Raw genomic sequence first — 144,179 nt, forward strand, 5'->3', positions numbered from 1 at the left:
AGTAGCATGCTGTAGCCTATCGTGTAATTACAAATGCAACACTACAAACTATTGGAACCAGCTAAAATCCTCACAGTCATTGAGGCTTCCAATTCAGAATGCTTTGATTATGACCACCCGAGATATGACTATACTTTGTTAATGTGTTTTATCAAAGATTTAGTTTAGTTAGAGTTAGACTATGTAACAAAGTATCACGATTTATGACGAATACTCGTTCAGAGAAGCACAAGTTTAGCGTAGCTGCTGTTGGTCGCATTGCAGATTTTCTTTTAATCACCGCCACCAGTAAGTGCAAGCCGCATTTTATGAAATTGGCCAAAACATTATACAATTATTAGATTTATATAATAACATCCCTCATTTCGTGTTGGAAAAGGAAATTAAAATAATTTGCAAAAAAGTTGCAAAACATCACATTGATGACTGGTGATTCCGTTAGGCTTGCGTCCTTTGACGTAGCTAGAAACAAAATATTAGGGGGGCAAAAGCGACTATTGGAGAAACAAACGTTTTAATATGTAAAACAATGATTTGTTCAAAAATATAACTACGAATGCAGGTAAATATTTATAAAACGTCATTCAATATGTCATGTCAACAATGCCAGCAACAATGTCACTAAAACTAAAATAGTAACTTATTAAAAACCCATTTCTCTATCATTTTTTTAGGCAGGGTGGTAATATAAAAATTTGGAAGGAGATTGCTTCCTTTAGCCCAAGGTTACGACGTCCTTGCTTGTATGCTATTAGTTGCTGCATGTGGCCTACTAACTTATGATTGACAACATGGTTAAGATAGTGTTTTTCAATGCTTTATGGATGCATATTTTCAACCTTTTGGTTTGGTCATCTTCTCTTTTTGTTGTGCCAAATTCGTGTATTTACTTATCGTTCTCTATTTATTATGTCCGCGTCAGCAATGAAAAACGAAATTGAATTGAATTGTGTCAGTAATCATTGCTTTTATTGCTTGGAAAGCCCCAACTAGCTTGTTATAAATAATTTTTAAACATCTTAACCGTTCAACTCCCGCAGTGTTGACAACATGAAAATTAACAAAAATAGTTTTACTCCACTGATTTGCTGTAAAACTGCACATGATAATGATGTTCGCTATTCGTTTCCAAAAATGGCCAACGAGTCTGAAACAAGCTTTTGTATTTATTTGGCGTGCATGGGTGCGAAGATGACTGATGAATATGCAATGACATAATGCATGTAGCCTATTCTCCTCTTTCTTAGTTTCTTAATCGATTGATGTGCGGACTTGAAAAAGGAAATCAATGTTACCGAGAGGTTAAGTTTTAATGATTCTTGTTTCTGTATTCTAAATATCGATTTCATATAATTAATCGATATCTTCATCTATTAGCCGAGGCTTTTTTCAATTTATTCATCAAAGAAATTCGCTAAAAAAGAGCATGTTTCAGTGACATATCTGATCCATTGCAGTAAAAAATTTAATTTTTCTTTAAAAATTGGTTGCATTTGCCCAAAAAACTTCGATTTTATCTGAAGCATTTCTTTTGACGTAATGTTCGGCAAAGATAATCTCACGTGTGGTCTAATGTTTAAATCGACTTAAATTCCGCCTAAAGCTCGTTCTCTTGTGATATTTTCCTTAAAATTCAAAGTTTGTTGCATAAAATTGTATGAAACAAATTGTTACTATTTGGAATTAAATAAAGTTCTTAAAAATAATCGAAACAAAACGAAATCAAAGCAACAAAATGAAATTCCTTTAAATCATAGGCTTTCCAATTGGGTAGCCTAGATGTAGCCTATTCCTAGTGGTTTGAGAAATAATTGTGAAAGAACTGGAACATGTAGGCGACCTGTATTAGCATTTTAGCAATTTTTGTTCCAGACTTTCAGTTTTTAATCTCATGAGCTGCGTTCCGTGTATGCCTTTCAGAAATGCTTTTACGATGTAGTTTAATTATGAAGCAACGTCAGTTTCATGCACCACGTCATCAAATGTGTAAAGAGATGATTAAAGTTGTTGAAATATACTTCTTCTGCTTTTAGTATTCAGTCGTTTAAACATTGTTCTAATTATTTTTATTAGGTTAGACTACGCCGCACATAAATAATCGAAAAGCTATGTAGGTAAAAAAGTGTGGCAACCCTTGCCTTATATGGCAAAGCTAAGTGGTGTATCGTATTTAAAAGCAAGGTGAGCTATAGCAGAAAAGAGTGACTAAAGAAATACATCATTACAAATTTGTTTTTGATTTTGTCTTTCTAGAACAATTTTTTGAATTGTTTTAAATGGTTTTCAAAGGTCATAATTTTGGGATATAGGCCTACGCCAACATAATCATTATTTTTGATGTGTTTATTTATAACAACATACAGCAAGCAAAAATATAACTACAGACGCAATACAACAGACAGCTTGAAAAAAGAAAAACAATGCAGTCTTGGAGTCCGCTACTCCAAAATTCGACCTGCTATGAAGCGTCTTGCCGAAAGTGAGCGCTTGTCTTTCCAGCGATGTCGATCTGAAGTTTTAATAATTAGTTCAAAAAATTATCCTACAAAAAATAGAAAATTTGATACACAACAGATAGAACAATAACAGTGATAACAGACGCTTGCCCTGTATAACAAACAACAGAAATTTTATTTTTTACTTTAAAACAACTTTTAACGATTTTAAATTGTCTTGAAAGCTGCACCTAGACTTTTATCATTTTCAATGCCATGCTTGCTTAGGAAGTTTTATTAATTGATTGTCACTTATTCATATTAGTTGATGAACCCTTCAATTTTTTAGCTTACATTTTGTTGTAGGCTGCTACGATACGTAAAAAGTGATGTTTTTAATGGCGGTTTATGAATAAATCATTAGGAAACCCTAATTGCTTTTGAACCTTTTCACCAGCAATATAAATGGAATACCAGCTAATTGATTTCCGATGTGGATATCAACTACTTTAAAGTTGATTACTTTTTGGATACGAAAGGATAGGAGTCACGTTATTCCATTCAACCGTAGTAAGATCAGCATTTTCAACTTGAGGTTCACAGATAGGAAAGTGACGTGTTGTGCGGTCTAGGAAGCTGGACCACATACCACAAAGACAAAGACGCTCTTTAAAGATACTGCTGTTGAAACGTCTCACTCTAGTGCGAAGACATTTGAGCTTACCCAATTTTTGCATCCCGGTGGAACTGAGGTGTTTAGTGGTATGCTCTCAAACTAATTAAGGAGACTGGAATGTATAGCCTATTGAAATCAAATTGGACTAAATCTTTGAAAGGAAGTGTCAGTTACTGTTTTCAAATTATAGGATCATATCTTAACTGCTATTCTTAAGTTTACGAAGTTACTTTATTTTAAGCCTACTTCTTCTTGCGTTTGAGGCCGCCACAGATCACGCTGTTACATCCAGGCGCAGCAGCCAATGGATTGTGTATTAATCGAGCGTTGTTAGGTCCACATGTCTATCTTGTGGTCGGTACACTGGACATTTATAGATAATGTGGTGTGCAGTTTGAAAATCTGAGCCACACGCACAAGATGGTGAATCGGCGAGGCCCCACTGGAACATGTTGCTGCTGAAACGGCCCACTCCAGTCCGCAGGCGATTGAGCTTCACCCATTCCTTCCAGGGTAGTTCTGCTCCAGGTGGGGTGTTGGTATTGGGAAGGACTGTGAATTGGGTTGGTCTTGCAACTTCTCTCCATTCACGGTTCAAAACTTCGGAAATGTGGAAGTTCGATTTGCAGATAGCTGCAGCATGTCGGGAAAACGGGCGTCGAGATTTCAAGCGCAGGGGCTTTTGGGAGTGTGAGTTTAGAACAATCTGTTTGAGGAGGTGGTCATCCCTTGACATAGCTTGTAGGACCAGACTACGTACGTGGTTTTCCCTACGAAGTCTACCTGGGGCGATGCCTGATAGTACCGGCAGAAAGTCAGTGGGAGTTGGAAGCAGGCAACCGGTGATTATTCTCGTGGTGGTGTTGAGGGCAGTGCCAATTTTAGAAGTGTGTACGCTGCGGCACCAAGTGGGGTAAGCATACTCGGAGGTGCTGTAAACAAGTGCAAGAGCACTTGTACGGAGTGTGGGTGTACTAGCATCCCAGGATGTTCCAGCTAGGCATCTCAGCAAGTTGTTGCGTGCTGATTGCTTAGCATGGAGGGCTTCAGCATGATGTTTGTAGATTAATTGTCGGTCGAGCTTCACTCCTAAGTAGGTGGGACACGGGTTGTCTGGGAGTGGGTTTCCGTTGAGAGAGACTGACAATTGGCGCGTAGATTCCATGTTGCAAAGATGAAAAGGTGTGACGGTGGTCTTTGCCAGGCTCAGTTTCAGCATCCACAGCTTCAGAAAGTTTGCGATTTGGGCCATGTCATCTGTCAGTGCTTCCTCTAACACATGCCAGGACTTGTCAGAGTGTTTAAGCCTACTGTCTTATCACGACAAAGACCTTTTAATTCTCTTTTCGCTAGCTATGCAACAGAAAATTTTTGTGAGCGATAATCACGTTTATTTTTGACCTTTTGTCAATTATTGCAATTGCAGTCTTTCCAAAGCTAAAAAGGATAATGAATATTAATAAACCCATTTAGATGTCATAACATTTATCTATATTTACATGGAATTGAACAAAATTTATCTTAATTCTGAGTTCTTTTTTGAAATCATGCAGAACCCAAATAAATCTCATTCAATATTTAGACATGCAATCCAGGCCCGCAACCAGCAAGTATTTTCGGGGGGGGCATTTAATTTTTATCAAAGAACAAACATTAAAATGATGCATTGTGACATTTAAGATGATGCATTGATGCATTAAAATGATGCATTGTGACATTTAAGATGATGCATTGATGCATTAAAATGATGCATTGTGACATTTTTATAAGTTATGTCCACGACCATTGATAAGGGACAAGAGTGCGTGGCACTACCATGTTACGGTTCAGTGGTCATAACTTATGTCAATCACGTTTTTGTTTAGTACAGCATTAAAGGAAACTAGCTTTTGTAACCTTTTCTCATTTAGCTATGACTACACAAGGAAGAAAATTACGATAATACAGTAGGCTAATGTGTTCAGTCGATTACAAATAAAATACAATATCTGTAGGCTACGAACTGCATTGGCACGACTGGAGTCATAAATTAATCAATAACATATATTTACATCAACATAAACAAACAGATACATATGACTAAACTCAACACGGTAATTACAAATTACAATCCTGAAACATTTTGTTGGCTCAACAAGTTTTTATATTTGTAGGCCCAAAGAAGTTGACTTTGCAAATGCAAAATGACATTTTAATTTAGAGCATAATGTCTAACTTTCTATTTGATTTGGCAAGTTCGTTTAACACCAATTTCGCGCTTGGAATTTGAGTACGATGGATTTGCATGAGAGCTAGTCCAGAAAGCCTGTCGTGCCCCATAGTGCTTCTAAGGTAACTTTTCAAGCGTCGTAGACAGCTAAATGTTCTTTCTGCAGAAGCAGTTGTGACTGGAAGTGTAGCTAAAATCATCAAGAGTTTGTAAATGTTTGGATAAAACTCTTTTTGGGATTCTATTGCTAAGACCGCATCAATCGCTCTTGCTGGCCTTTCACTTTCAAGAATTCGTTCCCACTTAATTTTTCACCTGGCAAGTTTATCTATCATGGCTTTGCAGTCAATGTCTCCTTTGTAAAATTGTACTGTATTGTCAATGTCACTATACCTCGTTGAAGCGACATTTCTAGGCACAATGAGTTGAATTTGGGCAGCTGTTTTAAAATGCTCATGAAATCTTCCAATGAAATCTTCGTATGGCTGTACGTGTACGACGTACATATTCATAGTACATTTCATACTGCATAGACATAGGCGTAGCCAGGGGGGCGAAAGGGGCCATGGCCCCCCAAATTTTCAAAGTTTGGATTCCGAAGTTGAGCCCTTTGTTGAAAATATAATAAAATTTGTAGAAACTTATAACGTTTTCCAGGTCATCTGGCTATTAACACCACCAAGGACTTGTTTTAGACACACAGAAAGACACCAATAAATTTTGCCAATCGTAAATCGGGCAAAATTTACGCGATTTACGTTTCTTTTAACTAATTTGTGGAAGCAATTTCAGAATCGCTTACTCTGTTATGTTTTTGTAAAGTTTTTGTGTAGCTGAGTTCTTGGTGTTCTCTAATTTTAGCCGCAGGTTTAGCCCGTTCGTGTGTAACAGCTACCTTTAATAAGTTAATAGCTGTTTATCTGCTAACTTAATAAATTTCATACAAATTACCCTAAAAGTGATTCCAGAAAACGATATAATCCATTATTTGAGTGTAATTTTGCAAAAATTTTCCGGGGGAGCATGCCCCCGGACCCCCCTAGAATACGCCTGCCTTCGGCACGCTCTTACACCCCACCAGTTTTATTGCTTCTCTTGCTCAACCCACCAGGATACGCCACTGCACATCAGATGGCGATGGCTTAAATCAAACACTTTGTCGTTCTCTTCAATTCATCAAATGTTTGGCCCACCCCAAAAAATTTTTTCTGGCTACGCCTATGTGCATAGAACGCTTAAAAATTTTTTAAAAATTTCGGGGGGGGCAAATGCCCTCAATGCCCCCCCCTGGTTGCGGGCTTGTGCAATACTGTATCCTTATAAGAAATAAAAAAATTTTAAATCTGTTTTGTGTTATAGAACGCATGGTGAAAAATCTTAAGTTTACTTTCTTCTTTCCTTCTTTTAAAAATAAGAGGGAAATGTTGTGTAGAGGTTAAAGCTGTGAACGAACAACGCTGAAACATCGAAGTGTTCATATTTCTGAGAATGCAAAATATAGTGACTGTAAAATTTTGTAATCTATGGTAGTGTAATCAATATTTAAAAAAGTAGACAGGCAAAGCAAAGTAATTTTAGAGGGTTTAACATGTTTTATTACAAAGAGATATAACTAGGGCCATTTTATTTTAACCTAAAAAAATTTTTAACTTTATTTTTATCAAATTTTGACTTTTTTTTGACTTAACAAAATTCCTTATTTGTTGAGGGCACAGTTCTTCCTTGAATTGATATTAGTTACCCAAACATAATATTTTGTCGATTTCAAACCCAAACGTAATATTTTGTCGAAAATTCAAGGTGTTTTATGGATTATAAAAAGTGCATCTTTTTTTTGGCGATAGGAAAATCTCGACAAATCTGTCTAACCTTTGCTGAAGACGATTTAGCTTGATTGATTAGGCATTTTTGTTTTACAGAGTGTCAGTAGGCTATTCCTAAAATCCAAACTGTTGATCTTCGAAAATACCACGTTTGTGAAGAGGGAGTGTTTATAAAAATTATTTAAATACAAAACAATGAATAAACATTACAATGGACAATTTGCGATAAAAGTCACTGCTGATCCAAGTGGGCATTGTGACATATTTCCTGCTTTTATGGGTAAATATGGTTTTATTGTGTCGAAGTTCCTGATTTACAATGCTTTCACGAGGATTTTGACAAAAATTACTCTCAAGAAACACAAAAAGTTTATCAAAAGCCATAGTTTGACAAATTTTGACTTTATTAAAAATTTTAACTTTATTGTCAATTTTGACTTTAGTTTGACCTATAAACTTCTTAGAAACAGTCCCCTAGGTGCTGAAAACAACTTCATTCTTTGATTCGTGGATAGACAAGGTTTTTATGTTATATCTCTTTGTAATAAAATATGTTAAACCCGCTAAAGCTTCTTTGTTTTGTCTGTCTATGGTTCAACAGAGCAAACTCTCTACCAAAGATTTTAGAAAGTTTGTACAACTTAGATTTAAAGTGTGTATAAATAGCAATTTGAGAAAAGAAGTACGTTTTTCGAACTGTATCTTTGCCTAATCTTAAACCCGATTGTCTGCAATAATTGATTATTTGTGAATGGTATCTATCTTGCCTGTAAGTCTATGCCTTATCCAGGTCATCAGAAGATTCCAGTTTATACCATTTCAATGCCATTAAACCCAAATGTGAAAAAGTATTAGGCCTACGTAAAAATTAACAGCTTAAGGTTAAGCTGGTTCCCAGACCGCAAAATCCGTCCTTTTAAATTGATTCAACGTTCGTAGACATTGAATCAATGTAAAAATGATGGATTTACTGTCTGGTTGGAATAGCAAAAAATCCATTATTCAACACATGACAACAAACCGACGATCATTGGTGCTTGGCATTGATAACTTCGACATATATGTTGGACTGAATTGTCCGAAAATCGGAAAATTATTAATTCAAACACAAAACAAAAGCGCAAACCTCCTCTACAAAATGAACAACCACGAATTTGAGTGGTACGAGATTAGTAGATTAATTTTTGAAGTTTGTAACGCCTCAAATAATAAAAGGCCATGTTTCTTGCCTTCTGTTGAAAGTTACATTAATTTTCTTTGTGGTATTCCCACAGTGACTTCAATGTTACAAAACTACAGAAAGTTTAAGGAGAAAATTTCTTATTGCATCAACGCTAAAAAATTTCGTTTACGACATCTTCTTAAAAGAAATTATCATCTAATAATAATCTTCCACTGTCAATTTTTTATGATATGAATAACGATTGGTGCATTGATGGCTTGTGTGAATAATTCATATTATTTTTTTTCAAAATATCCATCCAAACATGGTTCGCTTGAAATTCTAGCTTTTCAAATTTGTTTTGTTTGAGGCAACATCCGTTTCATATTCAATTCTCACCAGTGGCTTTTCTATAAACATTTACATTGCAGTCTGCTGAGAGAGATGAAAAAAAGTATGGCAACTTTATCATAAGTGTGGTGAGATAGGTAACTTTGAAGCCAGTTTGACACTAACCATGGCCATCTATGTCGAAACATTTTATAAATTTTATGAGGTTGTTTTTTGCATCATGATAAGATTTGCCATTTTACTGTAACCATATGCCATGCTCAGTGAGAATAGGGAACGCTATTTTAACATCAACTTTTCATAAATTAAAAAAAAAATGAGAAAAGACTGCTATGGCATATTTCTTAGCTACTTGGGCGCTAAAGTGAGGTTTTACAGAATATAGCTACAATAGAAATTCCTTTATTTCTGTCGCTATTGCCATAATATACTCTGCAGTTGCATGCTGTAGTGTGTGTAGCCCAGTGCTCTTCAACCTTTTTTGTGACGATGCACCCTTAAAAATGTTGTGACAAACTCATGCACCCTTTTTACATAAAAGGAAAATCGAGGTGAAAAACGATACGAACAGCATCTTGCAAAGAGGGGATTACGCTATGATATTTCACCATGATAAATTACGCTATGATAAAAAATGCTTTCGATTGGAGATCAATTAAATCTTTGAGTTTTGTAAAAAGTCTGTCATACATGTGGCGTTCTGTTCAGCGTTGAAATATTCTTCAAAACTGCTTTGCAATAATCTGACATGGGCATCAATAAGCAGAAGCAATATGATATAGTCGAAGCAAGATAGTCTACCGTAGCCTATCGTGTACTTACAGATGCAACACTACAAACTATTGGAATCAGCTAAAATTCACGCAGTCATTGAGGCTTACAATTCAAAATGCCTTGATTATGACCCTCCTGAAATATGAATATCTATGCTTTGTTGATGTGTTTTAACAAAAAATAGCCACGTGCTGTCGGCAAGTAGTTTTTTAATGAAGAAAAAAAGAGAGGTGGCATTCTACAAAGGTTTTGCTGTCTGAAAGTTTAGTTTTAAATTCACTGCAAAGTTTGCCAATCTTAAGTCCGTAAATTTTGAAGCCTTTTAGCTTATTTAATGTTTTTGTTTAAACTTTGCAATTTGCAAAACTTTAGATGCAAAAAGAAATAGTTTTACATTTTTAAGTCTTGTTCATAGGTCGAAGTATAAAAAAGTTGTTCATATCACTGCAAATAAAAAGCAGCTTGTTCCTTTTTTTTGCAGTGCGCAGACAAGAACATTTAGCGCTTTAAGTGATTGATTGATTGAATCTTTATCCTCGGACTGGGAAAGCTTCCTGCAGAGCTTAATCCTGGCAGTTTCGCATACTTGCAGAGTCTTTAAATCACTGACGCAGGCCGATCACCAAGATTGACAAAGTTTCCGATTGTTGAAGTTTTGTTGCCGGGGAATTATTCCAACTATTAGATTCCGCTGAATGGAGAGCAGTCCTTAACATGCGTTGCTCAAGCGCACACCCCGAGAGTTGAACCAGCGCCTCTTGATCTTGAAGCTTTTTCGTTCACAAAGTCACGCGCTAACCAACTGAGCTATCGGGGCGGATCAATCGGGGCGGATCAAAATAAAATCAATTGAAAATAATCCGTGTCTATCGCTGTCAATTCTTGCTACACTCGACTGCCGAGGCACACAATAATCCTCTTGTTGCATTTTTTAAGGTTTCTAAACTAAGTGAATACTTTGTGTTCCATTTGATGAGCATCGCTGCTGAGTCTGCAATGGCAACAGATTTGGTTCACATAAACTCAACCACAGAGTCCGTCTGGCTAAGAGATGCAATCAATACTATGTAAGTTTCTTTCGCATAAAGTTTTTAAAAATTCTGTGTTATGTAATAAATGCGGTCTCTGGCATATCACAAAAGAGTAATCTGATGTCTATGGCCAACCTTGATCTATAACTTCTTAATTCTAATTACTAATTAATGCAAGCATCTTTAATCAATATTATTCTAATACTTATTAGACATGTTAATATAGATGACTGGATAAAAGATGATTAGATGATGATAAGATTAAAAAGAAAATTCGATTAAATGATATTAATATTGATTATTATTGATTAATATTAATTTAATATTGATTATATAAACTAATCGATCAATCTCTAATCATTCCCTATAATTTAATTGCCATTTATTTTCTATTCATCACGTTAACTCAACTTTCCACCTTATCCGATTCGCTAACCTGGAACCTTTACCGTCTTCTTGTCACATTGGTTGAACGTCTGTTGATTTTGAGCCATTGGTGAAATGGACCAATTACCTGTCTGCTGGATAGCACTGTTTTTTACGCATCATTATACGTTGTCATTCTGATTTGATGGCAATTAGTCTTAGCTCTAGGATTTCACAGAATTTATTAAACTGCCCCGATGATCATTTGACTCAAGCAAGTTGAAAAAACTTCCACTAACATGGAGAATTCGTGTAGGCTATTGCTATGCTTTACTTAGGCACTAAATACCATATTATGTACCGTACAAGTTTTATTTCAAAATCAGGACTTTTGACCAGTTTCAAACACTGATTTCCGCAAAAAATGATACGTTATGTATTTGTATTATAATTTTACAGGACTTATGATGTGCCTTTTGACAATATCGGAGTCGGCATATCAGCCTTTATTATTTTCGTCTTACTTGTGTGTGGAGTATTGGGAAATTTCCTTACTATAGTTGTCATCATAAGTAATAAACCACTGAGGTAAGACGCTTACATGGATAAAGATGATTTCATCAGGAAAAAAATAGTTCACTTCAGGAGTGTGTGTTTGAATGGGGGCTGAAACTAAGAAAAGTTTTACACTTTTTAACGACTAGTGTAGGAGTAAAGTATTTTTGTGAGTGTCCTTTCAAAGCTTGCGAAAAATTTATCTTTTATTCCTCGATTCGTACTTTGTATCTAATCATTGACTGTTTTGAAGGTAAGCCAAAATATTTATTTTAATTTTCGTCTGATGTTTTACTGGAGTGGTTTGTAGGCTGTCAGTTTGTATAAGGAATATATATAATCTCAGGAGTAGCAACTCTTTGTATTTTAGCTCACACCACACATCAGTAAAAAAAAAAGAAGAATCAGTGACTGATTTTTGTGCATCGTCATGCCCTTGTCGTTTTTTGCTCTAAAAATGAGATAAAACGATTAAACAGCATACCACTTGTTAAAACAGATGGAAATCGCGCATCAAAAACACCAAGTTGTCTAATTAGCGGATGTAATGTAAGCCTAAGTGGTTTGCAATATTTGAGCATTCTTTACCAGAGCATCTCGTTTGGTTGTATACTTTTGTGAAAATATTTAGTGAGAGAGAAAACAGGTTATTACAATCGCATAGAGTTTCCAATCCTTGAATTATGGTCATCCCTACTTTGCAAAGCCTTCAGTGCAGCAGCGGATTCGAAAGGAACACTTGATCATGTACCCCTGAACACCAAGGCAAAAGCAGACAAATTATTAGAGGACTTGGGGTGGAAACTTGGTCACATGTGGCTAAAAGACAAAAAGCACTTATAACAAATTATAAATCTCTTCACTCAATCGTATAAAGCTCAAGTTAACAATTAAATTAACCTTTTTTAGTATTAATAAGAATGAAAGCTGTAATGGATTTTGAATTAGGAGAATACTAGTGGCACCTCGGACGGATTTCTAAATGACAGCAATTTATAAAACTCACAAAAATAACTCCTCGCTGTGTTGTAGAGTAAGGAAAATTAGCAAGCAGAATTAAGAAATAATTGAAGTTATCTTAACCTGTATTGCAATATTTTTTTTATCACTAACAATGTTTTAAACTTACATTTTTAATTATAACTATTTAATATCAACCGCTGAAGAAATCGAGCTTTAATTATATAAATCAAATACAAAAGTGCGTCATAATCAAAATGCATTATTATACTCGTTGTAGCGGACAATTGTTCAACACACACAAAGGGCGACCAAAAACAAAAATTGTCCACATTTTCTGGGGTCGCCTCCTTAAACCTCAAATATTTATGTTTCATTGGATCTCAACTTTATAACATTTTTTTTACAACTTTTCTTTATTGGAACTTTGGCAATCCCGTTATTTAGATACTTTACTGCATAACTATAATTGCGAATGCAAACTGCTCACTATAAGTTTTACATAACCTTGCGGTATTGTTACTTATTACAGAGACAGCGTTTTCATGCAATTTATTCTGTCACTTTGTGTGTCCGATCTGATCTCAGCACTAGTTAGCTGGCTTTTTTTGTACCGAAGAACTTGGGGATTCTACAGTTGGGAACCGCTGCCATATTGGCTTTGCCAGGTGCTAGTATAAACGTATTTAAGACGTATTTAATTTTAGGTATTTTGCATCGAGTTCAGTCTATTTGTCGTATGTTTGAATGGTATAAACCAGGGTTTCCCAAACTTTTTTGAGCTATGGACCACTATTTGTGAATTTTTTTGGGCTACGGACCACTAATTTTTCGTAAACAACTTTTTAACTGCAACGAAGGTGCAACAAGTAAGATTTACGATACTGGATAGCAAAAGCTTTCGAAGTCATTTAAGTTGTAAAGAACTGCGGCAATTATCTTTGACAGGGTACATACTGTACAACGTAACTTATATGTGTGTCTTTTTAATTTCTTGTCATATCGCCACGGACTATACCTGTGCAGTCGTCGCGGACCACCAATGGTCCGCGGATCACAGTTTGGGAAACCCTGGTATAAACTACGGTAGGCTATTTACTTTTCTTATACTAAACATCATTGTTTCGTCTTGTATGTGGGAATCTAATGTGCCTTTTTATGTCTGTGTCTTCTTTTTGTCATCATGCTTATATTGTGGTTGAAATTAACAACCTTCAAGCAGCGGGCACAAGTTTAAATAAAAGCATTTTTTGCAGTTTTATTGGAGTATCGATTTTATGACATCATACACCACAGCTTTACACGTTTTTTCTTTTGCTTTGTTGCGGTTCGGTTCTTTAAAATTTCCTTTCATCTATAACAGGATCAAACTTATTCAAGCTCATGTAAGTGAACTTTTGTTAATTAATTCAATAAGTTAAATATTTAACATACCGTGTGGGATTTTTCCTTTAATTTGTGCAAGAAAAAATAGTAGCTCAATTTTGTGAAAAAATATCAGAAGTTAACATTAGAACTATCGAGATTTTTCACAACACAAAACAACCAAGCACTCCCATGTGATCGCTGTTTCAAAATACAGATATCATTTATCGTTTACCATATTTTACAGTGTTTCGCATTCGTAAAATTATCAACGTAAACTTCCATAACAATAATTAAAATGCGTGGATGATATGAGCCAAGTTTTGAAACGGACGAAACATCATTAACTTAACAATAAAAGTCAGTCAAAAATGAGGTCAAAATCCAGATTTGAAAACAGTCGAAATACCATGCAATGATAAACAGTCAAAAATTATCGTCTGGTAAGCTACTTCTAGCGTACAATTTTGGTAAAGAGGTGATTTTCTTGAACCATATACTAATAAAACCTACCAACCACACGGCATTTAACATTAATATAATAACATAAAAATAAACTAAAAATTACAAACGTTTTCGGCCATACTCATGTTAGCGATTACGATTACTTTCTTATTTTAATGCTAATGACTATCCTTAGTGGTTTTTTAATAAAATGCTGAGAAAGTTTTTGGATTAAATTTCTACTGACTCTCAGACGGAGGAGCGTGAACGTGAATTAAAAAACATTCTCACTGTCCCTTTTATTGGTAAAGAATCCAAATGTTTTGTGAATAATATGTCTAGTTTTATTAAATGGAAGTTCAACAGTGATATTATTCTCGTGTATAAAACATTTAAAGTTGGTTATTATTTTCAGCTTAAATCTAGGACTCCCTCATTTTTGTGTTCAAATGTCGTGTACATGTTAACTTGTTCATGCGACACGAACTGTACATACATTGGTATGTCCACGCGATATTTGGCTACAAGAGTGAGGGTGCATTTGGATTTAACCGCTCTCAACAGAAAAAGTGCCATTAAAGGTCATATACTCGATTGCCAAACTTGTTCAAACAATAAACCATCCCTGGAGTCTTATAGAATTGTGCGTGAATGCTTCACCGAATCTGACATCAAAATCCACGATACTTTGCTAATAAAATCGTGCAATCCACGCCTCAATAGGCAGTTGTTCGCCGCAGGAACCTGCTATCTGCTAAATGTCTTCACGTCATTTTGCGCCATTGATGTGTGTTTTGCCTTGCGCAATTAAGCGTCATGTGATTTTGCCTCTCCTCTGCTTTGCCGTTTCATTCTTATGCGCTTCTTTTTTCGATTTTGTGTATGTATTTCAGTTTTGTAGTTTCAATTTACATAGAAAATCACTCAGTTGGTTACTTGACAAGGGCTAACATGAGTATGACCGAAAAAGTTTGTTATTTTTAGTTTATTTTCATGTTACTATATTATGTTAAATGCCGTGTGGTTGTTAGGTTTTATTTGTCTACTTCTAATGTTAAAAGCTTTTTTTTTTAAAGAATATGAAAATGATTTTTAAAATGATATTTTTTCCGTTTGCAGCTGTGTTTGCTTTTGGTGTCAATAATTTATTGCGCATTTGTCAACGTTATATATAATTTTTGTAAACTTAGCAAAGCAAACTGCAGCACATTTTACCAGTTATAAATATTTTATTAATTTGCTTCATTTTTTGGGCCGGTTTAGACAAGTAAACAATGGACTAAGGTTCAAATCAAAGTAAGTAATTTTAGTCACTGTTTGAATGGAAGCTAATTATACCAGAAATTAATTTTTGCTTACATTCTTTCTATTTATATTAAAGATTAATACGTTTGATCAGGAATGTTGTAATTTGAAATACAATATTTCTTTTGCGCCGGTATCATCATCATCATTATGTTCCTTCCTCGTATTGAAGGTTGGATACAATGCGCCATTGTTTTGGTTATAGGTGAATTGTTCGTAAACAGTTTTTCGTAAAACAATTGTTCGTAAAAGCAATTCTTCGTAAAGCAATTTTTCGTAAAGCAATTCTTCGTATACATCAATTCTTCGTATAGGTGAATTGTTCGTAAACAGGTGATAGGTCAATTGTTCGTGAACAATTTTTCGCAACAGCAAGGTTTGTCTTGCAATTTCCGATGAAGGTGCATAATGCAAATTTTCCTGAATAACCAAGTTACGAGACATAAACAAATAAGCACAATGAAAAAGCGCATTTTTTGTTATTTATTGGAATACAACAATTGTCTGTGTTTAGCAATTCTTTGCTTACACTACCAATACTACTTTAAGTAACTTCGTACAAATTGTCCACAAGCCAAGTTTAGTATGAAGTATTGTGTGCAATTCCACGCAAGTAAGCTAATCACAAATTTCATCATCTTGAAAGTCTTGACGCCAGGTTCGGACGACTCTAGTTAGTCTTTCTGCACTGTCCTTGTACTTCTTCTTTGGAGGGGGTCCTGCCTGGCCACTGACATACTGTTCAATGCGAACCTCATTTAGGTTTTGCTCTCGCTTGATTGCAGATATGAACTTCCAAATATCTGGATGATTTGCAGATACCTGGAACATGAACCCTCTGTGCCATCCTTCAATGCTATTATTAGTTTTGGGAAGGCCACTGAGGACGCCATCATAGCAGTTCCACATTTGAATAGCAAACATTGGAGGACGGCGCCCTTGACGACGATCTGGGCGCCCAACCCAAGTGTCTTCAAAGTAGTCAATTACTGGCTGAGCAACATCTGGTAATACATTCCCATCGTTTTTCTCCAAATGCACTGGCACAAATGGAAGAACCAGCCACGGTGAGTTGAAAGTGGGTACTCTCTGCTTACTGCATTGACCATGGCCATCTCAAAGTCAGTCATGATTGTCTCTGGAACAGCAACAGCAGGTAACAACTCCATGAATGTATGTCCCTCTCCTTTTGTCCCCCAGCAGGGCATACACCAGAGGCACTGAAGTGTTTTCCTTCAGTCCGTGTATTGTGTAAAGCTGTTCAAACAGTGAAGGCACTGTCTTGAAGGTGCCGTCAGCATACCAGTGCTTTGAACGGGCAAGGAGCTGCAGATTTCTTTCAGTGGCACAATTATGTGTTTAAGCACAATTAGCACATCTCTAGCATATAGGCTACCCTAATTGATTGTTCGTAAACAATTGTAACTGTTTTTTAAAAAAAAAGCTGTAGCCTAACTTTTATGAACATTTGTTTACGAACAATTAGTATTACGGTCAATTGCATGCCCGAAGAATTGCTTTACGAAGAATTGCTTTTACGAAGAATTGCTTACGAACAATTGTTTTACGAAAAACTGTTTACGAAGAAAACGTCGGACACCATTGTTTTCGACCATGAGCTGTTCGTATTGCTTTTTCATAACTTAATTTTGTCCATTTAGTGATGTTTGATGTCCAAATCATTGTTGGTCTGCCTTTGTTTCTTTTACCATTTATCTTTCCTTCTATTAATGATCTTTGTAACGAGTTTTGCCTTATTGTGTGTCCGAAATACCTCAATTTTCTTCTTTTGACTATTTGTAAGAGAACTTTACTTGAATTGAATTTGGATAATACTGTACTTCATCGTTAGTGATTTTTTGTTTCCATGAAATTTTTAACATTTGCCTGTAAGTCCAGAGCTCGAAGGCATCGATCCGTTGTTCCATTTTTTGTGATACTGTCCAAGTTTCAGAGTTGTATAAAAGGGTTGACCAGATATAGCATTTTAGTATTCTTTCACGAATTGATAAATTTAAACTTTGATTGATTAAAACATTTTTATTTTTCCAAATATAGTTCTTGCAATTTCTATCCGTCTTAGAATTTCATGTTCACACCTCCCATCCTCAGTAATTAAATGTTCAAGATAAGAAGAAGATTTTACTTTTTGTATATTTTCATTGTCAATTATAATTTGGAGTACTGGAGTGTCTGGTGATTTTGAGATTATCACTGATTTAGTCTTTTTAGCTTCATTGAACAGATAACACTTAAAATACTGAAATTCGTTTTGACAATGCGCGGAGATAAACTTGGTTCAATGCTTTCTACAAGGCAAACTTATTACCGTGCATGCTTGAAAAAAGCGTCTAAATTCTATTTTTCTAACTGCTATAAGCTATTGTTTTTTTGTAAATAAGGCAAGGCCTTCAGAGAGAGTGTTGTGAAGCTTTGTTACGTCAATAAGCTTTACTTTGATTGTAGTGACGTCACTTTCTTGCAAGGTTGCACCTGATGAACATACTAAATTTTTCTGTATTTCTTGTGTTAATTTTTTTGCGTGATATTGGACGTGTCAATATAAAAATATCAACACTCTAGATTTACTTGGCCACATTGTGGATCATCTGCTTTGGAGTTGGATATCTTCCTTTTTGGTTCCTCCATGGCGTTGGTCAGCGTACAACAATTGTTAAGAAAATGGGTGTCCCTATTGACTCTGGGTGGCCTATTTGCACTGTACTTAAAGCCAAGTAAGTTATTTCAGTAAATGATACTGCATTTAACCTCTCTGCTTTTTTCTTTGACATTATTTCTTTGAACATAGATTAACTGGTTAGAGTGCGTAATTATTATTTTGCAACTCGCGTTAGCGTACGTATTTAGCCTATTTAGGTGACCCCCGGTCCTTTTCGTCGCATTGTTATTTCATAGAGTGTTGGGGAGTACCCAGCTCTCATCAGGACAATAAGCTTTTCTTTTGCAATTTTTGCGTCATTTTGTTTCTTTGACTATTCCGGAAAAGTCAATGATGAAGTTTATTGTTTTCTAATGTAATCGCATCATTACTACAACCTATCAGTCACGCCGCAATTGCCATTGGAAACAACGTTTGTCTGTTACTTCACATGCTGCAATAGCGCTTCCAGACAAAGGAGAAAAGCTCGAAGCGAAGTTAAGTTAAATGGCCTTCGTACCTTGATGGGTGCTGCTCAGTATAGTAGGCCTACCATAATAAAGAATTGCGTTTGTTCATCGATGGCTTTGTTTTGGTGATTAGTCTAGTTTGTTAAGCAAAACAATGTATGTATAATTGTATATTGTATATTTTGTTGTTTGTACTTAGTAGCTTAGTTAGTAAGTCTGATACTGTTCAAGTCAACTAATATATTAACGCAAAGCACAAGTTATATATTCTACATCTTAATTGTATCCTAAGGCTTGCTTCACGTCGTATTTTGATTGTTGCTAGGCCAGTAAACGTTAAATACGGTAGCCGTTTGTTTGGGTTGTAATCAACGTGATTGGTTCCAAATAGCGTTTATACAACTCAGAAATGTGCCTGGCATTACTTTCAGTTTTGTCTATGTAATAAACGACACGACGTAAAAAAAAAGCTTTTGCTGTAGGCTATCTCAAAAACGAGAGATAATTCGAAAAAAACAAGTGCATTTTCGGAATCAGGAGCCTCGAAATACCCTAAAATGACTCTCACATGCCGTGCCTTTTAAAAAAAAATTGTTTGTTGGCCTGTGTTATCTTTGATAGCTCAATGATGAAATCTAATCTTCCAACTTTTTCTGTTGAGCCCACTGTTGATGGGCAGCACATGTGGGTGTGGTTGCGTGAGATTGGTTACTTGTTAATTCAACTACCCGTATAGCCTACTTGCTTTACATCTAGCCTACTGCAAAGGCTTTGTTAAGAAAAACAGCTTTCTGGTGACTTTTCAACTGTCTTTTTAAAGAAGTATTCTTTGAATATGCTCTATGTAACATTTACTACCGGTATATGTCTTTGGTAGCTGACTGTACCAGCTAGACTATAAAACTTTCTGCAATTTAGAGAAGAACTGCTTGTTTAACGCGCTACAAAATACCGCCCTGGTAGTGTTATAAGAATAAGGCAATCGCTGTGAGCCTTCACATCCTGGGTTGGTATTATAACTGTGTGTGTTTTGCCTTTTTATTTGTAGGCTATGTGCATCGCCATATTTTGTAGGCCTACAGTGCTATAGAGAAATTTAACAATTTTGTAATTTGTTTGGCCAAATCGGGCCTAAAAACGGAAATTTTTCGCTGGTTGGCACAAAAGGCAAGCATGAAAACACAATGTATAAACGATTTGAAGTACAGTATTGGAAATACAGCAATGTTATGGGGGGTCTGGGGGGCTTCGCCCCCCAGAAGTTTGATTAACTTTAACTGCTACACTTTTGGGCCCACCTACTTTTAAAATGGTTCCTCCATCCCTGACCCCCAGGGTTTTACAAGGAAATTTTTAGGGGTACTTGGATGGCAGTTAAGTTTCATGTGTTGCTATTGTTTAACATCCTATATTAGAGAAAAATGTGTGTTGATTGATAATAGTGCGTACATTTTGCTTGAATTTGCGTTATTGTGATGCAATAATGCGAAATTCACAACTTTGCCAGCAAGCTGCATGTGAGTGTGCGACGATACGTGTGTAAAGATTTGCCCAATGATTTCTCTTCGTGGTGCAATCCTTGTGGTTTTGTCATGTTACAGACACCTGACAATAAGGCTCTAGGATTGCTCACGAGATGCGAGCAGTTGGACAAAGATGAGTGCGACCTACCCTGTTGTATCTGATGTTGTTTTGAACTCTTTGCTGATAATCCGCACTACTTACTTGTGTGAGCAAGAATTTTAACGCTGTCAAACATAAAATGCAAATTTCGATCACGGCTTGATGTGGAGCATTACTTACGCTGATGCCTCTCTAATACCATTCCTCGAAACTTATTTGCAAGAAACAGGCACAGTCTTTGCACCAAAGTTCAGGATAACGTGCTTGAAGTAGTTATTTTTATTAGTATCCTTTGCAATACCATTAAAATTTGTTATTACTAACTGTTAGTCAATATTCTTACCACTTAATAATGAAGTCTTAATTCATACAGACCATTAATTCAGTGTCAGCTTATTGGGAGTTCGGGTTGATTGTTGTACGACTCAGGGGGTACAACGCAACAAAGGTTAAGAACTTCTGGGCTAGAACAACTGTAGCGATGCGCATTTAACAGGATGACACTTTATAAATCATTTCGTAACGGATTATTTTCAGTTTAAAACTGCAATAAAACTTTTAGGCTACTTAGTTTCAAGGGAGTGGTGGCCGGGCTAGCTACAAGCATGTGTCAGTACTACCTGAACTACTATTCAGAGAGAGTGCAGACTCGACGACCTCCTACGCCTTCAGGGCTACAGTCTTTCGCACTCTCTCATTGGATGCACACTGTAGTGTACGTCTTTGATTTATGTACGTTTCGCATCCAAACAAAAATAAATGACCATCCATCCAGGCACGTCTTAAACCTTTCCACCTTTTCCGTTCATTGAATTGTTGGTAGTGTTGGTATATCAATTATAGATAGTAGGCTACTATCGGTTACAAGTTAATGACAAAAAATAAAATGATATAATATAACACTTTCAGTTACAAGAAGTATCAACTCTATCAGAAGATCGTATATCCTTTGTTTTTGGTCACACCGACTGTTGGGGTTATTATTCTGTGCGTTGCTATAATAGTGAGGATTGTGATGCGGAAAAACGTAGTCGCTTCGTCAATGGATGAGGTGAAGCAAAAACGCAAAGAAAAAAAAGCAGTGGTGCAGCTTCTTTTCATTATTTCCTCATTTCTGATGGGTTATGTTCCGTTAGTTGGTAAGTACTGAAACTACATAACAATGAAAAGATTTAGTCAATTCGGCTTGCAGTGTAGTAGCCTACATAGGGGCGAGGTCATTGAGACTTGGATTTAGTATTTGCTTCACCAGTGCTATCCAAAACATATCACATGCCGTACTCTACATTAAATTACTAAAACTTTTTTAAAACGGAAGGCAAAGCCCAATACCTCTCCTCCTTCCTGCGTACGCCATTTGTTGATTGACGTTTCCATATTTTTCGAATTTTATTATATTTACGATATAAGCACAATAAGAATTTGAATTCTTTGCGAGAAGGAAGATAATCAGTTGCACTTTAAATCTCTTTAATATATTATGACACCATGATGTTACCTACTCATATCTAAGGTTATTTTTTCAGCAAGAGGGTATGATCATGTATTTGGTAATATGATTATGATTCCATTCGAGTTGTGATACTAAAATAAATAACTTCTCTAGAAATCTGACTCAACACACAACAGAAATAATAGTTTACTGAAAACTAATTTTGTCTAATAGTTTTAAAATTTTGAAGAACATATTTCACAAAAACTTGCACATTTTAACATTATAATGTTATAAACGTCGTTATATCAAAATAAATGAGTTCCAAAAATATGGTTCGGCAAATCTTTATTTTGGTATGCACTGCACAGTGATCTAACCTATATAAACCAACAAAACTTACAACATTGTATTAATATCTTAAACTTGTAATTTGTGGAAATAACCCGCAAAACGCATTTTGGACAAATTTTATTTCCAACTGCAATAGGATAATTTTGATTCATATTCAATATAGTCTATTTCACTTTAGCCTGAGTTTCTTCCTTAAACGTCCACAAAATTTCTAGGTCGTGTAACCTATAGAACGCTATCAGGTTCACAAAAAGATCGATCTTGAACTAATGTTGTCTTGGTACAGACTTTGCAATCAAAGCATTTTTGTTTTATGTTCAGTGTACGAATATTGGTCTGTCGCATACGAACCATCAAGGGAGACGGTCACACTCGCTTACTGGTTCAATATGGTGCAGTATTTCTGTCTGCGGTTTTCGGAATGCTTAAATCCTGTATTTTATAATCTGGGATCTTCAAAAATGAAAAAATACACCAAAGAAACGCTTTCAATTTTGTCCTGCAAGAAAAGATGTCGGAGAAGAAATAACAACGGATTAACAATCGATGATGATGATGATCATTCTGGAAAAAAACGACGAAAAACCTCCTCAAGCTTATAATAGGAGATTTATTTGGCAAAATTTTCAAATTCATTTTCATTCCCGATTTTCGGATATAACGGGAGTATTATAAGATCTCTTGCGTATTTGTTTTTTACTTCCATTGAAAAAACTTAAAACGTAAAAATCGCCTCATATGATGTTTATGTTATTTCTGTTGTTGATATTCTAAGGTCGAATGTTGTTTGTTACTTTAACAAAACTCGCAAACAAGCTGCAAGATCACTATTTTTCTTGTAAATATTTGCAGTAAAACACGAAGAAGTTGTTCTGATTTGTACGTGTGACCATGCGCAAGCTTAAAAGCGTAACCATGGCCACCTGGAGATGTATTCAGATGCAGGCCCGCAACCAGCAAGTATTTTCGGGGGGGGGCATTTAATTTTTATCAAAGAACAAACATTAAAATGATGCATTGTGACATTTAAGATGATGCATTGATGCATTAAAATGATGCATTGTGACATTTAAGATGATGCATTGATGCATTAAAATGATGCATTGTGACATTTTTATAAGTTATGTCCACGACCATTGATAAGGGACAAGAGTGCGTGGCACTACCATGTTACGGTTCAGTGGTCATAACTTATGTCAATCACGTTTTTGTTTAGTACAGCATTAAAGGAAACTAGCTTTTGTAACCTTTTCTCATTTAGCTATGACTACACAAGGAAGAAAATTACGATAATACAGTAGGCTAATGTGTTCAGTCGATTACAAATAAAATACAATATCTGTAGGCTACGAACTGCATTGGCACGACTGGAGTCATAAATTAATCAATAACATATATTTACATCAACATAAACAAACAGATACATATGACTAAACTCAACACGGTAATTACAAATTACAATCCTGAAACATTTTGTTGGCTCAACAAGTTTTTATGTTTGTAGGCCCAAAGAAGTTGACTTTGCAAATGCAAAATGACATTTTAATTTAGAGCATAATGTCTAACTTTCTATTTGATTTGGCAAGTTCGTTTAACACCAATTTCGCGCTTGGAATTTGAGTACGATGGATTTGCATGAGAGCTAGTCCAGAAAGCCTGTCGTGCCCCATAGTGCTTCTAAGGTAACTTTTCTAAATGTTCTTTCTGCAGAAGCAGTTGTGACTGGAAGTGTAGCTAAAATCATCAAGAGTTTGTAAATGTTTGGATAAAACTCTTTTTGGGATTCTATTGCTAAGACCGCATCAATCGCTCTTGCTGGCCTTTCACTTTCAAGAATTCGTTCTCACTTAATTTTTCACCTGGCAAGTTTATCTATCATGGCTTTGCAGTCAATGTCTCCTTTGTAAAATTGTACTGTATTGTCAATGTCACTATACCTCGTTGAAGCGACATTTCTAGGCACAATGAGTTGAATTTGGGCAGCTGTTTTAAAATGCTCATGAAATCTTCCAATGAAATCTTCGTATGGCTGTACGTGTACGACGTACATATTCATAGTACATTTCATACTGCATAGACATAGGCGTAGCCAGGGGGGCGAAAGGGGCCATGGCCCCCCAAATTTTCAAAGTTTGGATTCCGAAGTTGAGCCCTTTGTTGAAAATATAATAAAATTTGTAGAAACTTATAACGTTTTCCAGGTCATCTGGCTATTAACACCACCAAGGACTTGTTTTAGACACACAGAAAGACACCAATAAATTTTGCCAATCGTAAATCGGGCAAAATTTACGCGATTTACGTTTCTTTTAACTAATTTGTGGAAGCAATTTCAGAATCGCTTACTCTGTTATGTTTTTGTAAAGTTTTTGTGTAGCTGAGTTCTTGGTGTTCTCTAATTTTAGCCGCAGGTTTAGCCCGTTCGTGTGTAACAGCTACCTTTAATAAGTTAATAGCTGTTTATCTGCTAACTTAATAAATTTCATACAAATTACCCTAAAAGTGATTCCAGAAAACGATATAATCCATTATTTGAGTGTAATTTTGCAAAAATTTTCCGGGGGAGCATGCCCCCGGACCCCCCTAGAATACGCCTGCCTTCGGCACGCTCTTACACCCCACCAGTTTTATTGCTTCTCTTGCTCAACCCACCAGGATACGCCACTGCACATCAGATGGCGATGGCTTAAATCAAACACTTTGTCGTTCTCTTCAATTCATCAAATGTTTGGCCCACCCCAAAAAATTTTTTCTGGCTACGCCTATGTGCATAGAACGCTTAAAAATTTTTTAAAAATTTCGGGGGGGGCAAATGCCCTCAATGCCCCCCCCTGGTTGCGGGCTTGTTCAGATGTATATCTTTAAGTGGCCATGGCGTAACGTAAATACCACCCAGACAGCCACTTTATCTGGTTCAGATCTTTACCAAATCGGGTATGGATCTGACTAGATCTTTATCAAATCTTGACCAGATAAAGTGGCTGTCTGGGAAACGTTTTATATGAAGCTGACCAATCGACCGATCGTTGACCAATCTACAGTATGTTTTTTTCGTTTTTTGTTGTGTTTTTTTTCAGCACCATGTTTGAAACCCGCACATAAAAATACAAGCTTGGGAATGGCAAAGTTTGGCTCTCCCAAGCTTAAAATATTCTTCAAACCTCTATTTCATTATCAAATACATTCTTCGGCATACTTCTTTGTTCCACGCAAGGTCAAACCCATTTCATTGTGCATTCTGCATGCACAAAAAAATGAAGCTTAGTTAACATTTTTAATACATTTTTTTTCAATTTTGTGTCTTTTCAGTGATGCTGCAGATTACTTTGTGAAGGTGAGCCAAAATGCCATCAATCCAGTTCTGGACCCTCAATCTCAGCTCGATTGCTTTGGGATATGTAAGAATACATACGTTGTAGTTATATTTTAAATGCAAAAAGGCATTGGCATTGTTCCCAGTTTAAAGGTTACATACGTTTGCTCTTGCAAACAGTCCAGGCTACTACTGTCGAAACAATTGCATTTATTCGAACACAATATCATACTCCAGATGAGACCTGATTTGTGTCATTTTGCAGATTTTTGCGATTGTTAGTGTCCAATAGATATTTTCTAAATATCAGGTTTCTTCACTTTTTGCTGACTCGTATTATTAGGTCTATAAAAGCTTTTTGTTGCTTTGGGAAAGAAGTAAAACCGGGAAAAGTAAGTTAAAAAACTCTAAGACTGTTAGCAAGAGCCTAACTAAAAAGTTTCTTCGCTTTTCCAATCCTTGTAAGCTAAAGTTGAAATTCATTGTGCCACCTTCGAAAGGGTGTAAAAAAGATGTTAAAACAAGATTTTTAAACAGTTGCTATATGTTGGCAAAATCTGGAAACGTCTTGCAGAAACAAATCAAGCATTTGCTCTAGGTAGCTATAGGCTACGTGTAGCAATCCTAAAACCATTTCATTCAACCTGTGTCGTTTAGCACACGCATTAAATGCAGCCTTTTAGTACAAAGTTTTAGTTGATCTTGTATCTCTTTGCCTGTATGCTTTATTGATGCTCTTGATGGCTAACAGAAGTTTGCACTTTCAGTATCATTTGTTCTTGTGAGACTTCCCATACAGTGCACAATATGGCACTCTGCAGGTTGAACTAGGGTCATAATTTTCACTATGGATAAAATCTATATTATTGCAATGCAAACACAAAGCAAAAGATAACCAAACATATTACTAATTTGGTTTGTTTTAGCAAGGCATTATTTTGTGAACATTTTCTGTTGATATAAACTTTCGTAATGGTGAATTGTTACGTGTTTTGAAGAAATTTTTTGCTTGGATGTCTATCATTTGGATGGTAATATTAGCTCGAAAGTAGCTCAAAATATACAAAAAGACTACTACTATTCAAACTATCAATTTATACTGGCGATTTTGACTGCAATCAAGCGTAGCAGATCGGCCTCTAGTCAATTTTGAAGCTTGCACGTTGGCATGGCCTGTGTATACAGGTCGCCATGGCATAAAATATTGTAATTGATGAATTGTTGTCTTTTGAAGCGTTTTTGCTTGGATGCACAAGCTACCACGGCCCCCATAGTCAGAGATGCATGGCCAATGTATGGGAAAGCGTTGGTTGCGTGTCGCAAGGGTATGATGCTCCATCGAATGTGACCGGGTCAAGGCATACCGTTCGATCGTTGACCAATCTACAGTATGTTTTTTTCGTTTTTTGTTGTGTTTTTTTTCAGTAAAGTAACAGTAGAAAGTACCATTCACAAACAGCGAAACTCGATCTATTACACTGTGTTACTTGAATTTTTGCAATTTGCAGTGCCACGTTTTGTAAATCAATACAATGTAAGGAGAATTGAAAATGACTTATAAAATGCGATTTTGTTTCTTCAGTATAAATTTCGTAACCTTGTTACGAGCGATATGATTTTATGTTGTTACTGAAGTTATTGAAATCTTTTTATTATCTACTTGGTTGGTTGATGGAATGTTTAACATCGGACTGAAAAGTCTCTTAGAAAGCTTAATTGTGATAGAGAAAGACAAGTTTAAACCAAGGGAACCAAGACAACGGAACAAATTCTAACCTTTTCAACGTTGCATGTCCTCTCTAAAAAAAGCACTTCATTGGAAAAGGAATTGATTACTTTTTCTGACAAAAAGTTTTATTAGTGTATAATTTAATAGGTAGACATAATAGACTTAGTTGCTGAAACAAAGGCGGCCAAATGAAAGGAGATGATCACTTTCATTATCGCCAGGAAGCGCTTAGTAAACAATAAGAAACTCATTTTTTCACCCCCGATACTCAGGGACCATATGAAACTACCCTTATCTGCGTAGGCCTACCTTAAATCATAATATTTTTTTAACATCACAGTGAACTTCAAGACAAGTTTTTCAAGGTATTTCAAAGAGCCTCCAAGCATCCTTATAGACAAGATCAACTAAACTGCTTCGGAATGCGTGAGGGCCAATTTGTTGATTGCTTGTTATTATAGCCTACTCATTGACGATATTTCTCAATAGTGATGGACCAACGCTTCCGAGTCAGTGGGGTACAGTTCACTGCTACGCCGCTAAGCTCACTTTAGGAAAACGCCAAAGTTTTTTTAATTTAAACCATCCCGTATCCAACTATGCTTTCTCCTGGCAATCCAGCTCATAATTTTCGTTTGCGGAGCCAACTTTTTTTTAGCCATTCAACACCAGTCCGAATATCAACTGCATTGAAATCAAAGGCCAACAATAGTCTTAAAATGAGTTGCATTACTTGTTGGCTTGTTTCTTATTAAAATTCTACTACCTACTTGGCCTTCTAACGTCGAATTGGTAGCTATTGGGTCATAGAGCTATTTGAAAATATTGTCCAATTTCATATTATGAATCGTTGGTTTGTTGCAAAGAAGCATAGTTAGCGTTTCTCAAGTTTCTTGAGACCAGAACAAAAAAGTTTAAGAATCATTGGTATGGAGATCGTGACGTCAGTATTCGATAGTTTTGCAAGTTTTAAAAATTTTGAACTTTCACCATTATAGTGATTTCTTAGGCTAAAAAACAAATTGACATATTGCTAAAATTGTACCTTAGTGAATTTAGCCACAGGATTCATTGGTGTTCATGATATGCTGTGTTGAATGTTGATGCAATGCTAATTGCCAATTCATTTTCATTTTATTGTGCTTTTCAGATATTCCAAAGCCTTGTGTTGGTTATAAGGGGCCGCATTCCACAGAATGCTACTTCGCCATGTGGATAAAGGTCGGCTGCAAAGAAACAGGTTGGGGTGCGCCGTGCAACTTGACCACGTCACAGAACGCTTCATTGAATAGAATGAATATAGCGTATGTCCGATTGTTTGTTGAATTACCTATTTGGCCCTCCGACTATTCAATCTACCTTATCTTACATGTAAATTTGTGTCAAATATGTTACATATTATTATTTAACTTTTGAAAGCAAACTTACCATTTTTAGGCTAATATCTGTTTCTTAATTTTTTAAATTTTTAATCACTTAAGTTTTGTCCGTTTTAATGAAATATATTACTTTCTTTATTGGTTCGCTTAAGTTCAAACTCAAAACAAAACTCCATTACAAGTTTATTCAAGCACCGGTCATGGAAATAATCTTCACATTCCAGTGTGTCTTGATTCAACATTGATCAGATGGTACATTGGTCAACTTTCCATTAACTGCGTTTCAATTGGAACTTCGAAATTAAAAATACTGTCCGACAAATCGCATATTTAACTTGGAAAAAAACATCTCCTTCAATTGGTCTCATGTAGCTCTATTCCCAGACAGCAAATCAGCCATTTTTACATTGATTCAACGTCTGCAGACATTACATCAATGTAAAAAATGACTTATTTGTTGTCTGGAATTGTCTAATTATGCCAATGATTTACAATTTTTGAACTTCATGTGATAGAACAGATGATATAATTTATCCATTGTGCAAATAGACCTGTCTCTACACTCAATTTATAAACCATCTATTTTGCTGTCATAATTATGATTATGATTATTAATCAAGGTCATAATCCATTTGTTGCAGAGACGTGAAGAGACATATGGAAAGTATTATCGCATCCGCCGTGGAGCCAACTTTAGATGGGCTATCACAACTCAGATGCTTTGGTCTTAGTAAGAAAATAAGTTTTCGTGTGTCGTGACTAAAATGCAGGGCTGTGGCGTTGGGTGAAAAATATACGACTCCGACTTGTCGGTTTATAACTGGACGACTCCGGACATTTCAAAATCCCCCCGAATCCACAACCCTGCAAATATCCCGATCTCACAAGATATCTAGGAGTGTTCCAAATGATAGATTTTGGGTTGATGGTTGGAAATCTTTATCCTCGGACTGAGAAAGTTTCTTTAAGAGCTTGATCCTGGCAGTTTCGCATAGGCTACTTGTACTTCTTTTTTTCTTTTGCAGAATTTCCATCTAACTGCCACAGCTATAGGGGTCCACACAAGAGAAATTGCTTGAAGCACTTTTGGACAGACTCTGGATGCATTAACGCCGGTTGGTCACATCCCGACAACGCATCACAAGCAACGTATTATGCTTGGAGTAAAATGAACATAGTGTAAGTGTGTGAAAAAATACCTAAGTTGTATCATGCTTTGTACTCTGTGTGGAAGTGGGAAAGTTTCCGAATTTTCTCTCATGTTTGAATGAATTGATGTTAACGATTTCTCACAATGAAAATTAAACCTCTTTGGTTTGTCATTGCAGTGTGAATGTACACAACAGGTCCCGAACAATTTGTTTTAGTATTGCAGCAAACAATGAACAAATATTGTCAACCATATGAAAAGAACAGATTTCACTAGTCTACCTGAGATGTAGTGAAACCTCGTTAGAAATTTTATAACATTCTGGTGTTCGTGCTACTCCAAAGTAATCTATTCAAGTTGGTTTTGTTCAATGCATTTCACTCACTTTGTTTTTGATAATGGGACAACCCACTAAACCAGTGGCAAATCCAAGGTAGGGGGGCGATTGGAGCGATTCCCCTTAAAACACAGAAAATTAAATTTGTTCACGGTGTATTTGCAAAGTTGGATTAATGTAGGCCAACACAGCATAGTGTTTTGTTGGAATCAACCCTTCCGGTCCCATCTAAAGCTACTTGCTCTACCTATATCTACACTGAACAAGTATTATTTACGATTCAACAAACAAAGCCGGGTGAACGAAACCAGACGGCTTTGTTTTAAATGTTTGGAAAACTATTGTAGGCTACTAACGAGTCGTGGCGGTAGTAATAGCTAACAGAACTTTTCTGGAGTGATTGGAGCAGGTTGGTTTTGAATCTTTATCCTTGGACTGACAAAGCCTTGATTGATTATTCCTGGTAGTTTCGCATACTTGTAGAGACTTTTGATGCAAGGTTGGTTACCGAGATTGACAGAGTGAAGTTTCCGATTGTTGAAGTATTGTTGCCGGGGAATTATTCCATTCATTCAGGCCTGAAATGCGTTGCTCAAGCGCACACCCCGAGAGTCAAACTTGCGCCGCGTGGTCTTGAGCTGGGCGCGTAACCACTGAGCTAACAGGTTTCGTTGAAAGTTTGATTCAGCCCATTGGTTCGTATACTCCGCTAATATGTCGGTTTAATGTGCAGTAAAGTTGAAAAGAAAATTTATAGTATTACAAAATATAACGTGTCCTACTAGTTCATTCACGCCGCGCTGATAGGTGAGTTTCATTTTGCAGTGAGATGAAGAATGATATGCGTAAAATAAACTTGGATACTCAACCACCCATTCTCAGTCGCAAAGCTCAACTACACTGCTTTGGAATAGGTAAAACTTTATTAATACTTGTCTTGGAGTTACTCAATGTTCCAATTATGCTTTTTGTATAAATAGATCGTGTTTATTGAATCACATAAAAGACTATAAAATGGTAGTAAATTGCTTTAGTACTCGTCACTATCCACTAAGATTTCAATTTATTTAGGTTCAATTTTTAGCAATGTTGGTCTTCAAACTAGCTAAACTTCACCGAGAGGAGGCCATCATACACTTCTCTTGCCGGAAAAAAATACTCTAACGACCTGTTTTACCTAAAAGTCCACATACCACCTCAAGAATCTCCCTTGGGTCTAAAATCAAAGCATTAGTGTAGCACATTGGACGAAAGATACTTGGAATGCAGCTCCTTGTGCCACTGACACCAGGCTCCATGATTTTATATCTCATCCAGTGGAGCGGTCCTAGGGGCTGGACCTGTCCCGGCCGACTTTCTTTGGTCAAGCTAAATCGATTTCAACAAAATTTGACCGCTTCCATTTCACTGTGTATATGCGAGATTTGAGCCCAGCAACGACCTAGAAAGCCGGCATGAGACAACAAAGTACTGACCATGTCGCACTTGACGAAGTTATACACTGACCTGGTTTTCCACCGCCTGCCCTCAAAATAGCTGAACAATCTGTCAGATTCAATAAAATATACAAAAGATAGAAGACGCAGTAGCATGCAGTTCTTTCTTGGATTTTTAAATGTTTATAACCCTGCCATTATATCATCAAACAATATTACGCATCATAAAGAAAATTATCAGAAAAGCATCATTTTTTTTGCTTCCATAGCGCTATTTGTCTTTTTTACATAATATGACCGCTTTCTACTGTGTGTTATTTTGCATTCCAGTATTCCCAAGGGGATGCTTCTACTATAGAGGGCCCCATTCTATCCAGTGCTTGATTGCATTATGGAAAAGAGCGGGTTGCGTCGAGAAAGGCTGGGAATACCCTGGCAACCTTTCGTATACTCCTAATCCTATCTTCAATGGTTTGGCTATACCGTAAGTGTATTACTATATTTTCATTTGTGGTAGAAGTAGGGGGGGGGGAGGTAATTTCAATTTTAGCCCTGATTTTAGGATACAACAGTACATTCTAAGACCTATAGAATGTACCGGAAACTTCAGTCTGACCACCGAGATTGGCAGAGTGAAGTTTCCTGTTGTTGAAGTGTTGTTGCCGGGGAATTACTCCATTCATTAGGTGCCGCTGGATGGAGAGCAACCCTTAAAGTGGGTTGCTCAAGCTCACACCCAGAGAGTCGAACCAGCGCCGCTTGATTTTAAGCTTCTTCGTTCACGAAGTTACACGCTAACCAACTGAGCTATCGAAGTTAAATCAGTGACTATACAACAAAACAAGCTGAAAGCGACTTTATTTTTTGAAAAGTAGTTTTTAAAGATAGGTTTGGTCAATTTACCGCGGCTCAACTACAACCACTTCATACCAGCAGCTTGCATTTATGTCATGCGCACAAATCGAAATGACCACTTTCCAGTGTTGTACAATGCAGCCAAGACTAGAAAAGTGTTTACGGCAGTCTTGCAACATATTTAGTGTGTTATAGTACAGTAGAAAATAATATTTCAACTTTAAATGTCATGAACAAAAAGTGACGTACATACAATATCAGCAAACTAAACGCGAAAAGTAATTTTCAGGGTATTGGAAGATTTTTGGATGAAAATTTACAAAAAAATTTCAGAGATCTTAGAATGTCTTGATGTATTCTAAAACCAAGGCTAAAGTTGAATTTGAAAAAAAAGCCGATTAACACCCCTCCCCTAGTATAAAGTGCTATGTTTACACCAGTTTAAACGTAAATTCAGGTGTTTTTTGTTCAGAGTTGTCAGTAGTCGATATGTGTATTATTTGAATTCATGTAATGTTGAGGGAAAGCATAGGGTTGGCTTCAGATTCTTGCAAATAATTTATATCGTTTCTACGTCATTAATTGCTGCTTCACATTAGATCTACAAGAAAACAGGTTAATAGCGCTTATGCGATGTTAATGTGCTAAAAATATTTATCAAATAGCCTACTCTGTAGCATGTTTTGTTTATTCATTATTTCTTAACATAATTGCTATTTCTACAGCGATGTGGAAATCTACATGAAAAATGTACTCAAGGACGCGACACATCCTTCGCTAGACAAAAACTCACAGAATAACTGCTTCGGATTAGGTAAGCTTTTGCAATTACCATTATGCTTTAATCCAATTTGTGGTCATGACAATACGTATGTATCGACTAAGAAAGATTTTTCTAATTTTAATATATTTTACTCAGATCAAAATCTTTTCTTGTTACCTTTAATCAACATCCTCAGACGTCGGATCAATGTTAAAATGAAACTCTTTTCTCTCTGGTATTTCTTTACTAGAGGATACCTTATGTGATTGAGTTACCACAAAAAAATAGTTGTTTCATGTTATAAAAAGTTAGAATTTTCAGTATCAAACATAAATTTGTGTCTTTATTTGCTATTTAGGTATTATAAGTTTTAACTACCCCAGTATGGCTAAACGACTTAAGCAGTATAGTATACTGTGCATTGCAAGTATAGTTAGTACACTGTACAATTTTACAAATGCTTTTTAGTAGTAATTGGATTATTATAAGGTTTTTTCAATCTATTGTTTTTTTGTTTTTTTATAGAATTTCGTGGTGGATGTCGTTTCTTTAGAGGACCTCATCAAGTGAGCTGTTACAAATCGTTCTGGTTTGAAGCTTCGTGCGTTTTTCAAGGCTGGGATAACCCTGACAATTGGACGTCGCATCGACAATGGGTTATGAGCTCTCTCGACCTGTGGTAAATATTTTACAAACACTCAAGTTTTATGCGAGTTTAATGAATAATAGCTTTTTTGAGAATAATAAATAAAAACAAAAACAAAGATGATAGAAAACATGGGAAGACACCGCAAGGAAGATCAGACAAAAAGAAACGTGAAAATTGAAGATACCAATAGTAACGAGAAGTGAAGGTATTGCTGCAGACAACTGGTCGATCCTGATGTCTCGAGATGAAGATTTGGTTTCTTTGAGGCAAAATGGAGAGAGAGATGGCTTTGAGTATAATTGACTTACGGTCAACCCGAGATTAATATACTACAGCAAGAAGCATAAAGTAATGACAAAAATGTAAATTCTGACCCAAACTTGCGGTTGAGGGTAAAGTTATCACTAACCTTCAGAAGAGTTAAACTAAACAAAAATGAAAAAATTGAGAACCTATGGTAGCCTATTCAGTATCTAAAGTTCAAACTGAATGTGGTTGTTCACAAGACAGACAACTAGGGAACGTTCAAATATTACGTAACGCCTTTTTTCCGAATTTTTGACCCCCCCTCCCCCATGTAACGCCAACGTAACGCTTTTTTCAATCCCCCCTCCCCCATGTAACGCTTTTTCACTACGAATTCAGCACAAAAAACTACCATTCCGTACTGTACAGCGTTACGTAACGTTTTGCTTGAACCCCCTCCCCCCCGATGTGACGCTAACGTAACGCTTTGCATAACCCCCCCCCCTCCCCCTCGAAGGCGTTACGTAATATTTGAACGTTCCCCTAGAAGTATGGTACGTTCTTCCAGTCTAGATCGAGTATGTTGTCATATGACGTGCTGTTGTTTATGACGTTGCACTTGTTTTGAGGTTTTATTTACTCCTTGTCTTATGATTGTTTACACACAATAGAAAAGGGCAAAGTTTCTGTTCTATTTTGATTTTTAACCGTTACTTTTTCCTGTTTGTGAGATGGGAGTTGCTTGACAAAAAAATGGAATTGCTTTTATTGATTTTTCATAAGGGCTAATTTTTCTTTACCGATTTGGTTCATTCAAACAATTTAACTTTTGTAACTGAAATATAGGGAGACTTTAAATACCCTATTTAGGTAACAGTCAGTCAGTGTATCTAATATCTTTGTCTCACCCAGGGAAATATATGACTGGGCTTATGAAAGCCGCGACAGAGCAATCTGGCCAATGCAACAATCACGTGCACAGCTTGCTTGCTATGGAATGAGTAAGTCCAACTGTATTCTGTTAGCTCATAGGTTTTTTCGCATAGACCATTTTAAACAGTAGTATAATTTCATAGATCATAAAGGGAGGTAAGCTGATATACATGAACGATATTACATCTTTCCAATGTTCCGGCTAGTTGTTTTCAATGTTACTTTAATTATTCCAAAAACATCTATAAATTTAAAGTAGCCTATGTTTTACTGCAAACTCACTTTGTTGTGTCACAAATCAATTGACAGCTAAAAGCTGCATACTTACAACATGGATTTTCCTTATTTTGCGAAATGTGTTATGTAAGATTTAGCATTGATGAATTAATTATTTTAAGGTCAAATTTTTATGGGTTTTTCTGCAGATTTGAAGTCTACATTTGATAAATTTCATTTTTGTGTTAGCCATATTTACATAACTTGATATATCAGCGCTGTGGAGTCGGACCCGTTAAAACAAAGGCCGACTGCGGCTTGATACAAAACGATAATTCATAAAAATAAAAAAAAATAGAAGTGTTTGTTGTTGCCAGTGTTTGGAAACGTCGCCGGTTCAATTTCGATTGCAACTTAAGTTGTTGGGCTCGCAGTCGAGAGCCTGCATGGTTTACTCCAGCCACCCGCACTTGCTGTTGTTTCTCTGGGCAAGAAATTTTACGATAATTGCCTCTACCCAGTGATCGATTTCCAGTAAGGGGTAGTACCAAATTTAAGTCATGAGTAGAGTAGATAACCGGAAACAGACGTTGCCGTCGGCTGCAGCGTGGGTCATGTGTACGTCGGAAGGCGTACACCAATGCATAGCGCTCAAGTCCGCTTTCCCGCAATGCAGGATAAACATAATAAAACAATAAAACAAACAAATAAGTGAAATTGAATTTTTAAAAAATGAAAAAGAACAGAAACTTTAAAATATCTGGCAACCCTCAGAAATCTGGCAACAATGGAACCGGAGTCGGCCAGTTATAAATCGAGGAGTCGTATAATTTTCGCACGACTCCACATCCCTGATATGTATTTTAAAACAAGCAGTGGACAGATGTAAAAGAAATGTGTATGTATATGTGCAGAAGAAAACCTGATACAGATCTGTTAACCATTTTCGTGCACGAAACGCATACAACTCTGCTTATTTTATTTCTTTATACTTTCTTAGAATTTCCCCTGGATTGTAAATTCTATAGTGGTGTTAATCCAACGGAATGTTATGCACACTTTTGGAATAAAGCTGGATGCCTGAGGGAAGGATGGAGATGGCCACATAATTTAACGAGAACAGAAGTGACAAAACTACATGCCTTCAATTTAAGGTTTATATTTTCCTTGTAGCCTACTTTAGTCACAGTTTTAATATACAATGAAAGCTACTTTGAGACATTTGTTTTAGAATATTTTAACACCGCTATAGAGTTATGTACATAACAGTAAGCCTAATCAGTAATCATGGTACATAAAGTGCAATCAAACAGCATTCTTTTTAAATAATTGAATGTTTACAATCAGTAGGAGCTAAAGGATAGAATAATCTATACTTTAGATTACAATAGAAACTTGAAATTGCCCAACTCGGTTTGTTTGTTTGTATCAAATGCTTCAAAGCCTCTTAAAGTGAAACTTATCTAGTACTTATTTCAACTGAATTCCCAAGTAATGCTGATTCAGCATCGCATCATTGTCATCTTTCGACAAAAGGTAGAAAATTTATCTGAGATGATGAAAATTGTCCTTCAATTGCTTAAAAAAACTTTTGCTTTAGCTGTTGAAGTTTATCTGTGCTTCGTGGTAATAAAGCTGATTGAATTTTCACAGGGAAACTTTGCAGAACATGAAGGATATTTTGGCGGAAGCAGTTCATCCGCAACTCATAAAACAATTCCAGTTGGATTGCTTTGGAATGGGTATGCAAGTGACCGAAATAGGTCGTTTGCCAAGACTATTAAAAATTTGAAAATATAATTGGTATCTTGTTCATAACAAATCGAATGAGTTCTGATGTATGTTAGTCGAATTGCGAGATCAGGAAGTGGAATTTACAACGCATTGCAATCTACTGTAATAGCCTCTTTCTACACTATTACACAGTGTACACAGGCCTTGTCAACGTGAAAACCTATAATGACTGGAGGCCGATGTAATTTTGATTTCACTCGAGGCTAAACGTACTTTTGAGATTTTGTGTGATGAGTTTCCAAAAAGCTTGTTGACCTGTTTTAAAAATTGAATGGGAAGGGAATTGCTTAGTCACAAATAGTTGTCCAAAATGCCAATTTATATATTTTTGAATTCTGCCAGCAGTAATGCGTTTGAAATTCAGTAATTCTTTACACATTAAAAAGTCTCAAAAAATTTCCTATATTTTAGAATAAAAAAAAAAACATTGAAAAAAACTTTTTTTTTCATTGGTGTTGTCTCCTTAATTTTTTACTTTTTAGCTTTTCCGAAGAAATGCAACAATTGAAGCTGGAAGCTGGTACACTGATGCTGGTTGATAGCAATGTAGCGACGTATTGATCAATCTATTAGTTATTTATCTTTCATTTTTTAGTTTTTCCGAAAGATTGCAAAACATATCGAGGACCTCATAGCAAAGATTGCTACAAAAGCATATGGGAGGATAATCGCTGTGTTCCAGCCGGTTATGCTCATCCCTCTAATATCTCTGGCTACAGCAAAGTGATGAGGACATATAATTTACGGTAACACCATTTTAAATAACCTTAATTTAGTGTGGTTGAGTGCACCAACAGAGGATCATTTACGGATACAGAAAATCGTACGATTAAAATAGATTATGTTGGAGACTTTATATTCTTTATGGATCAACTGTAATGCAGATTACTAATCCACCGATGAATTTTGCACAAATTGAATCTACCGATTAGCTAATCAGGTGATTTGATTAATCGGCCGCTTAAACATGCCGCTGGTGGTCCTCCAACCCTTATCATTGCATTATGATTTAAACTCATTTAAAAGTGTGAAAATTACAATGTATACAGCTACTAAAGCCACCAAGTCAAAAGCAGTTGATACTTTTTTAGTTTTAAAGTAGCCAAACTTTGAAACGCGCCGCTGTGTCTGACAGGGCACTCAATGGCATGCTTAAAGGTGGTCACAGCTTGGTTGCTTTACCTTTTCCACCATTTAATCTAAATCTTGAACCACTGGCTGTATGCCTTGATACTCCACACTTCAGCAAAAATAAACCACCACATTGAATACAATTTTGACACAAATGTCAGTTTTTATGGAAATGGTGATTGCAAAAAGATTTTTCCAGAGGATGGAAACTGTTTTCTGTTCTTGTTTTTCAATATTTAATTAAACCATAAACAGACATAACTCAGCAACAACACTACATTTAACATTATAAAAACAAAAAGCGAACGTTTTCGGCTAGTCATATAGCCTTTTTCAAGCCTATAAGAAAAATACATTTTTAAAAGAAATGCTGAAGAATCATCTTTTTTTTTTTTTTAATGTATTTTTCTTATAGGCTTGAAAAGGGCTATATGACTAGCCGAAAACGTTCGCTTTTTCTTTTTATAATGTTAAATGTAGTGTTGTTGCCGAGTTATGTCTGTTTATGGTTTAAAAGAGTTACCTCTCTACCCAAACAATATTTAATTATCCAAAGGTTTGGTAGATAGTTTGCTTTGTTGAACCCTGGCTAACCAAGTTTTGTATGTCTGTTGCGTGAAGGTAAATGTGTTTTTTTTTTCTTTTTGTTCACAGTGAAATGATAGCCCACGTCAACCAGTTAGTCAACCAAGCACTTTACCCAGTCTTGAATGTGAAAGCACAACTAAGTTGCTTCGGAATAAGTAAGGAAGCATTTAATTTATTTTTATGTTTTATGTAAACATGAGACAACACAGACTTTCCAAAAATTTTCTTGTATTAGCCTATACATGACAAAGAATACTTGTCATCGTTCTTACTAACTTTTATCGTACGGAACTAGACTTTTCTACTTGTGCTCATAAAATTTTACATTATGATTCCTGAACTGGAATTTGTAAGCATAACACACTATTCTTACTGTACCATTTACGTTGTATAAAGCATGAGTTTTCACTGCCCGTGAAAATCTTGAATAATAATTGTAAGTAAACAAAAAATGAAACTGCGAGTATTTCAACTGCTTGTCGCTAGAGCTATTACATAGAAATATGACTTTGACACTGACATTTTTATCGTAGGATTTCCCAAACATTGTCACTTCTTCAGAGGACCACAACCGGTTGATTGTTACCAAACAATATGGGAGAAAGCTGGTTGTGTAGAAGAAGGATATGAAAACCCTTACAACTTCTCCTTGGGTTTTTTCACCTACATAAAAACGATAAATCTTCTGTAATTACTGTAGTTTCTTAATTCCGTAAGATCTTATTGTTGTTGAAATGTCGCAAAGGGAGGTATTACACTTTTTTCTTGCTCAAAATATTATTTGTGTAAATTTTCTTGTCGGCTCAGTTGTTCTTTAGAAGGAACATCTTGCTGACTGAGGCTTGAAGGATGTTAGACTCATGTCCATATAGAGCAAGCTGCTCTGTCTCAACAAGATTGTTTAGTGTTTTTTGTTTTTTTTTGGATCTTTGTCTTTGGACTCACAAAGCCTTGATAGGTTATTCCTGGTAGTTTCACATACTTCTAATAGTATTTGCCGCAGGGCTGGTTACCGAGATTAACAGAGTGAAGTTTTCGATTGTTGAAATGTTGTTGCCGGGGAATTATTCCATTCACTAGGTGTCGCTGAATGGAGAACAGTCCTGAAATGCGTTGCTCAATCGCACACCCCGGGAGCCGAACCAGCGCCGAGTGATCTTTAGTCAAACCTCTGAGCTAACAAGGCGGAGATGGTGAAATGAGGATAACCTCACTTCCTGCCGTGCAAACACCACCCAGACAACCACTTAGTTTCTGTACAGATCTTCACGATACGTCGATAAAACTCACTCTCATGAAGACATACGTCAGATTATGTGGCTGTTTGATTTGATCTCGTTTTTGAAAAATGCGTACATTTTTACCGTTGCTACTGTATATTCATTAATGTCATAATTCTGTCCAGGCAAATCAAAACACTATTCCAGAACATCAACGAAGATGCTATTACACCGAAATTGAACCAAACCGCACAACTTCAATGCTTCGGCCTAAGTGATTTCAATTATATGAAATTGATTATACTGCATTTTATTATGTTAAAAGCATTTTGCACAACGACTAATTTGAAATAATTAACAAATCTGTTATTACCTTAACAACAAATTGTTTTTTTAATTAAAAAGTTAGTTTGTGACAGCGTTTATTACCCTATTGTATCGTTGAAGCAGATATATATTTTTACTTGGGTTTCCAAACTACTGCTGCATTTACCATGAAAACAGCAGTTTGACATTGTTCTGTGACCTATCATATGCCCAAAGAGCCAGTGGTTCCAAACGTTTTCTCATAACCAACTTTTTAAAAGCAACATTGAGTGAAGTTTTTGCAGAATATTATTCTACTTTAAAGTGGGCTACATGTGAATTTTGTTGCTTAAACCACAGGACTTTTTCCTAAAGTCGATGCCTCTAGGTATCCCAAAATGTTGGGAACCACTGTTCTCGACAGTTATTTCCGGATTTTCTTTTAGTCAACCTTGTTAGATTGACGAAACATTGTAATAAGCACCCCTCGTCATGCAACGCTTTGCGATAGTTTAACTAATATAGGACACCAGAAAAATGTAAGATAGCCTAAAATTTGTTGTCAAAGGAGTAATTCTCAAATGGAAACACTTTAGAAGGTGCATTTTGAGAACTTGCGTTTTGATTTTAGAATTTCCTCCCGGATGCGCTTTCTATAGAGGTCCTCATACTATCGGATGTCAAAGAGAACTTTGGAAGATGGGAGGTTGCCATGAAAAGGGTTTTGAGCATCCTGATAACAGAACAAACTTGGAAAAGTCTACCTATGGAGCGATGAATATTCGGTGTGTTTTTACTTTTTCTTTCGTTACGGAGTTTTACATCATTGCTGTACAAAATTAATTTCGCTTACAAAATCGCTTTTTACTGGTGTGACGTTTATTGGTTTCTTTGTAGGCCACTCTATAGTGGGTTTGTGAAGTTAATAACAAGTGAAAGTTTCAAATGCTGACTGTGATATTGTTTTGTGGAAATGTATTCGCTCACTTGAAACCCTTGCTGGTTGTCGCATGCCTTCCCACAAGTTACCCCTATGAACACTAACACAAATTGTTTTTTTGCGCGCGATACATTAAGTTCCCTTGTTGCGTAACAATACACCTGAATGACTGGCTGAAGACAGAACAATGTGACAAACTAAACACACCGATTGTACAACAGTAGCCTTATATAATAGAGCTTAATTGTCTCATGTGTTATTTTCACGCAGAGAATTGCATTGCTTTGTCGACAACCTTCTTGCCAAAGCAATTCCACCTTCATCGAATGTGCAAGCACAGCTAGACTGCTTTGGATTGAGTATGAACAACTCATTAAATTTTAGGATAGTTTTTTCGTCAAAACTATTTGGTTTTGAGCAACGACTTAGGAAAATGAAGTAGACCGAAAATCCCTAAACTTTATGCTTTCGGGTGATCTTTTCGCTACTGATAACTTTTAGTAGAAGAATTGTAAAGATTTCAAAACTTAAAACGTATCAGTTTTGCCACTAAGCCTATAAGCTAAATTTAATTAGCCTACGCAACTCTGCATTTTTAAATAGTTGAAAAAGCGAAACTTAAAGAAATAAAATATCCAAAAACATAAAAAAGCATAGACTACTGGTAGATCAACATCGCCATAAAAAACAATGGAAAAAACGTCACTTTTTTGCTTGTTAACTTTCTTGCAAAATACTTGGAAAATTTGCAGAATGTTTTGTTTTTGTTCACTTTGAAAAAAGGTTCAAACTGCATCGGTTGTCTTTCTGCACACATCGCCAATACTTTATTGCAAAAATGTAACTCTACAAACAATTAAGCTTTGTAATTGTGTTTTGAAGATTCGTATCCCTTTACGATATTTTGTGTTTGCTCTTTTTTTGGACATACCACAGACAGGTTTACTTGTTTCTTTTCGCAGAATTCCCCCCGGGTTGCTTGTACTTTAGAGGGGGCCTTCATTCATTGGAGTGTTATAGTAGTATATGGCAAAACGTCGGATGCCTTCGCAACGGATACGGTCACCCTATCAACATGTCCAACCTGGTGGCAGCTGACTTAGCTGGACTGGACTTACAGTACACATTTTGTTAAATATTGTTGTGTAAATCACTTTCTTTGCAAAATATATAGTTGGTTGATTTTGAATCTTCATCCTCGGTTTGGGAAAGCTTTTTTGAGGGCTTAATCCTGGCAGTTTCGCATACTTGTTGAGGCTTTTCAACCACTGACGCAGGCCCGGTTATCGAGATTGGCAGAGTAAAATTTCCGATAGTGATTCAATTTGCCTAGGAATTATTCCACCCACTGGGTACCTCTAAATCAGTGGTTTTCAACCTTTTTGTTGCCACGGACCCCTTTAGACAATTTATTAATTTTGCAGACCCCTATCTAAATTTTGCCTGAAACTCAATTAACATACTATTGACTCTTGTAGTAATAATAAATTATGCTATTCAACTACTGTACTGTGTCATATTGCATTGCCGCTATGACTCCTGCGGCAAATATCAGGTTAAACAGTTGCTCAAATAAGAAAACGAATGAATTGTTCAAGAAATGTCAGCAGTATTTGAATACTAAGGTGACCCAAAGTGCCATGCCGAAACTTTTTCAACGTAAACACATTTAATGAGAGGGCTGTTGTTGCCTTTCCTGAACTAAACGACTGAACTTTAGTTGCACCGCATGCTTTCTATTACGTAATAGACGAGCCAATCCTGATTTGACTGTAACCGACATGCGTTGTTGTAGATGTAGTTTAAGGTCAATGTAGGCCTACACCAGCGTTTCTCAAAGTGGGCGAAATCGCCCCCCTGGGGGCGATTTCAAGCGCCAGAGGGCAAAAAAATCAAAGGGGGGCGATTGGGGAGCGAAAACACTCGAAGGGGGCGAATTTATCAAACCACCAATAACAGTCCAACGCGCTAATAACAGTCCAACGCGCAAACCATTTACTGCAAATAGATGAATCCAACTTGACCGACAGTGTATCGCTGCTGATGCTTGGTTATGTGCGTTTTGTTCATAATATGAGAACAAGAAGAAATGATTTTTGCGCTCAGTCTTCATATAGATATTCGGGCATCAAGTATCTTTAATGCAGTGAAAAACTTCTACAAAGAGAAGGGGATTCCACTGAAGAATATTCTACAATGCGCAACTGATGGTGCTCCGGCAATGGTTGGAAAGCATCGAGGGTTCATTGCACTGATGAAAAGTGCAATTTCTGGACTTATTTGCAATACATCGTGTAATTCACCATCAGCATTTGGTTGCCCATAATCTCAGTCCTGAACTGCATGAATCACTGAATATTGTGATAAAATGCGTCAACAAGATAAAAGCGCATGCTCTCAACGACAGATTATTTCGTTCACTTTGTTGCCAAAATGATGAACAATTTAAACGTCTTTTATTGCATGCCGCGGTAAGATGGCTTTCAAAAGGTGCTTGTTCGAGCCGCTTTTATGCCCTTTTTGTTTTAGTTATCGAATTCCTATCAAGCACTGATGCGACATTAGCTGAAGACGTGATGCCGTACCCTTATCGCATTATCTGACGGACATTTTCAGTGCGATAAATGAAGTAAACAAAAAGCTTCAGGCAGAAATGATAACTCTCATCAAGTGCAAAAGCGTGATTACCTCATTTATTTCAAAGCTATCTTTATTCAAACAAAATTTGGGTCAAAATGTCTTAACTCAGTTTCCCAATTTGAGCGAGAATGTTATTACAGAAGAACAACGGGAAAAATACTGCTCACATTTAGACATGCTTCATAAAGACATGAAACTTCGCTTTGCAGATCTCGTAGACCTCCACGTTCCAAACTGGGTGGTACAACCATTTTCTACCGAACTCACAAACATACTATAGAAGTGGAACTTCAAGAGCAGTTCATTGATGTGCAAACAGATGATGAGTCAAGAGTGAAATTGAGAAATGATCGATACGATTTGTTTTGGTGTCAGGTTGCTGGCAAATATGAGCTTCTCTGGAAAGAAGCTAGAATGTGGATTTTGTCGTTTCCTAATTCATATGTGGTTGAAAAGGGCTTTTCGGCTGTGACATCGATGCTTTCAAAGCAAAGAAATCTCTTGCTAGTTCATAAACGGGATGATCTTCGATTCTATCTTACGAAGATGTCGCCAAACATTTCAAAATTTATTAAAAGTCCCGAAGCTCATCCATCCCATTGAACATTATCATGTTACTGTCAATTTCGTTGATTAAATTCCCAAAGCTAAATTTATCTATCACTCTATTTTCAATGTTTATTTTACTTGGCAGAATTAGGGGGGCGAAAATTTATTTCAATGACGAAAAGGGGGCGATGGACCAAAAAAGTTTGAGAAACACTGTCCTACACACAGGCAGCAGCATAGATTTATTTTAATGCATACCGGTACAGTTTATTTTCGCGGGCTTGAGCTTGACACATTTGCATTTAAAGAGAGAAATGAAAGTAAAAAGATCGCTTTTCGTTTTTTTTCCAAAATTCATCAAGGTAATCACGGACCCCCAAATGCTTTCTCACGGACCCCAGGTTGGGAACCACTGCTCTAAATGAAGAGCAGTCCTGAAATGCATTGTTCAAGCGCACACCACGAGAACTGAACCAGCGACGCTTGATCTTGAGTCTGGCGTTTAACCACTGAGCTAATAGAGTTATATTAAACGTATGTTTTGTATTTAAAAATGTTGCTTTTATCTATTGAATGTTGAATCTATTTACGCAGTTTCCCATACAAATAGTTACGGTGATGTATGTATTGCAGTGGTATTGAGGAATATATGCGAAACAACTTCACATTAAAAGCTATCCACCCCATACTGAATGATGATGCACAACTCAACTGCTTCGGAATGAGTGAGTTTTTGGTTAAATCTAACTTTAAAAAGTGTATGAAACTAAGCAAGGCCACCGCATTTAACTTAATATACAAAATTTAACTAAAAATTTCAAATGTTTTCTACTATACCGTGTCTCCCTTATCATCATAAATCAATTCTTAAAATCATTGTGTGATATTTGTTTTTATTACACTTGCACTTCAAACGTCATAATGTTTATTGTTGTTCATGTGTTTATTGTATTTCCAATGTTTATGATGCATTTTAAAAGTTATAAATTTCCACTGCAATAGCCTACTGTAAGGGTCATTTTATGTTTGATGTGTGCACATTAATATATTTTATTTTCTCAATTGATAAAAGGTTTATTGTAGTTATGGTATTAATTTCGCTTGTTTTGTGCATGAGATTGTTTTCTTCTTTAAAGTTTGTGGATATTACAAAGCCCGTTTGATTTTCTTTCTGCTGTATTTCCAGGATTTCCGTCCGGTTGTGTGTATTATAGAGGTCCTCATACAGAACAGTGTCTCATTACAATCTGGAAAAGCGTAGGCTGTGTCAAGAAAGGATGGGGATACCCTCCAAATGCCACAATTACGTTGAACGCGACTTGGGCCTCATTGAACCTTGTGTATGAAACATCGTGCACAGTATTTTCTTTGTCAATGTTTTCATATTGCATGTTTTAGTATTTGAATAGCTTTTTAGGTTAACGTACAAGTTGGACCTTATTTAACTTACAAGTTGGGCCATATTCTTTACAAAACACCATTCACCACCCATTATATGGGCACAATTTGAGTGTCTTGAACGATGAGACCAAAGTTCGAGTTTTTCTGGCCGGTTTTTGGTAATGTCAGGGCAAAATCCGACACCCAATCCAAATCTTCGTGTCCACCTGCAAGCATGTCTTTGAATGTCCTGCCAAACATACAGCCACATGTTCTTGAGCGGTATCGAACCGGTACACTTTCGAGTGCCATACCTGGGCTCTTACCACTCTGCTATGCAGCCAGCGAGCTTCTGTTGACTCTTTGAATATATTTCTCTCATTGATGTATCTTTGACTTGCAGTGAATTGAAAATACACATGCAAGGAATAGTGAAACAAGCGATTCGACAACTCAATCCAAGTGTGAGAGCTCAGCAGATATGCTTTGGCTTAAGTAAGACTTCTTTACTTCATTTCACAAGACGTGTAGTTTAAACTTTCTTTTTCGGCTTGATGCTGTGGTAGCGTAATAGCGGTTTTTCACAAGCTTTCGAAACACAGCTTCCTACTCATGTGCAAGTGAATCTTATTCCACTAAAGCAGAGAATGACTGTAAACTTATAGTCACTTGCAATTCAGAAAGTGGGTTGCAAACCAATTCTAACAAGGCACAGCTTAATTATTACATCACCTTATAAGTAAGCCTAATAATTCATCATTAAAAGCTAGTCTAAGACTACTCTTAAAAGGATAAGTTTGGTTTAGACTTACTTTTGAAGAAAAGCTATCTTTGAAAGCAATCAGATTATACCCAGTATAAAAATCTAATTCCAATTTGTTGTCCATCTTTGAACTAAAACAGACAATATCTTTTGTTGGACAATGAATAGTTACATTTTTGGGAAATTTTTCTTTTTGAATATTTTTGACGATTACTTTGCAAAATATCAAACGCTATTATTATGCTAGCGTTAGAGCTGGGCAGGCAATCGGCATTGTGATGTAATTATTGTAAGTCATTGAGGTTGATGAAACTTTTCAAATATTATTCCGCAAAATAATTAATGACCTTGTTGACAACCATGCTTGGCTTCCCATTGTGCTGAGTTTGTGTGAAAAAGTTTGAACTTTTCCTGATAACGAATCGCATTCGTTTTTATATCACTTTTTTTTCAGAATTTCCACTTGGGTGTAGATTTTACAGGGGACCGAACCCTATTCCTTGCTATTCCCATTACTGGAAAAAAGTCGGATGCCTGGAAAAGGGATGGCAGAACCCGACAAATCAAACCAATCCCTCCCCTCCTGCAAGCATATCAACGTTAAATCTGCAGTAAGTAATTCATTGTAGCAATACAGGAAAAATAAATTGTGGTACAGTGTAAGGGTAGCTTATACCTTCATTGAAGTACGGCAATTCTTTTAAGGATTTATTTTAATATAAATCAGTATGGGTGATTTTTGTTTGTGCTGATACATTGAGAGTACCAGAATTCTGTGAAATAAAACTCTGCTAAACTTTCAGGATGAGATCTTATTCGTGCTTACGTTGTTAGGTTGAAGCCTACTGCTCTAATTTACATAGTACGTCAGAAATATCACATAAAGTTTCTTCTGCAACAATTTTCTTAGCTTTGACGAGATGCTTATATGGATTGTTGCTGCCTACCTCGAACCTTTGAGTTACTTTTGTGATATCTGTTTCAGCGAAATAGAAGAATACTTCGTCAACCTAACGCATAAAGCCTTTCATCCGACTTTCAACAAGGATGCTCAATTGGGATGCTTTGGAATAAGTAAGAACACTTTCTTTAATAGCATTGCAATATTAGTTGGTAACATTAGCCGACGTTGCAATATTAGTTGGTAACATTAGCCGACGTTGCGGTTTCGGAACTAGCGTTTGTTACAAATAGGTTTATATCCAATTGCGTTTGAATCTACCGCGTCTGAGCGTCAAACTGCTTTTATATTTCAAAGTTTTTCCCCAAAAACGGCATACTCGTATGATATAAGCAATAAAAAAGAAGATAGCCCTGCACTTGGCTCCATGACACTTTCGAAGTGGAAATTAACAGTTTTGGTCTAATCTTTGTTCTAAAAATACTTTCTTATTTGGTATTGGAAGTCATAAAATTGCTTGGCACAAAGTTATTTTATTACAGGTATGGTATACTCATTATTATATAAACTTTTTTGTTTAGAATTCCCAGCGGGTTGTCATTATTACCGAGGTGCCAATCCTGTGAGGTGTTACGAAACCATATGGCGAAGAGCAGGGTGCTTAACAGAAGGTTACGATGATCCTTCCAATTTGACTTACTCAAAAAATCTCACTCTCATTACTTCAAACCTTGAGTAAGTGAGCTTACTGCTATTTTCAATTGTTTTCTAAGCTGACATAAGCTTAAGCGTATGAAATGTATGGTGTAATTCATCATATACGTCACATATGATGTGAAAAGGCAGACAGTGTCGATGCAGCCGCGTGTAAAATACATAGCCTAATTTTTGATGTCGCTATGTTTCCCACACGAACTCTAGAAAAACTTCCCTGACAACAAATCCGTCATTTTTAGATTGATTCAACAACTGCAGACGTTGAATTAATGTAAAAATGACGGACTTTGCTGTCTGGGTTTATGCTGCAGAGTAATAAGTTATTTGTTATTGTCGAGTAAAAAATGTAAAGTAAACGTTCAAACGTTTACTTTCTATGTTTTCTTTTCAGTCAAGTAGAGGAGATAATGAGAAATTACACTCTTCGTGCACCAACTGTTGCTTCTGCCCAGTTGGGTTGCTTTGGAATAAGTAAGCTCGATTGAAACTTCGTAGCACCCTTTGTTGCATGTATGCAACGAAGATTTTTGGGAAGTACTTGATATTTGGAGAGTAGAATGAATGTTTGTGAAGAAAATGAAACAAAAAAGTTGTTTCAATCGACCTTTGTAGCCCAATGTCACAAATTTGAAATACGTTTTACTGCTAAATATTGTGTGTTGGTTATGCTACACTTTTTGAAAACAAAAGTCTGAAAATTCGATTTGTATTCTTGCGCGCTACTGAGTTGTTGAATTTCTTTCTCTTTGGTGAAGAATGCAATTGGCTACTGTAGTCGTCGATGCTATACTAGTCAAAATATTTTTTGAATCAAACTACTTTTATTTTTTCAAACAGTTTACTTCTTGCAAATAAATGTTTGAAAAAGGTTTGTTTGGAAATAGCACAACTAAAAAGGTGCAACACATCCAATGAACCTTTGGCTGTAACAACTTATTTTTCTACAGCTTCTAAGTATGGTCAATCATAGCAAATTATTGTTTTGCATTTCTTTTGGTTATATATTTTTGGCACGCAACTTTTTGTTTTTAAGATTTTGTTAATTTCAGAATATCAAACCGGGTGTAAATACTATAGAGGACCTAATTCTGTTGACTGCTATTGGAGCATGTTCAGAAAAGCGGGCTGCCTAGAAAATGGTACAGGAAATCCCAAAACTGTGCCCAGCCGTATTGTGCAAAATTGGAATAACATGAATTTACGGTACGGTAACAGTTTAAGATTTCTTTCAGTGGAAGAAAAATATCGAAACACTATCGGGTGGAAGATATGTACAAAAACACTATAGGCTACTGGAAGTTCTATTTCCTCTCTATTGATCCATTAGTATTAATTTTTTAATAGTAACAATTGGGGATATGAAAAAAATTATGAAAAGATTCTTTTTGACAACCCAACATTTCCCCCTTATTTTGTCGATTAAGTTTGGTAAGAGAAGATAATAAGGCATAATTATGCAAGTCGTATTTTTACTTTATTTTATCCGCAGTTGTTGTTGAACAACCAATGCTTATAGAATTATAGATACATCGTAAAACCGAACGTATGCGTTTTACAGCGGAATTGAGAAAGAGTTTTCTGGGCTTATAAAGAGGGCTAATGCACCCACTCTTGAAGCGCGCGCGCAAAGGGCCTGCTTTGGAGCTGGTATGAAAAAAAAAAGAATAAGCTACAATATCTCAATTACCTTTTTAAATAAACAAGTTCATATAACTCTTCTTTCTTGTAGTATAACAGTTGATTGGATAAGAACTCGTTTTTGCAAATGTCCAATCTAAAGTGATTTTTGTATTACTGTTTCGTTTACCCAAGTCCACTTACTGCTCAAATTATTTTGCACTGTTTTGGTGTAGTGTGAAAGGTTGTTGAAATTCTATAACGGACTAGGACTACTTTAAAACTTTGGCACAGATTTTGCTTTGTGGAAACATCAATCAATTGTGCTCTTTCAACCAAAGCTTACAGAAGCAAACGCTGCATTACACTGGTGTCCTGCTCTGTTCATGTGAGAAACTATATCATGCACGTTTGTTTGTCCACTTGTTTAGAATATCCGAAAGGCTGCAAGTACTTCCGTGGGCCGCATCCACTTCAGTGCTACAAAACAATTTGGACAAAAGTGAAATGCGTACCTGAAGGCTATCATCATCCTGATAATATAAGCAGAAGACAGAATGAGACCATCAGGTCTCTTAACTTGAAGTAAGTTTTCAAATCGTCACAGCACATGACTCGGGAACTGTGTTCCTAAAGCTAGTGCAATTCGCTATTACCACAGCGAACTCGCAGCATTAGGCTAAAACATGTTAAAATCTACATTGTGAAGTAAGTTTTCAAAGCTTCAACTCCCATTCTATTTTCATGCATGTTTCTTGTACATGCAAAATCCGTTTTGACTTACGTTGTCCAACGTTTGACTTTTTGCTTGAAAGAAACACAGAAATAGTAGGCTACAAATTGGTTTCATTGCAAAAATACTGCATAATAAAATGATTGCACTACATCTGCTTTACCAATAGCATCAGGAGAATAACGATTTTACTGCTAATTTCCAGTGAACTTGAAGCGTACATGACTGACATCTACACAAGTGCTGTACACCCTAAACTATTTAGACAAGCGCAATTGGACTGCTATGGAATGGGTAAATATTTTCATATTATATGTAGATTTGACAGTTTTTTTAGTTTTAATTTTGTTTAATTTTTTTGGTTTTTGGTTAAAGTTTTAATTTTGCAATTAGGGTTAAAACCTTGCAACAACGTAACAATAGAAAGTGAATGATTGTATAAGCACCACTTCATATATCAATCCCGTTCCAAATATTGGCTTACAAAACAGTAGATTGGCTTTATCTGAGAAATATACCTACTGGTATAATAGGCACCTCATCTTCGTATAACTGGTTAAGGTTGTCCCATACTCATTACTCATGTAGAGCTTTGGGGAATGAGAAGATTCGGTTCTCATCACTCTAGGCCTTTGACAGTATAGCAAGAGTAGGGTGGCAAGTCTTTTTCTCGCGACCGCCTTTCCTTTAGCAACTACGCGCTACGCCCACACACAGTTTATTACACCCTTGGCAGAGGTGAGCGGTGTTTATCAACAGCCAACTTAAGCCGGATGTCCAATCAGGTTTGCATTAATGGAAAGCCAACGTCCTTTTCGCTGTGCCATCTCACCGCCCCGAAAACATAAAAACAACAGGTTTTTTTTAGCGCGGATGCATAATCTTGATTGATGTTTTAACTGTTTTTGTTGTAGTTTTTCCTAAAGGATGCGAAGGCTACTTTTCCCCTCATGATGTAGAATGTTTGAAGTCGATTTGGAAAGAAGTCGGTTGTATGGAAAAAGGCTATGATAATCCCATGAACGGCAGTGGTCGTAACAGGCTGGTGATTAACACAATTGACTTGAGGTAATCAGTTAAAAAAAGGCTATATCGTTTGCATTGTTGACAAATAAAATCACGTTTGTTACGTGGTTAATTTTTGAAATCATGTGATTGATGAACGAGGGTAATCAACTCGACACCCATCCTGAGCACACGGTTGTCTCTACGCTAAATACTTAAATGACATATTTCAAGGAGCGAACGAAGACTGGTACTGTTGCCTGTACTTTCATTTTATTTGAAACCTCCAATATTAGGCACAAGGTATCAACTAGATAAAAAAAATGTATACCATCACTGATATACAATATACAACAAATATAATAGGTTAATTTTAGACAATGAACAACACTTTAATACTAAATGGTTCCTGCTGTGATCAGTGAATTGGATTATGACTTAGCATTGTACGACAATTTAATGTTTCTTGCATCACTTCTTGAAATGGTCAAGACATAACCTCCACACGTTGGGTCGCACACAGATCTTTATGGAACAGTTTTGATAACTTCAAGAAATTCGGTGATAGAACAAAGTTTTTTAAACTACAGTATTTACAATGCTAAAAAAAATAAAAAAAATAAATAAAAAACTTCAAAAATATCAAAATGCCAACGTCAAAATTGCCTGCCATACGCATTAAAAAAACGCCAAATTTCTCAATTTTGACTTTAAAACCGCCAACATGGTAACTCTGATTGCTGCCAAGATGAGGCCTAGTGTTAGGCTTCCAGTCCCGATGCTATTATAGCGACTTCTACGTCTAGCCCTAGTGGATTGCTTTGTTTTATGCGAAATAACCAGAGACTTAACCTTCGGGAAGAGGGGATATGCAACGCTTTCATGACATTATATCACATGTTGTTATCTTTTTTTTTGATTTCTTTTATTTAAATAAGTTTGCGCTTGGCAATTGCTTTACATGAAACCTTCGGTTGTGGAAAACTTTTCCTTTTCAGTATCTATTATGTATATTCCATAGAGTTGCCGAACCATTCGGCATGCGACAACTCAGCAAGTGCTTCAAAGCAAGTTCATTTTAGCTACTGCCAAGTCAGCAAATCAGATTTTTAGCTAGCATCAAACTTGCTTGGTCACCGCTTGCTAAACTGAACTTGCTGACTTGTGACATCCCAGGCTTCGGCTTGCTCAGTTCCACCATTTGCCAAGTTCAGCCACTTTGCTTAAATGTTGCTAGCTCAATATTGTTACTTGCAAATGCTGACTTGTCGGAGACTCATTCCATATACTTTACGGTGTAACTGCAAACAGTGGCACACCGCTTCGGCCTTCAGGCTTCTTCAGTGCAGTAGGTACATAGGGTAATGGATATGGCCATTGCCCACGAATTGAGTTAGGTTAGTTGAGTTATAATTAGTTGTAATTATTGATAATTAATTAAGTTAGTTGAAGGATGATGGAGTTAGTTAGTTGAAGAATAATATTAATCATATTCTTCAGACGCGTACGAGTACTGATGGAGAACACACAGCAGTTGGCAATTTCTGCATCGTCTGGGAGTAAAGTTGCTTCTGAGAATCAACTTCGATGCTTTGGAATACGTGAATACTGTTTTTCTTTTTAGTTGAATTCATAGTATTTTTTGTGTATGTGCGCTGCTCTAATTACAGTCAGAGCAACGTTGAATCCTGTCTGGTAATACACGTGATATGTTTTACAGAGTTTTGATTCCAGACTATTTCTTGTCTTAATATAATGATTAATGTAACATACAATTAAATTATTATTAATATTGTAATATATTATATAATTATCGAGCATGGCGTCTTTCATTTTTGTTTGATCGGGGCCTTTATGTCCTCCCCGATAGCTCAGTTGGTTAGCGCGAGGCTTTGTGAACGAAGAAGCTTCAAGATCACGCGGCGTTGGTTCGACTCTCGGGGTGTGCGCTTGAGCAACGCATTTCAGGACTGCTCTCCATTTAGCGGCAACTTATGGATGGAATGATTCCCCGGCAACAAGACTTTAACAAACGGAAATTTCACTCTGTCAATCTCGGTAACCGGCCCTGCGTCAAAGCCTCTACGAGTATACGAAACTACCAGGAATAACTTATCAAGTCTTTGTCAGTCCGAGGATAAAGATTCAAAAACCAAACAACCATCCAATAACTTTTAAAAAGCCACACATCTCCATAAATTATTATTAATATTCCAAGTTCGGTTTATCACTTCAAACAATTTCGCTGTGCTTCAGTGAAGTTGTCGGCTGCATATCCGAGTGGTGAGAGCCATGGTTCGACGTTCGAAAGGGTGTCGGTTCGACACCGCTCAAGAGCATGTGTCTGTGTCTTTGGCAAGACACTTAATGGCATCGTTGAAAGTGGACGCGAAAATTGGCTTTTTTCCAGGGGGGATAAATGAAGCGATCGTCTCCCGCCCCTAAAATGTAGAAAAATTAATTTTATTGACAAACTATTTTCATTTTGCAAGATCTGATTAATGTATCTACACTTCATTATGTTTTGTTAAAACCGCCACCCCCCAGGCTCCTTGTTAAATCCACCCCTGCTTCCTTCCGTCCATGTAATCTATACTCAACCACCTGGTGTAATCCTGGACAGGGCATTGAAATGTAGAGTAAAAGTTATTTGATAACATTTGTAACCCAATGTAATAATAACGAATTCCTTTTCATCATCAAAACTTTTGTTTGGCAGAATTTCCAACAAACTGTAGATACTTCAGAGGCGCACAGAGTCTCTTATGCTACAAGGAAATATGGAAGGATGTTGGCTGCTTGACGTCAGGACGGCACGACCCAGATAACTATACGGGAATACAAAGAGCATTCATTGATAAGCTAAATTTATTGTAAATATGCATTTACGTTTATGGACATTTCACTTTGCTTAATATATTTTCATTCTTCCACAATTTAAACTGCTTAGTGTTTAATTTACTTATATATTCTATGCTGTGTGAGTGTATAATAAGTGTCCTATCTCTGCTAGCAAACCAATTGTTTAGTTTTAGAAGTTATTTTTCTCAAATAGGAACTATATGGCAAACTTACTGCACCATTGCAAAAGAGGATACTTAATATATTATTGTTAACCTGAAAGTTTTATGTCTTTTTAAAGGCAAATCCAAACGTACATGAAAAAATTCACAACTGATTCCAAATCTGGTGACGCGAACGCGCAGTTAGATTGCTATGGAATGAGTGAGTATTTTTCCAATTGTCACTTCAGTTTTTTCCATCTTTCGGATTATCATGCAGACAATACATACCCAGACAACAAATCAATCACTTTTTGCATTGATTCAACGTCTAAAACACTATCGTTAAAAAATGTCTTTGTTGCTTTGCTGTTGGGTTGTTTTATATACTGTTGTGTTTACTTTAAAGTTGCTTTTCTGTCCGGGTAGTAGAGATATAGCAAACTAAGAAACGCTGCTAAGGAATACAAGCAGCTGCAATTTTTAGAAAGGCCGTGATGATATTTCAAGTTTTGTACAGATTCTATAGGTGATACTTTTACTTTGTTTAATTCTTGTGATCATGCTCCAATGTAAAGTAAAAACGTTTTTAAAAATGAAGTGGGTTTGAGCTATGCTTGCTGAGTATAAATTTATTCTAGTTCAACCTTTCCACTATTTTTTACGTTTAATGATTTGCCATTCGTATCAACTTCCGTTCTGCAAAGTACTGTGTGTATAGTTTCTCAAAGCGAAAATGATTTTACATGAAACTTCTGTCTCACTTCTTACTCTCACCATTTCTAATTGATGTTTTCTTTTTAAGTCACTGGAATGGTGAACTCAAATTCTACCAATTTTTATAGGATTTGAGTTAACTGGATTTTGCTTCATACTAATACATGGCAAAAGTGTAATTTAGTTCAATGTTGAGCTTGCAAATGTGGTTTCAAAATATTATGGTTCATGCCATTTTCTAGCCTTTTCTTTCCAGTCTTTCCGCGTGATTGCAAATCCTTTCTGCCACGTCATGATTCAAAGTGTCTGATTAGCGCGTGGGAAAGTATTGGTTGCCTGAAGGAGGGTTGGGGTTATCCTGGCAACTTATCAACACCAGCGATCAACAATTTAGCCAACATGAAACTAGAGTAAGCTTGTTTTATTTCATTTCATCACGTACTTAAAGGACATGAAATCGGAAAGAAATTGCATTGACACTATTGTGACATCATCCACATCATTATGCAGTCACACCCTGTTAAACCAACCGACTTGTTTCATCACAATTGTCGGTTGGCTGGTTTGTTGTGTGAGCACTGAGCATATTTGTGTCTGATACACACTGATAATGTCAAATGAAACCTTGTCTCTGAAACAATGCATTTGCGAGTAATTTGTACAGTATGCGGAGTTGACAAAGTGTAAGATTCTTCAAATAAAGTGTGAAATTGCACTAATAGCGAATTACTTCTTTAGCTTCCTGCAACATATTTTGTCACCTTTAGTAATTTTTTGTATGTATTGTATTATCTCGGATCTAACTTGTAAATTAGTTGACTGATAGCTTCAATCAATAAGAATATTCAAACATTGAGGTTAGTGGCTTTTATAGCAGACATGAAACTTCTCTATAATTTTATTTATTTTGTCACTGTGCAGTGCCTTGGTAGCCACATTGCGTCAGAAACTCGTCGCAACAACCAAGCCTTTCGCCTTCGCAGACCAGCAAGAGTGCTTTGGAAGGAGTAAGTAGGCTACACGTAATTCTACACCAAGATTACTCTAAACGAGTTTTATTTTGACCAATTCTTCAAAAGAAACTTAACTCTGAATGAAACCACAAAAATTTAGCACTGAAACTTAATTTAATTTGTAGTAATTTTGCATCGAACCCTCCTATCCGCTGGAATGACAATAATTTGAATAAGGGCCTTATGATGATCCCCCTTTTAAGGTGAAACAGGCTGTAAAGGTTTTAGAAAGTAATAACTACATTTGATGCACTGTCTAAGATTTACATTTGATGCAATGTATATTAATTTGAAATACGCGATATGTCATCTATATTTCAACTGTACTGCACAATAGAACTGGTAACAGACCTTTGGTCGAGTTTTCGTTAATACATAGTTTTGACACCCGCAGTGACAACACAGTGTATTTAATCACATATCGGAAAGTGACATGAACGCTGCAATTCTTGATTGCTGTATCAGATTATCATAATATTTTCTTTTTGGTTAAAGCCTGTGCACGGTTTTGCGTTTGTGATCAGCTGGTAACATGCAGCAAGAAACAAAAAACAAAGCGTATTTAATAAGCATAGCTGCTATCGTAACTATGCAGTGCTGATTTGAAAAATTTGTTGATGGTAGCCAACTTTTTGGAGTTACGGATGAAAAGCATGCATCTGCCTGATAACCGCAAATTTGAACTCGCAAATGCGACTAAAAGTGTTTTGATGCATAGGATTCCCGATTGGCTGTGTTTATTACCGTGGTCCCAACCCTTTGATGTGCTACAAGACGATATGGAAAATGGTTGGTTGCGTGGACAGTGGTTGGGAAAACCCCGGCAACTTATCTCTGCGTAAAATGGCAAATTTAAACCGATGGAACATACGGTCAGTATATTCATAAATTAACATGACTTATGAAGAATAACTTTAACTTTGCTTTGCCTCGCGCGCTCCTATCAAGAAATTACGAAGTGCGAAAATTTTGCAAAATTATTTTCGTACCTATGAATTTTTTTTTTTTGTAAAATTAATGCATCCGCGAATTTTCTATAAATTTTTACCTGATGTACCTCAGGCTATAGGGACCATTACGTTATATGCCAAAGGCCATTCGCTTCGAAAATCACTTCAAGGTAGAGGAAATTAAGTGAGTAAAAGAAACATCCTCAGTCCACAAAGTGTTCTTATCAATAACTCTGTGTGGTATGCTTATCATATGTTCAAATATGCTAGCACTTTTGTTTAGAAAACCGCAAGGTTGATTGGTGCTTCTTGCCTATACGTTTTGTTATTATGTATTTGACTTGTAATACTGAACAATAAACAATTTCCCTCTTCTTATTTGAAGCTCTACATTGTAAGTCATACGTATCCCTTAATTTTCTCCAGTATTCAATCAAGTAGCGATATCACAAATGAACAATCTTATTGCTTTTTAGGCAAGTCATAAGCCACATGAACAATATACATCGTGAAGCGCTAAACAGGGACGCTCAAGCCCAAAGAGAATGTTTTGGAATAAGTACAATTTTATTGTTTGTTACAATCAGTCTATCAAATTATACTCTTGTACTGTTTGAAAATATTTTTATCAACTTGTAAGTAGAACTAGACATAAGCATAATGTCTAAGCATACTTATTTAAGCAGTTTACCCTTTATTTTGATTCAATCACGTTATATAAGTCAATCATGCCATAGTGTCGTGATGACAAACCAAGTCATTCTTTCAATGCAGTTTCTGTCATTTTAAGCTGACAAGTGGAGTATGCTATTTATAAAGTTGTACTGAAGGGGGTTCAATACCCGAAATAGCGATCAGCAGCACAATAATTTCAAATTGGACTTTGTCATGCATTTATTTTGAACATTGTAATTTTCGTTTAACCTACATCTTGTGTATAACATACAAAAAACGATGAAAGATATAAATGCTGCAAATTTTGTCATCTACCTAAAAGTGCAGTAGAAACAATTTGTAAATATCAGCAGCATACAAAAAGCTTCTGACATATGAACAAGTCTGTTCACCACTTATAGTTTGAATAAAAAGCTTTTACGAGTAAACAATGTAATGATACTGTATGGTAAATGTGTGATGTGTATAGGCGTATGCTAAGTAGCTGACGTAACTGTACGTTAAATACGTGTAACTGTAAGATCACCTCTTGGTGTTTTGTTGTCAGTTCAGTCTAACTTTCTAAACGCTCTAGAAACTGGGGTAGATATCTAAAACAACAGTTATTTTGTATTTGCTTCTTTTACAAATCAAGATAATAACTTCCTACCACAGTTTAATTACTTTTTACGCAACTTTGCGACTTATCACTGCAATGAATTTTGTATTTAGAATTTCCAAGAGGTTGCAACTACTACAGAGGGCCACACTCTGGCAAGTGTTACAAGGTGTTTTGGAAACGAGAGGGATGCGTAGAGCAAGGCTGGAAACATCCCCACAACTTAAGGGGGGCAACCAAAGCAGCTTGGGATTCTTGGACTTTACAGTGAATTAGCAAATATTTTAACATTTTTTTTAATAACAAGTTGTTCGGAATCGAATGGAGTTGTTTTTATTCCATGCAGGAATTATCTTTATCCCCTTTTTCTCTATCTCATTCTGTTCAGTTCATCACATCCCCTTCAGTCCGGCCTTGCCTACCTTATCTTTCATATATTCTTTTTGGACTTTTACCTTTGTAAACTGGTTTATGATATATTTTTGTTGTAAAATTTTGTTTTAGTTTGTATCCTACTACGCCATTGGTTAATCAGTTTTTACAGTTGTAAGACAATATCACCGGCAATTTGATTGTTTAACAAAAGCATTTCAAGTTTCATTTGGTTGCCGGTTGAACAAGTTACGTGGCACAAGTTTAATCGTGGCTTACTTTTATTCTCAGTCAAATCGAAGATTACGTCCGACATCTAAACCTTAAAACTCACCTTCCCGACAAACAAGCCCAGTTGGATTGCTTTGGATTAGGTATGGAAAGTTGCTATGATAGCCATCATAGCTGACATCATAGCCGATATGGCATCATGTGGTGGTAGTTGGCATATATTGGTTAACACTTAAAATCTTTTCCTAAGCTTGGTCCAACTCAAAACTGTTGTAATCCTTCAATAATACTTAGATCAGTCTAGATTTAGTCTTAATTTTAGACGATAAGATCGGTGAAATCACGAGAAAGCCTTTTTAAAACACTTAAATATCACCAATGTTCAACCAAGCAAAAAAGTCGAGAAATACTGAAACATGCGATTTAAATTGCAGCTCATCAAATATAAATTTACTTCACAGTGTAGATTCAAAACGATCTGTTATAGCCTGATGCTGCGGGTTCTTTTTGGCAATATCAAATTGCACTAGCTTTCGGAACACAGTTCCCTAGTCATGTGCTATGACGAATGGTGTTGAAGTCAGTGAGTGGTTTTTTCAGGCTATAACAGATCGTTTGAATCTACACTGTGAAGTAAGCAACGATCATGCTGCTAAAAGCGAAACTCATTCAACTAAATATAAATTTTAATACAGTGAAGTTTCGTCTCTGCCTTTTTTTAAGTTACGTCACAATAACACAAATATCGTTCACAAACACTGAGCTTCAATGAAGCTTATGACTTTGCAAAAACAATACTTTTTTGCATAGCGGAAGACCTGAAATTTTGTTAAAGTAAGTCGATTAACTAATTCAAATGGAGTATTTCACCGCTTTCTTCTACTAAAACGCTGTTGCGTGACTGCAGTCCTTATAGACGAGTTCAGATGTTATCAGCAGAATCTCTTTTTAACCTTATTTCACCTAACTTTGTAGAGTTTCCTGATGGCTGTATCAACTACAGAGGTCCCCATTCACTCGAATGTTTGAGGACGATGTGGAAAGATGTGGGTTGCCTAGAAGATGGTTATGACGACCCGGGGAATCTTACCACTCTTGAATATGATGTTTTAAACCTGGGAACACTCGTGTGCGTATTTCATTGCTTCGAAGATAAGGTCTAAGTATAATAATGTAGTGCCAGCATCGCTTTTTATCTCGTGTTTTATTCATTTTCAACCATTTACTAACATTACGAAACTCTTGTTCTATTTAAAGTATATGATAATTTTGAAGTGCTATTATGTTATGCATCAGATTTTCTTGCAACGGACGATTATTTATTGTTGGCTTTGTTTTCAGTTACATTCGTCGGCATATGGATGTGATCAGCAGACGAGCATCTGCAAGAGGTGGTGATGCACAACTACAATGCTATGGAGTTGGTAAGGTCATTTACAGTACCACTTAGAAATAGTTTCATATGTAGCCGGCAACACAAGATAAAGAATGAAATTCTCCATCACATTATGTTCATTGCATCTTCTTCCTTCAGTCCGATCTTGTCTGCCTCATTCTTTACCTGTATTGTTTTTTTGGTGTCCCCGTTTTCTCTTCCCATCTTAATCCAACTCAATGCCTTTCAAAGAAAAAGTTTTGTTTAAGTAGTTTCCAAACTGTTTTGTTTTTCCTGTATATTCTATAAAATGTACGAAGCAAACAAAAAATAACATTTTACTATTAGGCCTACATAGTTTCTGTAGTTTACAAATATGCTGACACGATACCATACATGCATTAAAAGTATGCGGTTTTTCAAGTCAAGGTTTATGTTCCTTCTGACTACTTTCCTATCATATATCTTCCACTTATACTGCTGTGTTTTATAAATTCTTTACATTGCTTGTTTAGTGTTCCCGCCACAGTGCACTCATTATAAAGGCGCTTTACCACTAAGATGCCTCACAGCAATTTGGCAAGCTGCTGGCTGTAAAACTGTAGGACTTGGTTACCCGAAAAAATTGTCTCCGGCACAAAGACTTGCACAGTGGAGGAACTATAACATCAGGTCAATTCTGTGGTGATGGTACACCTATGTACTTTATATATGTACTTATAATAGGTACACCAGATTTTATTATTGTAGTTTGTAAAAAGTAATACTTTAGTGTCCCACAGTTTAATTTTGTGCGGGTCATGATCCTTTAAAGTTTAAACATATTCCTTTCAGAACTTTAATTGTTTTTGCTGTGACTTTTTACATGCATAAGTTGCCTTGTCTGTATTGTTCCGGCAACAGTTTGTTCATAGGTTGCTAGAACGTCACGATTTTTATTGCAGAAAAGGAAACGAATAAGCGGGTCAGTACACTGGTTTATCAAAGCGGTTACACCAAAAATTGATTAAATTTTTGTTGTTGTGCAGACTTACTATTCTTTTAATAAGAAAATCGCCTCTTCTAACAGCTTTGGCTGGAAATGCTACAGACCAAATGACATGCTTCGGTTTAGGTAAGAACTTACTCTAAGATATCCATCTGCTTTCTTATTGAAATATTAACGAATCCGACGACCGGTTTAACAAGCTATCACACTAACATCATAGTTCACAGCTTTTCTTTATAACGTATTAGTGGTGGTTTTTGGAAAAAAAATTGTCATCCATTGTTTGGTTTTAGTATTTTAATTGGAAGCTTTGCGATGTTTTTGTGGCTGCAGAAAATTTTATACTTAAACAACTCTACTTAACGTAGATGCGACGTTAAAACGACAAAGACACGTTCAAAACCTTATTGTTGTTTCTCAACTTGGCAATATTTTGTGCAGTCTTTCCGAAAGGATGTTTTGTGTACGACCCTCCGCACTCCCCTGAATGCCTGAGGAACATGTGGAATGCGAGTGGTTGCATCGAAGGCGGCTACGAGCATCCGGATAACCTCACAAAAAGGAAGAGCGATACTCTGTTAAAGTTTAATCTCATGTAAGAGGATTGGTGTCACTCGATTTTTTTAAACTTAGCTTGGCTGCATGCTTGGCTTTTTAACTTGGCTGCATAGCCGAGTGATGAGAGCCCTGGAACGGCAATCGAAAGGGCGCCGGTTCGACCGCTCAAGAGCATGCGGCTGTGTTTTTGGCACTTAAAGGCATGCTTGCAAGTGGACGCGAAGATTGGCTTCCTTGCCTTCCCGTCCACTTAATTTAAATCTTTAACCACCGGGTGTAAGCCTGGATACAACAAACTCGAATTAAAGGTGTGGAAATAACGTTCTTGCCAAGTCACTTCAACAATGATAACGCAGAACAACAAAACATGTATTTGGTGACTTTTATTGCTAATTTCTGTCTAAAAATAACTTTAACCCAACAAGCTATCTGATTGAAATCTAAGCAATTGTTGTAAAGCTTATCTTTTTTGTTTCACTGTTTAACTTTTGTGTAAGTGTCTCTAGTTTAAGGAGAGTGACACAATGTAATCCTTTCACTCCTTGCTCAAAAGCTATTGTCTGGCAGTAACAACTGTCGAAAAATATCGATAAAAAGCTATTCTCTGGAAGTGACTGATGTGGGGAAAGTAGCGGCATTTTTGTTACTATCAAAGGACTAATAAAAGAATTTTACTGTTTTTCACAGACAATTGTCTTGGTATATGGGAAATATCAGCGAAAAAGCTTTGAAATTAGGACAGCCCTTGTTTCAACTAGCTTGTTTTGGATTTAGTAAGTACAAACAATGAACGATCAACATTTTAAAAGATACCAAATTTGGTGTCGTATAGCAGAAAGTATTTTAAAGTTTGATATAAAAGGACTAAAATCAATCTGCAGCACAAGTATTAGATGGAAATTTTATGTTGTACTGATCTACTTTACTTGCTTCAAGGACGCGTAACCTTACAGTGCGCAAAACGTCAGTAAAGTAATATTACAACTCAGGTGTTTGTGTATTTATTTTACAATTCACCGGATGAACACAACAATGCATCTACTGCTTGGATGGTAAACAACCATATTGTGCATCCAAAATCTTCAGTGGTTAGTCTTGATTGATGCATTTTAAATCGTTTTGAATCTTGCTAGAATTTCCAAAGGATTGCAAGAATTACGTCGGGCCACTCTCACTCGCATGTTTGAACGAAATTTGGACCGATCATGGTTGTGTGAAAGAAGGGTGGGACTACCCAGCAAATTTATCTGGAACGAAGAAACAGTTTGTTAATTCCAGAAATTTAGGGTAATTTCATGCACAAACTGCGCCCTTTTATGTTAGTAGTTTGATTTTATGATTGGCAAAGTAGAAGCTGTTGAGAAGGAGCGATCTTCCTGGCGTCAGCACTACCTGACTACTCACTATAGAACAGCGAGCATTGTGTTTTGCTAAACATACCGGTGTAGCCTTCACACTAGCCACTACTGATGAGCCCAGCCTCATGGGCGAAACACGTGTCTATCGCTGTCTATTCTTGCTACACTCGACTGCCGAGAAACACGAAGTAAAAGCTGATACTTCCTAATTTCTGTCGTAGTTTTATTGATAACAATATCAACCATATGTTATTGTTATCAATAGAACTATGGTGCAAGAGTATAGCATTCAAAAGAGCAATCGTCTTACTGTATATTGTATAATTATCTACTTTTTAAAACTGAATAGACGTGTTCTAGAACCAGATAGACGCGACACGAGTGATTGTGCACGTTTGGACTTTTTAAATTTACGCTAACTTATATGTTTTACTGTATTATCGCAGCCAGTTCAAATCTCATGTACAGGACCTTGCTCTCATGTCGCTTGCACCTGACACAACTGCTCAGTGGGAATGCTTTGGTCTCGGTGTGTACTTTTCCTCATTTTAAAATGTTATTTTTCCTCCAAGTCTTTGTTCTATTACGAAGTCATAATGCTAAGCATTCGAATGCAGAGTTTTGTTGATAACAACAATTGAATACATCGTTAGCACAAAGCATAAGAAAACCAATTTATTTTACTTGCACATTAACATTCTCATTTCCCATCTACATTTATTAAAGTAAGCATACATGCGTACAGTTGTTTTCTTTTTTTTTGAGTCTAGGTTTCAAGTCCTTTTTGTGCGAATTATTTCCCATCTTTGTTATGTTTATACAATTTTTTTCTTTCTTTTTTCTTTCTAAAAACAAAAAAGCTGAACTCGGCCGGTGTTAAGTGATTATAAATACTGTTCGTTACAGAATTCCCCGAAACGTGTTACAGCTATAGAGGACCCCATTCCATTGATTGCATTCACACAATGCGAAGGCAAGCTGGGTTAGCAAGAGAGGGTTGGAACAATCCTGAGAACGTATCCAGAGGACAATTAAATTTTTTCCGTACGATGAATCTCAGGTATAAATACAATTCTCACCCAGATAGAAAACTCCGTCATTTTTACATTGCTTCAACGTCTGCAGACGGTTTAATTACGGTTTTTCGGCTTAACACAAGCCTACTCGTGCGTCCGTATATTTGTCAAAATTATGTGCGTTTCGTTTCGGTTTGACAAATTTAAGCCTTTCGATAAACCGATAAACGATTTGATATGGCGATATTTGTTAAAATTGTGCTGTAATATTAGGCTACTTGCATTCGTGTTTTGAACAAACCATAGGCCAAAGCTTTACCAAAAACACGAAAGCGGAAGCAAGAATCAAAAGCATCACGTGACCTATTCTGAGCAAACACATTTTTAAAGCTTTTCGGGCAAATAAACTTTGTCGGTTAATTCACTTGCGACTGAAAATAATACATTAAACTTAATTTTCCAAAATAGAGCACTTGATCGCAAAGAGCCATTTTGCAATTATTTACAGGGAGTTGCTTGACTACATGACCAAAATCAAAGATAAGGCTCTCGGTGGGCATGTACCCTCGCAATTTATAGGATTTGGAATGGGTGAGATTAATTTTATGATGCGTTTATAGTATGTTTGCACATTTTGGTTTGGTACTTTCATCTCAGTTTCTATACTAATCTGGTTTCATTTCCACTAGTACAATAGTTCGAACCCCCAAGGAATCGGTAAAAACCTTTAGCAGGTCAATGGCTTCTAAATTAGTGTTTCAATTAAAAAGTTAGATATGCTATTCTATTGCAATTTTTTTTTCATCTTGGTCTGTTGGTCTACTTTCAAAAGAATTATACCACGACCTACGATGTATATTAATGTTCATACTTGAATAGGTTAAAGGTTGTTAGAATTTGACGAGATGAAGCGTCAAGGTTAAATTTTTATACGTTTCAATACCCCCGAAACTTGTTACCGTGGATAACCTTAAAGCTCATGACTTACGCGTTAACAACCACTATTTTAGAAAACGTTTACCAAAAATTTGGCTAATTTATTTTAAACTTTTAATAATAATAGTTAATCATGTTACTACCAAGTACTTATTAATATAATAATATTGTATGTTATTTACACCGTTTTATGAAGAGACGTTTTCAGCGTAGTTGCTTGCTTGTTTGTTTGGTAATTTAGGTTCTTTTCCAAGAGTAGCTTTGAGGGCGTGTTAAATCGCAATCAGCTGCCTAGTTTTTGAAGTTCTCTTTGTTGTCCAAACCCAAATCGGTCAGCCGGCAGGTATAGAGGCGCAGCTGAGTAGATACGCCGCATCTTGTTTGGTCATTGGAGCTGCACTCATTCCTTTTTTGCTTTTGGCGTGCAAACTACTGCTTGACCTTAACTTATTCTTCTTCTTTTTTTATGTACACGCAATGTAGAGTTCTTTAAGAATTGCAAGCTATATTGGCCAGCGCTTAGCCGCAGCTGTATTGATAACATTTGGTTGAATGAAGTTGGTTGCGTCAGAGACGGGACACGATATCCCCAGAAACTTGGTTATGCTGATTTTATGAACGCATGGAGTGTCTACAATCAAAGGTACGAGGTCTAAAGATGTTTTATTGAACATTGAAATAGGTGTAATATATGTACATAATCCAGTTGCGTGTACTGTAGTGTATATCTAATGTCATCAGTGTACTGTACAAGCATACTAGCCTCAAAAAAGATGCTTTTGCTCTCAATTGGAGCATTTTCAGTTTCGGGCAGTCTACTTATTGATATGAATCAGTTCATCGCTCCATGTGTACAGTTTGCCTGGGTTAGGTTTTCAGTACCTTACGGCTAGCGTTTAGTTTGATCAGAAACAAGTTGAAAATAGCATTTTTGCCGTAAGTTTCAGTTTTGTAAAAACTTTTTTTCCTTCTTGTTTGACAAACAGTATACAGAAGACTTCGTTCAATATGGCTACTTCGGACTAAAAGATTTAGTAGAGACAAGTTTGTATGCAAGGGGGAGCCACACTAAACCATACCGAAAATTAAACATTTAAATTTCTTTGCAAAAATAGTCGTTAATATATAATTTGAAAGACTACAGTAATTGGAATGTGGAAAACAAAAACATGTATCTACTTTTTTATATTTACAGACAAGTAAAAGCTGTGATACAAACATTGAAAGATCATGCCCTAAATCTTAACCAATCAAGAGTGGTTCTTAACGGGAAAGTGAATTTTAACGGTTCAATTACCCTTGCCGGGTCAGTTGAACCAGATGGGTCCATCGTGCCAAAGGGAAAAATATTCCCACAAGGAGTTGTAGTGCCAGAAGGAACAATCGTGCCAAAAGACGGAGTCCATACAAACGCGCTGAACATGGAAGGGGCCTACTTGTTCTCCGATGCAATTTTACTAAATGGGACAATTATACCGAAAAAGAAAACTATTCTTCGTGCCAGGATGGATGACGACCACCCCATCACCTTAAACGGAGCTTTTACATTAGAAGGCGCTCTAGTTCTAAACGGAACGTTTACCCCTGCTGGGGTATTGAACCCCATTCGCAGCACCATTACACCTGCGGGCATCCGTTATACAGGGATTCCTGTTGCTCCTAATGACACGGCGCAACTGGAATGCTACGGTTTGAGTAAGTTTGTTAAAGCTTTTGCATTAATGCAACTTTGTATGAACTTCTTTTGAGCATTTTATATCATGGTTGTCATACCAAGTAGCTGAAAACTCATGTTTTTTAATAACCGTGTTTGAGTAAACTTTGAACATAGCCTATGCTATTTGGAAAGTCTTATAGTTGCATTTACTTTCTCAATACCGTTTTTAAGCAGATTTTCAAAGTCATATTAAAATAACATTTACCCTGTAAAATACTTAAGAAGAAGGTTTTTGGAAATAATGTGTTTTTGTTTAGAGTTTCCTTTAGGCTGCCAAACGTATTCAGGCCCACACGAAGACCATTGCATAAGCAGCGTTCGTAAAGAAGCTGGTTTAGTGCCTGAAGGCTGGAACAATCCCTCGAACCTTACAACACAACGAAGGCAATTTTTTGATGCGATGAATTTGAAGTGAGTGTATTGTGTTTCGAACCATTTCTTATCTCAAGGTAGGTTGTTTGTGATCACATAAAACTTAAATGTGCATTTTTCTCTGGTATGGTGTATACTGTACAGTGTGTACAGTATACACCATATACAGTGTGTACACCATGTACAGTGTGTACAGTATACAGTATACACAAACAATATTATATACTGTACAGTGTGTACACTGTACAGTATATAATATTGTTTGTTTTTGCTAAGCAATAAGTATGTTATCTTTGTGGTTTAAAATAAGATGTCAGCGTTTGTGACTAAAGTTAACAAAGTCCATCTTTTCATGCAGACAACTAATAGACCATATGAAAGATGTCAATAGACGAGCATTAGCATGGGATAGGAATGCGCAAAAGCAAGGGTTTGGCATGGGTAAGTAATCATAGAAGAACTTTTCAATAAAGCTTGTTCACATGATGTTCATTGGAATAGAACATATACGCAGGGTGAGTACGTATAGTATCGTACAAAATGTTGTCTGAATGTGAAAATAGTCTGCAAAGAGAAGTAACAAACAAAAATTCACCTAATCTATAGATACCGTAACCGTATGGAAGAATATTATTTTTGCTGTATAGCAATACAACTAAGCTGTACTTCGCTACACCGCAGTCAAGAGCTGCATCAAACTTGAATGGAGAAAAAAAATCTCATCAATATAGTTATAATATTTTATCATTAAAGTTGTGTGAAAATGCATTTTTATTCTGGTGATATTAACGCAAGGTCACCAATTTTTTTATGCGTCACACAGGGAAAGGTCTGTAAATTACCAGTGTATATAAGCATTCTATGAAAACAACGGAAACAACAGCAAGTAACCTATTTTTGTAATTCCTCAGAATTTTTCAAAGATTGCACGACTTACCATCCTGTGCTCACTCTTGTATGTCTCAATAACATTTGGAGGGAGGTGGTCGGTTGTGTGGACGAAGGGCAACACTTTCCTGGTAAAATAAATAATGTCAGGCTCAATCGACTTTATGGAAGTAAAAATCAAAGGTTAGTGAAGATTATGTTTACTTAGTTTTAGTTTTACCATCAGTGACGTAGCGTAATCATTTTTTGGGTATTCATTTTTCAGTAAACTTTAAGCATATTACATATATTGTATGTAAAAACAAAAACAGTGGGGCTTAACGTTCTCGGTTAAATCAAACCCAGGTATTTTTTTATAATATACAAGTAGGCTAGACTAAGTTTGCTGAAAAAGTGAACCCCGAAAAAATTATCACGCTGCACCACTGGTTGCCATCATCACCACAGGTATGAAGATTAAGTGGATAGGAAGGCAAGGAAGCCAATCTTCGTGACTTCCCAGGCATGCCTTTAAGTGTTCTGCCAAAGACATAACTGCATACTCTTGAGCGGTGTCGAACCGGCGCCCTTTACGAGTGTTGTTCCAGGGCTCTCACCAATCGGAAATGTAGCCGACTACAACCAACCTTACAAAAGGATAGCGTAGGACCGGCACGTTAATTACAATTGTCGAGTGTAAACACTTCCACACTGTGTACTCTTAACCACATTTAGATATAAATGCAGTAACAAAAAAACATACACGCAAAAGAAAGTGGTAATTAAAAAAATATAAATTCAACAACAGATTCTTGTTAGTTCCAAGTATTCTGTTTCTTTTGCATTGTTGTTGATTCGTCGCAGGCAAGTGAAGAAGTCTATGGACGTTGTGAAATTTGATGCGTTTGAACTACAAGGACCTACTAGGCCTGGTGAGGTACCCATAGCTGCCAATAAGACCGCGCAGCTCGAGTGCTTTGGAATCCGTAAGTGCTTGTTATCATATGTAATTCCATTTAAATAAAATTGCTTATGAAGCCACGGTTGTCGTACCGAAAGCTTTTGGGATTTTTTGTTCTCGGACCAAGAAACTTTCTCATTCCAAGAATAAAGATTCCCAAAAACAATCAATCAAAGTGCTAGGTAACGACGCCTTTATGACGATTTAATTTTCTGTCCAGCTTTTCCAATCGGCTGTCTGACGTACAAAGGCCCTCACACTGACTTGTGTTATAACACGATTCGTAAAGAGGCTGGATTGGCTCCAGAAGGCTGGAACAACGCGAAAAATATGACTAAGAGTGAAAGGGACGCCTTGGACTTGCTAAACATACGGTAACCTTGAGTAAAGTGTGTAAAGCTGTGCTGTTGCAACTGCTCGTGAAAGTTAAATTTGAGAGGATGCTTTCAAAAGAAGAGAAACATGCATAAATGTATCAAATCAACCATCTTCTTCGTATGAAACTTCTTCGCCACTCCAACGGTCGGGAAGCTCTGCCTTTTGCCATCCTTGAGCAGTGGCGGCGACTCGGGGTAGAAATGGGTAAGTGTCAAGCAGCCACTGAATTGTTTCGTCATCCAATTCACGCAGACCACTCACACCATTTGGCGCATGGTAGATGCCGCAGTTGCAGAGGGTGAGGTCTGCGGCTTATTCTTCATCACCACACTCACAGATCGCGGATGTAGCGATTCCTCATTTGTGCATGCAAATGTGCAAGTGCATGCAACCATCCATCAATGGGGAATGGCATCTTTCACTTCTGAACTTGGTGCTAACTGCTGAGGAACAGACCGCAGACCTTATTATCAACGACTGTGCCACTTTCAGCCGAAGGAAGTTTTGTATGTCAGATGAAATCAAAGAGTGGCTGCTTTTTAGTAGCCTTACAGTGTATATTCCTGGAACATTGTGAGCCAGGGATGGAAAAAGCATAGAACCTCGGTCCCAGCAGCTTAAACCAAGAAAATGAGTAGAAACATATGGCTACGCGACATATTGTAGCTTCTAAAATGTTTTGTGTTTTATTGGTTTTTACCTAGAATACAGTCAACGACATACAAGCAACGTTATTGTCGTTCTAATTGTGGAAGTTTTATATTTTTTAATATCTCAATCACGCGTTTCAGAGACATAATAGATTACATGAAAAACATCGAAGACAAGGCTTTGAAAGGAGATAAAGATTCGCAGAGGATTGGCTTCGGGATGGGTATGCATATTGTTATGTAAAAATTAATGATTTGTCGTTGGATTGTGAATCATACTGGCCAGTAATGTGGTTTCATTGTGACCCAAGGATTGCATTTAATGGTATATGAACTGCAGACAATTCAAATAAAAAATGATGGTAAAAATTGCGTAATTATCATTTTAGTATAATCGAAATGCATTTAAAACAACCCCTGTAGTTGTATTGAGCAATTTTTGAACTAGAATATCATAAATTTATCTTGTTTTAAAGATTTTTTTGAAAACTGCACAAGATACTACCCAGTCCTGAGTTTGAATTGTCTCAACTCGATATGGAAAGGGGTTGTCGGGTGTGAGGAAAGCGGGGAAGGTTATCCCGGCAGGTTAACTTTTGATCAACTCAATGAAGAATACGGAGATAAGAATCAAAGGTGAGAAGTGAAATTGTCTTCGCTGTTCGATATTAGTTAAGCTTGTCTACCAGAGACTTCAGCGGCCTGAAATATCAGAATAGGCTAAGTCTTGTTAAACGTGGTGGTACTCCATCATTTATATACATCTTTCACAGGTAAGAAGGAAAAGCTTTCCAATATTAGCTTTTTGTTAACTAAGAAAATTTATACAATATATATACGTATATAGTAATGGATGATGATAATGAATGTTGATGATGATGATGATATAGCGTCTTCTGTCAACGATTTTGTTCTCGCTTTGTTCATCAGAAATCGAAATATACATTAGTTTGCTTTTGAAAAATAATGTCTGCGAACCTGGTAGGCGGAAAACATTTACTTATTCAATTGAAAGCAATAAAAGTGAAGCAAAAACATCACTGCTCTACGGATCTTATACACTATCCAAGAGCCGAAAAACTGGGAAACTTTTTACATCAGAGGCAGTTGATGCTTAGCTCGAGTATGGCAGAAAACGAAGAAGATGGATAATAAATTTGTTAAACTTTAAGTTACACAATTGTTAAACTTCAAAAAGGAACGTTATGTTACAATTTGTAAAAATGATATATCGGTCTCATTTTAATAAAATTTCTTCATTATTTTGTATTCAGGCAAGTGAAAGCCGTTATCTCATCCATCTTAATTGGGGCATTTGTCCAATCGATCTCCAACCCATCGGGCGGTACCATTGTTGCCGCGAATACATCCGCCCAGAAGGAATGCTTTGGAATTGGTGAGGACCTCTATTGATTTGTTTCGTATCCAAGCGTACACCCGGTAGTTGAGGATTTAGATTGAGAGGACGGGAAGTCTAGAAAGCCAATCGTCGTGTCCACCTTCAGGGATGCCTTTAAATTTCTTGCCAAAAACACAGCCACATGCTCATGAGCGGTGTCGAACCCGCGTCTTTTCGAACGTCGTACCAAGGCTGTCGCCGCTATGCAGCCGACTGTGTCTGATTGTATTGATGTTATTCATCATCATCATAATCCATCGTCGGTTTGTTCCCCACTAGTGGGGGTGGCCGATTGTTTCCGCGCAGCAATTGTTTTAATCCCTTTTCTCCATTTCACCCTGTCCCTTGCATCTTCCTCCTTCAGTCCGACTTTTTTAAATTCATCCTTCACTTGTTGTTTCCACGTTCTTCTTGGACGACCACGTTTCCTCTTCCCATCCACCTTTAGATCTAGTGCCTTTCTAAGAAAACTTCCTTTCTCCCTCCTTATCACATGTCCATACCATCTTACTCCATTTGCCCTTGCCAGTTGGTCTATGGTCTCTCTCATCTCTAGCATATCCAACAATTCTTCAGTCCTTTTTTCCCTTCTCGTTTTCACCCCACACATTGCTCTCACCATTGACTTTTCCGTTCTTCTCAGGATTTCCAGTTCATTCTCTCTCATGTTATTAATATTTAAATTCTGCTGGTTTAAGTCAATAAGCCGGCAAGGTGATGGTAATTATTACATAATATATAGAGTTCGCGACTGGATGCACAACCTTTCGAGGTCCGTTTAGTGTTGAATGCATCCATTCGATCAGAGAGGCTGCTGGATTGGTGAGGGAAGGATGGAACAATCCAGAAAACTGGACGATTCCACTAAAGAGATACTTTGATGCTATGAATATGAGGTATTACTTAGCATTTAGTTATGCGCGCATGTTTATCTTGTCCTTTATTTTAATCTAAATCGGTAGGCTTGGGTTGGATGCCCTGTCGGGTCGTACCAAAGACTTTTTAAAAGTTGTACTGAATCTAATTCCTGCTTGCCACTCAGCAAAAGGGGTAGATTCAACATATTGTACTAGGCTGCGCGTCTATACAACTGCACTGACACTGTCTGCTTTTTAAAGCGCTGAGCAACGTATGCATCTGCGATGAATACAGCGTTGTTTAAAAACACACATTTTATTATTACTTACTTTGTCCTTTTTATCGTTACTTAGGCTAATACTCATAAAAAGAGCGCTTGCAGAGTCGTCAAAACTAATCTCTACATTTCCTAAAGTGCAATATCTGAAAGTCACCCCTGGCTTGTTTACTCGTTATCCATTGAAATTTAGCTTTATTGAAGTTGCAAGGAAAATAACAAACACTTCAACTTTCAGAAACAGATTACAAAGAAAATTTGCTGTTTTACTTTATCATCCAACAATATTATATATCCACGATAATAGAAATGAAAAATGCTGATTACTATTGTTGATTTTGTACCATTTCTTGTTTTAAAATTAACTTTTAAGCTTAAGCTACATTACCCATTGTCCAACGTATCCTCACTCATTAGTCGGGTTTGACAAATCTCATCAATGACTACTTTTAAGCAAATAGATTGAGTTTCGCTTTTAGCAGCGTGATCGTTGTTTACTTCACAAATGACAAACGTCTTGTTTTAACTTGATGCTGCGGGTTCAGGCTAAAACAGAACAACCCGCAACATCAGATTAACACAGATGGTTTGTATCTACATTAATTTGTGAAGTACACTACTTTTAAGTTCGTGAGTTTGCTTTGTATTTCAGACAGCTTCTCGGTCACATGAGAGAAGTAAATCGTCAAGCGTTGGGTGGCAATTTCTTCAATCAAAATCAAGGCTTTGGCATGAGTAAGAACTTCTTTGAAACTGAGATTAGTAAATGTTTTGTTGCCGCTTGAATAACCGCTTTTAAGTTTATTCGACGCTTCGAGGTGGTTTGTTCGAACCTAAGTTAGATCTAAGCGATCTATAACTCACCATCCGGTTTGTCGTATATTGTGATTGGTAGTGTCTTCTTTGAATTACACGGTTATTGCTTAGGTACAGGAAAAAATAAACTAAGTGAACTTCAGATTACGTCGTTAAGCAAAAAATACCCCTTGCAGGGTTTTTGCCGAATTGTACATTCTACCATCCTACTCTCACTCTGAACTGTCTCAACTCGATATGGAAGGGTGTTACTTGCGTTGAAGAAGGCCTCGGTTATCCTGAAAGTCTCAACGACTCAACTTTCGATTCAAGATGGTCAGACAAGAATCAAAGGTTTGTTACTCATTGAAAGAACATATTTGGTTGATAATAATAATAATTGAAACGTTTGCCGTAAAAGGGCATTGGTTTAGCACCGTTTGTTTCTCAGTGGAAAAGAAATGCTTGACAATGGAACAATTGATTGATAGTTGAAATGCTTTTTCCATGAATAGGCAATAGCCTATCACAAATAGCCTATACCAATAACCTATGGTTTGCAAACAAATTTAAAGATTCTTATTGGTCATTGATTTGCCCTTTATAACCAATCAATCATCAGCTAATTTCTTTAGATGTATTTTGGCAGTGCATTGGAAGCAGAATAAAAAAAAACTACGGTTGTGCACTGACTCCATATAGACTCATTAACTATCGTTCTAGTTTGGTTTTACTGATAGCATATTGCAAACCAGATTGTCGTTAACATACAATGCATGTAGGTGATAATTAATTTAAGCGGTGTTTTCGCTGGACTTATGTTATGCTTGCTGTGTTATAAACCGAAACAAAAATATGGTGGAATCCGATTTCGTTAACTGCAAAGTAGCTTGTTTTTTTTTTTGTTTTTTTTGCATTTCCTAAAAGTAACTTCGCTTATAACCCTTGTTTTTAGACAAGTAAGAACGCAAATGCTATCTATATACCGCAATGCATTGATCCCAAGTGACGTTAATGGGACCTATCAAGAAGAGTGTTACGGCTTAGGTACGTATAGGCCTACTGCATTCTGGAATGTGAATCGAGTGATTAATGGCTTTTGTAAGCTTTATTAATCTTCAAAATTACATTAATCAAAGGAAACCTTGAAAACCATTAACTGATTTTCGTGCCATAATCTTGGAACATAATTATGTACTTGTGTAGTTATCGTAATTTTAAGAGAACACATAACAGAAAATCCATATTTATTGAGTTTGGAAAAGCAAAATACTACATGTATAATCTTGGAACATATGTAATTACTGAAGTAGAAAAGTATTACACATCAAACAGAAGTTCAAAAACCCATTTTCGAAACTGTGAGATGAACTGCTTGACTCTAACTGAAAGAATGGCGATCTAAACTTCTTAGTCACGTAATTTTGCGACTTTGGCAGCAAGGAACTGCAAAAAATGCACAAAGTTGTTGCCACTTTGTATCAAGGACGTCGCATATCTTTTTATGACTTTGCACTCGAGAAAGACTAACTTTTATTTTGACACGTGTGTCAACTTTTATTAGTATTTCCTGATGGATGCTACACATATCGCGGTCCGCACTCGAACAGATGCATCCAGTCTTGTCGACGAAGAGCTGGTTTAGCAGATGAGGGGTGGAATAATCCTTTGAATATCTCCAAGGCACTCAACGCTACTTTCCAGGCCATGAACCTGAAGTAATTTTTTTTTTGTAGGATAATTTTGGGGCAGCAGTAACTTGCTTATATTACTGTCTGCTTTGTAAAGCTCTGAGGACCAACGCATTCTGCGATGGATACAGCTCTATATAAAAGCACACATTTCTGTCGTACATTATACAGATTATTATCGACAAAATTTCTTTCAAAATGCGAAGAAACCAAAGCATGCAATATACTATCTTCATGTGTTTCCGACATTTAGGCTAGTCATTCGTTTTTCTTGGTGAAGGCCCCATTTTTATGGAATGAATGTCCTAGATTTTGTGACACGATAAGTTACTGCGTAGTAGCCCAAGTTAATCTTTTTATGCACTTCAGTATAGTAAACGGATTATTATTTGAGCAGATAAATGTTAATTTTTACACCTGCTATTCTGTTCCACTAATTGAATCGGAATTATGTTTTAGTCAGCTGATAAAGTACTTCCAGGACATCGCGGATGCTGCTTTTGATGATGACGTTGATTCGCAATACGATGGATTTGGAATGGGTAGGTGCTGAAAGGGCGCCGTCTGTCTTATTTTTTCTACGCGTCATATATGATTTTGTCTGCAAATATGTACGGTAGCCTATAACTTTACAAATTTGACAGCATCATTTTTAAGTAATTTGTTTTCATAGCGTCACAACTGTGCGGCTGATTGCACATGATCGCATAAACGTGTATGTGAAGCTTGAATGAGAGTTTATCATAAATAGGTGAAAAGGGTATTGTGAAGAGAATTTGGGTTATAGTCTTATATCAGTTAAAAATTGGAGTTGTCATTTAGGTCATCGGACCACTCGGCATGCGACAACTCAGCAAGTATATTTCAGCTACTGCCAAGTCAGCAAATGAGATTTACGTGCTCACGTCGGACTTGTTTGACCATCGCTTGCTAAACTGAATTTACTGACTTGTGACATGCCAAGTTTCGGCTTGCTCAGTTTTATCATTTGCCAGATTCAGCCACTTGCTCAGTTCACAACTGTTGAGTTGCAGGAGACACGTCATTTATGGTACTCGGTCATTTGGTCGACAGGACGTTTGGTCGACAGACATTTGGTCGACAGGACGTTTGGTCGACAGGACGTTAGGTCGACAGAACGATTTATTTTAGGGTTAGGGTTAGTTAACTAACCATAACCCTAATCTAACCCTGACTCTAACCCTAACCCAAAAATGAATCGTTCTGTCGACCTAACGTCCTGTCGACCAAACGTCCTGTCGACCAAACGTCCTGTCGACCAAACGTCCTGTCGACCAAACGACCGTGCACCGTCATTTATAACTACCGTAGGAGACTCGCCATGTTAAAGAATAGCATTGTAGTAATACAACGAGTACTTACCAGTAGTCTACATTATAAGCAAAAAAGAACTACCGTACCTTACTTGCTTTTGTAAATTTGAAATACTTCATGAATAATGTTCTTCAGAGCTTTATCCAAATTGTCCGTCGTATCACGCCCCCCTCACCATGGAATGCTTAGTTACGATATGGATCGTAATCGTCGGTTGTGAGGATGGTGGTTATGGTTACCCTGAAGACACCAGTCGCTCGTTGCTGGGTGTGGTGTGGAACAATAAAAACCAAAGGTGGGACATGACTCTTATTTTATCACTCTGGTCAACTAAACTCCTCTCCAAACTGCTCAGTGCTCACAATGCTTTAATGTGGTTTGCAATGCTGCACTGATGATGTACCCAGGCACAAAATCAGTCTTTTTACATTCTATCTACATTCCTCTCGTTTTTTACGTTTACCGACGTTGAATCCATGTAAAAAACGACTGATTTGCTGTCTGGGTACCAATGCTGCACGGATAAGGTGTCAAGGCTGTACTGATGATGCACCAATTCTGCACTGATGAGATTCGAAAAGTTAAACAACTCTGCGCAGCTGCCGTTCTTTAACATCTTGTTTACTTTTTTACAGCAACTATGATGGAAAAATATCTATCTATCTTTGATATTTACTGCATGAGTGATATCGGAATTCGTTTACCCCATACCCATTACCAGGGATTCATAGTATAGGGATCGCTAACTCGGCTGGATATCTGACAAGCGGAGTGTAAAAGTGTTACCAATTTTTTTATTTTGGAAAAACTAATTTTTTGGCATTTTTAAAAAGTACAGTAGTGATAGCCCAAAGCTTGTACGTTTATTTACGGGCAAGGTTTGGGCAACTACTACTTTAAAAATGCCAAAATGATATTTTTACTAAAAATTTTTAAAAAAATATCTGGCAACACTTTTGCACTCCGCTTGTCAGATATCCAGCCGAGTTGGCGATCCCTATACTATGAATCCCTGCCCATTACCCACAGCTACATTAAATTTAGATTTTCTTCATTGCTATCTGTTCACAAAAAATATTACACAAAAGTCTTACGTGTTTATTGTTTCTACAGGGAGATAAAAGATGCTATGCAACTTATAAAGGACATTGCTGACACTCCGAATGAGGTTTACAAAAAAGAATGCTTTGGAAGAGGTTAAATCTTCTACATGTAGACTTAGTTATATTTTGCAGAACAAGTATACTATCCCAGCCAGCAAGCCTATATGGGCCCCACATGGGGACCCATATGGGCTGATGTACGGGCCCCATGTGAGATGCCCATATGGGGCCCATACACATTGTGTCCGCGGGCATCACATTGCCCCCATATAGGCTGCCCATATTCATTTATGGGTTGCTCACACTCAACCCACAAATCTAATATGGGCTGCCCATATGTAACCTATAAATCTAATACAGGCTGCCCATATGTATATCAGGTATATAACTGCAGACAGATGCCAAAGTGCCAAACTGCAAGCACTGAACTTTGCGCAATGCATAGCAAGGTGCCCCCAGTAAAGCGCTCAATCGGCGTAAGCCAAGAGCGTCAACTGCAGACAGTGCACACGATGATGAACTGTTTTATTTTGATCAACAACGCACGAGTAGGTATATAGCTCCATGTGACATTTTCCTATTTGTGGTACGTAAGCACAAAAAGTAGTACTACTGCTAACCTTGCCAAAGTGCTCCAACTGCAAGCAGTGAGCTTTGCGCAATGCATAGCAAGGTGCCTCCAGTAATTTTGCTTGTTCAATTTCATTTTGTGTTTGTTTAAAAGATCAACAAAAGTCGTTTGAGACAACTAAAAAATCTCAAAGTCTAGAACTCTAGACAAATGCTGATCGAGGTGTATATCATATTAGTATGGGTTGCCCACAAACTTTTGAATCACTTTGTGGGTAGCCCATGGTCTGCCCATAAAAAATGTGGGCAGTCCATGGTCTGCGCATAAAAAATGTGGGCAGCCCATGGCCTGCCCATGAAAAATGTGGGTAGCCCATGGTCTGCCCATAAAAAATGTGGGCAGCCCATGGCCTGCCCATGAAAAATGTGGGTAGCCCATGATCTGCCCATAAAAAATGTGGGCTGCCCATGTTCTGCCCATAAAAAATGTGGGCAGCCCATGGTCTGCCCATAAACAAAGTGGGCAGCCCATGGTCTGCCCATAAACAAAGTGGGAAGCCGATCAATATTTCATGCTTAGCCCATGATCAATAATTTTATGTGGCTAAATTTATTAAAATGCATTTATATGATCACGCATTTGAAGATTGGAAGTTTTATATTCCACCTTGTTATTTAGCAACACATTCTGCAAGAAAGCCCATATTGGGCGCATATGGCAAAAACAAAAAAACCCACATAAAACCCACATGCCCACAAGCCCATTAAAATAGTATATGGGGCCCATATGGGCTTGCTGGCTGGGATATAGCCTACTCAGCGAGCAAAATCCATTTCTTTGAATTGAATCATTGTAACGAGTTAATTGAATCAAGCGGCCTAAATTCAGATAACAAAAGGGTTGAATTTGAGCTGCTGAAATCCCAGGAATCTATGAGTAAGGCAAAATTATAATTGCCCGCGAAAGTGATTTGATCAAAAAATAAGTGAACTTTAGGCCGCGGCAAAAAGAGTTTGATAAACATGATATAACAGCTCATATGATGATGATACCTATCCCTCGCCTTCGAGGATGATGGCCTTCGCAATAAAAATAAAAAGCTAACAGTGAGTTCTTAAATGGCTAATGAGTCCAATCTTGGCTTTAAAAGTTCGGTTAAATTTGGTACATTTAAGATCCTTTGGGAGAGTTGGTTGTGGGTGTGATTGTCGTTCTTTTCTTAGCATTTTTTTTTTTCATTCATATGACTAAGATAAACCATACAACTGTATTATTGATATGCATTATGCTACTTTCCATATGCTTCCAGGTGTTCCTATCTGGATGTTTGTTGCCACTGCGCTTGGGATTAAGCTTGTGCTCATTGCTCTCGCCTTCATCATTCTAAACAGGTTTATTTACTCTTACCATAAGAAATATTGTTTTATCTATCTAGTCTATAAGCTACAGTTTAGAATATAAGTTAACTATCTTGTAAGGTCTCTGCAGCTAATAAGGCCCACCCCCGGGATCTTTGTTGTTACAACTCTTTTAAACAAAAGTGGAAGCTCTGATTGCTGCCATGGTGAATTGAGACTGACTGGTGAAGTTGCAAAGCCTAAGGTTCAGAACTTTTTGAGTTACGGAAAGTTGAAGTTTGAGGGAATGAAATTGAGTGGTTTTCTTAATTTTCACATATTTTAGACTGCTCTGCAGTTAACAAACTGCTTTGACTTCCTTTTTTTTTGCACTTTATGTGAAAGATATGTGCAAATTGTGCATGCTGATGAAGTAAAACCAAAAAATTTGAACTTTTTTCTAGTTAATACAAGACTGATAATGATCATCAGTTTAGGCTAATATTAGTAATAAGGCTGATGGAGTAGGAAAATTGTACCGTTGTGCACCCCTGGTTAAGAAAGTGAGGGTTAAAGACTTGAGTGACCCAAACAATTGTTGTTACACCATTAATCCAATTTTTTTATTCCAATGGAAAAAGCATAATGTCAGTATAAAAATACTTTGGCTTCCCTATTCCCTACCTTATCTAAAACACAATGTCGTTTAAAAAAAAAATGGAGCGTGGAGGGAGGGAATAGCTGTCTCTGTATATATTAATTTGTAGTTCTGTGCCTGTGTTGTCGATTAAAAGTTGTTTTGTGGTGTTGTTATTGTGAAAATACACCTTTTTTATCACTTTTGGTGCGAATTCAAAGCGGGCCTTATTCACAACCCATGCATCTAATAAGGCCCGCTTGAGATTTTTGTTATTTTTTCAACATTTCACAACTCCTTTTACTTAGAAACTTGTTTCACAGATATGTTGTTTAGATAGACTCAAAGTATACTCTTTCCAAGTTTCGTTCAAAATTATGAAGTATTTAGGTTTGAAAATTACCGGGCCTTATTAGCTGCAGCATGGCCACCTGGAGATGCGGCCTGATTTGTCACATTTTGCAGATTTTGATTACAGCTACTGCTAGTGTTTCACTGACATTTTCTGAGATGCTTTTACTTTTTGCGGTTTCCTAATGACATAAAACTTTTTTGTTGCCTTGGGGAAGCAGTAGCAAATGAGAAAAAGTAAGTTGAAAAACGCAAAATCAGACTGTTATTGAAAATTAACAGTCTGACTAAAATCTTCGAAATCAAATTTTCTTTTGTTTTTCAACATGTGAGGATGTTAAGATTTATTGTGTCATCTGGGGAAAAGAATAAAATAAGCGTAAAAATCTAATTTTTTGAAAAATTTATTTAAACGTTCGCCCAAAGTTAGAAAAACCTGAAAATTTCTGCAAAATGTGACAAATCAGGCCATATCTTTAGGTGGCCATGGCTGCAGGTACCTTATTTTGCAAATGTTATCATTGTCTTACAGGAGAACCGAAGTCTTACAGCTTAAGAAATGAGTCTGCAAGAAAAGTAGCTTTAAGACTTATCAGTTCCAGCATCTTTCAGCACTTCGAAAAGCTTCATCAATATTTTCAATTGTTTAGCAACTTACTGTTTGTACAAAGATTTTGTTTTATTTTAATAGTTGCAATTATGAATCAGATTATATACTTCCATTGTTTCGTTATTTTAAAGTTTATTGAATTCATCAAATAATATAACAAATAAATTATAGTTTAGAGATACAATTGCCTGGCTGTGTGAACTGAAAAATCCTTTCCTAATCGAAATGGCTACATGACTAGCCGAAAACGTTTGCTTTTTGTTTTTTTTGTTTTTATAATGTTAAATGTAGTGTTGTTGCTGAGTTATTCTACGCCATCGAACCGCTTGGGCAAAACTTGTGTGTACTATACTCAGAGATGGGCGTGATCTTGATCTTCAAGATCACTTTTTTTTTGGTGATCTTGATCTAAGATCACTTTTTTTTGTGTGATCTTGATCTTGAAGAACAATAAGATCAAGATCACTTTAAAATTGAAGTTTACTTACTAAACAGAGAAATTTTTTTAGAACTCGTACTGTACAAAGTAGTTAGTGGCAACTACTAACATTAAGCCACTGTTAATATGATATGTATCCAACAAAAGACAATTTAAAGTCTCCATCTAATCTGGTCAGTGCTGCCGTTTCAAAATTGAAAAAGTTTTCTGTGTTGGTCATAATAAAGAAGTCAACTTCCGTGTACTTTATGTTGACGTATAGTAAAAAATGATTTAACTTTGTTCACAATTTCTATGTGTGAATTTTAAAGAAATGCTTGCTTTCTTTGACTCAATTTTAGACTAGCCGACTTTGGTCATGTAAATTGGTTTATTGCAGCAAATCAACGAGACCAAGACTTGTTTAAGGTCTGAGTATGGAGCGGTTTGTCTGACCGCAAACCTCTGAACTTTTTTGATAGCAGACAACAGTATCAAGGTTGCCAGATGGGTAAATGGTGCAATAAACATTGACATAACACTGTGAAAGTTAAAACTACTTAGTAACACGAATAAAAACTTCCACATAAACCAGACAAAAATTTGGTAAAAAATGATGCAGTTCAAAGTTTATTTTCATTTATTTATTATAAATAAAAAGTATAAAACTAATTGCAAATTTTGCGACTTTTTCAGTACTATTGTAATTAACTTTGGCCTTGGGTGTGACGTTACGATTCTACGCAAACTACGTCAGCAATTGATAGACCTAATAGCAACAGTCACTAACTTATTACAATTCTTAGGCCAGTGATCGAGTAGTTAAAAGTAAAAGTTAGCAATACCAACTATATACCTTTACCCAGGTTGCTTATAGTACGGTAATTATTTTTTGCAACATCATTGATCAAAAACTTTATTTTTTTTTCAAGTAACTTACACAAAAAGTGATCTTGATCTTCAAGATCACCTATTCTTGGTGATCTTGATCTTCAAGATCACCAATACTGGTGATCTTGCCCATCTCTGACTATACTGTCGAAGATCCAAAACCGCTTGGGTAAAGGAGATCCAAAATATGGGCATAAAATATCCAAAACTATTTTTATTATTCTAAGTCATTAGCACCAAGGGTGTAAGTGAGCACTGAGCAGTGTCATTCAACAATCAGGTTACATTGGGAGTCGAACTAGCATTGCATGATTTGAAAGCGAACGCTATCTTCTACGCCATCCAACCGCTTGTGCAATGTGCACAGAAGCGCCCAAACAAGTTCATAGGTGATCCAAAACATGGGAATGTGAGATCCAACACATGGGCATAAGAGATTCAAAATTTGGACATAGGAGATGTGTTATATAGTGATTTGTAATAATATGCTGCAAGCACTGCTTGTTGCAATCAGCGTGAGGAATGTCTGGTTCTCCCGAAGATACATTCTTGCACTGACTTCAACGCGTTAATTGTTCAGTGTAATCAGTTCGACTTGTGCACTGGTGGAGAGTAGGCTACACGCATAGTTCTTTTTCCTCAGTTTTCACAAATAAAAGTATTAAACATAGCTCTGCGAATAGGATAGGCTATAGCGACCCTTTTAGAAAATAAAGTATCGTAACATGGCTTAGCACTAAAAGCCTATGTAGCCTAAATGGGTCTATAAACGAAACCATGGAGCGCAGAAATTTGAAAAAAATGTGAGAATAAATTCCTTTGCATTACAAGACATGTAACCGAGTCGTTCATATCAAGCATTGTTGTTGGTTTGACACCTGTCAGAAGATATTTCATTATCTTAATTTAAAAAAATTACAAGTTTTCCGAATTTTTATTTGGAGAGTCTTACACACATGTACAATTAATTATACACAATACGAATAAAATAGCAATCTAGATACCACAACAAACAGGAAGCAGCAAAAGACTATCAATCATCGAGTAATTTGTCCAGTTTCGCAAATCTGCCCGTCGGCAAAGAGCAGACCTTGCAGGAGATCGAGTGAACCACGCTTAGGCCTACAAAAGGAATTTGACGGCTGAAAGGCTGAAATCATGAAAATCAATGGACACCATGACAATAGACATTGTTGAATATAAGAGCTTAGGCCAAATGAAAACCCACTTATGAAGTATCATAACTTTGCAAAGCTGATGCTTTGCTATGTTTTTTGAAACCATAAAAAGATAACTTTTTGAGATTGCTTGGAACCTCTGACCACACCACTGGTCCAGATACTTGTATGGATTTTTTGCCAAATTCTGTATTAGTGCGATTACCAAAAATATTTATTGTTTGATTGATAGGCTATCTAGTGTTATGGTTGTGGATGAGTGAAGAATCAATCAATCAATCATTTTATTTTTTGTCATTAACGCGTCCGGGACGAAAAAGATACTAACTACAAAAATCGATATAAACCTACCAGCACGTTAATGAACAGGAAAAGGTGGCAAAATCTTGAAAGATTGAAAACGTGCCTGAATGAAAAATTATGTAGTAGTAGGCTATATATCAGTAGTTAGCACGGCCACAAAACCCAAAAAACAAACCATAAACAGACATAACTAAGCAACAACACTACATTTAACATTATAAAAACAAAAAACAACAAGCGAACGTTTTCGGCTAGTCATATAGCCCTTTTCAAGCCTATAAGAAAAAATACATTATTAAAAGAAATGCTAAAGAATCATATAGTATCACAGCAAAAATATGGTCAAATCTAAACATTTGAGAAACTGCCTCGCTCAAACAAAATGATAACTGAAACCAGTTATGTCTGTTTATGGTTTAAAAGAGTTACCTCTCTACCCAAATTGTATTACAAAAAACAAACAGCAAAAAATAAAACAAAAACAGAGAGAAGCACACATGTAGTAATGAATGACAGCCTAATGAAAAGTGTTGTGGATTGAATTTGCCAGTTCCAATATTGATGTGGATGAGCAGTCATAATAATAATAATAGGATAGAGAAAGAAAACCGGACATAAAAGAAACCCATCCTCAGGCAAAAGCCCGTTTCGATGTGGCCCAGGAGAGCAGGTGTTGAGCTCTTTCTATAATCAGACTGCACATCGCACAGTAGCCTAAGACGATTGAGGTTTGATATCCAATTTAAGTTATTGTTTCTTAAATTGTGAACAATGTACAGTAGGCAGAAGGGTACTGGTTCATGCAGACTCTGAACAATGAACATGTGTTTTTTTATTTCCAGTGTACATATGTCTTTAAGATATTCATTTTAAAAAATAATGAACTGGTATGGGCTCTATAATCGCTTTTTGTGATTATTCTTATTATTCTTTTTTGCATTTTTCTGAGAGGGTCTAGAACTTTATTGCAAGCTTTACCCCAGCTAGTAACGCAATATTGAAGGTGGGAGAAAATTAAAGTATAAAAAGCGGTTGTCAATGTATCTGAATTCACATAAGCTCTCAGTTTTAATAGTGCCCAAGAACCCTAGATGAGGTAGAGAGGTAACTTTTTTAAACCATAAACAGACATAATCCAGCAACAACTCTACAATTAACATTATAAAAACAATAAGCAAACGTTTTCGGCTGTGATAATAATACATTATCACAGCAAAATATGGACGAATCTAAACATTTTAGAGACTGCTTAACTAGCTCACACAAAATGATAACTGAAAAAATACTCAGTACAACGGATCAAGTATTTGAGAGGTAAAATTAATTAATAGTTCAGAAAAAGACTCGAGCAGATTACGCAAGATAGAAGCACAACACGAGATAGTGGCATAAACAAAGTAAAAATACGAGCAGCACAACAAATGACAATTGTCACGTGTTTTCTAGAACGGTGTTGAAATGGCAGCGTAAAAAAGTGATATCATTCTTTTTTAAGGTAATTTTAACGTCACAGTAAAGTGCTTTCTGTGTCGTTTTAAGACAGAAGTAGCAATAGCGCGGGCTACTTTTAATGTAGCCTGTGCCCGCCTCTGTTTATAGCATTCAAGAAAAAAAATGGAAAGTTCGAAAAACGAAAAAATCAAGCAGGCTGCATATAAATACGCATAAAATATTTCAGTATTAGAAATATAGTAAGATACTCGTTTTAATGATCACTATTTCTCTTATTATCTATTCTATATTTTTGAGAGAGGTTTGAATGTTTTTGTGTGCAAATAGTCACAGTCACATCATGGTGGCAAGGAAAGTAACACAATAGGAAGAAAAGAGCAATATTCTACCACAGTCCATTTTAATCTTTCAGTTTTAAGGTTTACGCGATTCACGGCAAGATATTAAACACCGTGCGCTACATTCGCCACTTAACTTAGAGGATACGCCATATGTGTATGAGTCACGGATGCTCTGATGCTGTTCGTTCACTATCTTCCGCTTCTTTGCGCATTGAATGAGCGTCATAAAACGACAGGTCGAAAGCGCCCGTTAGATGGTTATTAGCAGGTTAGTTTATTAATGGCCTTTAATGGGTTGACCTTTAAAGCTTGATCTAGATTTTGTGAGAAATTGTGTACACAATTATCAGTGTTTTGTAACTCTTTGTTTGGCAAGAGATACAGGACTAAGAAGCTAGATTTATGCTTGTAAGAAATGCAGTTTTAAGATATCAATTTTTTGAATAGCTGAAAAGTTTTTATGATGGTAAAAATATTTTTTAAATATGAACTTTAAAACGCGAAACTTCCGCTTTATTAGCTCTTGGGCTTAGCACAGTCTCTTCTTCAGTCATTTTCCTTCTAGCACTGGTTTCTCCAGGGTGCTGAGCAGAACCATCTTCAGAAGATAATCTGAGCCTGGTACCAATGAAAAGAAACGGTCACAAAAGTTGCAATTGCAACACTTTTGAATTACAAAATCTAAACGCAAAGAAACAGGAATCGAGCGGAAAGTTAGGCTAATTGTTTTTTTAAGAAATAAGAACGCTGAGATGTACGTAAACCAGTTACTTTAAAATACTAAGTTTGCTTTGAAAAAGTAGCTTCTTTTCGGTTACGTTTCCATTGAAAAAACTTGGGCTCATCAAGCAACGGTCGATAGCTCTGTGGAATCAATTAGTGATGCGATGACCTCACCCGTACGGAGTACGTATTGCTGCCACTTCTTGCTGCGCTTGGCTGCAGAGAAACAACTCTGTCATCAAAGAAGGTTTCTGCTGGTATAAACTATTCAAAACTAGTTGACTCTTTATTAATTTTGGTTTATTATTTCTAGCCTATTTTTACTTTTCCTGAGTTTGGATTCAAGCAGAAAACATATTTAACAAATCAATCTTTTTTATAAAACATTCAGCTAGTTAGATTTTCATGTATCGTAGCGAAGCCGAAGCAATGGGACAAATATGAGCGCAGCCACAAGTATGCACGAAAACATTCATTTATTTGAGTTTTAGGTAAAAGTTTCTCGTTTAAACTAGCCTACAATAGTAGCAGCAGCACCACATTTCAAAAAGACGTTTGCAGCATGGAATGTATTAATCTGGCTAACATGGATGTTGTTTTGTGTCTTTGGCTCTCTTCTGGATTTGTTCTTGCTTTGTTGGTCGGCTTCTATTATAAGCTAAGTCAAGAAGGAAGTTTAGCGAAGCTTCTCGACCGTTATTTCTTTATATTGATTATTTTTGTGTTTCAATCAAAAAAATAGGAAATCCCTTGGTAGTGCTTAGTTTTATAGGCTACGTATATCAATATTGATAAGAACTTTACAAAATAATTTTTTGGTTATTGCGCGCTAAAATAACTCAGTGAAATTGAGGTTTAGCCTACTGCTTTTGAATACAGTTTACCAAGCGAAATGTATCGATAGCGGATCCAATAATTGGGCGTGGTCAATACCAATTTTGTGAGATTCCTGGCATTAAATTTTAATAGACCTAGTGAAGATTACATGCATTAAATTTCAATTTGTTCACCATCAAGGTCCACGCGATTCATACTGAGCTATTGAACATTGTATCCTACATTTGCCACTAAACCTTTTTAGGAACGCCATATGCGTATGAGTCACGAATACTGTTCGTGTACCTTTTTCCGCTTCTTCGTGCATTGAATGATCAACATAAAACAACAGGTCTAAACGGAGATTAGTTTTGGGCTTATATAATAGATGAACTTTGGATCTTAATTGGGATTTTTTTTTAAATGTGTCTGCAATTACCAGCGTTATGTAGCCTAACTGTTTCTTTGGTAAACAATACATTACCGAGAAACTAGATTTATGCTTGTAGGAAATGCAGTATTATACTATGCAGGTTTTTAAATTGCAGACATTTTTTATTGTGGTAGAAAGAACTTTTCAATGTGAACCTTAAAACGCAAACACTTTTGAAAGTTCTGCTTTATAAGAATGTTGAGAGTAGCACTATTTCTTTTAATAAGATGAGAAGAAAAACCCAAATGCAATTTTTTTTTATAAACTTTCTTGTAGAGCACATCGATTAGTTTAGTTGGGCGCTAAAGTGAGGTTTTTCAGAATGTAGCTACAATGGAAATTTTTTTTATTTCTGTCCGTTATTGCAATATACTCTGCAGTAGCATGCTGTAGCCTATCGTGTAATTACAAATGCAACACTACAAACTATTGGAACCAGCTAAAATCCTCACAGTCATTGAGGCTTCCAATTCAGAATGCTTTGATTATGACCACCCGAGATATGACTATACTTTGTTAATGTGTTTTATCAAAGATTTAGTTTAGTTAGAGTTAGACTATGTAACAAAGTATCACGATTTATGACGAATACTCGTTCAGAGAAGCACAAGTTTAGCGTAGCTGCTGTTGGTCGCATTGCAGATTTTCTTTTAATCACCGCCACCAGTAAGTGCAAGCCGCATTTTATGAAATTGGCCAAAACATTATACAATTATTAGATTTATATAATAACATCCCTCATTTCGTGTTGGAAAAGGAAATTAAAATAATTTGCAAAAAAGTTGCAAAACATCACATTGATGACTGGTGATTCCGTTAGGCTTGCGTCCTTTGACGTAGCTAGAAACAAAATATTAGGGGGGCAAAAGCGACTATTGGAGAAACAAACGTTTTAATATGTAAAACAATGATTTGTTCAAAAATATAACTACGAATGCAGGTAAATATTTATAAAACGTCATTCAATATGTCATGTCAACAATGCCAGCAACAATGTCACTAAAACTAAAATAGTAACTTATTAAAAACCCATTTCTCTATCATTTTTTTAGGCAGGGTGGTAATATAAAAATTTGGAAGGAGATTGCTTCCTTTAGCCCAAGGTTACGACGTCCTTGCTTGTATGCTATTAGTTGCTGCATGTGGCCTACTAACTTATGATTGACAACATGGTTAAGATAGTGTTTTTCAATGCTTTATGGATGCATATTTTCAACCTTTTGGTTTGGTCATCTTCTCTTTTTGTTGTGCCAAATTCGTGTATTTACTTATCGTTCTCTATTTATTATGTCCGCGTCAGCAATGAAAAACGAAATTGAATTGAATTGTGTCAGTAATCATTGCTTTTATTGCTTGGAAAGCCCCAACTAGCTTGTTATAAATAATTTTTAAACATCTTAACCGTTCAACTCCCGCAGTGTTGACAACATGAAAATTAACAAAAATAGTTTTACTCCACTGATTTGCTGTAAAACTGCACATGATAATGATGTTCGCTATTCGTTTCCAAAAATGGCCAACGAGTCTGAAACAAGCTTTTGTATTTATTTGGCGTGCATGGGTGCGAAGATGACTGATGAATATGCAATGACATAATGCATGTAGCCTATTCTCCTCTTTCTTAGTTTCTTAATCGATTGATGTGCGGACTTGAAAAAGGAAATCAATGTTACCGAGAGGTTAAGTTTTAATGATTCTTGTTTCTGTATTCTAAATATCGATTTCATATAATTAATCGATATCTTCATCTATTAGCCGAGGCTTTTTTCAATTTATTCATCAAAGAAATTCGCTAAAAAAGAGCATGTTTCAGTGACATATCTGATCCATTGCAGTAAAAAATTTAATTTTTCTTTAAAAATTGGTTGCATTTGCCCAAAAAACTTCGATTTTATCTGAAGCATTTCTTTTGACGTAATGTTCGGCAAAGATAATCTCACGTGTGGTCTAATGTTTAAATCGACTTAAATTCCGCCTAAAGCTCGTTCTCTTGTGATATTTTCCTTAAAATTCAAAGTTTGTTGCATAAAATTGTATGAAACAAATTGTTACTATTTGGAATTAAATAAAGTTCTTAAAAATAATCGAAACAAAACGAAATCAAAGCAACAAAATGAAATTCCTTTAAATCATAGGCTTTCCAATTGGGTAGCCTAGATGTAGCCTATTCCTAGTGGTTTGAGAAATAATTGTGAAAGAACTGGAACATGTAGGCGACCTGTATTAGCATTTTAGCAATTTTTGTTCCAGACTTTCAGTTTTTAATCTCATGAGCTGCGTTCCGTGTATGCCTTTCAGAAATGCTTTTACGATGTAGTTTAATTATGAAGCAACGTCAGTTTCATGCACCACGTCATCAAATGTGTAAAGAGATGATTAAAGTTGTTGAAATATACTTCTTCTGCTTTTAGTATTCAGTCGTTTAAACATTGTTCTAATTATTTTTATTAGGTTAGACTACGCCGCACATAAATAATCGAAAAGCTATGTAGGTAAAAAAGTGTGGCAACCCTTGCCTTATATGGCAAAGCTAAGTGGTGTATCGTATTTAAAAGCAAGGTGAGCTATAGCAGAAAAGAGTGACTAAAGAAATACATCATTACAAATTTGTTTTTGATTTTGTCTTTCTAGAACAATTTTTTGAATTGTTTTAAATGGTTTTCAAAGGTCATAATTTTGGGATATAGGCCTACGCCAACATAATCATTATTTTTGATGTGTTTATTTATAACAACATACAGCAAGCAAAAATATAACTACAGACGCAATACAACAGACAGCTTGAAAAAAGAAAAACAATGCAGTCTTGGAGTCCGCTACTCCAAAATTCGACCTGCTATGAAGCGTCTTGCCGAAAGTGAGCGCTTGTCTTTCCAGCGATGTCGATCTGAAGTTTTAATAATTAGTTCAAAAAATTATCCTACAAAAAATAGAAAATTTGATACACAACAGATAGAACAATAACAGTGATAACAGACGCTTGCCCTGTATAACAAACAACAGAAATTTTATTTTTTACTTTAAAACAACTTTTAACGATTTTAAATTGTCTTGAAAGCTGCACCTAGACTTTTATCATTTTCAATGCCATGCTTGCTTAGGAAGTTTTATTAATTGATTGTCACTTATTCATATTAGTTGATGAACCCTTCAATTTTTTAGCTTACATTTTGTTGTAGGCTGCTACGATACGTAAAAAGTGATGTTTTTAATGGCGGTTTATGAATAAATCATTAGGAAACCCTAATTGCTTTTGAACCTTTTCACCAGCAATATAAATGGAATACCAGCTAATTGATTTCCGATGTGGATATCAACTACTTTAAAGTTGATTACTTTTTGGATACGAAAGGATAGGAGTCACGTTATTCCATTCAACCGTAGTAAGATCAGCATTTTCAACTTGAGGTTCACAGATAGGAAAGTGACGTGTTGTGCGGTCTAGGAAGCTGGACCACATACCACAAAGACAAAGACGCTCTTTAAAGATACTGCTGTTGAAACGTCTCACTCTAGTGCGAAGACATTTGAGCTTACCCAATTTTTGCATCCCGGTGGAACTGAGGTGTTTAGTGGTATGCTCTCAAACTAATTAAGGAGACTGGAATGTATAGCCTATTGAAATCAAATTGGACTAAATCTTTGAAAGGAAGTGTCAGTTACTGTTTTCAAATTATAGGATCATATCTTAACTGCTATTCTTAAGTTTACGAAGTTACTTTATTTTAAGCCTACTTCTTCTTGCGTTTGAGGCCGCCACAGATCACGCTGTTACATCCAGGCGCAGCAGCCAATGGATTGTGTATTAATCGAGCGTTGTTAGGTCCACATGTCTATCTTGTGGTCGGTACACTGGACATTTATAGATAATGTGGTGTGCAGTTTGAAAATCTGAGCCACACGCACAAGATGGTGAATCGGCGAGGCCCCACTGGAACATGTTGCTGCTGAAACGGCCCACTCCAGTCCGCAGGCGATTGAGCTTCACCCATTCCTTCCAGGGTAGTTCTGCTCCAGGTGGGGTGTTGGTATTGGGAAGGACTGTGAATTGGGTTGGTCTTGCAACTTCTCTCCATTCACGGTTCAAAACTTCGGAAATGTGGAAGTTCGATTTGCAGATAGCTGCAGCATGTCGGGAAAACGGGCGTCGAGATTTCAAGCGCAGGGGCTTTTGGGAGTGTGAGTTTAGAACAATCTGTTTGAGGAGGTGGTCATCCCTTGACATAGCTTGTAGGACCAGACTACGTACGTGGTTTTCCCTACGAAGTCTACCTGGGGCGATGCCTGATAGTACCGGCAGAAAGTCAGTGGGAGTTGGAAGCAGGCAACCGGTGATTATTCTCGTGGTGGTGTTGAGGGCAGTGCCAATTTTAGAAGTGTGTACGCTGCGGCACCAAGTGGGGTAAGCATACTCGGAGGTGCTGTAAACAAGTGCAAGAGCACTTGTACGGAGTGTGGGTGTACTAGCATCCCAGGATGTTCCAGCTAGGCATCTCAGCAAGTTGTTGCGTGCTGATTGCTTAGCATGGAGGGCTTCAGCATGATGTTTGTAGATTAATTGTCGGTCGAGCTTCACTCCTAAGTAGGTGGGACACGGGTTGTCTGGGAGTGGGTTTCCGTTGAGAGAGACTGACAATTGGCGCGTAGATTCCATGTTGCAAAGATGAAAAGGTGTGACGGTGGTCTTTGCCAGGCTCAGTTTCAGCATCCACAGCTTCAGAAAGTTTGCGATTTGGGCCATGTCATCTGTCAGTGCTTCCTCTAACACATGCCAGGACTTGTCAGAGTGTTTAAGCCTACTGTCTTATCACGACAAAGACCTTTTAATTCTCTTTTCGCTAGCTATGCAACAGAAAATTTTTGTGAGCGATAATCACGTTTATTTTTGACCTTTTGTCAATTATTGCAATTGCAGTCTTTCCAAAGCTAAAAAGGATAATGAATATTAATAAACCCATTTAGATGTCATAACATTTATCTATATTTACATGGAATTGAACAAAATTTATCTTAATTCTGAGTTCTTTTTTGAAATCATGCAGAACCCAAATAAATCTCATTCAATATTTAGACATGCAATCCAGGCCCGCAACCAGCAAGTATTTTCGGGGGGGGCATTTAATTTTTATCAAAGAACAAACATTAAAATGATGCATTGTGACATTTAAGATGATGCATTGATGCATTAAAATGATGCATTGTGACATTTAAGATGATGCATTGATGCATTAAAATGATGCATTGTGACATTTTTATAAGTTATGTCCACGACCATTGATAAGGGACAAGAGTGCGTGGCACTACCATGTTACGGTTCAGTGGGCATAACTTATGTCAATCACGTTTTTGTTTAGTACAGCATTAAAGGAAACTAGCTTTTGTAACCTTTTCTCATTTAGCTATGACTACACAAGGAAGAAAATTACGATAATACAGTAGGCTAATGTGTTCAGTCGATTACAAATAAAATACAATATCTGTAGGCTACGAACTGCATTGGCACGACTGGAGTCATAAATTAATCAATAACATATATTTACATCAACATAAACAAACAGATACATATGACTAAACTCAACACGGTAATTACAAATTACAATCCTGAAACATTTTGTTGGCTCAACAAGTTTTTATATTTGTAGGCCCAAAGAAGTTGACTTTGCAAATGCAAAATGACATTTTAATTTAGAGCATAATGTCTAACTTTCTATTTGATTTGGCAAGTTCGTTTAACACCAATTTCGCGCTTGGAATTTGAGTACGATGGATTTGCATGAGAGCTAGTCCAGAAAGCCTGTCGTGCCCCATAGTGCTTCTAAGGTAACTTTTCAAGCGTCGTAGACAGCTAAATGTTCTTTCTGCAGAAGCAGTTGTGACTGGAAGTGTAGCTAAAATCATCAAGAGTTTGTAAATGTTTGGATAAAACTCTTTTTGGGATTCTATTGCTAAGACCGCATCAATCGCTCTTGCTGGCCTTTCACTTTCAAGAATTCGTTCCCACTTAATTTTTCACCTGGCAAGTTTATCTATCATGGCTTTGCAGTCAATGTCTCCTTTGTAAAATTGTACTGTATTGTCAATGTCACTATACCTCGTTGAAGCGACATTTCTAGGCACAATGAGTTGAATTTGGGCAGCTGTTTTAAAATGCTCATGAAATCTTCCAATGAAATCTTCGTATGGCTGTACGTGTACGACGTACATATTCATAGTACATTTCATACTGCATAGACATAGGCGTAGCCAGGGGGGCGAAAGGGGCCATGGCCCCCCAAATTTTCAAAGTTTGGATTCCGAAGTTGAGCCCTTTGTTGAAAATATAATAAAATTTGTAGAAACTTATAACGTTTTCCAGGTCATCTGGCTATTAACACCACCAAGGACTTGTTTTAGACACACAGAAAGACACCAATAAATTTTGCCAATCGTAAATCGGGCAAAATTTACGCGATTTACGTTTCTTTTAACTAATTTGTGGAAGCAATTTCAGAATCGCTTACTCTGTTATGTTTTTGTAAAGTTTTTGTGTAGCTGAGTTCTTGGTGTTCTCTAATTTTAGCCGCAGGTTTAGCCCGTTCGTGTGTAACAGCTACCTTTAATAAGTTAATAGCTGTTTATCTGCTAACTTAATAAATTTCATACAAATTACCCTAAAAGTGATTCCAGAAAACGATATAATCCATTATTTGAGTGTAATTTTGCAAAAATTTTCCGGGGGAGCATGCCCCCGGACCCCCCTAGAATACGCCTGCCTTCGGCACGCTCTTACACCCCACCAGTTTTATTGCTTCTCTTGCTCAACCCACCAGGATACGCCACTGCACATCAGATGGCGATGGCTTAAATCAAACACTTTGTCGTTCTCTTCAATTCATCAAATGTTTGGCCCACCCCAAAAAATTTTTTCTGGCTACGCCTATGTGCATAGAACGCTTAAAAATTTTTTAAAAATTTCGGGGGGGGCAAATGCCCTCAATGCCCCCCCCTGGTTGCGGGCTTGTGCAATACTGTATCCTTATAAGAAATAAAAAAAATTTAAATCTGTTTTGTGTTATAGAACGCATGGTGAAAAATCTTAAGTTTACTTTCTTCTTTCCTTCTTTTAAAAATAAGAGGGAAATGTTGTGTAGAGGTTAAAGCTGTGAACGAACAACGCTGAAACATCGAAGTGTTCATATTTCTGAGAATGCAAAATATAGTGACTGTAAAATTTTGTAATCTATGGTAGTGTAATCAATATTTAAAAAAGTAGACAGGCAAAGCAAAGTAATTTTAGAGGGTTTAACATGTTTTATTACAAAGAGATATAACTAGGGCCATTTTATTTTAACCTAAAAAAATTTTTAACTTTATTTTTATCAAATTTTGACTTTTTTTTGACTTAACAAAATTCCTTATTTGTTGAGGGCACAGTTCTTCCTTGAATTGATATTAGTTACCCAAACATAATATTTTGTCGATTTCAGACCCAAACGTAATATTTTGTCGAAAATTCAAGGTGTTTTATGGATTATAAAAAGTGCATCTTTTTTTTGGCGATAGGAAAATCTCGACAAATCTGTCTAACCTTTGCTGAAGACGATTTAGCTTGATTGATTAGGCATTTTTGTTTTACAGAGTGTCAGTAGGCTATTCCTAAAATCCAAACTGTTGATCTTCGAAAATACCACGTTTGTGAAGAGGGAGTGTTTATAAAAATTATTTAAATACAAAACAATGAATAAACATTACAATGGACAATTTGCGATAAAAGTCACTGCTGATCCAAGTGGGCATTGTGACATATTTCCTGCTTTTATGGGTAAATATGGTTTTATTGTGTCGAAGTTCCTGATTTACAATGCTTTCACGAGGATTTTGACAAAAATTACTCTCAAGAAACACAAAAAGTTTATCAAAAGCCATAGTTTGACAAATTTTGACTTTATTAAAAATTTTAACTTTATTGTCAATTTTGACTTTAGTTTGACCTATAAACTTCTTAGAAACAGTCCCCTAGGTGCTGAAAACAACTTCATTCTTTGATTCGTGGATAGACAAGGTTTTTATGTTATATCTCTTTGTAATAAAATATGTTAAACCCGCTAAAGCTTCTTTGTTTTGTCTGTCTATGGTTCAACAGAGCAAACTCTCTACCAAAGATTTTAGAAAGTTTGTACAACTTAGATTTAAAGTGTGTATAAATAGCAATTTGAGAAAAGAAGTACGTTTTTCGAACTGTATCTTTGCCTAATCTTAAACCCGATTGTCTGCAATAATTGATTATTTGTGAATGGTATCTATCTTGCCTGTAAGTCTATGCCTTATCCAGGTCATCAGAAGATTCCAGTTTATACCATTTCAATGCCATTAAACCCAAATGTGAAAAAGTATTAGGCCTACGTAAAAATTAACAGCTTAAGGTTAAGCTGGTTCCCAGACCGCAAAATCCGTCCTTTTAAATTGATTCAACGTTCGTAGACATTGAATCAATGTAAAAATGATGGATTTACTGTCTGGTTGGAATAGCAAAAAATCCATTATTCAACACATGACAACAAACCGACGATCATTGGTGCTTGGCATTGATAACTTCGACATATATGTTGGACTGAATTGTCCGAAAATCGGAAAATTATTAATTCAAACACAAAACAAAAGCGCAAACCTCCTCTACAAAATGAACAACCACGAATTTGAGTGGTACGAGATTAGTAGATTAATTTTTGAAGTTTGTAACGCCTCAAATAATAAAAGGCCATGTTTCTTGCCTTCTGTTGAAAGTTACATTAATTTTCTTTGTGGTATTCCCACAGTGACTTCAATGTTACAAAACTACAGAAAGTTTAAGGAGAAAATTTCTTATTGCATCAACGCTAAAAAATTTCGTTTACGACATCTTCTTAAAAGAAATTATCATCTAATAATAATCTTCCACTGTCAATTTTTTATGATATGAATAACGATTGGTGCATTGATGGCTTGTGTGAATAATTCATATTATTTTTTTTCAAAATATCCATCCAAACATGGTTCGCTTGAAATTCTAGCTTTTCAAATTTGTTTTGTTTGAGGCAACATCCGTTTCATATTCAATTCTCACCAGTGGCTTTTCTATAAACATTTACATTGCAGTCTGCTGAGAGAGATGAAAAAAAGTATGGCAACTTTATCATAAGTGTGGTGAGATAGGTAACTTTGAAGCCAGTTTGACACTAACCATGGCCATCTATGTCGAAACATTTTATAAATTTTATGAGGTTGTTTTTTGCATCATGATAAGATTTGCCATTTTACTGTAACCATATGCCATGCTCAGTGAGAATAGGGAACGCTATTTTAACATCAACTTTTCATAAATTAAAAAAAAAATGAGAAAAGACTGCTATGGCATATTTCTTAGCTACTTGGGCGCTAAAGTGAGGTTTTACAGAATATAGCTACAATAGAAATTCCTTTATTTCTGTCGCTATTGCCATAATATACTCTGCAGTTGCATGCTGTAGTGTGTGTAGCCCAGTGCTCTTCAACCTTTTTTGTGACGATGCACCCTTAAAAATGTTGTGACAAACTCATGCACCCTTTTTACATAAAAGGAAAATCGAGGTGAAAAACGATACGAACAGCATCTTGCAAAGAGGGGATTACGCTATGATATTTCACCATGATAAATTACGCTATGATAAAAAATGCTTTCGATTGGAGATCAATTAAATCTTTGAGTTTTGTAAAAAGTCTGTCATACATGTGGCGTTCTGTTCAGCGTTGAAATATTCTTCAAAACTGCTTTGCAATAATCTGACATGGGCATCAATAAGCAGAAGCAATATGATATAGTCGAAGCAAGATAGTCTACCGTAGCCTATCGTGTACTTACAGATGCAACACTACAAACTATTGGAATCAGCTAAAATTCACGCAGTCATTGAGGCTTACAATTCAAAATGCCTTGATTATGACCCTCCTGAAATATGAATATCTATGCTTTGTTGATGTGTTTTAACAAAAAATAGCCACGTGCTGTCGGCAAGTAGTTTTTTAATGAAGAAAAAAAGAGAGGTGGCATTCTACAAAGGTTTTGCTGTCTGAAAGTTTAGTTTTAAATTCACTGCAAAGTTTGCCAATCTTAAGTCCGTAAATTTTGAAGCCTTTTAGCTTATTTAGTGTTTTTGTTTAAACTTTGCAATTTGCAAAACTTTAGATGCAAAAAGAAATAGTTTTACATTTTTAAGTCTTGTTCATAGGTCGAAGTATAAAAAAGTTGTTGATATCACTGCAAATAAAAAGCAGCTTGTTCCTTTTTTTTGCAGTGCGCAGACAAGAACATTTAGCGCTTTAAGTGATTGATTGATTGAATCTTTATCCTCGGACTGGGAAAGCTTCCTGCAGAGCTTAATCCTGGCAGTTTCGCATACTTGCAGAGTCTTTAAATCACTGACGCAGGCCGATCACCAAGATTGACAAAGTTTCCGATTGTTGAAGTTTTGTTGCCGGGGAATTATTCCAACTATTAGATTCCGCTGAATGGAGAGCAGTCCTTAACGTGCGTTGCTCAAGCGCACACCCCGAGAGTTGAACCAGCGCCTCTTGATCTTGAAGCTTTTTCGTTCACAAAGTCACGCGCTAACCAACTGAGCTATCGGGGCGGATCAACCGGGGCGGATCAAAATAAAATCAATTGAAAATAATCCGTGTCTATCGCTGTCAATTCTTGCTACACTCGACTGCCGAGGCACACAATAATCCTCTTGTTGCATTTTTTAAGGTTTTTAAACTAAGTGAATACTTTGTGTTCCATTTGATGAGCATCGCTGCTGAGTCTGCAATGGCAACAGATTTGGTACACATAAACTCAACCACAGAGTCCGTCTGGCTAAGAGATGCAATCAATAATATGTAAGTTTCTTTCGAATAAAGTTTTTAAAAATTCTGTGTTATGTAATAAATGCGGTCTCTGGCATATCACAAAAGAGTAATCTGATGTCTATGGCCAACCTTGATCTATAACTTCTTCTAATTACTAATTAATGCAAGCATCTTTAATCAATATTATTCTAATACTTATTAGACATGTTAATATAGATGACTGGATAAAAGATGATTAGATGATGATAAGATTAAAAAGAATATATGATTAAATGATATTAATATTGATTATATAAACTAATCGATCAATCTCTAATCATTCCCTATAATTTAATTGCCATTTATTTTCTATTCATCACGTTAACTCAACTTTCCACCTTATCCGATTCGCTAACCTGGAACCTTTACCGTCTTCTTGTCACATTGGTTGAACGTTTGTTGATTTTGGGCCATTGGTGAGATGGACCAACTAACTGGCTGCTGGATAGCACTGCTTTTTACGCATCATTATACGTTGTCATTCTGAGTTGATGGCAATTAGTCTTGGCTCCAGGATTTCACAGAATTTATTAAACTGCCCCGATGATCATTTGACTCAAGCAAGTTGAAAAAACTTCCACTAACATGGAGAATTCGTGTAGGCTATTGCTATGCTTTACTTAGGCACTAAATACCATATTATGTACCGTACAAGTTTTATTTCAAAATCAGGACTTTTGACCAGTTTCAAACACTGATTTCCGCAAAAAATGATACGTTATGTATTTGTATTATAATTTTACAGGACTTATGATGTGCATTTTGACAATGTCGGAGTCGGTATATCAGCCTTTATTATTTTCGTCTTACTTGTGTGTGGAGTATTGGGAAATTTCCTTACTATAGTTGTCATCATAAGTAATAAACCACTGAGGTAAGACGCTTACATGGATAAAGATGATTTCATCAGGAAAAAAATAGTTCACTTCAGGAGTGTGTGTTTGAATGGGGACTGAAACTAAGAAAAGTTTTACACTTTTTAACGACTAGTGTAGGAGTAAAGTATTTTTGTGAGTGTCCTTTCAAAGCTTGCGAAAAATTTATCTTTTATTCCTCGATTCGTACTTTGTATCTAATCATTGACTGTTTTGAAGGTAAGCCAAAATATTTATTTTAATTTTCGTCTGATGTTTTACTGGAGTGGTTTGTAGGCTGTCAGTTTGTATAAGGAATATATATAATCTCAGGAGTAGCAACTCTTTGTATTTTAGCTCACACCACACATCAGTAAAAAAAAAAGAAGAATCAGTGACTGATTTTTGTGCATCGTCATGCCCTTGTCGTTTTTTGCTCTAAAAATGAGATAAAACGATTAAACAGCATACCACTTGTTAAAACAGATGGAAATCGCGCATCAAAAACACCAAGTTGTCTAATTAGCGGATGTAATGTAAGCCTAAGTGGTTTGCAATATTTGAGCATTCTTTACCAGAGCATCTCGTTTGGTTGTATACTTTTGTGAAAATATTTAGTGAGAGAGAAAACAGGTTATTACAATCGCATAGAGTTTCCAATCCTTGAATTATGGTCATCCCTGCTTTGCAAAGCCTTCAGTGCAGCAGCGGATTCGAAAGGAACACTTGATCATGTACCCCTGAACACCAAGGCAAAAGCAGACAAATTATTAGAGGACTTGGGGTGGAAACTTGGTCACATGTGGCTAAAAGACAAAAAGCACTTATAACAAATTATAAATCTCTTCACTCAATCGTATAAAGCTCAAGTTAACAATTAAATTAACCTTTTCTAGTATTAATAAGAATGAAAGCTGTAATGGATTTTGAATTAGGAGAATACTAGTGGCACCTCGGACGGATTTCTAAATGACAGCAATTTATAAAACTCACAAAAATAACTCCTCGCTGTGTTGTAGAGTAAGGAAAATTAGCAAGCAGAATTAAGAAATAATTGAAGTTATCTTAACCTGTATTGCAATATTTTTTTTATCACTAACAATGTTTTAAACTTACATTTTTAATTATAACTATTTAATATCAACCGCTGAAGAAATCGAGCTTTAATTATATAAATCAAATACAAAAGTGCGTCATAATCAAAATGCATTATTATACTCGTTGTAGCGGACAATTGTTCAACACACACAAAGGGCGACCAAAAACAAAAATTGTCCACATTTTCTGGGGTCGCCTCCTTAAACCTCAAATATTTATGTTTCATCGGATCTCAACTTTATAACATTTTTTTTACAACTTTTCTTTATTGGAACTTTGGCAATCCCGTTATTTAGATACTTTACTGCATAACTATAATTGCGAATGCAAACTGCTCACTATAAGTTTTACATAACCTTGCGGTATTGTTACTTATTACAGAGACAGCGTTTTCATGCAATTTATTCTGTCACTTTGTGTGTCCGATCTGATCTCAGCACTAGTTAGCTGGCTTTTTTTGTACCGAAGAACTTGGGGATTCTACAGTTGGGAACCGCTGCCATATTGGCTTTGCCAGGTGCTAGTATAAACGTATTTAAGACGTATTTAATTTTAGGTATTTTGCATCGAGTTCAGTCTATTTGTCGTATGTTTGAATGGTATAAACCAGGGTTTCCCAAACTTTTTTGAGCTATGGACCACTATTTGTGAATTTTTTTGGGCTACGGACCACTAATTTTTCGTAAACAACTTTTTAACTGCAACGAAGGTGCAACAAGTAAGATTTACGATACTGGATAGCAAAAGCTTTCGAAGTCATTTAAGTTGTAAAGAACTGCGGCAATTATCTTTGACAGGGTACATGCTGTACAACGTAACTTATATGTGTGTCTTTTTAATTTCTTGTCATATCGCCACGGACTATACCTGTGCAGTCGTCGCGGACCACCAATGGTCCGCGGATCACAGTTTGGGAAACCCTGGTATAAACTACGGTAGGCTATTTACTTTTCTTATACTAAACATCATTGTTTCGTCTTGTATGTGGGAATCTAATGTGCCTTTTTATGTCTGTGTCTTCTTTTTGTCATCATGCTTACTTTGTGGTTGAAACTAACAACCTTCAAGCAGCGGGCACAAGTTTAAATAAAAGCATTTTTTGCAGTTTTATTGGAGTATCGATTTTATGACATCATACACCACAGCTTTACACGTTTTTTCTTTTGCTTTGTTGCGGTTCGGTTCTTTAAAATTTCCTTTCATCTATAACAGGATCAAACTTATTCAAGCTCATGTAAGTGAACTTTTGTTAATTAATTCAATAAGTTAAATATTTAACATACCGTGTGGGATTTTTCCTTTAATTTGTGCAAGAAAAAATAGTAGCTCAATTTTGTGAAAAAATATCAAAAGTTAACATTAGAACTATCGAGATTTTTCACAACTCAAAACAACCAAGCACTCCCATGTGATCGCTGTTTCAAAATACAGATATCATTTATCGTTTACCATATTTTACAGTGTTTCGCATTCGTAAAATTATCAACGTAAACTTCCATAACAATAATAAAAATGCGTGGATGATATGAGCCAAGTTTTGAAACGGACGAAACATCATTAACTTAACAATAAAAGTCAGTCAAAAATGAGGTCAAAATCCAGATTTGAAAACAGTCGAAATACCATGCAATGATAAACAGTCAAAAATTGTCGTCTGGTAAGCTACTTCTAGCGTACAATTTTGGTAAAGAGGTGATTTTCTTGAACCATATACTAATAAAACCTACCAACCACACGGCATTTAACATTAATATAATAACATAAAAATAAACTAAAAATTACAAACGTTTTCGGCCATACTCATGTTAGCGATTACGATTACTTTCTTATTTTAATGCTAATGACTATCCTTAGTGGTTTTTTAATAAAATGCTGAGAAAGTTTTTGGATTAAATTTCTACTGACTCTCAGACGGAGGAGCGTGAACGTGAATTAAAAAACATTCTCACTGTCCCTTTTATTGGTAAAGAATCCAAATGTTTTGTGAATAATATGTCTAGTTTTATTAAATGGAAGTTCAACAGTGATATTATTCTCGTGTATAAAACATTTAAAGTTGGTTATTATTTTCAGCTTAAATCTAGGACTCCCTCATTTTTGTGTTCAAATGTCGTGTACATGTTAACTTGTTCATGCGACACGAACTGTACATACATTGGTATGTCCACGCGATATTTGGCTACAAGAGTGAGGGTGCATTTGGATTTAACCGCTCTCAACAGAAAAAGTGCCATTAAAGGTCATATACTCGATTGCCAAACTTGTTCAAACAATAAACCATCCCTGGAGTCTTATAGAATTGTGCGTGAATGCTTCACCGAATCTGACATCAAAATCCACGATACTTTGCTAATAAAATCGTGCAATCCACGCCTCAATAGGCAGTTGTTCGCCGCAGGAACCTGCTATCTGCTAAATGTCTTCACGTCATTTTGCGCCATTGATGTGTGTTTTGCCTTGCGCAATTAAGCGTCATGTGATTTTGCCTCTCCTCTGCTTTGCCGTTTCATTCTTATGCGCTTCTTTTTTCGATTTTGTGTATGTATTTCAGTTTTGTAGTTTCAATTTACATAGAAAATCACTCAGTTGGTTACTTGACAAGGGCTAACATGAGTATGACCGAAAAAGTTTGTTATTTTTAGTTTATTTTCATGTTACTATATTATGTTAAATGCCGTGTGGTTGTTAGGTTTTATTTGTCTACTTCTAATGTTAAAAGCTTTTTTTTTTAAAGAATATGAAAATGATTTTTAAAATGATATTTTTTCCGTTTGCAGCTGTGTTTGCTTTTGGTGTCAATAATTTATTGCGCATTTGTCAACGTTATATATAATTTTTGTAAACTTAGCAAAGCAAACTGCAGCACATTTTACCAGTTATAAATATTTTATTAATTTGCTTCATTTTTTGGGCCGGTTTAGACAAGTAAACAATGGACTAAGGTTCAAATCAAAGTAAGTAATTTTAGTCACTGTTTGAATGGAAGCTAATTATACCAGAAATTAATTTTTGCTTACATTCTTTCTATTTATATTAAAGATTAATACGTTTGATCAGGAATGTTGTAATTTGAAATACAATATTTCTTTTGCGCCGGTATCATCATCATCATTATGTTCCTTCCTCGTATTGAAGGTTGGATACAATGCGCCATTGTTTTGGTTATAGGTGAATTGTTCGTAAACAGTTTTTCGTAAAACAATTGTTCGTAAAAGCAATTCTTCGTAAAGCAATTTTTCGTAAAGCAATTCTTCGTATACATCAATTCTTCGTATAGGTGAATTGTTCGTAAACAGGTGATAGGTCAATTGTTCGTGAACAATTTTTCGCAACAGCAAGGTTTGTCTTGCAATTTCCGATGAAGGTGCATAATGCAAATTTTCCTGAATAACCAAGTTACGAGACATAAACAAATAAGCACAATGAAAAAGCGCATTTTTTGTTATTTATTGGAATACAACAATTGTCTGTGTTTAGCAATTCTTTGCTTACACTACCAATACTACTTTAAGTAACTTCGTACAAATTGTCCACAAGCCAAGTTTAGTATGAAGTATTGTGTGCAATTCCACGCAAGTAAGCTAATCACAAATTTCATCATCTTGAAAGTCTTGACGCCAGGTTCGGACGACTCTAGTTAGTCTTTCTGCACTGTCCTTGTACTTCTTCTTTGGAGGGGGTCCTGCCTGGCCACTGACATACTGTTCAATGCGAACCTCATTTAGGTTTTGCTCTCGCTTGATTGCAGATATGAACTTCCAAATATCTGGATGATTTGCAGATACCTGGAACATGAACCCTCTGTGCCATCCTTCAATGCTATTATTAGTTTTGGGAAGGCCACTGAGGACGCCATCATAGCAGTTCCACATTTGAATAGCAAACATTGGAGGACGGCGCCCTTGACGACGATCTGGGCGCCCAACCCAAGTGTCTTCAAAGTAGTCAATTACTGGCTGAGCAACATCTGGTAATACATTCCCATCGTTTTTCTCCAAATGCACTGGCACAAATGGAAGAACCAGCCACGGTGAGTTGAAAGTGGGTACTCTCTGCTTACTGCATTGACCATGGCCATCTCAAAGTCAGTCATGATTGTCTCTGGAACAGCAACAGCAGGTAACAACTCCATGAATGTATGTCCCTCTCCTTTTGTCCCCCAGCAGGGCATACACCAGAGGCACTGAAGTGTTTTCCTTCAGTCCGTGTATTGTGTAAAGCTGTTCAAACAGTGAAGGCACTGTCTTGAAGGTGCCGTCAGCATACCAGTGCTTTGAACGGGCAAGGAGCTGCAGATTTCTTTCAGTGGCACAATTATGTGTTTAAGCACAATTAGCACATCTCTAGCATATAGGCTACCCTAATTGATTGTTCGTAAACAATTGTAACTGTTTTTTAAAAAAAAAGCTGTAGCCTAACTTTTATGAACATTTGTTTACGAACAATTAGTATTACGGTCAATTGCATGCCCGAAGAATTGCTTTACGAAGAATTGCTTTTACGAAGAATTGCTTACGAACAATTGTTTTACGAAAAACTGTTTACGAAGAAAACGTCGGACACCATTGTTTTCGACCATGAGCTGTTCGTATTGCTTTTTCATAACTTAATTTTGTCCATTTAGTGATGTTTGATGTCCAAATCATTGTTGGTCTGCCTTTGTTTCTTTTACCATTTATCTTTCCTTCTATTAATGATCTTTGTAACGAGTTTTGCCTTATTGTGTGTCCGAAATACCTCAATTTTCTTCTTTTGACTATTTGTAAGAGAACTTTACTTGAATTGAATTTGGATAATACTGTACTTCATCGTTAGTGATTTTTTGTTTCCATGAAATTTTTAACATTTGCCTGTAAGTCCAGAGCTCGAAGGCATCGATCCGTTGTTCCATTTTTTGTGATACTGTCCAAGTTTCAGAGTTGTATAAAAGGGTTGACCAGATATAGCATTTTAGTATTCTTTCACGAATTGATAAATTTAAACTTTGATTGATTAAAACATTTTTATTTTTCCAAATATAGTTCTTGCAATTTCTATCCGTCTTAGAATTTCATGTTCACACCTCCCATCCTCAGTAATTAAATGTTCAAGATAAGAAGAAGATTTTACTTTTTGTATATTTTCATTGTCAATTATAATTTGGAGTACTGGAGTGTCTGGTGATTTTGAGATTATCACTGATTTAGTCTTTTTAGCTTCATTGAACAGATAACACTTAAAATACTGAAATTCGTTTTGACAATGCGCGGAGATAAACTTGGTTCAATGCTTTCTACAAGGCAAACTTATTACCGTGCATGCTTGAAAAAAGCGTCTAAATTCTATTTTTCTAACTGCTATAAGCTATTGTTTTTTTGTAAATAAGGCAAGGCCTTCAGAGAGAGTGTTGTGAAGCTTTGTTACGTCAATAAGCTTTACTTTGATTGTAGTGACGTCACTTTCTTGCAAGGTTGCACCTGATGAACATACTAAATTTTTCTGTATTTCTTGTGTTAATTTTTTTGCGTGATATTGGACGTGTCAATATAAAAATATCAACACTCTAGATTTACTTGGCCACATTGTGGATCATCTGCTTTGGAGTTGGATATCTTCCTTTTTGGTTCCTCCATGGCGTTGGTCAGCGTACAACAATTGTTAAGAAAATGGGTGTCCCTATTGACTCTGGGTGGCCTATTTGCACTGTACTTAAAGCCAAGTAAGTTATTTCAGTAAATGATACTGCATTTAACCTCTCTGCTTTTTTCTTTGACATTATTTCTTTGAACATAGATTAACTGGTTAGAGTGCGTAATTATTATTTTGCAACTCGCGTTAGCGTACGTATTTAGCCTATTTAGGTGACCCCCGGTCCTTTTCGTCGCATTGTTATTTCATAGAGTGTTGGGGAGTACCCAGCTCTCATCAGGACAATAAGCTTTTCTTTTGCAATTTTTGCGTCATTTTGTTTCTTTGACTATTCCGGAAAAGTCAATGATGAAGTTTATTGTTTTCTAATGTAATCGCATCATTACTACAACCTATCAGTCACGCCGCAATTGCCATTGGAAACAACGTTTGTCTGTTACTTCACATGCTGCAATAGCGCTTCCAGACAAAGGAGAAAAGCTCGAAGCGAAGTTAAGTTAAATGGCCTTCGTACCTTGATGGGTGCTGCTCAGTATAGTAGGCCTACCATAATAAAGAATTGCGTTTGTTCATCGATGGCTTTGTTTTGGTGATTAGTCTAGTTTGTTAAGCAAAACAATGTATGTATAATTGTATATTGTATATTTTGTTGTTTGTACTTAGTAGCTTAGTTAGTAAGTCTGATACTGTTCAAGTCAACTAATATATTAACGCAAAGCACAAGTTATATATTCTACATCTTAATTGTATCCTAAGGCTTGCTTCACGTCGTATTTTGATTGTTGCTAGGCCAGTAAACGTTAAATACGGTAGCCGTTTGTTTGGGTTGTAATCAACGTGATTGGTTCCAAATAGCGTTTATACAACTCAGAAATGTGCCTGGCATTACTTTCAGTTTTGTCTATGTAATAAACGACACGACGTAAAAAAAAAGCTTTTGCTGTAGGCTATCTCAAAAACGAGAGATAATTCGAAAAAAACAAGTGCATTTTCGGAATCAGGAGCCTCGAAATACCCTAAAATGACTCTCACATGCCGTGCCTTTTAAAAAAAAATTGTTTGTTGGCCTGTGTTATCTTTGATAGCTCAATGATGAAATCTAATCTTCCAACTTTTTCTGTTGAGCCCACTGTTGATGGGCAGCACATGTGGGTGTGGTTGCGTGAGATTGGTTACTTGTTAATTCAACTACCCGTATAGCCTACTTGCTTTACATCTAGCCTACTGCAAAGGCTTTGTTAAGAAAAACAGCTTTCTGGTGACTTTTCAACTGTCTTTTTAAAGAAGTATTCTTTGAATATGCTCTATGTAACATTTACTACCGGTATATGTCTTTGGTAGCTGACTGTACCAGCTAGACTATAAAACTTTCTGCAATTTAGAGAAGAACTGCTTGTTTAACGCGCTACAAAATACCGCCCTGGTAGTGTTATAAGAATAAGGCAATCGCTGTGAGCCTTCACATCCTGGGTTGGTATTATAACTGTGTGTGTTTTGCCTTTTTATTTGTAGGCTATGTGCATCGCCATATTTTGTAGGCCTACAGTGCTATAGAGAACTTTAACAATTTTGTAATTTGTTTGGCCAAATCGGGCCTAAAAACGGAAATTTTTCGCTGGTTGGCACAAAAGGCAAGCATGAAAACACAATGTATAAACGATTTGAAGTACAGTATTGGAAATACAGCAATGTTATGGGGGGTCTGGGGGGCTTCGCCCCCCAGAAGTTTGATTAACTTTAACTGCTACACTTTTGGGCCCACCTACTTTTAAAATGGTTCCTCCATCCCTGACCCCCAGGGTTTTACAAGGAAATTTTTAGGGGTACTTGGATGGCAGTTAAGTTTCATGTGTTGCTATTGTTTAACATCCTATATTAGAGAAAAATGTGTGTTGATTGATAATAGTGCGTACATTTTGCTTGAATTTGCGTTATTGTGATGCAATAATGCGAAATTCACAACTTTGCCAGCAAGCTGCATGTGAGTGTGCGACGATACGTGTGTAAAGATTTGCCCAATGATTTCTCTTCGTGGTGCAATCCTTGTGGTTTTGTCATGTTACAGACACCTGACAATAAGGCTCTAGGATTGCTCACGAGATGCGAGCAGTTGGACAAAGATGAGTGCGACCTACCCTGTTGTATCTGATGTTGTTTTGAACTCTTTGCTGATAATCCGCACTACTTACTTGTGTGAGCAAGAATTTTAACGCTGTCAAACATAAAATGCAAATTTCGATCACGGCTTGATGTGGAGCATTACTTACGCTGATGCCTCTCTAATACCATTCCTCGAAACTTATTTGCAAGAAACAGGCACAGTCTTTGCACCAAAGTTCAGGATAACGTGCTTGAAGTAGTTATTTTTATTAGTATCCTTTGCAATACCATTAAAATTTGTTATTACTAACTGTTAGTCAATATTCTTACCACTTAATAATGAAGTCTTAATTCATACAGACCATTAATTCAGTGTCAGCTTATTGGGAGTTCGGGTTGATTGTTGTACGACTCAGGGGGTACAACGCAACAAAGGTTAAGAACTTCTGGGCTAGAACAACTGTAGCGATGCGCATTTAACAGGATGACACTTTATAAATCATTTCGTAACGGATTATTTTCAGTTTAAAACTGCAATAAAACTTTTAGGCTACTTAGTTTCAAGGGAGTGGTGGCCGGGCTAGCTACAAGCATGTGTCAGTACTACCTGAACTACTATTCAGAGAGAGTGCAGACTCGACGACCTCCTACGCCTTCAGGGCTACAGTCTTTCGCACTCTCTCATTGGATGCACACTGTAGTGTACGTCTTTGATTTATGTACGTTTCGCATCCAAACAAAAATAAATGACCATCCATCCAGGCACGTCTTAAACCTTTCCACCTTTTCCGTTCATTGAATTGTTGGTAGTGTTGGTATATCAATTATAGATAGTAGGCTACTATCGGTTACAAGTTAATGACAAAAAATAAAATGATATAATATAACACTTTCAGTTACAAGAAGTATCAACTCTATCAGAAGATCGTATATCCTTTGTTTTTGGTCACACCGACTGTTGGGGTTATTATTCTGTGCGTTGCTATAATAGTGAGGATTGTGATGCGGAAAAACGTAGTCGCTTCGTCAATGGATGAGGTGAAGCAAAAACGCAAAGAAAAAAAAGCAGTGGTGCAGCTTCTTTTCATTATTTCCTCATTTCTGATGGGTTATGTTCCGTTAGTTGGTAAGTACTGAAACTACATAACAATGAAAAGATTTAGTCAATTCGGCTTGCAGTGTAGTAGCCTACATAGGGGCGAGGTCATTGAGACTTGGATTTAGTATTTGCTTCACCAGTGCTATCCAAAACATATCACATGCCGTACTCTACATTAAATTACTAAAACTTTTTTAAAACGGAAGGCAAAGCCCAATACCTCTCCTCCTTCCTGCGTACGCCATTTGTTGATTGACGTTTCCATATTTTTCGAATTTTATTATATTTACGATATAAGCACAATAAGAATTTGAATTCTTTGCGAGAAGGAAGATAATCAGTTGCACTTTAAATCTCTTTAATATATTATGACACCATGATGTTACCTACTCATATCTAAGGTTATTTTTTCAGCAAGAGGGTATGATCATGTATTTGGTAATATGATTATGATTCCATTCGAGTTGTGATACTAAAATAAATAACTTCTCTAGAAATCTGACTCAACACACAACAGAAATAATAGTTTACTGAAAACTAATTTTGTCTAATAGTTTTAAAATTTTGAAGAACATATTTCACAAAAACTTGCACATTTTAACATTATAATGTTATAAACGTCGTTATATCAAAATAAATGAGTTCCAAAAATATGGTTCGGCAAATCTTTATTTTGGTATGCACTGCACAGTGATCTAACCTATATAAACCAACAAAACTTACAACATTGTATTAATATCTTAAACTTGTAATTTGTGGAAATAACCCGCAAAACGCATTTTGGACAAATTTTATTTCCAACTGCAATAGGATAATTTTGATTCATATTCAATATAGTCTATTTCACTTTAGCCTGAGTTTCTTCCTTAAACGTCCACAAAATTTCTAGGTCGTGTAACCTATAGAACGCTATCAGGTTCACAAAAAGATCGATCTTGAACTAATGTTGTCTTGGTACAGACTTTGCAATCAAAGCATTTTTGTTTTATGTTCAGTGTACGAATATTGGTCTGTCGCATACGAACCATCAAGGGAGACGGTCACACTCGCTTACTGGTTCAATATGGTGCAGTATTTCTGTCTGCGGTTTTCGGAATGCTTAAATCCTGTATTTTATAATCTGGGATCTTCAAAAATGAAAAAATACACCAAAGAAACGCTTTCAATTTTGTCCTGCAAGAAAAGATGTCGGAGAAGAAATAACAACGGATTAACAATCGATGATGATGATGATCATTCTGGAAAAAAACGACGAAAAACCTCCTCAAGCTTATAATAGGAGATTTATTTGGCAAAATTTTCAAATTCATTTTCATTCCCGATTTTCGGATATAACGGGAGTATTATAAGATCTCTTGCGTATTTGTTTTTTACTTCCATTGAAAAAACTTAAAACGTAAAAATCGCCTCATATGATGTTTATGTTATTTCTGTTGTTGATATTCTAAGGTCGAATGTTGTTTGTTACTTTAACAAAACTCGCAAACAAGCTGCAAGATCACTATTTTTCTTGTAAATATTTGCAGTAAAACACGAAGAAGTTGTTCTGATTTGTACGTGTGACCATGCGCAAGCTTAAAAGCGTAACCATGGCCACCTGGAGATGTATTCAGATGCAGGCCCGCAACCAGCAAGTATTTTCGGGAGGGGGCATTTAATTTTTATCAAAGAACAAACATTAAAATGATGCATTGTGACATTTAAGATGATGCATTGATGCATTAAAATGATGCATTGTGACATTTAAGATGATGCATTGATGCATTAAAATGATGCATTGTGACATTTTTATAAGTTATGTCCACGACCATTGATAAGGGACAAGAGTGCGTGGCACTACCATGTTACGGTTCAGTGGTCATAACTTATGTCAATCACGTTTTTGTTTAGTACAGCATTAAAGGAAACTAGCTTTTGTAACCTTTTCTCATTTAGCTATGACTACACAAGGAAGAAAATTACGATAATACAGTAGGCTAATGTGTTCAGTCGATTACAAATAAAATACAATATCTGTAGGCTACGAACTGCATTGGCACGACTGGAGTCATAAATTAATCAATAACATATATTTACATCAACATAAACAAACAGATACATATGACTAAACTCAACACGGTAATTACAAATTACAATCCTGAAACATTTTGTTGGCTCAACAAGTTTTTATGTTTGTAGGCCCAAAGAAGTTGACTTTGCAAATGCAAAATGACATTTTAATTTAGAGCATAATGTCTAACTTTCTATTTGATTTGGCAAGTTCGTTTAACACCAATTTCGCGCTTGGAATTTGAGTACGATGGATTTGCATGAGAGCTAGTCCAGAAAGCCTGTCGTGCCCCATAGTGCTTCTAAGGTAACTTTTCTAAATGTTCTTTCTGCAGAAGCAGTTGTGACTGGAAGTGTAGCTAAAATCATCAAGAGTTTGTAAATGTTTGGATAAAACTCTTTTTGGGATTCTATTGCTAAGACCGCATCAATCGCTCTTGCTGGCCTTTCACTTTCAAGAATTCGTTCTCACTTAATTTTTCACCTGGCAAGTTTATCTATCATGGCTTTGCAGTCAATGTCTCCTTTGTAAAATTGTACTGTATTGTCAATGTCACTATACCTCGTTGAAGCGACATTTCTAGGCACAATGAGTTGAATTTGGGCAGCTGTTTTAAAATGCTCATGAAATCTTCCAATGAAATCTTCGTATGGCTGTACGTGTACGACGTACATATTCATAGTACATTTCATACTGCATAGACATAGGCGTAGCCAGGGGGGCGAAAGGGGCCATGGCCCCCCAAATTTTCAAAGTTTGGATTCCGAAGTTGAGCCCTTTGTTGAAAATATAATAAAATTTGTAGAAACTTATAACGTTTTCCAGGTCATCTGGCTATTAACACCACCAAGGACTTGTTTTAGACACACAGAAAGACACCAATAAATTTTGCCAATCGTAAATCGGGCAAAATTTACGCGATTTACGTTTCTTTTAACTAATTTGTGGAAGCAATTTCAGAATCGCTTACTCTGTTATGTTTTTGTAAAGTTTTTGTGTAGCTGAGTTCTTGGTGTTCTCTAATTTTAGCCGCAGGTTTAGCCCGTTCGTGTGTAACAGCTACCTTTAATAAGTTAATAGCTGTTTATCTGCTAACTTAATAAATTTCATACAAATTACCCTAAAAGTGATTCCAGAAAACGATATAATCCATTATTTGAGTGTAATTTTGCAAAAATTTTCCGGGGGAGCATGCCCCCGGACCCCCCTAGAATACGCCTGCCTTCGGCACGCTCTTACACCCCACCAGTTTTATTGCTTCTCTTGCTCAACCCACCAGGATACGCCACTGCACATCAGATGGCGATGGCTTAAATCAAACACTTTGTCGTTCTCTTCAATTCATCAAATGTTTGGCCCACCCCAAAAAATTTTTTCTGGCTACGCCTATGTGCATAGAACGCTTAAAAATTTTTTAAAAATTTCGGGGGGGGCAAATGCCCTCAATGCCCCCCCCTGGTTGCGGGCTTGTTCAGATGTATATCTTTAAGTGGCCATGGCGTAACGTAAATACCACCCAGACAGCCACTTTATCTGGTTCAGATCTTTACCAAATCGGGTATGGATCTGACTAGATCTTTATCAAATCTTGACCAGATAAAGTGGCTGTCTGGGAAACGTTTTATATGAAGCTGGCTGTATTTATGCAACCGGTAATAGAAATTTTTAGCTAAAACCTCTAACCTCGAGATTTAGGCTTACTTTAAATAAATCTATTCAATTTAGTTTATTTTGTTGTGATAGCTGATTGAAATCATCGAATGGTTTGGCTTCTGTCAGCGAGTGTCACCTACTGTTTCATGCTTTGCGTTTTCGATTTAGGATCTAAATCTACTCAAAATCCACGATTTTCCACTCAATTCCTTTTCATTTCGCTTCTGTGGTTTCGTATCTTTGTGATTTAAGAACATTTTGCACGACCAAGAAATTTTCTGTTCCTCTGTTAGTTTCAGTCCAATCACGTAACCTAGCTTATGTTGACGCTACCATTGTTATGCTTCTGCTGCAGCAACTGCAAACTAAAAAGAATAACTGATCCAGGCTTATAACATGATTAAATGTCTATATAGCTACCTTCTAAAAAAAACTCTCACGGTGAAAACCTTCATGGAAACTCCAAAGTTGCCTGTTGAAAAGTATTTAGCCTAAGGAGCATAAGTAAGTGGCTTGTATCATAGAGGAAAGGATAGTTAGAAAATTTTTATCAGGCATGAATTGTTAAATAGGCTACATTCGCTACATATCTTGATCAGATCAGATACGGATCTGACCAGACCTGGTAAAGCAGGTGTGTGCAACCTTTTCGGCCCAAGGGCCACATGCAATTTACGAATGATTGCGCGAGCCACTTGAGTGTTTACTGCCGTTTGTGATCTAAGAAATGATCTAAGAAATTTTGCATAAAAATTTTACTCATTTGACACCATCTTCAAAATAGAAGAATTGAAGTTCTTTAACATGTCATTTGATATGACAAGTCCATTGAAGCACTAATCATTAAGTGTCGTACGAATTCGTACTCATGGACTCATGGTGTAGCATTTACCATTAGCCGATGAACGTAGTTCAGCAATAAACATACCCTCATATTGTTCAATACTCGGTGATGTCACGGGAAGTCTAACATAACTCTTAAAAAGCTACATTTGCATTTCCCATTGAGTGGCTTAGCAGTTAGTGAAGTGGAGCCTCACTCAACCGGCCCGTGTTCAATACTCGGTGCTGTCACGGGAAGTCTAACATAACTCTTAAAAAGCTACATTCGTATTACGCATAGATTGGCTTAGCGGTTAGTGAAGTGGTGCCTCACTCAACCGGCCCGTGTTCAATACTCGGTGCCGTCACGGAAAGTCTAACATAACTCTTAAAAAGCTACATTCGCATTGCGCATAGATTGGCTTAGCGGTTAGTGAAGTGGTGCCTCACTCGACCGGTCCGTGTTCAATACTCGGTGCTGTCACGGGAAATCTAACATAACTCTTAAAAAGCTAGATTCGCATTGCGCATAGATTGGCTTAGCGGTTGGTGAAGTGGTGCCTCACTCAACCGGCCCGTGTTCAATGCTCGGTGTTGTCACTGGAAGTCTAACATAACTCTTAAAAAAGGCTACAGTCACATTGCCCATTGAGTGGCGTAACGGTTAGTGAAGTGGTACCTCACTCAACCGGCCCGTGTTCAATACTCGGTGCTGTCACGGAAAGTTTAACATAACTCAAAAGGCTACATTCGCATTGCCCATTGAGTAGCGTAGCGGTTAGTGAAGTGGTGCCTCATTCAACCGCCCCGTGTTCAATACTCGGTGCTGTCACGCAAGTCTAACATAACTGTTAAAAAGCTACATTCGCATTGCCAATTGAGTAGCGTAGCGGTTAGTGAAGTGGTGCCTCACTCATCCGTCCCGTGTTTAATACTTAGTGCTGTCACTTGAAGTCTAACGTGACTCTTAAAAGGCTACATTCGCATTGCGCATAGATTGGTTTAACGGTTAGTGAAGTGGTGCCTTGAGTCAGTTGGTTTTGAATGTTTGTCTTCTGACTGACAAAGCCTTAATAGGTTATTCCTGGTAGTTTCGCATAGCCTACTTGTAGAGGCCGGTTACCGAGAGTGACAGAGTGAAGTTTTCACTTATATCGATTGATGACATTGACAAAGTTATATTATGAGCTATACAGTTAAGACTATTTCGGCACACAGGATCAAAAATTCGTAACCTGTAGGCTATGCTGAATTTAATGCTTTCTATAAGGTTTATCAAAAATTAATGAAATTTTTTGCAATCTTTACATACAGCTTCTTCCTTCTGTCATTGAAAGTCAAAATGCTGTTGTGATAACTTACTACTTAACAACTTACGGTGATAATCTGCTGACTAGCAATGATGAACAAGCTGTCTCAAAAAGAATTAAGTTGAACATACACACATAGCTTTATAAAAAGATTTAAACTCTTTTAAATGAAATTTTTTGAGTAAAAAAAAAACGAACCTTTGTACGATGCTCTTTGAAATTTCAAAGTACACATCTGGGCTTCGCGAAGCATAGTTTGAGAGTCACTGTAATAGCCTGCACAAATAAAGCAGAACCAATTTCTAATGTAATAATTTATTAATAATTTTGCCAATTCGGAAATTTTCACGGACCCCTTAAAATGCTTCCTGGACCTCGGTTTAAAATAGCTGAGTTATGTCTTTTCAAGAATTAAAGTCAGTGGAAGAATCATTTATGGAGACTTTCAAAGTGTTTTTTGAGGCATAGTTAAATTCTAATGCGCAATTGCGCAGTGATAACTATTTTGCGTTGTGATCAACCAAACTTGTGCAATGATGAACTGCAAAATACCCATCGATAAAGTAAGTGTTTTTGGCCGAATAACAAACAACGCATACAAAACACAAAGTCGATTTCTTATATGTCGTTAGTTTCATTTTTTTCTGAAAAAAACAATCAGCATAAAATAAATTTCGTTTTAAGTTGAGACGATCACCCTTAAAACACAAAAAATAACTTCATTTACAGTGTTTTGCAAGGTCAGATTAATGTGTAGACCTACATGTCATTGTGTGTGTTGAAATGGCAGGTCTTGGTGTCCAAACACATCATCTTTGAGTGTCAATGGAATAACAGGCCTCCGCACACTTGACAATCTGACGAAAAGTTGGCTCCAAGTGCTTCCATTCGGCTGGCCACAGTGGCGTAGCTAGGGAATGCTAGGGAATGTGCCGCCCGGGGCGGATTCAGATTTTGCCGCCCCTTCAAGAAAAAGCATGTGAAAATGAAATGAGTTTTTTTTATCAGATTATAATTAAAATTAAAAATCGTAGTCTGAAAGTGCAGCCCCCAGACGTGCTGCCGCCCCCCCTAGCTACACCACTTGCTGGCCACAAACTTTCTGCTTCATACGAACGACGACGATAGTTATTTGATTTGATGAAGAATGTTGATGAACGATCCCAATAACAGCAGATCACTGCTGAGCGTAGCGATTACTTCAATGACGAGAGGTAGCTGATGAATTTCCGCTATTTTATTTTCGTGAGTTCGGATTTTGATAGACAATGAACAAACAGAACATATGACATTTGAAGACAAGGACATAAGATTTAAAAGTCCAATGAGACTACGAATGACTGAATAGTGGATTATGATGATACAGCTTAACATTTTTTTGTCTATAGACTAGAGTGTTTATAGCGTCTTGATCAGAAAAAGCCATGCAGCTGCAGCATAAAATGTCCAAATATGGAAGTTAAAACCAAATTCAATGCTAAGTCAAGAAAAGTTGTTCATTAAAAAGTGAAACAGATATTCGAGAAGGTCATTTATAGTGAATGAATCTCTTCCATATTGCTACAACGCGCGCAGACGTTGAATCAATGTAAAAAGGGACAATCCACTGAAGAGATGATTTTTGACGGATTCAAAGTCCAAATCAGCAACAAGAAGATGCCCAAGCAGAAGTTAAAAAAAATATTCAAAACATCTGCGGAAGTAGGTTATGCCCAAAGAAAAGTAATTAAAAATATTTTTAATTTAAATGTTGAATGATATCTTACGAAGGTCGTATAGAACTCTGGTCTTTTTTCACATCGACTCAACGTTAGCTGACGCTGAATCAATGTAAAAAGTGACAATTACCGACAGGATATTTTATGCAATGTAAGATCAATGTTCAAATCAGAAATGGAAGACAGATTTGAAAATTAAGTTATCAGAACATATTATCAAAAGGACTGTGGAAAGAGAGTGAAAGGCCTATCTACGCATATAGGCTAAGTAAAGTTTCCAAAGTTCAAAACAATTAGCGACTACAATTCTACTCAGCTAATTTCTATTTTAAACATGTGGGCTTCCATAACGCAAATAATATGTAGAAATAATAGTTCTTCCCGATAGCTTAGTTGGTTTAGGAGTGACGTCGTGAACGAAGAAGCTTCTGGATCAAGCGGCGTTAGTTCGACTCTTGGGGTGTGCGATGAAGAAACGCATGTTAAGGAATGCTCTCCATTCAGGGCATCTAATGGATGGAATAATTCCTCGGTAACAACGCTTGAACAATCAGAAACTTCACTCTGTCCATCTCGGTGGTCGGGCCTGCGTCAGTGGCTCAAAGCCTCTACATACAGTGGTTCCCAACCTGGGGTCCGTGAGAAAGCATTTGGGGGTCCGTGATTACCTTGATGAATTTTGGGGAAAAAAACGAAAAGCGGTCTTTTACTTTCATTTCTCTGTATGCAAATGTATCAAGTACACCGTACTTCTAAAGCGCTCTGTCAAAAAGTAGGGTCAGATTACGAAGTACTTTTGTATCATTTTGAGGTACGTTGGCTATCTAGAGAAGTTTTAAAACGACTGCAGTAGCTAAAAAATGAGGTATCAACTCTTTTGAAAGCAAAAGGAAGTCCCCTGTCAAAATTATTTGAGAGTAAAAATTTTCTATACGGCATGGCCTACTTAGCCGATATTTTCGGTCATATTAAAAATGTTAATCGTGGCATTCAAGGACCAGGTGTGACAATAATTGATGCAGCTGAAAAACTGAAAGCGTTTTTAGCCAAGTTGCCGGTTTGAAAACGCAGATTGGAAGCAGGTAATTACTCTAACTTTCCAATGTTAAAAGATCTTATTTTGATGGATGAAACTCAAATAGAATGTACTTTTTTGATCTCTATGAGTGAAAAATTTTGCGCACACTTGGACACCCTGCAAATCTCATTTCAACGTTATTTTAATTTAGAACACCTGCCGAACAAAGTTGAAACATGGATTCGAAATGTTTTTTTTTCTTTTTGACTTGAACAACATTAGCGATGACGATCTCAGTAGCCTATAAAGATGACCTAATTGATTTGAGATCAAAAGAGTTATTACGCATTGAATTTCATTCAAAAACTGTGGAAGAATTTGGTGCTCACAGCTGCAAACCTACCCATTCTTGGCAAAGCAAACGATTATTGTTTTGTTACCATTCATAACCACTTAGCCGAGCATTGGTTTTGTCTTCAAATTGAATTTAGTTTGGGATGGTGATGTCGTATGTGGCTTTGGAGGCCCAGTCTATGATGAAAAAGACGTGGGCAAAAGTCACATTGCATGGAAGGTGGGGAACGTGGTAGTTTTAGCTTTTGTTTTCTAGTGTTTCGTTTTTCTTGGGCCTTTTGTATCCTGTTTTTTTTTTCAAAAATTTTTGTGCCTTCCCTAATTTTTTTTCTCCAACGTGATCTGTCACTAGCAAGTAGTTCCCATGAATGCAGATCAATGTCTTCATGGTTGAGGGAGACTTTCAGCTGATCTTTGTATCTCATTTTTGGTCTTTCGGGGGGTTTTTTTCCTGTCTCTACTTCACCATAAAGCATTATTCGTGGAAGCCTCGTTGGGTCCATTCGTATGACATGTCCTGTCCAGCGAAGGCGGTGTTGCAATATAGTGGCTTCTAAACTGGGCAACCTAGCGCGATCAAGGATTGCATCGTTTGTAAGGCAATCTTCCCGAAGAGAACCTAGCATTTGCCTCAGTTTCCTCTGCTGGAAATTTTCAAGGCGTTTGATGTCATGGCGGTATAATGTCCAGGTTTCACAAGCATAGAAAAGGATAGATAGATGTCCCGTGCTAATTAATCACTAATAACGGGAGCTATGAAAATCACAGAACCAAAATATTTTACAAGGTAATAGCAGTGCCGGTCTTAGGGTATTTTGGGCCCTGTGCGGAATATGCTTTGCGGGCCCAATGACAATGATCCAATTCAGTAGCGTAGCTAAGTATTTTGAAAGGGGAGGTCGTGTTCGCCCAAGGCGACACCCAGTGTCTGGGGGGCCTTCTTCAGAAATTTTTGAAAAAATACTTTGAATTTGCTGCATTCTGAGAGCATGTTCAACAAAAATTTGGGTATGAATATTACTGTAGAATGGTACTGTCCGGTGGCAAAGCTGGCCCGACGCGACAGTCTCAGCATTTGCCTCACCTTAAAGCGCAACTGACTTCAAGGATAGGCTACCGGTACTTACCTGTGAATCGAATTTTTTCCATTGAAAATGACAAAAATTACTGCATTTTCTGAGTAAATTGCGGACCCCCTAATTTGCGGGCCCTGTGCGATCGCACGGTTTGCACACCCCAAAGACCGGCACTGGTAATAGCCATGTGTATTGTGCGTGTAGAAATTAAATTTTTACTCAACAAATTCATTTAAATAAAGTGTTTGAGATGAAAAAACATCAGAAAGTCGGTTTTTATTTTCTTATTATTTAGCTTCAAAATTGAAATTTTTGAATTATAACTAAACTAAACAAAAAATTACTTGTGCTCATTACTATAAGGCATTTTTGAACGTTTCTACATTTCAAAGTAATTACACTAACATTAACATAATTATATATAACTATCATTGCACGAAAATGTCTAGTTACCTGAGACGAAATGCTTATTGAGAAGGGCAGGAAAGTAGAAAAATGATCAGCGTAGGTGTAGAAAATTCGCAAAAAACAAAAACTAAAAGTCAAGAAATTTCACATTTCTAGCATATTTCCTTCTGTAAAATATTTCAGTAATAGAGTGGGGCGTCCTCATGAAACACCGTGTCGCTACAGATCGGGTTAAGAGCTGTTGTTACGGACAATTTTCACCAAATCAAACGTCATATAAAAACCGTTATGGTCTACTTAACCTAGCTGGCATCTTACGTCATGGAAATTGCTAGAAAATGTCCAAATATTGCGCCATCGTTCGTGAGACCTGATGAAACATTGCATCACCACCTTTGAACACCGGTTTGAATTGCGTGACAATGTTTTTCATTATTGCGTCACAGTTACTGTTTACGTGAGTTTGAGATATCGCAAATTATTCTAGTCATTCGTAATGTTGTTGCTTGAAAGTTGGTCGCAAATTTAACTGTTTCGCTTAGTGCTTGCTAGCTGGACAAAGTTTCCGTCTTTTATCTAAGTAGTTTGTATCGTAGTGACAAGTTTTAGTGGTGTACGGTGTTGCATTCCAATTTCGACAGCCAGGTGGCTATTTTTACAGAAATACAATTTTGAATAGACGGTTTCAAAAGAGTGTTTCTTCGGTCATTACATACAGACGAACGGATCCGGGAATCTTATGTTACAATTTTCCCACGAAGAGATTATGGTTTACCGCTGTGACCAGCTGTGACTTGGGCGACTGCCTAGATCGCCTAAAGAATGAGCCGGCCCTGAATGTAGGTTATGAATGCAATTCAGTGTCCACAAATAACGTATAGCACACGAGATTTAATTGAAGTTTCCTGTGGAGTAGGTCACGGTACATGAAAAACAATGTTTTAAATACGTGTTTTTACAACACAACACAGAAGGGGCAGCTTGAATGACAGCTTATCAAATACAAAATTGCAATGATGGATTTTACAGCCTAACTTACTTATGAAGCACAATCTCAAAATTTTTGTATTTATTTTTCAACTTGTGTTACATCAAAACAAATGACACTTGCAGAAGCGGAGATTCAGTGCTGTCCATAATTGCAATAAGGGAACGTTCAAATATTACGTAACGCCTTCGAGGGGGAGGGGGGGGGTTATGCAAAGCGTTACGTTAGCGTCACATCGGGGGGGAGGGGGTTCAAGCAAAACGTTACGTAACGCTTTCGAGTACGGAATGGTAGTTTTTTGTGCTGAATTGGTAGTGAAAAAGCGTTACATGGGGGAGGGGGGATTGAAAAAAGCGTTACGTTGGCGTTACATGGGGGAGGGGGGGGTCAAAAATTCGGAAAAAAGGCGTTACGTAATATTTGAACGTTCCCTAATGCAATAAACAATAGCGTACATTTTTAACTAGCCTAAGAAAAAAATGGTTACAGTGAGTCATTCTATGAATTTCACTTGATAGGCAGCTGTTTATAATGAAAACATTGAGAGGATGCAGTCCCTGTGATAAGCCGTCACTGGATGTAGGCTAATGGTTAAGTCCACAAACTTTACCAGTTTTTCAGTGTTGTAGGCTACGTTGACGGCGTCAACTTTTTGTTGACGTTGAGGCTAGCGCCGTCAGTTTATTTTTTAGTTGCCAAATGTGCAGAGCGGGAGCCAGGTCGATTTATTTGACTGTCTGGGTCAATAAGGTATGACAAGTGTTTCTAGACTGAATTTTGTGTAGATTTCAAAAATAAACCTCTTACTTGCACTAGCCTGACCGTTTTTGTTATATTAAGCATTTTCCGAGATGATACCTGTCAATATCGCTATATCCGTTAGGGTGCACAATTTGCCCCCCGAACTTGAGCAAAAAACCTGAACTTTTTTTTGCCGACGAGGTTATCTTAGAAAACAACTTTTGCAAAGTTTCGTTTTGATTGGACAAAGTTTAACCCCTCCACCCGGCCATTTTCTAAGGGACTAACGGCATTTTCTTCACATTATCGCCACTAGATAGGGCTGCTTACAAGATGCAACTGCATATTTACTTTGGAAACATACCCCTCTTCATTCTGCATAATTAAAAAAAAAACATCTGAATTGGCCAATGGGAAGCAGAAATATGGGCAGTTTTGTGCTCTCCCCTAGCGCAATACTGCCTCAAGTGGCCAAAACATAACAACAATTATCTCCTTAAATGTTCATCCAATTGAAGCAAAACTGGTGTCTAACCCCCCATTTTCAAGGGTGGTGAGTTCATTTTTGCTGCTAGTTTTAAAGATTCAAGTTACTAGGTGGCAGAAAACCTGCTTTTCATAAGTTTAAGCTAACGTAACCGCTTGGACTTGACTTCAAAAATGCAAAGTTTCAACAAATGCAACTCATTGAGATGTATATCATTGAAAACAAAAAAAGAAAGAACAGTGCAACATCTATTGTAATTGTGATAGATATTGTACAGCAATAACCTTACACGAATTTCACATCATAAAGGTCACACAGGTAATGAAACAGTAAACTCGCAATTAGATTGTCAGATACCATGACGCTGAATCTATTTTCCTATTTCTTTGGTTTGGTAATTTTTTTCGGAAATTCTCTGCTATTTGTAAAATGTTTTGGTATCGTTCTTCCTTGAAAGCAGTCCCATGAAAATCCTGGACCAGTTTGACTCCTCGCTCTGCTGTGTCATTAACCACACTGATGTTATTCACAATTGTTTTTGCAATTTTGTCAGTCTCATTGTCATCCCAGCTTTCGATAGGTTCACTTAAAAATGCTGAGTCAATTTTCAAGATTTTAAAAAATGACCAAGAGTCTTCTCCAATATAGTCCTGGAGATCCCTGGATGTGTCCGCTGGGAGTTCAGGGAAACAAGGTTTTCCAAATCCAGAGCCAAACCTTTTTGTGCACACACCGTCATTTTTAACTAAGATCATTTTTTGTGCCATCAGTTCTTTGGTTGAAGTTTTCACACTCTGACTCAAAAAAACCAACGGTACAAGCTCTTCTGCTAGATACCACATATGTTTTCCAAAACTTTTCAGAGCTACACCCGCAATGGCACCATCAATTGCTTGATAATTAAGGAAGGAGTGAATGAACAGTTGGTCATTTTTTGGAGCAGTTGATGGTTCAGGAGCAGTTAGTCACCACGGGATATAACAAAATAGGCCTACAACAAATTTCACAAAGCGGCGAAGTTTCAACAATGACCTCTTCCAAAGATTTTTCCTGAACAATAACATCATTTATTCATAAGAATACGGTATGCTTGCAGTAGACTACCGTATCAAACGTTAGTCTAATACACAGATAAATTTGCATAAAGGGTAAGGTTGTTACAATTTCTTGTTTGTGCTGATTTAATGTTCGTTTGGTGTTGTTTATTTAATTAAACAATTTCTTAATTAGCCATGGACACTGGACAGTGCTGTTTCGACTTTTCGGGTCTCTTCAGCATGGTGAATGTGACCTAGAAGCAAAAATGCACAATTTCTTAATGTTGAAGGTCACTTACCTTTCATATTATCACATATTTTGGATCCCAATAAGTCCAGCTTTATAGCGTATAAGAACTTAGACATCCACCGCGCTTTGTGCAAAGCACCAGGTCGGTTGAATGATTTGAAAGTTTATTTGTGTTATCATCACCAAGGTAAAGAAGAGTTAATAGAACCAACTCCTTGTAGTCTCCTCTGCTAACTGGGTGTTCAAGAAGTCTGTTACATATTTCAACAATTTCTTCTCTTTTTTCAGCTAACTCATGTGAAATATCAAAAAAGTAAAAATTTTTGTCTGCTACTGGAATGGCAGAGAAACATTTCTTAAACCTTTGGAAAATAGTAATTTCAGGACTCTTTGATGGTTAAATTTGTAAATTGTCTCAAACATGGGTCAACACAATCTCACCAATATGGTGACGACATGCAAACCAAAGCAAAGGTTTTGAAATAATCTTTTGCAAAGCCACACATGCAGCTATTTTAGCTCCAGTGTTAAAGCTAGTGGTATTAAATACCATTCCAGACAAGCTGCTTTTACAGTCCCATACCTTTATGAGCTCATTGGATGCTTTTGCAATGAGCTCACCTACGGGGTCAGAAGATTTGTGTGGGATAACTGGTACCCCTAGCAACTTCGTACCTCCAACCCCTGACAAAAGGATTGGCAGTCTTTCTACTTTCTCATTCCCTTCTAATGTATCCATAAGCTTACCATCCCAATGGATGTTGGCAACTGATGGAGGTTTCCAATTTCCTGCAATCCTTTCAGAGATTGTTTGAACTGCTTCAACCCGATATCTCTCAGTGGTAGTGTAACTTAAGTTTACTTTTGACATATCACCATCTGCTGTATCGATGACTGCATGCAACATAGCAGAAGCAGCAGAAGAAAATTGTTGAAACTTCGCCGCTTTGTGAAACCAACCAAAACAAAATTGTATAAAGTTACGCACTGTAGCCTAATAGGCTATATCAAAACGTTAAAAAAATCTGGTATAGGCTACCAATTTTTACATCCAGGGACATGTTTAAATATTAAGCTAGTGACCAAACTTGTGCAATTACAAAAAACAACGTTCTAAAACCGATGCATAGCATAGCATATACTGTAAAAGAACCCTTCTTCTAAAGAATCTAAACAAAACTTTGAACCAAAAAGTCCCCCTAAATTGTTACATAATCAGAAATCAGCTGATATGACAGTGCTGTTGCGGACAGCGTTGCCAGATGGTGCTCTACGACACCAATTTTGGAAAAAATGGTGTAATTTAAAACGGCTTAGTGTCGAAAAAATTTTCTTCTACACCATCACAGATTTGGTGTAATTTTGAAAATATTTGTTACTTTGTTGTAATGAAGTATACTGTATTTATTGTTGTGTTGCATTTATTAAGCTGTATGTCAGTAACCCTAATCCGTGTTCTTTGTCCGTAATCTTTGCTGACCTATTGCCCGGCTGCTTTGAGTCTTGCTTGTCTGATGATTTCTGGGAGTTTGTTTTTTGCTGATCTACGTTTGTCGGCTAATTGTATATGCTAGATCAGGGATGGCCAAATAATTTTGGCCATGATCCACCACCGCCAAATCTGACAACTTAGAGATCCACAATGAGCTGAAGATGTGCATTTTTCCTTTTGTATCATACAAAAACATGCAATTTATTTGTGTACATCTAATTCTAAAACAAGGCGTGTGCTGTAATAAACAGGTCTGGTATTAGTGAGAAAAATGTTGAGTGGAGTTGAGCCTACTATCGAAACGTAGTTTCCTGCTACTTACAGCGATTCTTACAAGTTAATGAAGATGAGTATTTGTAAGTCGTGCTCTATGGTTGTTTTTCAAATATCCATGCTTGTCAGATATCCAGCCGAGTTGGCGATCTCTATACTATGAATCCTTGATAAAAGCCTTAAAAATATATATAGGTTTTATAGACTAAAAAAAAAACTTAAGCAAATTTTAAAATAAATACTTTGACATTTTTTTCAGAGCCAACTTAAAAGACCCACAAAAAAAGTTGAAAAGATCCGGAACCGGATCGCGATCCGCCATTTGGCCGTGCCTGTGCTAGACCATGAGTAGTCCGTCCCGATAGCTCAGTTGGTTAACGCTTGACTTTGTGAATGAAGAAGCTTCAAGATCAAGCGGCGTTGGTTCGACTCTCGGGGTGTGCGCTTGAGCAACAATTCTAAGGACTGCTCTCCATTCAGCGGCACTTAATGGATGGAATAATTCCCTCACAATAACACTCAACGATCGTAAACTTCAATCTGTCAATCTCGGTAACCGGCCCTGCACCAAGAGCATCTGCAAGTACTGTAGCCTATCATGCAAAACTACCAGGAACAACCAATCAAGGCTATGTCAGTCTGCTGATAAAGATTCAAAACCAACCAACCAATTAATTAATCGTAAAATTTTTTATGCAAAAAGTTAAGGTTCTAGACATGACTTTTTGGCTCTTGCATACTTGCACTGTTTTTATTAGAAGAATAGTTGAATGTTAATTTGTTAAAAAACTATTTTTATTTAACCTAGCTTCTCCACCTAACTATCATACTCTATTGGTTGTGTTGTACATGTAACTGTGTAATTTTTGTTCTTTGCTATGTAAATTTTTGTTATTCCCCATACTTTTCTACCACTTTTGTATTTTTAGGAGAAAATTTAGGGCGTTGGTAAAATGGAGTAATTTCTAGGTGAAATGGTGTAATTTGGAGGTTGAAATGGTATCGTGAGCGATCTGGAGTCTGGCAACACTGGTTGCGGACGACGAACACTGGTCGCAGTCGCAGAACCGAAGCTCTCGGCTTCCTGGCTGAAAGGAGTTAGTTAAGTTTTACTTGTTTATTTTTGAGTCTTCTAGTACTTTTGTGTTTGATTGTGTTGAGGTCGTTAGTTCCTATTGATGAAGTCAAAGGGAACAAACAGATGAGATCTTCGAGGAGCATGCGACTGATTTCGTGGTACATCAGGGTATAAAATGTTAGCCTTAGATAGTCTAGTATGGATACTTCAACTGTTATTTCTAAGGTGAAATAGCCCAATAATAACAAGAGTCATTTAAAAATATTATGACGCTTCACTGAGATGAATCAGCCGATAGAAGTGTAACTAATTTCTGAAATAGTTTTAATTTGATGAACCAGGTAAGTCAAACTGCAGGACAAGGTGCAAATTTTTAAATCATTTGTACCGTAAGCTATAAAATAACTTGATACCACACCATTAGGATTAGCTTAAAAAAAGTGTCCAAAACATCATTAATTGTGTTAAACTTATGATTTTAGAAGTTACTAGTGTGCAGCTTTCACATAAGCTTCATTATAAAATAGCTAAAATTGTATTTGAAAAATATGTTGTTTTATTTTAATTGATATGTCCCTACTCCTTATGGAATATTTTGGCTTTTAGTGGACTCTAGTTGGAAATGAATGCAAAAACTACCATTGCAGTTGGAATATTTGCTACTGTATTAGGTAAGTGAACTTGTCATATCAAAATGTTATTGCGTTCTGTGTTTTCTATATTATTTTAAATCAAGTGTGGTTGCTGGTGCATATTGCCGGAATGGCCCGTTTCGGTGAGTCCGATTCGGTGAGTCCGATTCGGTTAGTCCGATTCGGTGAGTCCGATCCCTTAACGGGGGATTTTTTCAATTTTTTTTAAAAATTATTGGGTACCGTAGCCTAATTATCATTGCCGTTTTAGGGTTAGGGGTTAGGAGTTAAGGTTAGAAGTTAGGAACTCACTGAATCGGACTCACCAAATCGGACTCACCGAGTAGTAGCAGACCCGCTTATTGCAGTCCTGCACATCACTCTTTCAACAGCATCTACTTCTTTTACTCCTACTGTTTCAAGGTCACACATACTCCATCTTCTTTTTCAACCTTCCTCACTTTTGTATTGCCACCATCTTATTTTTTTAAACAAAATCTTCATGTCTTCATATCCCAACCACCTTGGACAGGTCTGTCTCTTTCAGCTTATCTTTGAGGCTTACAACTTGCTATTGTTTTTAAATAATTTTGTTTATTAATTTGGTCATGCTTTGTCAATTTCAGTGACGGACACAGCATTTTCATTTTATCTACTTGTGTTTTCTTTTCTGTGTTTTTGCTAAGGATACTGTTTGTATCCTCGTAGTTTCGAATACTTATAGATGCATTTGGCACAGGGCCAGTTACCGAGATTGGTAGAGTGAGGCTTTCTGACTGTTAAAGTGTTGTTACCGGGGAATTATTCCATTTATTAGGCGTGGCTGAATGGACAGTAGTCCTGAAAATGCGTTGCTCAAGCGCACACCCTGGGACTCAAACTTGCGTCGCATGATCTTGAGCCGGGCGTGTAACTACTGAGCTAACGGGGCGGATGATTTTTTTAGAAAGTGGTTATATTTACGCCACATTTCACCATAATATACGATCAAAGAGGTTTAATTCATCACAGCATTACCAGATAAAAAATTCTTTACCTAAATTTGGAGAAATTTTCAAATGTGGAATAGTTCCCATGGCGAGGTTCCTCTTTAAAATTTCCCACTCAGTATTTTTTGTTTTTAACGGCTTTAAATTATTTTAAAATTAGGTTAGAAAAGTGCCGTAAATAAAGCCACTTTCAAATCTTTAACTAACCTGACTGAAGTTAATGTCACAAGGAAGCAGATATTTTATTACATTTGAACATGTTCATTGTGTTACTATCTTGAGATTTGTTAATTTCTAAGAGTTGTCCCTGTTGTAGTAGCTGGTGTCTTGATTGAAAAATCTAAATTAAAAAAAAATCAAAGTTTTGCTCACACCAAAGAGTGACAATTTGAGCAAATTCACTCAATAAACAAAGTGAATAATCAAATTGTTTTCTAAAGATGGGTTGATTAGTTTACAATGGTAATGTAATTGATTAGCTTTAGTTACTTGTTCATATTGCAAGTGCCATTGAAATTATCATACCTAAGAATTTGAATAAGATTTATTGATTAATGACTACTTACTGATTTTGCGATTACATTTTCTGAAAGTTTGAAAGATGTGAGATAAGATGTTGCTGCAATGGATTCAATTCAGAATTTTTGCTCATTTATGATCATGTGCATTTTGAGCATGGCGGAATAAGTTATGATACATAGCTTATATGCAGTAAAAGTCATAAAGAATGTATGAATCAAGCTAACATGACATTACAGTATTTCTATTCAATGTAATGCTGTAATAGCCTACAGTAGGCTAACTCTTCACTGGAAAATTTTTGAGTGATCATGAAGCAGGCAGCAGCGTGTATAAATACATGCACAACACTAGTTGGGCCAACACAAAACCAGCCTTAGTGAAAAGTGGAGCTTACGTAATCCTTCAAATATACAACTTTTGATCCAGTTGAGTCTAATCAGCATAGTGCAGCAAGTTTGAGAAATAAAAAGGAAGAAACAGACAGTAACCTTTACTTGCAGAGCGAGTTTTTCTGTATATTTCTTGAAGTAGCTGAGTCATATATTGCCAACCAGCGGTCCAATAGGTCCAATGGTCCATGCATAATTTTTGATGGTCTACAAAAAAATTGGGACATTGTTTTAGTTTTTATTAAGATTCAGATTAAAAAACGATTGACTTCCTCAAGTTTGTGACTAAATTCCCCATTTGGCAACGCTTGTGGTACGGTAATGTTGACAGTCAGTTTTTTGTATTTATTGTGACAACGCATAGTACAATCTACTCGTACAACAGACAGGGAGTACGGTAGCTGTTATAAGTTAATGGTTGAGTCAACTGCCTCGATTTCAGCATGCGAATCAATGTCTTGACAAGACACAGGCAGGCTACATGCTCTTAAACAGCCTTAAATTAACATTGTTTTGAACAATGAGTAGGCACTAATACTACGTGGCCAAGATCATGCAGCCGACATTTACAAATTTTACACTTTACAGTGCTAAATAGTTGAATGATGGTAGGCAATCATGATAATCTCATGTCAGTCATAATGCATTAATATCATAAAGTAAATAATTAAAAATAAAAAAAGATAATGCAACACTATAAAAGTATGTAACACTGTAACTGCAACTTTTCTGTATTCATAAATGCCAAATTTTATAGCAATTAAATAATACTTTTATTTCAGCAATTCAACCAGTTTGCACTCTAAGAGATGCCAATGGCATATGGCATTACCAGTTTTGTGAGTATAGTTGGCAATTTTTATTGATTTAATTTAATTTTTTTACCATAAAATACAAATATCTTAGTTTTATTGTTTTATCTCATTGTCCAAATTAACCTACACCAAAAGAGGTTTCCTTAACTGTGAGTTAGGTGATTTGTATCCTTTTAGGGTTTCAGAAGGTTAGGGTTGGATATTATTGAACAGAAGAGCCAGCTTAAATGCTTAAACAAACCGTAACCCTTACATGTAGGCCTAGCACTTTGAAGATAAAGAATAGATGTCAGCATTGTGAACTGTGTTAGTTGATATGTAACCGATGTATATCTTGTAGGCCATTACGTATCAACAGGGCCTCCAATCGAGTATGAATACCCAGTTCCTTTGCCTTGCATGACGGAACTTTTTATTCAAAGTGGCTGTACTCCAGAGGGCTCCAGATACCCTCCCAAACTTAGTACTACGGAATATATCCTTCAGTCATATGTAGATCAAGAGTAAGTGCCCTGTAACATTTCCTATGCAGAAAATAAATTTCCAATGTGGAATTGAAAGGGTTATTTGATTTAAATGAGACAAATCAGTAAAAAAAAATTATCAAGATTTTTTAACCGTACCTGTTACTGGCGTAGACCTTATGGTCTCGCCCTCTGCTAAGTCAGCAATTTCACATAGAAGCAGTGACGCTAGAAACCTGAGATTTCTTGACTTTTACTTTTTTTTCTTGCCCCAACTTTTAATCCTGATTATGTTGGTATCGGATAATTGTGTAGTTCACAATAAACCTTTTGTCACAGCCAGTTATGAAATGCAAGAAATTTGCTGATATTCAATAGCTTGATTGACAGTTTACTGTTAGCGTGCGGTTTCATTTTGTGTTTGTCGGCGGCGCTAAAATTCCATTCTGTACCCACTCAACAAAATCCGTCACTTTTACATTGATTCAATGTCGATTTTGCTGTCTGGGTAGGGAGTCGCGATCTGACGCGTTATGAGTCATTCTTTGCTGGCAGACAATAATTAGGAAGGTAATTTGTTATTTGCGCAAATTGCTTTGTAGTGCAAAAAGTGCACGGAATACTGTTTGCACAGAAACGGAAAAAAAATTTGATAAAATTTTGTGTTCAACGCAAGAAGGATATTCAACATAAAATGTGAACTGAGAAATTTGACCAAGAAATGGCGAAAATAGGGTAAAAACCGAGTCTTTATCACCTTTTCTACCTAAAATACACAATCACGAATATTTTTGCGAAATAAATTGATTGAAGTTATAGATAAGGCTTTTGACCAACGGCATACTTTTTCCCGTTGTTATTTGATATAAGCCGACGGAGTAATTAGCAAATGGATGTCTTTGAATGATATTGGTGCACCAATTGAATTTGCTGGTGACATTAATTCTAAGACTTGGCAGAAGTCTTTGCTAAAACTGGGCCTTTTAAATCATACATGTTTCAAGAAGATATAAGAACCTTCTGATGATCCCTCTTTTCGGGTGAAACAGGCTGTAGTGTAGCCTGTAGTGTAGAGGTTTTATAAAGTAATAAGTATATTTGGTGTTTCAAGAGGATGTGCTCAAAAGCGTAACGCATTTTATGTGGTGGAAATCCCAGTCTGACAGAATTAGCAATCACACGTTTACGGTGGCTTTGAAGATTGTTTACAACCGGTTTTACCAAGCTTAATTGAACCTTGTCTAGTCGTGATTAACACAACACAATTAAATGTGTAAAACATCTTACATTTTGACACATAAATTTTCATAGAAGCTCCAGTGCCATTTTCAAATTCGTCGCATGCCACATTTCGCACTCGGGCCACGTGTTGAACACCATTGTGATAGACCAATGCAATATCTTATTCATCACTCCAATTATTGTTTGTAAGAATTACCATTAACAATTTCATATTGATTAGCAAAAGGCACGTCTTCACTAATGTCATTTGTTTTTGTTATGGTTCTCTCGATAGTTTTGCTTTAACGCTTTTGAAAGTATGCCTAGTTTTTTATTAAGCCCTTATTAAAGTAGGGCTTTTATTGCGTGCTTGAAGCTCTGAAATCTTTAAACGCAAACTGCACTAACATTCGATATTAACGCGTCCGGGACGAAAAAGATACTAACTACAAAAATCGATATAGACCTACCAGCACGTTAACCCATTTGTGCCGAAAGTGAAAGTACTTAAAAAAATTTTTTGAAAATTTAAGTATTGCATAATCATGACCTAAAAAACATTTCACAATTAATTTTTTCTTAATTATGTTAGTACTGGTCGAGAAAAAGACCGTCCTACATATAGGACGCTAGGCAAATCCGCTATCAAATTTCGCAAGTTTCTTGTGCGTAATGCGTAGGCCTAATCGCTATCGCTCAAAGTGATAAATGGGAAATCTCTTGTCATCGAGCATTTTATTGAAACGAAAGTTTACAAAATATGAAGATGAAAATTAGCAAAGCAACATATCACTGAAATAAGTCATTTAGCAGATCGAAATCGCTTTGAGGCCGAATTCGCCTACGTCAAGATGCCCTCCATGTAAAAGCGCCAAGAGAAAACTAAAAAATTATCAAAAATTTCAGTAAATTACGATAATTATGTTATTGTTTTAAAAACCAACGCAACTACTTTGTTGTACAGCGTGGAAATCATAGGGAATCGCTGTTTGATACCACTTGATGCGTGGGAATTGATTGTCGCTTTTGCTTCATTTTGCTAACACGTGTGCCTGGCGACCTTTATATAGGACACCAATCTTTTGAATCAATTTTCTCGAAAATTTTGCTGCCAATTAAATTTAAACATTTGCTGTAAAATATGTTGATACATAACGAATAAACCCAATGACAAATATTTTTGGAAGCTTATTTGCATATGCGGATTTATTGATATAATTCGACATGCATCTTCAAAATTTCAGAATTAGCAAAATCGGGAAAATTGAAAATGATTTCAAGTCTCAACAAAACAAGCAATTTTTGAAAAAAGTTGTGATATATGCTGCAAAAACACTCATAAACGTATTTTGACTTCATCTAAATCTAAAAACTGAACGTGCGAAGAAAAATTTTAATTTGAGTAGGTGTCCTACAAAGGACGCTAGGCATAAATGGGTTAATGAACAGGAAAAGGTGGCAAAACCTTGAAAGGTTTAAAACTAAAATCGGATTACCACTAAAATTTTTACAAAAATGCAAGAAAGCCTTTCTACGTTTTCTTTCTATTGTGTGTCCGTTTTGCTGAAATGTTGTTTTAGTTTGTGAACAAAAAGTGACTTTGTATCAGTCTTTCTAATTGAAGAAGAAATTCATTCCATGTTTTCGCACCTGTGAATTCTATTGAATGCTGAGTAAGCGTTTCTCCCTGTGATGCAAATTCTTTTGTAGTTACGTAGTTTCTTTTTCCTAATGTAATTTATTTTTCCGTCTGTCTGTTTTGCACATCATTGCTCTTAATCGCAACGCATTTCTTGATGCTTATAGTCAGTTAGCTAGTTACCTTCAAGAAGTTGAAATTTATTGCATTTATAAATATTTTCAGGTTTCTGATGAAGGCTTAAGTTGAGCCGAAAACGTTCGACTGTTGAAACTATTTATAAATATGTAAAATACATTGTTATAATGCTCAACCCTGTTGTATTGTTGTGTCTTGCCTGTCTTTGGTACAAAAGAGAAAACTCTCTCTAGAAACTATATATATGTTTTGTCTTGTTCTTATAAATTCATCTAATATTACGATAGTTGGGGATTCGGTTTTCAAAAATAACAATTTATTTCGTTTTTTTTTTATATAATTTTGTTATTTCAATATCATTGCAATATACATTTTTGGTTACCAAATACAAAGGATTTCTTGCGACAAAATATAGTTTGTTGTAACACTGCTCCAAAACTGCGACAATGACTTCACAGTATTTCCGAGCATTTTATTTGTCAGTTTCGTACAATTAAACTTCAGCTTGAAAGTTGTTTATATTAATTGACATTTAATTTACATTAATTAGGCCTATGAGAAGTTTGAGCAACTTTACAAAAGTTGAACAGTGTGACGCAAGACGCTAATTCAATTTTTTTAATGTAAATTTTAACCGTATTAAGACTTGGGCTGGCATAACCTGCCCGCACCAATATCAAACGATTGTATTTTAATGGGCATACGTGCTATTAAGCTAAAATTACTTGACTTTTCCTAAATATTACTTGGCTAAACGTATTTAAAGTTTCGTGGCTATACCTGATTCGGTTTAAGAGATATTTTACTGTTTTTAGCACGTACCTTGAAATATTTCATTGATTCGCTCCTGGAGTGAGAACAAATTGCGCCTGGTTGGTTTCTTTTATAAAAAGAGTGACAGATCAACGATTGTTTATTCAAAGGCGCCAAGCTGCCAAGCCGAGTCGCCTTTATGAGCTTATCGCGCGTGTAATTTGTTTAGTTGTGAAGAAGACACTGCATGATATCAATTACCAATTTGCGTCTGGCGTAAATTGCATACAGTTATTTCTGTCTGTGACTGAAACAAAACCGTTTATTTTACGCTGATTGAACATCATTGCACATTAAATCAACACGAAAAGTGTAGCATTACAAGCTGGGAATAGAGTAGTTTACATGGACCAAACCGGATAGTCGAAATTGATGATATTTTTGATAGTAAAATTGTTTCATTTCGCAATCGTTCAACTTTAAAAGTCGAATATTTTAAGTCGATTTTTTATGGTTTTATCCACAGTCTATATACAATATATACACTGTCGGCAACCATTTTTATTCAGTAATTTTCTAACCGACAAAACTGCGCTGTTATTTCGTCGATTCAACGATTAGCGACAGCTATTATGTGTAAAAACGTATGAAGATCGGCTGACGGATATCATCAGTGACTAAGCATTGCGGCATTGTCAAGCTATAAGCAAATACAATTTATTATTCCAGTTCAATGGGACTTGATTCTAGGTGGCTGGTAATGCAACATCCTCAGTTGTTCAATTTATGTAAATATATCCGATTTTGTCGGCGAACATATTCTTCCTGGAATAACCTATACATTGAAGTAAGAAATGTTTTTTTGTGATTTTGCTGATGACGTTTTATAACATCCGAGAAGTAAAAATAATCATGATGAATTATTTTACAAAACCGTGGTTTGCAAGCGCTTCACAAAAAATTGTTGGGGAAAATTTACTATTATAGACGTAAAACGTTTGTAAAAGAAAATTGTCGGTTTACGTATTTATAATGTTTATTGCGCTGTTATCGAGTTATAAACTGCCTGTATTGTCTACCTTTGTGGTTGCCGGCCAGCTTAGAGCAGCATACAAACTACGCGTTTATGGTATTTGCATCGTGTTATGATTCTCGAAAATTTCCCACAAGGTCTTTATTTTTATCGTGATATCTTTGTGCCTTTTCTGTCCTAAACTTGAAGTCATTGTGCAACACAATCCACATCGGTTTTTAGACTCAGTCTTCATTGAAAATCTTTTATGTGGTGCATCATTTCAAGTAGTGTCTTCCCCTAAACTGTTACACAAACCGCCCAGAACCAGGTTGATTATGTATCTTACAGCCGTTGAGAGCCCGTTATTATATGTGTGGAATTATTAGATGTCTGACTAAATTCATGCCAAAGTCGAGCAAATTCTGCTTTCGGGATCCTTACCGTTATTTACTGTATTTTTTGTTGATAAGTTTAAGCAGCATTTTTCCAAGATAAATGAAGACATCGGTATTGTTCGTCACTTAGATTTAGTTTTCTCAGCATTGTTTATTCATTCTTTGATCCACTAGTTTGTCCCACATTTGGTATAATCGGATCCTTTATAAATTGCGGGTCTTCACAATAGCCGGCCTCTTATACATTGGCGCAACGTATTCAGATGTTGAATCAATGATCAAGAAAGCTGATTTGTTGTTTGTCTTATGTGACGCCTAGCTTTATGCCTCGTCTACATTACAAAATATTTTGTAATATAGACGAGGCATTATCATCTTTATTATGCCCTCTTTGGAACAACACACAGTGAACTGTGAAACAAAATGCAGGACATAACAAGTAGGCGACATACAGCAGGGAAGGGACATGTAGCCATCGAGTTAGCTGCTTCGTGTAAATGGAGCCTATCTCATAATTTTGAGTGTATCTCACAATTACTGTTTTCAAAAACGCTATTTTTCCGGCTTCTCCCAAAAGCATTTGCACTGATACATTTCCTTAATTGCAAGTTTTGTCAATGAAAGCATTTCCATAGAACGTTTATTTCGAAACCAAGTTTTTCGTGTCTTTACCCAAGGGAAGATTTCTTATTGTAACGTTTTTTATTCGTCAATGAATATTATCTGCTTGAAACAACTGTTTTGAATAGTTTGTGGCCTACATAGCCTACTATTTTGATCGTGGATTGCTATTCTTCGTAGAGCTGATAACGCTAAAAACGTTCGCTATTATTGTTTCTAATTAACAGCTTTGTGATCACTGGCTTTTCTTTTGTAGCATAAGAAATAATGCGCTTTGTGTTATTGAGGTCAAACTAAACAAAGGAAAACAAGAGGATGTTTCTCTCTGCTCGCGCATATCGATGCACGAAGCAATTATGAGCTTATGGCTTGTTATCGCAATGTAATCCATTTCACGCTTTGCTGGAAGTTACCTAGAAATAGCAAAAATTCACCAAATCTTGAATTTACAAGAAAACTACACAACTTTTAGCATCAAATTTATCATCAGATCCGCCTGGAAATTTTAGGAAAAGTCAAGAAAAACCAAGTGCATGGCGTTACTGTGCTTCAAGTAATGAAAGGAAATATGAGGGGGGGGGCCAAATCTGGCCTCCCTTTGAGGAGCAAAGTGTTAATCTAATTTGAGATGAACAGAAATGCTCTAATTTATGTAAAATGATAATCTCAATAATTGACAAAAGGTAAAAATGTGATTGTTCAAGTCTGGTCTAAAAATGTATCAAGGTTTGATTTCATAAATTATCCCCCCCAAAAAAATTGCAAAATCACATTATCAACTTAATGCAATAAAACTGCTGATCGAAGTCATTCTAGGTCATATAACGCCGAAATCCGCCAAATACTCGCAGCTCTTCAACACAATTATCACACTTCTATAGGGAAAACCTCAAAACTGGTAACTGCAATGCTAATCAGCGTGTGTGCGCTTGGTAACATTTTTGTTGCGCGGTTTGCGTGCAGTTCATCTGTAATATGTAACGTAAAAAAAAATTTTTTTGTAAAACATATAAACCGAATCCCACTTCAGGATTCGCAACATTTCACTGCTTTAAACAAAAAATGTGTGATTAGGTTACTGTTAGCCTACAATCACGTTGATTGTTTTGCCTTTAGCTGAAAGTTTTTTTGGTAAGTTGCACTAAATGGTATCACGACAATTCAAAGCAGACAATTCAAAGCCGACAATTCAAAGCCGATGATTCAACGACGAAATTTTAAGGCAGGGATCTCTGAAGAAAAAATATATGTTCTTCAGAGATCCCTGGGTTAAGGTTAGCGTTATTGTCTTTATCGTGAATAAATTACCGGCTTTGAATTGACCGCTTTGAATTATCGGCTTTGAATTGACGCATAACCGCACTAAATATAGACTACACTAAATAAATGTAGATATAGTCTTCATTGCAAATGCAAAGTGTGAACTTATTTTATCAAAGATCCCGTATTTTATTGTGTTTTTTAGTGCATACTTTTATTACAGAGCTTTACTGAAGGTTTATATTAAAATGAAAGCTCGAACCCCAACAGACCCGCGTCGTCAGTTAGAGTGTCTTGGGAAAAGTAAGTTAAGTTTGTAAAAATTTGATGTTAAGAGTCGTATTTAATACTACTGTACAACTTTTTATTTACAATTCAAAATTGCACGGTCTGGTTACATGGTGATGTTTCTTTTTTATGTACGTTAATCGTTAAGGCTCATCATGGATAGTTCGGTGTTGTTTACCTACGGTGTTATAACAATTTACTTTCAACAATTGATGGACGTCACAAGAGGAAAATCGTCTGAAGAATAGCTCCAGCAAAATGCGTATTCGTTATTTCTTAAAAAAACAGAAAATTGAGTTTTAGTCCAGTGTTTCACCCCCTCCTAGTTGTTTTGTTTTTCCCTTATTTGTATAACTTAAAATACCTAACATGTTAAGTGCTTCGCTATTAAAAGTTCTTATTTTTGTTTCAGAGTTACCTGCTAATTGCCAATCATTTTATCCACCTATAAAAAAAGATTGTTATAGCACTATTTATGCCGCAAGCGATTGTGTGCCCGAAGGAGAGTTTTCTCCTGATAATATATTTAAAAGAGCAGTTGGTGGATTCGTTGACTACAAAAGGACGTATAATCTTGAGTAAGTATTGCCGTGACACCAACAACATATTTGTTCATCTAGGGATTGAAAGGTTATTTCGCATTATGTTTCGGTGCATTGATGACTAATACTTGCAGTGGGTCTAGTTGTAAAGGAACAGGTTGCATACCTAATTCATCTTTAAAACTTCATGAATGTACCGGACCGGTATTGTAACTTAAAACTTACCCATATGTTGCTGGTAATTAAATTAAGAGTTTAATATTAAGAGTTTTGCAGTGTTTTGAGATTCAGTGAACATACTTTGGCAATTTGAATTCTCAAAACTACCATTTTAAAGAAATATACAGTAAATTTAGCTTACATTTCGAAATCATAATTATTACCATCGACTCTCAGTCAGACCTCCAGTCCTCCAGTTCGCACGCTGTCAAGGCCTGTGTATATAGATCGCTATGTATGGTTTCGAGTAATACTTTTTCATTTATTTGATGGACTTTGCAACTGTCTGTAGAGAAGTAGATAAACTAATGATCATGCAAACTTGTCAATACTTATTCAAAAGCAATTCAATTTAATGTTCGTATTTGCTGCTAGTGCTTGGGCAGATCGTCTCAAGGAATTTGCAAAATTATCCAGAGACAGACGAAACCCGGATGAACGCCTATGGTGTTATGGAATGGGTAAGCTAGTTTTGGGTAACAGTTAAGCTTGCAAGCATAGTGACGCATACTATGCTATAGTGATGCTATGCATATGCAGGGTCTGCTACTATTCGGTGAGTCCGATTCGGTGAGAGCCTTTTTCGGTGAGAGCCCTATTCGGTGAGAGCCCTATTCGGTGATTTTTTGAATTTTTTTTTGGAAAATTATCGGGTACGTAGCCTAATTAAAACCCCTAACCCCAAAATCCCAAACCCCAACCCCCCCCAACCTCCAAAAAAACCCCAACCCCTATCCCCTAACCCCTATCCCCTATCCCCTAACCCCTATCCCTTAACCCTATAACGGCAATGATAATTAGGCTACGGTACCCAATAATTAAAAAAAAAATCACCGAATAGGGCTCTTACCGAAAAAGGCTCTCACCGAATCGGGCCATTCCGGCATATGCATAGTGCTAGCTTGCATAGTGCTATGCATATGCATGGTGCATAGATGCTATAGTGCTAGCTATGCATAGGTTTTAACTATGCATAGGTGCTAGCTATGCATAGTGCTTGCATGCATAGTGCTATGCATAGTGCATAGATGCTATAGTGCTAGCTATGCATAGGTCCATCTAAACTAGACTAAAACGAAGAAAGTTTGAACGTAAATGTACCTAAAAGCCAGTGTTGATATCGTGTTGTATCTATCCTTTTTACTTGGTATCTTATTTTTTGGGTGTCTTAGAGTTTGAATTTTGTCGCTTTATCTGGTTTTAGACATTTATTGTGTTGTCAAAAATACGTTTTCTCTTATGATTGTCTGAAAATTTCCGCAATATGTTTTAACTACAGTACTTGCTTGACGCTTGTGGGTTTATTGCTAACTTTACGCAGCCATGAGTTATTTGAAGAAGATATTTAAATTGTGATTTGGATCACTCAATGGTTCTGCAATTTGTTTTATTGCACTACCCATTACTTGAAGATAAGCTGGAAGTGGTTGAAACGTTCTGCTACCTTGGAGATGTCCTGGTGATGGATGGAAGAGTGCAAGATTCTATAATATAAAGAGTAAGAGCTGGTTGGAATAAATTCAAGGAAGTATTGAGGATTCTGTGTGGAAAAGTGTGCTTTCCCGGAAAATAAAATGAATCGTTCATAAAGCCTGAGAAGTACAGTGCGCTACGGAGCTGAAGGCTGGGCCACGAGGATTGAACATATAACAGGTTGTAAACAACAGAAATGAGAATGGTTCGCATGATGTATAAAAAAAAACCCTTGAAGGATAGAATAAGAAATGAAAGTATTCGAGAGATGACAGAAGTAGAAAGCATCAGTTTCTTAGAAGTCACCGTTTGCGATGATATGGGCATGTGGGACGTATGTCTGATGACAAAGCGCCAGTGATGGCAAAGAAGATTTCTGTCCAGGGAAAAAGAAAAAGACCAAAAAAAGATGGCTAGAGTTGATGAGAGACGACATCAGTGCAAGAAACCTAGACAGAATCAACCCTAACAATAGGAAAGCATGGCAAAAGGGTTGCAAAATCTGGAGGACTCCTGCTAGCGGATACAAACGTCAGGTCTCATCTACCGAACAAAGGACAAACGGATGATGACGATGTACTACCCATATACGACATACCGTGCACAGTTAGGATAGGAAGTTTAGTGTAGTGGGTTGTTCAAAGTTTAATATGTTATATATTGTTTTATAACTGGTTTATTGTTTAGATTTTCCACAGAATTGTCGTTCTTACCAAGGTGTCCCTTGGACAGTTCCTTGTCTTACTACTATTTTCAACAACGCTGGATGCAGGAGTGAAGGAAATGGACATCCAGGGAAGTTAACTGCCACTGAAATAGCTAGATTGAATCCTCTTAATCTTCGGTTAGTAGATAAAGATATTTAGCTAGCTGCTTTGTTTTAGTTTTGACGTCATGTTAACGCTATCAAATTAATTCACGTCATCAAATAACGTCATGTCTGTGCCATCGTCATGACAGCGTCTAAATTTCTATCAACATTGTTAGAAAAATGAACAGCGAAAAAAAGATGCGTCTTTTGACATTGAAAATATTTCATTTTCTATGTTGTTCTAACATTGATGTGGATAATGTTTTGCATTCACGTTATCTTTGGCAACCAGCGAATCAGTTTGGATAGGTAGCATCATAATCGAAGTAGGATATTTTGACTGGTAGTTTATGTCTTGGTATTTTCTTCTTTTAGCAATAATTGCAATAATTGTTGACAAGATTGAAAGCCTTTCCTGACTTTTATGGTCGGGTTTGAGCTTTGAGTTTGATTTACCTAGAGTGGTCTGAAAGAAGTGTTCTTCAAGGGAAGAAAATATTTAAAAAATTCTGGACAGTGAAAAATATCTTTGAGATAAACCTTTTAAAGTTGCAGATGGTTCGGACAAAAACAAGTAATCCACCCTTTCCTGAATCAGTCGAAAACTTCACGTTTTGATTGTCAGGCTATCGTTGTTGCAGAATATTCTTAACTGACCGCTTTGTTTCGATCATAGAGAATTCCGTTCTGGCTTGCGCTATAAAAACCTTTTCTCTGTTTCTAAAGTTCTGCAGTATTTTGATCTTTATTGTATTTTATATGTTTAGTGAGGTTATCGCTCATTTTGAAGATCTCAAAGATAAATCTAATGGTGGAGATGTCAATGCGCAATTAGCATGCATGGGGATTGGTGAGATTTTTTAGATTAAGAAGCAATGCGCAACTTTTAAAATGCAATTTTACTGAAAATATTTTTGCTTGTATATTTTCTACGATAAAGCAATTTCTTGAATACTGAAAAGTTTGGGTGTTCATCAGGACAATTATCGTTCTAGCACTAGTTGCTACGTTCATCTGATGAAATTGAAAGTAAAATTAACAACAAACAAGATGGTTTATTGCTTCACTGACGTTTCGCGCACCATGACAATGCGCATCCTCAGAGCGAATAACATACAAAATAAAATTTCACCAGGTTATATACTGCGCAGTGCGATTGAAGGCAAGAAAAAACAAAACACGCAATATTTTAAAAATTGGCCAATGATGTGTGAGCGGTTACTTTCCACGTTAAATTACGTAAAAACTTCCAATAATAAACATAAAAATTCGAAGCAGTGACGACCAACAGAAAAAAAGTGCGATTGAAGGCAAGAGAAATAGAACACAATGTTTTAAAGATTGGCTAATGATGTCTGGTTACTTTCGACGTTAAATTACGTAAAAAACTTCCAACAATAAACATAAATTCGAAGCACTGAGGACCACTAGAATTTTGTCTCGAGTTTCTTCAATCGCACTGCAGTATATAACCTGGTGAAATTTTATTTTGTATGTTATTCGCTCTGAGGATGCGCATTGTCATGGTGCGCGAAACGTCAGTGAAGCAATAAACCATCTTGTTTGTTGTTAATTTTACTTTCAATTTCATCAGATGAACGTAGCAACTAGTGCTAGAAACGAAAGCAATTTCCTGCTAATAATTTGTACTTCATGCTACCTCTGCCTTGTCAAACATTTGGTTTTCCGTAAAACAGTGACATATGCTTTGTAATGAAACAACATTTTGTGTTGAAAAAGTACATTAAATCACTAAGGACTCTAAGGTGTGTGACATTTTTCCCAGTTACCAGCACAATGTTGAGTGTCCATAATATCAGTGAGGCTGCTGTCATTATGCCTATCTTGAAGTACTGTTAAATATTGCAGATACATTCGTTATTTAAGTAGGTTAAATGTTTTTCTTCAGCATTTCCAACTGGCTGCACAAGTTATACTGGTCCTCACTCGGCCGAGTGCTTTGCGACAATGTGGAAGGATGTTGGATGTCTTCAGCAAGGCTATGATTGGCCGTATAATCTCTCCAGTGCAAAGAATGCCACTTTAAATACTTTTGATATCAGGCAAGTGTTTGACCATGGTGAGATTTAACGTATCTTATTTTAACTTTTATTTTGTGTGGTATAGCATGTAGAAGAATTCCGTCACTTGAGGCGTATTTTAGATCGGATTAAGATATGAGTGAAAGAGATTTAGCACTGTCGATACACTTTCAGAAAAATTTAAAAAGTAAACTGAACGCCTATAACAATCACATATTATAAAAACTGCATGGTAGACGATGTTCTTATTGATCGCTTTTGCTGTGTCATCAGAATTGTTGGTTGAAAGTGTAGGAATATTTCGATTGGCTTTATTGATACATTTAGGTCATCATAAAGACAAGCAAGGTAGGCCAAGAAAAGCCCCCAAAAACAAATTCTACCAACCAGAAACTAGTTTATTTTTTTGGAAATGCAAAAATGATGTTCAACTATGTTGGCTTGCGTTGATAATTTTGAAAACCAAAACAATTGTTTCATGTTATTGAAATGAATATTTGAAATTTCTTTAGTTTGTATTTGTGTGTTTTGTTTAGCTTACTAAGAGTAAGGAAAGAGTATTTTAAATTATGATTTACAATTGCAGAGATATCCAAAGCCTTTTTAAACGTATTTATGACGGTTCTGTAGGACCTGGTGGAACTGAAGAATTTCAACTGAGATGTTTTGGCTTGAGTATGTCGTGTAAAATATAGTAATTGAGTTCTACACGGACGTTTAGTAATTTAGATTTTGCATAACACTTGTTTTTTCTGATAAGTCTACGTGTATGGATAATTTTTTCTTACACTGTCCTGTGACGACCACTATATACCAGCCAAACGTGCGAGTTTTAATTTTGACTAGTGGCTGATCTACGCTCGATAGCAGTCAGCATCGCATGGTTTGCTAGCTTGAGAAATAGTTGATAAACATAATCTTCATGTATATTTTGTGTGATTTGGGCTACTTTTGTGCCTCAATACCATAGTATTATTGGACTAGGTGATTTTGGCACTTGTGCTGGAAATCCGAAGAACACCTGGCAACAGTGGTTACAAGAACGGCTTTATCATTCTTTTAACAATAAAACTAGGAGTTTTTCAATAACTTGTGATTCAGTGATACCACTTCAGCTATTCGGGGGCAATCGCGCCAAAATTAAGTCTTGCTTCCCCAAAAATGTAACTATTACAACGTTTTATGCTATTGTAGTTCATGTCGATTGACGTTTGGCCCTACAACAGTTACTTGTCCTTCCTAAAATTCTCTTTCCAACCACCTCACTGCTGTAGTCCTACGCCTACATGTTAATAAGCTTGCAAAACATTTATTGCTGTTTATTTTTTATATTTGACTAAACTTCTTTGAAACTTTCTGAAAATAATCAAAATTTTTGTTTATTGTACTGTCAAAGGTGGTTCACTGCTCGAAGAAATTTTTCAGACTTATTTTATGTGTTCCTGAAGAGAGTTAGAGAAAAGTACTTTGTTTTTGTTATGTTTTATTATCTTTATCCTGCATTGCGGGAAAGCGGACTTGAGCGCTATGCATCGGTGTACGTACGCCTTCCGAAGTACACCTAACCCACGCTGCAGCCGACGGCAATGTCTGTTTCCGGTAGTCTACTCTACTTATGACTTAAATTTGGTACTACCCATTACTCGAAATCGATCACTGGGTACGTGGGTAGAGGCAAATATCGTAAAGTTTCTTGCCCAGAGAAACAACAGCAAGTGCGGGTGGCTGGAGTCGAACATGCATGCTCTCGACTGCGAGCCCAACGCGCTAACCACTCGGCCACTGCTACTTCAAGCAATGGACCTACATTCTAGAGATGCAGCGAACCCAAATTTTTTATTCGCACACCGCACCGCAACTGAATCATCTATCCGCACACCGCAATTTATCTGGAACTTTGACACTGCACCGCACCGCACACCGCAAATTACAAAATTTTCAAAAAATATTTTAACGCGTTATTTTTAGGAAGTCAATTGTGGCAAAAAGTACCCAT

General features: G+C 36.5%; 3 protein-coding genes across 3 annotated transcripts; all 3 read left to right on the forward strand.

Moving 5' to 3' along the window:
* The first annotated feature begins 10,426 nt into the window (after window positions 1-10,426).
* Window positions 10,427-29,598, forward strand: LOC145786262 (uncharacterized). Its single transcript, XM_082597903.1, has 9 exons — window positions 10,427-10,497; window positions 11,287-11,415; window positions 12,875-13,010; window positions 18,040-18,191; window positions 21,118-21,347; window positions 22,316-22,507; window positions 28,187-28,340; window positions 29,057-29,145; window positions 29,441-29,598. The coding sequence occupies exons 1-9, from the start codon at window positions 10,427-10,429 to the stop codon at window positions 29,596-29,598; spliced, it is 1,311 nt and encodes a 436-aa protein (XP_082454029.1).
* Window positions 29,599-36,669: 7,071 nt separating this feature from the next.
* Window positions 36,670-48,414, forward strand: LOC145786263 (uncharacterized). The gene is made up of 15 exons (XM_082597904.1): window positions 36,670-36,742; window positions 37,390-37,540; window positions 38,580-38,668; window positions 39,047-39,200; window positions 39,919-40,007; window positions 40,671-40,824; window positions 41,250-41,338; window positions 41,942-42,098; window positions 44,802-44,893; window positions 45,355-45,508; window positions 45,952-46,043; window positions 46,766-46,922; window positions 47,297-47,385; window positions 47,794-47,947; window positions 48,321-48,414. Exons 1-15 carry the CDS (start codon window positions 36,670-36,672, stop codon window positions 48,412-48,414), a joined length of 1,788 nt encoding a protein of 595 aa, XP_082454030.1.
* A 575-nt stretch (window positions 48,415-48,989) lies between these two features.
* Window positions 48,990-81,555, forward strand: LOC145786377 (uncharacterized). Its single transcript, XM_082598022.1, has 44 exons — window positions 48,990-49,132; window positions 49,488-49,576; window positions 49,978-50,131; window positions 50,485-50,573; window positions 51,194-51,347; window positions 52,785-52,885; window positions 54,004-54,157; window positions 54,427-54,509; window positions 55,260-55,413; window positions 55,925-56,010; window positions 56,735-56,888; window positions 57,443-57,525; window positions 58,353-58,506; window positions 58,903-58,985; window positions 59,818-59,971; window positions 60,184-60,266; window positions 60,733-60,889; window positions 61,246-61,331; window positions 61,647-61,800; window positions 62,451-62,536; window positions 62,897-63,050; window positions 63,568-63,650; window positions 64,028-64,181; window positions 64,646-64,728; window positions 65,557-65,716; window positions 66,269-66,768; window positions 67,048-67,201; window positions 67,521-67,603; window positions 68,074-68,233; window positions 68,894-69,015; window positions 69,211-69,364; window positions 70,160-70,242; window positions 70,495-70,654; window positions 71,293-71,414; window positions 72,160-72,313; window positions 73,205-73,287; window positions 73,545-73,701; window positions 74,303-74,394; window positions 74,912-75,065; window positions 75,498-75,580; window positions 76,509-76,668; window positions 77,487-77,569; window positions 79,357-79,438; window positions 80,905-81,555. The coding sequence occupies exons 1-44, from the start codon at window positions 49,038-49,040 to the stop codon at window positions 80,933-80,935; spliced, it is 5,604 nt and encodes a 1,867-aa protein (XP_082454148.1). The 5' UTR covers window positions 48,990-49,037; the 3' UTR covers window positions 80,936-81,555.
* The last annotated feature ends 62,624 nt before the right edge of the window (window positions 81,556-144,179 follow it).

This window comes from Aplidium turbinatum, chromosome 17, assembly GCF_918807975.1.
Source record: "Aplidium turbinatum chromosome 17, kaAplTurb1.1, whole genome shotgun sequence".
Taxonomy (NCBI): Eukaryota; Metazoa; Chordata; class Ascidiacea; order Aplousobranchia; family Polyclinidae; genus Aplidium; species Aplidium turbinatum.

Coding starts and splice junctions, on each gene's coding strand:
- LOC145786262 (XM_082597903.1), top strand. CDS start 10,427: ATGGCAACAGATTTGGTTCACATAAACTCAACCACAGAGTCCGTCTGG. Junction 22,508..28,186: donor TTTGTCCTGCAAGAAAAGAT/GTCGGAGAAGAA, acceptor TGTGCTTTTCAG/ATATTCCAAAGCCTTGTGTT. Junction 29,146..29,440: donor ACTCAGATGCTTTGGTCTTA/GTAAGAAAATAA, acceptor TTTCTTTTGCAG/AATTTCCATCTAACTGCCAC.
- LOC145786263 (XM_082597904.1), top strand. CDS start 36,670: ATGAAGGATATTTTGGCGGAAGCAGTTCATCCGCAACTCATAAAACAA. Junction 40,008..40,670: donor ACTTCAATGCTTCGGCCTAA/GTGATTTCAATT, acceptor TTTTGATTTTAG/AATTTCCTCCCGGATGCGCT. Junction 46,044..46,765: donor GCAGATATGCTTTGGCTTAA/GTAAGACTTCTT, acceptor CTTTTTTTTCAG/AATTTCCACTTGGGTGTAGA.
- LOC145786377 (XM_082598022.1), top strand. CDS start 49,038: ATGTTCAGAAAAGCGGGCTGCCTAGAAAATGGTACAGGAAATCCCAAA. Junction 63,051..63,567: donor GTTAATTCCAGAAATTTAGG/GTAATTTCATGC, acceptor GTATTATCGCAG/CCAGTTCAAATCTCATGTAC. Junction 67,202..67,520: donor TTTGATGCGATGAATTTGAA/GTGAGTGTATTG, acceptor CTTTTCATGCAG/ACAACTAATAGACCATATGA.